The sequence below is a fragment of the Xenia sp. Carnegie-2017 genome, unplaced genomic scaffold (genome assembly GCF_021976095.1).
Source record: "Xenia sp. Carnegie-2017 unplaced genomic scaffold, XeniaSp_v1 HiC_scaffold_19, whole genome shotgun sequence".
Lineage (NCBI taxonomy): Eukaryota > Metazoa > Cnidaria > Anthozoa > Malacalcyonacea > Xeniidae > Xenia > Xenia sp. Carnegie-2017.
Genome location: NW_025813481.1, coordinates 456,930 through 590,876, shown reverse-complemented (window position 1 = coordinate 590,876; position 133,947 = coordinate 456,930). Strand labels below are relative to the sequence as shown.

At 35.2% G+C, this 133,947-nt stretch overlaps 8 protein-coding genes and 2 long non-coding RNA genes across 12 annotated transcripts; 6 read left to right on the top strand and 4 right to left on the bottom strand.

Moving 5' to 3' along the window:
• The first annotated feature begins 14,066 nt into the window (after positions 1–14,066).
• On the top strand, positions 14,067–14,624 carry LOC124438660. Its single transcript, XM_046988840.1, has one exon. It carries the CDS (start codon positions 14,067–14,069, stop codon positions 14,622–14,624), a length of 558 nt encoding a protein of 185 aa, XP_046844796.1.
• Positions 14,625–19,820: 5,196 nt separating this feature from the next.
• Positions 19,821–20,151, top strand: LOC124439024. Its single transcript, XR_006946242.1, has 2 exons — positions 19,821–19,908; positions 19,980–20,151. It is a non-coding gene; the product is annotated as an uncharacterized LOC124439024 (long non-coding RNA).
• A 363-nt stretch (positions 20,152–20,514) lies between these two features.
• On the bottom strand, positions 20,515–21,613 carry LOC124438658. Its single transcript, XM_046988839.1, is given in 3 exon segments — positions 20,515–21,125; positions 21,128–21,250; positions 21,253–21,613. Coding segments are annotated over 3 exon segments (1,062 nt in total). The 5' UTR covers positions 21,581–21,613.
• A 9,245-nt stretch (positions 21,614–30,858) lies between these two features.
• On the top strand, positions 30,859–36,008 carry LOC124438881. Its single transcript, XR_006946189.1, has 3 exons — positions 30,859–31,142; positions 31,413–31,420; positions 35,995–36,008. It is a non-coding gene; the product is annotated as an uncharacterized LOC124438881 (long non-coding RNA).
• A 10,481-nt stretch (positions 36,009–46,489) lies between these two features.
• On the bottom strand, positions 46,490–49,851 carry LOC124438655 (putative nuclease HARBI1). Its single transcript, XM_046988833.1, has 3 exons — positions 49,210–49,851; positions 48,741–49,158; positions 46,490–46,773 (listed from the first exon to the last, which is right to left on the bottom strand). The coding sequence occupies exons 1-3, from the start codon at positions 49,849–49,851 to the stop codon at positions 46,490–46,492; spliced, it is 1,344 nt and encodes a 447-aa protein (XP_046844789.1).
• Positions 49,852–51,534: 1,683 nt separating this feature from the next.
• Positions 51,535–59,088, top strand: LOC124439026. 3 transcript variants are annotated; one of them, XR_006946243.1, is made up of 4 exons: positions 51,535–52,761; positions 53,312–53,371; positions 54,393–54,557; positions 56,441–56,588. XR_006946243.1 is itself a non-coding variant. In XM_046989221.1 (4 exons), exons 1-4 carry the CDS (start codon positions 51,957–51,959, stop codon positions 59,020–59,022), a joined length of 1,194 nt encoding a protein of 397 aa, XP_046845177.1. In that variant the 5' UTR covers positions 51,535–51,956; the 3' UTR covers positions 59,023–59,088. The 3 variants fall into 3 exon arrangements, 2 of the variants coding, with proteins under 2 accessions (XP_046845177.1, XP_046845178.1); XM_046989221.1 differs by lacking the exon at positions 56,441–56,588 and adding an exon at positions 58,754–59,088 and having other exon boundaries at positions 54,393–54,452; XM_046989222.1 differs by having other exon boundaries at positions 54,393–54,452; positions 56,441–56,769.
• Positions 59,089–68,453: 9,365 nt separating this feature from the next.
• On the bottom strand, positions 68,454–74,455 carry LOC124438654 (cell division cycle 7-related protein kinase-like). Its single transcript, XM_046988832.1, has 14 exons — positions 74,277–74,455; positions 73,407–73,604; positions 72,799–73,333; positions 72,675–72,725; positions 72,530–72,607; positions 72,256–72,385; positions 71,573–71,666; positions 71,255–71,397; positions 71,090–71,166; positions 70,626–70,950; positions 70,437–70,519; positions 69,919–70,068; positions 69,258–69,520; positions 68,454–69,226 (listed from the first exon to the last, which is right to left on the bottom strand). The coding sequence occupies exons 3-14, from the start codon at positions 72,839–72,841 to the stop codon at positions 68,891–68,893; spliced, it is 1,773 nt and encodes a 590-aa protein (XP_046844788.1). The 5' UTR covers positions 72,842–73,333; positions 73,407–73,604; positions 74,277–74,455; the 3' UTR covers positions 68,454–68,890.
• Positions 74,456–76,827: 2,372 nt separating this feature from the next.
• LOC124439214 lies at positions 76,828–81,338 on the top strand. The gene is made up of 7 exons (XM_046989441.1): positions 76,828–76,889; positions 77,251–78,281; positions 78,506–78,588; positions 78,755–78,874; positions 79,941–79,998; positions 80,156–80,258; positions 81,092–81,338. Exons 3-7 carry the CDS (start codon positions 78,526–78,528, stop codon positions 81,312–81,314), a joined length of 567 nt encoding a protein of 188 aa, XP_046845397.1. The 5' UTR covers positions 76,828–76,889; positions 77,251–78,281; positions 78,506–78,525; the 3' UTR covers positions 81,315–81,338.
• An 821-nt stretch (positions 81,339–82,159) lies between these two features.
• On the bottom strand, positions 82,160–85,257 carry LOC124438612. Its single transcript, XM_046988788.1, is given in 2 exon segments — positions 82,160–83,507; positions 83,510–85,257. Coding segments are annotated over 2 exon segments (801 nt in total). The 5' UTR covers positions 83,772–85,257; the 3' UTR covers positions 82,160–82,968.
• A 5,627-nt stretch (positions 85,258–90,884) lies between these two features.
• Positions 90,885–93,703, top strand: LOC124438653 (aurora kinase-like). Its single transcript, XM_046988830.1, has 4 exons — positions 90,885–91,202; positions 91,252–91,915; positions 92,062–92,750; positions 92,889–93,703. Exons 1-4 carry the CDS (start codon positions 90,885–90,887, stop codon positions 93,114–93,116), a joined length of 1,899 nt encoding a protein of 632 aa, XP_046844786.1. The 3' UTR covers positions 93,117–93,703.
• The last annotated feature ends 40,244 nt before the right edge of the window (positions 93,704–133,947 follow it).

Sequence of the window (133,947 nt, the reverse complement as noted above, 5' to 3'; positions counted from 1 at the left end):
AACTCCTAACCAAATTAAATTGTTGATTAATTATGATGCCTTGACTCAAACAAATCATAAATTATTTGTTTTTATTGCGTCAAAGAAACTAAATGTTGTGACGAGAAATCATGTATCAACCTGCATGTAGAACAAAATTTCGACCTATCCCCCATGCATTTCCGTTTTGTGAAAGAGGCCAATGATAAAGCAGAATTAAAAAAGGAAAAGAGACCTACAAACTACATGTAACGTCTGTCACATGATACCAAACACTCAAGAGCAGTTGTTCAGCAAATTGAAACCAAACTTCAATCAAATAAAAGGTAAGTCTCATATAAGTGAACATTTTCCTATTACCATAAAGAACAGCACCAAACGATAAGTTGTAATAACTAAAAGCCAGCCTGGATTGTCACCGCCAAACTAATGCATGAATATATAGGTACGAATCATCAATAACATGAAGAAAATTAAAGATTTTCCATGAACCGTTAAAAACAGAGATGAGCAAATATGTTTCCTCAATGGCATGCAATATATTTACGCTATGCTGTGCTGCCCTACAACAGAAACATCGAGCGAAAAAGCACACAACCATGTATACATAAGCTGAACTCTACTGTGCAATGCATTTTTTAGCGAGGTATCATAAAACATATTTATAATCCTGTGAATATAGACAGGATTAACTTTTCTCCCAAAACATAAAACTATTGGAATCGTTTCAGATTCTTTTATTGACTATAATTGTTTCGCAATGGTAAATAATTTATTCCGACTATTAAATTTTGTTATTATATCAACCTGCAGCCAAGCGCTACGACAGTTCACTGCATCAAATACCATGTTTCAGTTTTGCAACATTGATAAATTGTAAAGAAGAATTAAAAAATTAATTGCTGGCTCACGAGATGATAAAATAAAACTTGATACATTAATTGACTTCTGCATTACGACGAAAACTGTTTCACAATTGGTTTTTTGAATTTTATGTAGTATATTTGAATATTTAAATTTCGTGCCACGTTACGGAGTGCATTCGTGAAACGTAAAAAGACATAATTTCTTTTCAATCAATTCAGCAAGTATGTTCCACATCAATATAAATTAATTAATGTCACTATTTTCATTTTATTTATCACAAGCGAGCACAACAGAATTCAAATGCCCAAATGCGACTTATATGCATAAAGACTTAATATGTGAGCTGACTAAACATATATAAGAACTGACAATAGTGAAAGATGTGTTGACCAGCACAAGAGCGAGTTCAAATACGGATGAATCGTGGAGTTGTATCAATGTATATGTTACATGTAAAAGAAAGAGGTAATCATAGTTACCTGCTCATTAATTAAAAAATTCAGGATTCGAACTGATATGTTTTTTCAAAACTTAGAGTTAAATAGAGTATAACTATATAATTTGATTACAAACAAAACAAAACTTACCAAAGACTTTTTGTAAATTCATCAGCATGCAGCATGAATCACTTCCCTAAAGTACTTCGACGACTGGACCTCGAAGAGTCAACTGAGCGATCGGAATTGCTAAAGAACTATTTTGGTGTTTCTTCAGCTTAAATAACAGGAAGCAGGCGTACACGAAAGCATGAACTGAACAGTAAAAACAGTACATTTCAAAGATGATTAGCAACTTATCTCAAACATATAAGTTTGTGCAAAATCGCTGGTTGTATGCTTTTCATATAAGTACATACTTGGAAATATACCAAATAAAGACACAATACTACAGTAAAAAACTTTGAAATATAATATTGTACTTTACTTCTTGATCTTAAGGTTCACAATAAGGTTGCTATATAGAAAGATGGATTTATGGTATGAAATTGAAAAATTGATCCACCCTAAAATTCCCTTAGACATTTCACTGCACAGTTTACTTATCTTCACAAAATTGATATTATGAAACACAATATTTGAGATTCCTCATTAAATAGTATATGTTGTAGTTTAAAAACAATCATGTTAAAGCAATGACGAACTAACATTAATGACTCCATTCATTATATACTCCGATCGACTGCAAACTTTTTATTCTTGGTATATTTAGTTGAAAACAGCTCCAGCATGACTTTTTTCTGACTAATTTTGCCTAACTTTTCATTCTATTCAATCAATGATTTAATCCCTCTCGATTAATATGACTGTGCTTTTAGAAGCAACACGTCTAGCAAACATGTGAAGCGCAAGTCACAATAAACACACGCATAATTGCAAGGTCATAGCAGGAGTGGCAATAGTAATCACAAGCTCGATTTCTGCACCAAAATAGCACGAAAACCATTTCATTTCAAAAGACATATACTATGGACCATAAAATTCAACTCCTACAGAAAAAAACAACTTGAAAAAGCTCATTTGTGTGCGATTCGTGATGGAACCGGTCTTCTAAGAAACTATCAAGTTCTTGGAATCAACAGTAACATCAAAATAATTTTAATGATCAAAATAATTAAGTACTTTCTCGTATAAGAGTATAATAAAGAAATTCTTTCATTGCTACAATCACAACAGCTAGCAAGTACACAAGTTTCTCCAAAATATCAAAATGACGTAATGGAATTTAGTTTTTCACCAAACCTGCACGACATGAATTGCAGTAACTTATTCATTACTTTCGTTTTAAAATTCCAAACAAAAACTTAAAAGCAGATATTTACAGTAGCCCCCGTTGCGTGCTATTTGAAATAAATTAGCTAAGCCAGGAAAAAATCAGATTCCTAGTATCGTCAATGATTTTAAAATAGTTTTATGAAATAGATTAGTTGAAGCTGAAGCAATAAATTCGTTCAATATCGCAAATGATATCAAATATAGTTAAAAGTGGCTCTACCAGAAAGTATAAATTGATGTTGCAGAGCCCAAAGCCAGACCAAAGATTAAGTCCTACTATGCAAATAATTCTTCATACATAGATCACAGAATAAGATAGTCTGCAATAAAACGCGATACGTCTTTATATATTTAAATTTACTAATAAATGCTGTAAATTAAATGTTTTGAACCCGGGAGTATCGTTATATGTTTGTAAATGATGATCGTCCAGGTTAATAAAGTCCTGAGAAGGACTGTTTTTGTTGTTGTTGACTGACGTTTCGACAACCTTAGCGGTAGTCATCTTCAGAGTCAAATGAGGAGTAAACGTCAGTATTTGTTATCTGGTTGTTACGTCATTGTATTGCGTGTACAGGAAATGTGTATTATCATTGTGAATTGGTGTGAAGTGTAATGTTTTTAGTTGACGGTTTGTTTGTATTGTGAATAAGTCGTTTGTAAGGTGCCGGTAATTGCTGTGATCTGTTCACGGGGGTTTGTTCTAAGTTGGTACGATGGTTTATCCAAGATTACTTGTACATCAATAGCAGCAGTTTTGAGAGTAACAATTGTTGTAGCATGGACAAAGGATGGTCGCAATCGCTCAGCAAACTCTACACCATATTGTAATTGAGTGGTCCCAAGAATCGAGTGTGTAAAATCAAAACTGGCTTCAATTTTCATAATGGTTTCATACGTAGAAGCTCTATCCAGGTACTATTTTTTCAGATCAATGACTTATACCACAAGCAGACCTGCCAGCTTGCACAACTTTATCGGCTGTCACCTAAATCTAAAAACGAATTTCCAGAACAGAAGATTTTCCATCACTTTTACCTTTCTTTAATGACATATATTTTGTGATATAATTTTGAACGAATCAGGTCGGACTGAGTGTATGGCAAAATATTGAGCTTTTACAGGTTTTGCGTTCAAATCTTTCACACAAATTGTATGAACAGGAAATTTACTTGGGTTTTCTTGGTTTTCTGTTTATACACAATTATTTTTTGCGAGTTCTTCTGTTCGTCAATGTAATGTTGTATACAGTTCTCAATTAAACAATCACTCAAACTTGATTCGTTTAAATTACACATTTACTAAATACATGTTACTGCAAAAGTTTTAAACGGGTGAATATGATTGCCAATCTGGTGCTCAGGAGATTTGTGTTAGGATTTAGGTGACAGCCGGTAAAACCGGGTGAGTTTGCATGTCTGTCTGAGGTATAAGACAAGACATATCAGCATCATGATAAAAATGAATGACCAAAAGAAAACGGTTTGATGTATCTTTTACCAAACTGAAGTTAATCTATCTAATGGCACTTATAGTTTTCGGAATTTGCAAAGTTTTCATTTTGATAATCATTGATGACGTCATCGTGAATAGATGGTAAATTTCTTGCTTATTGTGCACACTGGATGCTTTTCAGCCATATTGATTACATGATTTATTATGACACCATGAATTTAATCAATAGTTGTTGGATGCGTACAGAAAAATTTTGAGCTCATTGGTCAACGGCCTAAATACTTTTTGCTTCGTGTGTCCCTCGAACTGCTAATTTTTCAAGATAAAGGGTGATTAATCTTGTGAAGCATGTGAAATTAATACAAAATATGAATGTTTTCGTTGTATAATTTTTTGTTATTAACCGTTGCTAACAACTCGACAAAGGACGAGCAACAATTACTCAAACGAATAAATGACGCGTGATTGAGGTAATGGACAAGACCTATTATTTCGACAAAATGGACCACACTTGTTAATGAGAGACAAACGTACAAAAAACACAAACGAAGCCCAACAACATCCCTACTATGCAAACTTAAAAGCAAGATCTTCTCTTTGAGAAAGTCTAACATCATATCTGAACATACTTACTATCGATTTAGTTGTTCTGTACCACGAGCACCTAAACTTTAAAGACTAACTAAACTTAAGAAACCACAAATACCCTTGCGACGAATTGTATAATTCTGTGCGTCGCCTACTTACAAACTTTCACAGTACTAGACCGACATAATGAAACCACTTACAAGCAAATCAAAACACGAACTAAAATACACTTTGCTTGTGTTTTGCACATTTTCATGGTCTAATTACAGAAAAACTGCATTCCAGTCAACTAATAACAGTCGAGAAATATCTCAGGGTAAGTTATTAATTGAGTTCAGCGCAGGTCACACTATCATTGAAATGCAACGAATTTCGTGATGATTTGCTCGTTAACGAAAAAATATGACGACACGGACACGGCCGAATTCATCGACGATGAGCATGCACACCGAAATCATCATCGAGTGACGAGTGGTCTTCTCCGATTGAACGTAAAGCGTCACATGAGTAATGGTGTGCTCACTGTTTTACAGGCAACATGGCAAATTGGCAAGAAATGCTAATTCTTATACTTATCATGTCGCCTTCAATTTATTGGATGCACCCAAAGCCTCCTTTCTGATAGCCATTGTCGTTTCGACGGTAAAAGCAGTAATATTTCCTCTTTATTATTATTAGCAACTTCTTCCTACGTTGATTTTTTGTCCAGGAATGTTTTGCCAAAATTGACACAGTGTGGCACTAAAAGTTCATCACGAACTCTTGATAAAGAACAACTCGTCACAAAATTCGTTGCATTTCAACGATAGTGTGACCCGTGCTTTAAAAGGGCTTCAAAACTTTATCATATTTTCATAAGTTGCTACGAATATGGACGCGCGTGTATATTAAAACAAGCGGAATAATTATAGCTATTGCAGACCAAAATCACCAAATTATCTAATGCTGATTTCATTAAATGTCACTTAGGGGCTGTTCACAATAGCAAGGTAGCTGAGATTCAACGATGCGTTAAATCAATTAGGCAAAAGAAAAGATTAAATACTTCACATTAAAAAGACTTATTTGAGCAATTTCTTCATATTCTCTGACTTTGCAAAATCACAAAACCTTAAAATGAAAACAAATAATTTAGCCTGATTGAAAAATTACAACTAAAATGATTTATGACGCTTAAGAATGGTTTAAATTTTGCGTTGGAAGTTTTGACTCCTTTCATTTACTCAAAGTCAATTCAAGCCTCGCTGAATCACGGTTACCGGGCTCATATGAACAGCCCTAAATCTGCAAAACAATTAATGCTGTATATTCAATTGATTTCTGCGTGTATTTAGCAAACTTGCGCCACTTGAAACATCGAAACTTACGTGAACAAAAAGTATTTATAACAAAAGATAACGAAGAAGTTCATCTCATTTTCTTTTGTTATTATTGCTTCGGTGCATGAAAAGTTCGACGCTTGAAACAGGCCTCAGTGACGTAATTGGAGTTTGAGACGGAAGTAAGTTTTTGTCTTAAATTACGAGCCATGTCAATACTTGGTTGCATGTTTGGCTCAGTTAAATAAATTTGCACATGTATTTGAGTCAAATTCCGTTCGTCAAGGTTTACAACTTCAATCGACATTAATTGTTGAAAAAATATGAGTTCAAACACATCCGGAAAAGATTCTTCCAAAGAAGATATGCCAGAGGCAACAGCTACGGTTTCTGCAAGCAGTTTACGCTTTGAAACAGAGAATTACAGTGAATTCCGTTTCTCGTCATGCAGTGTACCAACAGGTCAAGAACAATCAGCAGCATCCTCAAGCCACACACCTTACCGTTATATTCAGTTTCTTAAAGAAATAATTAATAATGCACCACACAAAAAGGTAACGTTATCCCAAATATACAAAGTCATTATCAAAAAGTTTCCTGTTTATACAACTGCTCCACCATGTTGGTATTCTCGCGTTAAAGAAGTTTTAAGACACTATGACTGTTTTGTTGAGTTACATCGGATATCGAGGGATAAAGATAGCGAACGTTACTGGACAATAGATCCGGACTACCGTGAAAGTATCAGTTCCATCCACAGTGTTTCACAAGAAGCAGAGAATGCGCAACGGGTGCCATCTTATAAAAGACCATATTGCAATTACATTGAACTAATTCAGATGGCAATCATGAGTTCATCACGTAAAAAAATGCATAAACAACAAATTTTTGAATTTATGGAGGATAACTTCCCTTACTTCATCGACTGTCCAAGTGATTGGTGTAATGCGATTGGCAACGTTATCACGCTGCAACGAGTTTGTTAAAATAGATCGGAAAGATAAAGTCAATTGGCATTTCTGAAAAATAAACCCGAGTTTATGTTATATCAGTGGCGAAACGTATGACAATTTTAATATACCTAGGCCAAGCAGATTTAGAGCAAATGAAATAAGAGCGCCAGGTTCCATTGCACCGTCTGAGACAAACTTTCAGACATTAAATGAAGCACCAATTGAAGTTGATCGCGTTCTTAACAAAGACATAGCTACTTCATCAACCTCCACAAAATCAAATCCTTGCAAAAGAGCAAATACCATTAATGATAGTCTTCAGACTTCATCGAATTCTTCATCAGTCTCTATAACCTCTAAACACCCCTATAACAAAACCAATTCCTTCTACGTATGAAAGCCAGGACACAACAAACAATTCTGTGCAGTGTTCATCCGTCTCTGTAGCCACTTACTAATCTAAACCTTTTACAGCCGCTATATCTCAGCCTAATACCTGGATTCCTGAACAGTATAGAAAGCCCTCAGCAAAGAATAGCGAATCATCAGATGACGAAGAAGACCCATTTTACACTAAATAAAGTTTCACGGTGGAAAAACCTCATGAAAATCTGTAACCTTAAGCAGAAATAGAGAACACATGAAGACATGCGGACGACGATTTGTAATAAATCTTAAGTCATATATTTGTACGTTGATTTTCCTTAGGCTGATTGTTGCTCTTCATTCTTAAAAAAGAACATTCTTTAAAACTAACCGTAATAGTTTGGTCCTTTAGTATAATATTTTTATGCTAGTCGAATTCTGTGAGTATTTACAGTATTCATATAAGTTACGATTGAATTTTTTGGTGACATAGACCTTGTAGAAAACCTAAAAGCAAATGAAAACATCTAAGTTACACGGAGCTTCTATAAAACTATGAGAAATAGTTAGAAACAGCAAAAAAAATACTTTTAACGTGTTTGAACCAATGCAAAGCTATCCCGTCTATTTTAATCCTGCTCTATGCAAATTTACTTGTTTACTCTGCTTATACAATGAATTCATAAAGTATTGAATGATGGAATATTGTTAAATATACATTGCAAAGTAGCTACATTTATCCTTACTGTTTATACAACACATTTCGGAAGAAGCATCTTAAATTTTAATAAAGATTTTAAATTCCCTGTTTTGGGAGTAAAGATTTCATTAAAATTCGTCTTGCCTTGTGAAACGATTCAAAGTTAGCGGATATAACAAAGCAATTTTATCATTATTTTTTGGTCTCTGCTTTCAATAGGACAGGTTTTCTTTCCCTGAAAAATGTACTTCAGTGGACACCTCCTGTCACTGAGAAACTGAAAATTTTTGCAAACTCAAAAAAGGGAAAGTGAAAAAATGGTCATAATGTCATCTTCAAACCACTTTTCTATTAAGAAGATAGATTTTCAGAGAAAAAAAACTTTCACCCAGCAATTTTCATTTCAAATGATAATCTTTAAGACGATAATACAATGATAATGCAATGATAATATGCTGCGATTAAGCATGATGATCCTTACGTAGGGCATTTCATTCTAACATTCTCAACATGTTGACTGAACATGCGCGTCAACATTGTTTTGTCTTTATTCAGTGATGTTACCCAATGTCTGCAAATGCTCTCAACATGTCTTGGTCCTTAAAATGATAACACGCAGGATCCTGGGGCAAAATATTACACGACAACTAGCAGCTGCTTCTATACCACAACATATACAATTCAGTGAGCAGCTAAATTATAATAATATAAGTTACATAGTGCGCATGCTTATGGTCAACATTGTTGAGTGTGCTGTTCAAATGCACTAAAAAACCGTGGAGCAACGAAAATGTTAAGTGTAGTTGTGTGGAAAGTTTGAGCAAGTTCAAACTTTTATCAACAACGCTCAACTCCACTCAAGACTCCTCAATTGGCTGTGGAAATACTCTGACGTCTTTTGTGTCCACATTGTAGAGCTTATGTTGAATCAAAGCGTTTGCAAGTGCCCCAATCAGGAATGCATTGCTATCGCTAATTTGTGTGGGAGTGGGTTCTTATTCATATATGCATGTTATAACTCCATAGACAACAATACATGTCAAAACAACTTAATGCAGCATATCATGAATATATGAATAAGAGCCCCTTGATAAAGGTAAATGTCGTTGGGTGTCCCAATTACGTATCCTTCTGCTGAAATCAGACATTTTGTGGTAACATTTTTGCAACGCAAAAAAAGGGCAAAACAAGAACACTAATTGGGAAGGGGATGGTGGTGAAAGAAATCAGCAGGGCAGAGCTGCATATATGAATATTCACACACACAGTATAGATATTCAAGCACAACTATTTAGTCTATGTATCATTAGTATTCTTTCCATCTTTTCATTATCCCATTGAAGGTGTACAATAATATAATGTTTTATAAATAATGCATAAATGAATTCAGCTTAATAAGAAGAAATATTAAATGCTCCTTGGACAAATAAATATACATATAACGCCATATGACAATCCTTTTATCAAACAGCATTATCTTTCACAAATAATAACGCCGATTACACAGTTACTATTATCTAACGATTTCTAACACAGGTCTCCGTTTACGTTAACTATTTTATGAGAATACAATTTTGTCACGGCAATTTATTGTTCTCCAAAAATTGATTTCAGGGTGAAAACAATATTTTTGTTGTCTTGATTGAATAATTAATGACTTTTGCTCATTTAGCTACAGCATAAATTATTTTACTGTAACTGACAATCATGTACACGGACGTTGTTTCTTTACATTGGAAAAGATAACAGGAATTTTTACTCCTGCTTCATACGTTTGCACAATTCAAAAGAGATTTTTCGTTAATATTTAGTTCTAGTTTTAAAAACATATAATTTACTGCAAATGAGTACAACGGTGATGCATCAATTGTAAATAGCTTCAATCTTTTGTTTTATTGTATTTACTACCATCAAAACCTTCCGGTAATACTTCGATCATTATTTAAATGTTTTATAAGCAAAACGTGAACATTGGAATTACTAGTAGCAGTAACAGAATAAAAATAAAAAATTGCTGTTCCATTAATGCCACACTTTTTCTTTTAATTTATGGCATGATTTCTGAACCTTGGACGAGCATTGATAAATCATCAATGCATTGGAAAAAGTTGAAAAAGATACAAGAATATCGTAAATAACATCCAACAAAGGTGAAATATGTTAATGATGTACTTGTTATTTTCTCGAAAGAGTTCTACTTGGCAAAGTTAGTGGTGGAACCCGTGTTTATCTTGGATTCGGAAAAGATGGTTATGGAAAAGCAGTAAAACGACTTAATCGAGATAGTTACACAGAGGAAGCTAAGCAAGAAAAACATATTTTGAATGAATTTGATGAAAAACATTCGAAAGATATTATGAATTATTGGTATTCTGAAGAATAACCAAACGCTGAATATATATATTTTGTAAAGATTTACGTGAAGAATCGTTGGGGAGTTTTGTGAAACCTTCTACTTTAGATGCACTTCAAATAGCGCTTTCCAAAGTCATGAAGCATATCGTAAAAGATTTAGAATATCTTCACAGTGGCTCAAGTCCTATTCTTCATCGGGATTTAAGACTCGCAAACGTTCTTCGAGATGTACATGGAAATTTTTTAATCGCTGAATTTGGTATAAGTCGAAAATTGTTAAATAAAACTTCGACGTATGAGAGCCCACAGAGAGGAGCTAAAAATTAGATAGCTCCAGAATCATATGATGAAGTGAGTGCATCAATTAACTCTGTCCGCCATAAGAAACAGTTTGATCTTTTGGTTGGTATTTGTTGTGGAATTTTAAATAGTGTTGAATTCTGTATGTAACAAATAACTCGCTTTTTTAACGTTTCCCTATCAACCACTCACTTTGTGACTGTTATGATATCTTTTTTATTAAAAATTGAACGCAGGAATGGTGGCTTATTATGTTGCGACAAATGGGAAACATCGTTTTGGACTTGAACGGTTTTTATTAGACAACCTTTTTGAAGGAAACCCTGTTGGCTTGGACGAAATCAAGGATGCCACGCTCGAAGATATTCTTTCGTGGATGTTTAAGCGACAACCTGAAGACAGAACATCAGCCAACGAAGCGTTGAAACACCCATATTTATTTTCAGATGATGAGAAGTTTGAAATGTTGTGTAAAGTTGGAAACCAACATCCAATTAAGACAAATGATGCCCTTTCAAGTGTACTTTAACTATTGATAGTGAACCTTCTGATTGGAAATGTCAAATAGATAGTGATGTCAACGATTATCTTTGCACATATGAGAAAAATGGGAAAATTGATAAGGTCCACTACAGATCTTCATGGACGGAAAGCTTAAGACTTATTCAAAATGTTGGTCAACATTGGTACGATAAACCAAGACTGCATCTTGAATTATTGAAAAAGATTGGCGATCCAAAAGAATACTTTCTCAAAACTTTTCCCAATCTTCTCGATGAATGCCGCTGTCAGGTCGAATGATGTGATGAACAGTTGTTTTTCTTTGTAATTGTTGTTGCGGATCGAGGCCATTTCATGTGATTGACACTTTGGGATTATTACAGAAGGGAGAGTTGTTGTTAACATTATAGATTCGAGATGTTGAATTGTGAAGTAGTTTTCTTTGAGACGACTTCATTGTACAATGAAAGTTCAAAAATAAATCATTTAAACTAACGACAATTCCAAAATTATGTCCTCGAGAATAAAAATAACTATTTTATCGTGCAACGTGCATGATATGGCGCCCAACGTGAGGCGGCTTTAACGCAATAAAGTCGCCCATATTCGTTTCTTACGAAAATTTCGACTGAAGAGAAGGAAAAACTGGAAAGGCTACGTGCTAGAAGAAGAGGACATCGCGGAGTGTGTACTAAACTCGAGAAAGAGTCAGTTGAATTGTTATCACAGCCACCACATGATAATCTTGTAGATCGTAGCGAAATCATCGCACAACAACTCCAAGGGAAACTAAAAATATTAAGTGAACTCGATGAAGAAATACTGAACACGTGTGATGTTAATGAAATACAAGGTGAACTCGAGGACTCGGCCGAAATTTCTGATAGAGTTATGAGTATAAAACGAAAAATTGAAAGGTATATTAAATGCGCTAAGAATGACAGAGACGTTGATACGAAAGTCAACGATACCATATCGAACTCGAATTTGACGAACATGTCAAACCCTGGCCAAAACGAAAGTATCTAACGAAATTCTAACGAAAATTTGGCAAATGCGACGGAAAACTATGGTTTAATCGAAGGTTCAAATAATCAAGCGACGATCGAAATTGTAAACGAAGGAAAAGTAACGAGTGACAACAGTACGACAACTGTTCAATTTAAGTCAAATATGCCGAAGCTTCCTAAGCTGGAGCTTCCGAAATATGGTGGCAAGGTTACGGAGTGGAGTTCGTTTTGGGATCTGTATGATTCTGCGATTCACAGTAATCCAAACATTTCGAATGTAAAGAAATTCAAATCGCTTCTCGAGGGAAACGGTGCGAGGGCCATTAAAGGTCTAACATTAACTAATGCCAATTACGACTCTGCTCTATAAATCTTGAACGATCGCTTCGGGAAAACCCAGCAAACCATAACAGCTCACATGGATGAAATTTTAAAGATTCAATCTTGTAACAACGGTAGAACTAGCCAAGTAAGATACATATACGATAAAGTAAGCGTTCATGTACGAGGATTATCGAGTCTTGGCGTTTCTTCTGAACAATTTGGCAGTATGCTTATCCCTATTATCATGACTAAATTACCTAGTGACATACGTCTACAAACTGCTCGAAAATCGTCGGGAGACGTTTGCAAAATTGATGAGTTGTTGGATACAATAAAAACTGAGATCGAGGCACGGAAGATAAGTAAACGAGTGCAATCAAGTCCTTAGCCACAGCATGGAAAAATTCAGGAGGTCAGCACCAAACACCCAGAATACCTACGGCGAACGCCTTTTCGACTCAAATACTTCAGGTAAACATATTCAATGTGTTTATTGTAAAGAGCCACACTTTTCGGCATCGTGTGATAGAGTAACTGATGTTTTGTATGCCTGCGAATCGGGCATCTCAGTAAAATTGCGAGTCAATGAAGAGTTGTAGACGTTGTTATGGGGCTCATCATCAATCGATTTGTGAAGTGATTAGGTCAAGTTTTACGCCTCCTTAACAAAAGAATACATATGATCTTAAATTTTCCCCCACTGGAAACAACCTTCCAGAAACCCAGGAATGAAACAACGTTGCACAGCTACTATGATTGATGAAGATAATTACTTAACAACGAATACGGCAAAAACGCGTAATCAAGTTGTTCTGTAAACAGCTATTACATATGGCAATGGTGGGAATGGTTCCATTTCCATACCTGTTCGCGTGCTTTTGGACAGCGGTAGTCAGCGCACTTACGTTACGAATTCATTAAAAAACCGGCTTGGACTAGTTCCCATCAGAAAAGAAGTTGTTAACTTAAATACCTTTGGCAACCAACATTTTACAAAGCAAAAATGCGACTTGGTTCATTTGTCTCTGAAAGGAAAGAATGGAAATCGAATCAAAACAGCTCTTTGCTTCCCAAATATTTGCTCTCCATTAACAACGACAATTGATCTCAATCATTATCCTCTTCTGATAGAGTTGCAGCTTTCTGGTACCAATATTCTCTCTGGACGACAGATTGACAGCAACATCGACATTCTAATTGGAGCAGATTATTACTTTGATATCATGAAAGGCGAAATTATAAGAAGTGAATGTGGTCCTGTTGCGATTAATAGTGAATTTGGCTGGATTATCACTTGACAGACGAATGATGGTGAAACTAATTTGAAATTGTCAATCGTTAATTTAATCATCGAAGATTACTCAATTTCAAAAGAAGTTTCGCTTGACAAGAGAGAACCCAAATTACATGAATGCTTGAAACGGTTTTGGGAGATCAAATGAATGGGAATCAAAGAATCCAGCGAATCACAGGATTAGGAGTTTCTGAAGAATATAAAATATCTGAAGGATGAAGGGAGATATGAAGTGAATTTACCTTGGAAGGGGGAATATATTCCAAAATCAGACTGTTACGGTATGTGTTTGAAACGATTACACCAGTTGAAATCTCGTCTCGATAAAGACAAACCCTTATTGCAAGAATCCGATGCAATTATCAAAGATCAAGTGAAAGGAGGAATTATTGACCCAGTTCTTGTTGCACATGAAACCGGTTATTTCCTACCCCATCATGGCGTACTTCGAAAAGATAAGGAAACTACAAAACTTCGCGTGGTTCTCGATGGTTCGGCAAGAGCTACTAAGAAAGAGCAGTCACTCAATCATTGCATCGAAAAGGGACCAAATTTTGTTCATCGTTTATTTGACACTATTATAAACTTTCGAGGCTTCCCCATTGGGCTTGTTGCCGATATCGAAAAGGCTTTTCATCAAATACAAATTGCTCCCGAAGACAGAAGGATGCTGAAGCTCCTTTGGTTTGACGATATTAACAAAGTTCACCCGATGCTAAAGGAATACAAGTTCCGACACCTACCATTTGGTCTTACCCCAAGTCCTGCAATATTATCTACTGTTATTCGTCACCACGTTTCGAAATACAAGAATGTCGATCCAGAAATAGTCTCGAATTAATCGAGTCGTTATATGTTGACGATTTCGCTGGTGGAATTTCTAATGAGGACGAAGCTCTATACAACTATCATAGATCTCTAAAATTAATGAGCGAGGGAGGATTCAAGCTTCGAAAATGGCATTCAAACTCGCAACATGTCCGAAATGTTATCGCGAATAATGAAGATCGACCGTTTGATGAGGTGGGAAATGAAAGGAGGTCATCATATGTTAAACATATACCAAAAACGATGGTGGAAGACAAGTTAGTAAAAACTCAACAGAGCCACAACCTAAGTCCACATCTCAAGAGAACTGTATCAAAATTCTAGGAATCAGCTGAAATGAGAACAGCGACGAGCTTAGTAAAAGTGTTTTCCAAATCACTTCCTGCAACTAAGAGGTCAGTTTTAAAGTTATCTGCGAAAATATTCGATCCTATTGGCCTTCTCGCATCATTTACTATCACTATGAGGATGTTGTTTCAAACCCTCTGCTCTTCTGGCTGTAATTGGGATGAAGATCTGTCTGGCAAGGCCTTATCACGTTGGAATTCTCTCGTTCACGACTTAAGGGCTTTAAGTGACATACGAGTAACGCGTTGTTACTTCCATGGTGGATACGATTCATCTCCGATTCATCAGATACATGGATTTTGCGATGCATCAGAATTTGCGTTTGCTGCAGTTGTATATCTACAAACGGAACATAAAAACGGTGAAATTGAAGTGAATCTAATAGCAGCCAAGACAAGAGTCGCTCCTATCAAACGACAGACCATACCACGACTTGAATTGTTAGGCGCAACTACCTTAGCAAGATTAGTTGATTCTATTGTGAAAGCGTTGACTTCAATAAAATATCACTGATATTATCCTATGGACGGATTTATTTACCACATTGTGTTGGATTCGAAATCATAACGTGTGGAAGTCGTATGTACAAAACCGCGTGAAAGAAATCAGAAAGTTAACTAGTAGTTATAAATGGAGACATTAACCTGGGGTAATAAACTCTGCCGAATTGCCTTCTCGTGGGTGTTCCGTAAGTGAACTTGTGCAATCTGGAATCTGGTGGAATGGTCTGCAGTTCCTCCAAAATACTGAAGAAAAATTGCCCAAAGATCTTCAACTTACAAAATTGAATGAGGACTATTGCTACACAGAGATAATACGAAATCCTCTTCCAATAACACATTCCTTGACGTTAACATCGCTTCCTAAACGTTTGTTAGATGAATTTATTAATCGTTGGAGAACGGAATATCTTTTAAGTTTCAGAGAGACTTCACGTTTACTTCATGGAGCACAGAATGGGAAGATAACTGTCGGTGATGTTGTTGTGTTAAAAAATGATTTTTCCTCTCGAATTTTGTGGAAATTAGCTAGAGTTACCGAGCTCATAGTAAGTAAGGATGGTGTTGTTCGAGTAGCAAAAGTCTGTGTTGCGAGTACTACAAAGGCTCGATCGTCAGAACTACGTCGTCCAATACAACAACTGATACCACTTGAGTTGAATATGCCTCCAGCAAATACCGTGGTTCCCAAAACTACTAGTGGAATTGAGTCTAAAGACGAAAACTCTATGAAAACCCGACACCGAAGAACTGCAGCCGTGATTAGAGACCTATTGCGACAGTCAAATAGTAAAAACTCGTGAAATAAATTGATCAATATGATCAACGTCGGGAGTGTGATGAACAGTTGTTTTTATTTGTTATTGTTGTTGCGGATCGCGTGCATTTCATGTGATTGACACTTTGGGATTATTACAGAAGGGAAAGTTGTTGTTAACATTATAGATTGGAGATGCTGTTGAATTGTGAAGTAGTTGTCTTTGAGACGACTTCGTTGTACAATAAAAGTTCTAAAATAAATCATTTAAACTAACGACAATTCCAAAATTATGTTCTCGAGAATAAAAATAGCGATTTTATCGTGCAACGTGCATGACAAATGATGAATGGAAAACCAAATTTAAGACCTTTTCATTTTTAATTAAATCTACACGAATCAATGAACATTTCATGCACATTTCATTCGCCATTATTTTGTGTTTTTCTTTTTAAAAGTGCAAATGAAACAAAATTTGTGCTATTTAGATTATATTTTCATTCAAAATAATTTTCAAAAGGACTGTCTATATTCTAAAACAAATAATTCATATCGCTTTTCATTTTAAAGATATCGAAGTTTATGTAATGTCTGCTTTACAAAATTTGTGATGTCACATAGCATTACGAGAATTTGAAATAGCAGGTAAAATTGTTAAGATTTTACATCGACAGAGAAGAGTTCCTTCTACTGTGATTAGTTAATGGTATTAAAAACTGTTTTAAAAAGTAGCTACAGCGCTATTTATAAATTCTGTTGAATAAAAATAAAAAATATAAACCTTCAACAATAATATTTATGTTAACGTTAATTTAATACATATGATTTAAAATAATCCGCACGATTTTAAGCTCAACGTATGCTTAAGGCTTATTTGATATGTTGGTCAACAATGTATGATCAACCAAGACTACAACCAGAATTATTGAAAAAGATTGGTGATCCAAAAAAGTATTTTCTCAAAACTTTTACGAATCTTCCTGTTCCAGTGCAAGCGACTGTCAGGTCAAACGATGAATGGAAAAACAAACCAAAATTAAATCGACACGAGTCAATGAACATTTAAAAGACCTTTCATTCGCGGATTTATTTGTGTTTTTTTTAAAGCCATTATTTTAAAACCTTCGCAGCTGAAGCCAAACTTCTTGAAACATTGTTAGCTTAAACAACATGCGTCATATTTATACCTATGTGCTACAGTTTCTTTTTAGTTGTGTCATTTTCTTGCTAACGCTATTTCAAAGCAGTTTCTTGGTAACACATAATTTCCAAAACAAAATGGATATAATTTGCAGCATTTTTAGCTACACTCAGATAAACTATCGGAAGTATAACTCCAACTATCAATTCATAGCAATTTTATTTCAAATCTCGAGCGTTGATGAATTAAGCAACTGTCCAGTTGTATTTTATACATCCTGTATAAATGTGTAAAGAATGTTGAAAATGACATTTGTCGTCATTTTTGGTTTTGATTTTACTCAACCTAGCCAAATTCATTGAAACAGAATTACACAGATGTGCACCTTAGTACAAACAGCTAATTGTCATGTAATTTGTCTGAAGGTATGGCAAAGAAAAACAGTTGGCGTTGAAAATATTTTAAAGACCACGACTTGCACTTTGGCTTTTGAGTAAAAAGATCTTTAAACGTCTCAAGACCATTTTCATTCAAAAATTTGTTCATTCATTTTACTTTTACTTTCCTTCTTCTTTCTCCAAAAGCTTTTCCGCCATATGTTTGGATGGTAATAGAACGATATGCATCGTTATTTAAATTCAAGATAATTTGAACAGCTCGCTATGAAGTTTATCAAGTCGCTCTTATTGTGTTTTAACTACATAGAATATTTCACACCAAATCTCACAGCAATAATCAAAGTGTAGGAACAAGCGTATTGTTTTGCTTGTTCACAAAAATTACACAAGTAAAATGAAATTTTTCTTTTCAGTTATGACATTGCAGTGCTAGATATTTCACTTCATCAGTTATGTTGAATGTAAATGGATGTATCAATGAAAAATGAACCTTTTACATGAAAAAATCGACAAGACGTCAACACAAACGAGGGACGAAAGACAAATTATTAAACACGAGCTCAGTGTCAGATCTATTTCAATCTTCCATTTTACATGAGTCGAATGCATTAAAAACAAAAGACAATGAGGAAATTGTTCACATTTCCTTTTAATTTAATTGCATTCGACACATCTAAAGTGCGACGTTTGAAACGAGCCTCATTGTCTCGATTACATTGAAATAGTTACCTGTGATAAAATGGTTGTGAAGACCAACCACAAATGTTATAAAATTAAAGAATATATACTGAAAAGTTTTATGATCTGTCTCCATAAAATATTTTGCAGCGATGAAGGCCTTTCGAATGTTAATTTTTAGCTGCTGCATATTGAATTTTAAGTATAACGGAAGGATCAAGATTTAATGCGAAATCAACACTACAGAGTTTAGAATCGTCCAGGTTAGTAAAGTCCTGTGAAGTACTGTTGTATTTAATGTTGACTGACGTTTCGACAACCTTAGCGGTAGTCATCTCAGAGTCAACTAGACTCTGATTTCATCTTGACTCTGAAGATGACTACCGCTGAGGTTGTTGAAACGTTAGTGAACATCATGAACAAACGTCGTTCTCAGGATTCTACCAACCTGGCCTATCTACATCCACAATCATGTAGAGATACTACCGCGTTCAAAACATTTACCTTACTACAGAGTTTGCAACCATAAAAGAATATTAAAATTAAAACACGCGAGGGTAAATAGTTAAATGGCAGATATATATAAACTGTTTTTTTACCAATAAAGCTCCTTTAAGTTAAGATTCGACAGCTCTTTCTTTTGAATTTTTCTTGGAGGAGTTTAAAACCTTCACAATAAGTTGAATTCATTTAACATCAGTAGGCATAACCAGGGAACACATAAAATCACAACAATTTTTCAGTCAGGTCCACATGTATGATTGTATAAGAATGCTTTGGACATTATAGCTTATTAATTTATATCTGTTCAATAATCCATCGCTTAAAACGTACAAAACGTTTTGTAATACACGAAACGGCAGGATTTACCTCGGCCTTAAAAGCAAAACAACGATTTTAACTGCCATCTGTTAGTATTGCATATATACAGTCACATTTCCATAATTCAACGCTCAAGTCTGTCGTATATATTCCCCTTAATGATTCCCTTAAACGCAGTTTTGAAGAATACATAAAGATTATTTTAACTATAGATGATTACGAAATTAGCAATAAGGAATGCGCAAATTCGATTATACGCGGAGGGGGTATTCATGTATGCATGATAGGCCTTATTAAGTTCCCTAGGAATGCATGTTTTTCAAAGGATTATAACATGCAAATATGAATATTAGCCTCCCTCCCAAATATCGATCATCCGGGGTCCATGACATTGAACATACCTTGTGCTCTAGGTCTTGCAGTTCAAAGCGGAATGAGTTTGACTGGCTCTATACAAAAGGAGTTTTGAAACAATTCAGCAATCTGCAAACGTACAGCTACGCTATCAAAGCTAGGGTGTGGGGGAGAGGGGGGATTTAATTGTTTGTGTATCTATGTTAGTCCGGAGTATAAGACCTAGCATTGTTCAAATTCATGAAGAAAGTCTCAAATTCACTATTTTGCATTGGTTTATCAATGAAATTAAAATAGAGGTGAGACCCCAGCAAAATACCTTTTTGTTTCCGAGAAAATTATCAATAAATTTTGCCATATATTTTAATAGTAAAGGCACAGGGATCCCATTTCAAATAAAAAGAAAATCGACAAAACAATTTAGTTCTCATCGCATTTATATCCTCTTGGAAGTAAGTATTATTAAGCGATATATAATTCGTATAAATTGTCATTTATACCAGTAAATTTCACATACTTTCAATAAAAAAATGAGAAGAATATTTGGGATTTCTTGATTTATTGGTGTTATTAAATTTTACAAGAGCATGAAAATGTTTAATAATGATATTGTATCACCTGTCGTCTTCACTGCAGTGTATTCTTTTGATTCATTTTCGGGATTATTTAGGGAATATTACTTACTTATTAATCTTGGTAACAGCTACCACCACATTTGCACAATGCTGTGCATGGAAGATTGGACTTGGTACATTTGCACAAGCCCCTACATGCTTTCTTGCAACCACAGTGCACCAGTTCGTTGCACGCTTTGGAAGCCTCTGGAAGAGTGCTCCATGTAGGAATCCATCTGCCATTATTTTGCCATCCCCACTGCGAAGGAAGCGGTAACTGTTGAACTGAAACTAACGACTGACCCCAAACATGACCAGCCTGATATGTTGCCCTCCGAATGTGCTGTACCAAGGAGGCTTGGGTTGGTGGAATGTGGTCGATTGTCTTAGTACCTTGTGCAAATATAGCTTGTCTAGCATCATTGATGTTGGAGAGCGGGCATGTGCGGGAATACATAATAATGATAAATCTTTCAATTTTTCCATTTCTTCTTCTGAGATGGATTCTTTTGGAGATGAAAGAAGCTGAAACACACTGGTAACATCAGGAAAAGACTTCCAGGCTTGAAATGCAGTCTTTTTACCTTTTCCAGCAAAGAACGACACAGTATCACAACCAGTGACAGCATGAAAGAAGGGTAGGGCTTCACATTGCTCCCTACTCAACGAGCTTTGTGTAATGTTATGAATTGGTAAGTACCTCATGTGTTTACCAACACCAAAAGCAATCCAAAGTTCATCTACATCTAACTTGTGCACGTTTGCTATTGCTAACACAACAACATCTGTGTCTACAGTTCTTATGACAATTTTCCTCATTCCACCTTTCGCTGCATGGTTTGCATGAATGAAAATGCGCGTATCGGCCTCCTCGTGATTGCAGGGAGCTAACTCATCTTTTCGATTGGCTTCGAACTTATTATGTCTTCCTCAAAAGTGCTTACAATTGTAACATTTGGCAGTTGAATCGATGTTGCTGCCTGACTGAGGTACTTGAAAAGTTCTTGTTTGTTGTCATCTGATCTTAAAATGATTTCCAGTTTGCAGGGATCACAGCCATGTCACATACTCTTCTTCTTGCCCCTACAGCGCCTCGCGATGAACGAGTACCCTGCTTAAGGCTGTCGGGTATATAACGGTCCCAAACAAGATCTATTCTTCTAATACCATTTGCTTGTTGAACAATATAAGGAACAAACACTGATTTGGAGTATTCTTGAAAGGTCTTACACTTCCCTGGGCTAAGCATGTTTACAATAGCTGCGGCATCCAAGATTTTGACATCAACATTTGGACAGGTGGTCTGCACATCAGCTTCGAGACAATCAATCAATTCTGATTTCTGGCCACTTCGCATCTTGTCCCCTGATGATAATGAAGGAGGAGTACTCTGGTTTTCATGCTTAAAAATTCTTGAGATTCCCTTCTCTTGACTGACAAGCAATGTACAACCTTGCAAAAAGATTGCAGTCATTCTTTAATGTTGTGACTTGAAGTTTCGTCTTGTTGGTTGTCGTTGGTACTGATGTTCCAAAAAGTGGAAGCTTATTGCGTTCAATTGTGTCAGTTATTGGTGTGTTACACTTTTCAAGTCTCTCTTCGACGTACTTAGTGTATTGTGCTTCTCCGATCTTTCGAGCTGTATAAATCGACTCTATAACACACTCAGGCTCTATTTCTTTCGTATCTACGACAATCAGATCCTTGCTATTTTCCATAAAGGGGTTTCCAAACTCCTTTAATGCAGCAGACATTGATTTTACATCTTTGCAAAGTTCTTTTGGACAGATGGTGTCTGTTCGTGGTGAGTAATGTTCTTTGTAGAACACTGAACGCCAAAGGAACACTCAAACTCTCTTACCAGTCTTGCAATTTCAGGTCCTGCGATCATCCAACGTCTTAGGGCCGTTGGGCACTCGGTGAGGCCCACTGCTCCACCATCACCTTTTATCATTTCGTTCTCTTGCTCGTGGTTTTGGTCAAGGGACATCATAGAAAAACGATGTTGGGACTTCTGAACCACAAATTTTCCATGTGCACTAAACTCTGTAAAAAGAGTAGGATGCGTTTTCTCTAATCGTAAGAGATCTCTCACATGTACTGGCAACCATCTAGAGTAGTTAGACAAGTTCATCGCAAAACCAAGGAAGTACCTTTCCAAGCACTTGTAAGTAGACTTGGAAGTAACCCTCTGGTAGCCTTAACAAACTGCAGTAGAAGAATTTCGAGGTCTAATACTGTCGCCCAGTATTTGAATTGCGGGCAAAGCTCACTTTGTTCTTTTATCCAAGCTTCATAACTTTTGGGGCTTGTCTTCACAACTTTCGATGTACTCCTGGTAAGCAATTTTCTGCATAAGGTAAATTGCACAGGCACTTACTTGGTGGACATAGCGAGATCTCGTCACGTGCGATCCTTTCAAAACAGAATCCGCTCTTCCACTTGTCATAACCTCAGCATGAATTAGAGCACTTCAAAGTAAAAATATATGTTAGTTATTAGATTGAGATTATAAAACAACAAATCTACACCATACCTTGCCCACCCACTGTTAGTTAACCAATGTCCAATCATCTTTAATATTGCCATCTCAATATGCAGGCCACCCATCATTACCATGTACTTATCTTCACCGAATTCATTTTGTTGTTCCACTGTATTTGCTTAGCGAGTGCATAGAGTGGTTGGTCCATCGCTATAACAGGAGTTTGATTAGGGTTTAAGAACTTAGTAGATTCTTTGACGGTTTTCATTGCATGCTTTATCATAGCCATAGTATGAGCATTGTCTTCAAAAGTGGCAATAAAGAGGTGATTGCATTGGGCCTCAAAACTACGTTTTGCTCAGATGCAAAGTAAGCTGACCATGATAAGTAATCCTTTTCTTCAAGCTTTTCTTTGAGTAAAAGTTCGTCGACCCTTTTTAGCCATTTCTCCTCTTCCTTGATGCTTTTATTTATCAGGTCTTGTTTAGGTTTAAAAGAGCCAGTGACTTTGGGACAAAGAGATCCTTTTACCTTCATCTGTGACAGGAGTTACAGTTGTATAGAATTCAGGTAAACTGTTGACGACCTTTGACTTTGTGGGAGTGTTATCCTGTGGCACTTGTTCTCGTTCTTCTCCTTGTGAGTCAAGAGAAGGATGTTGTGTAAGGGAAATTGCTGTTCCATGAAATGAATTTTTAGCGGTTCTTGAGGACGGATTGTGATCGATATTGTCAACTTGGCCTGTAGTAAAGATATTCTTTCTTAATTTTGGAGGACATACAACACCCTCCTTCTCATACAGTTTGCAACACTTGTTTCCCAGATCTGCAGATATCTGCATTAGTCTGTCATAAGAAATGCAAAGACCTAGCTTATAAAACTTGTCGACCAATGTTTTTTCTTGTTTCTGCATGGACAACGAGCGCCGTGGAAGTGGTTAATGGTGTCTCTCTTGACTTGTCATGTCGAATGGCATTGCTAGCACCTGATCGTACATGCTTTACTGAATTAAATATTAGCAGTTGGGAAATCGTTAAAGCGGCACTGGCTCCTGACACCTCTTGTTTCTTTTGATTATTTATATTTGGACCCTCTAAAATCATATTTATCAGGGCAAGTAAACTATCGGGGACTGCTTGTTGTTGGCATTCTGGGTAAACGTGCCTTCAAAGGGTTCCCTTTTCAAGAACATTTTTTCGTACTATACTAGCAGCTTTTGCAAGGTACAATGCAGCGGTGTCTAGGTTCCTATTGTGTACAAAAGCCATAGCTGTTCCAATATCATTTGGCATTGCCAGCTTCACATCTTTACCATCTTTAAATGCATGCAGCTCTGGTATTTGAGTGAGAAGTCGTTCTTTCAGTCTTGTGGAGTTGATACGTCCTTTCACTTCTACTCCTAATTGTTCAAGTCTTGAACAATAGAGCTCTGACAATTGAGACATCTTGAAAACTGCTTCACCAGCTGCCAGGCTTTCACTAATATATAGGCTTAATTCTGCAAGGGCTATTGCCTCAGGTGTTATTTCATTTTTATCATCAACAGCACTATCTTGTGGTTGGTTTAATTTGCTTCTCTGACGGTTATAGAGAGATGTCAAGCATGATTTATGGTAATATGCATCTCTTGCATGCATATCACCTTGTGCTAATTTTGCTAACAGTTTGTAATCTTGAAGCGTCTCGGCCGCTGATTGAACATTATTGGTAATTGACATGGTTTCTGCTTTATGCAAATCACCCTCTGTGCAATCACAGAAAAACATGATAAAGCATTGCTACTCTTACTTGACAATTCAAATGTCTTTCTTCTTGTTTTAGCTGGACTAGTAGCTCCTAATATTGCTGGATCCTCAGTTGAAAATTCCTCTTCACTTTTGCGCTTTTGTGCCCGCTGAAGCTTTAGCGTATTGCATTTATTATAGCACGATTTGTGCCATGATGCTCTGTGATTTCTTAAAGTATTTTCAATGCCTGTTAAAGTATTATTATAAGGCTAAATAAGTACAATTTATGGCTCATAGTTGATCTGTGAGTTTATTTCACTTTTAATTGATTAGGAATTCCTTACCTCTGCCATCATCAAGAGAAGAAAGTGGAATGTTAATAGGTAGCGAATCAAGTTTCTCGAATTCTTTCAAGTTTTCTGCAATTGTCTTGTAATTTGAGCCAGCAAGTAAAGTATTTGAAGCTTTTTCCGACATAAAATCTTTTCTTTTGTGTCTTTTGACATAAGGCACAAAGGTTCCAGTTTAAAGACATTTTAAAAGCGAAAAATAATCAAAAAAATTATCGAGAAATAGCACTATATCGTCTGGAAATGCCAAATTAACTAGGCGACCAGGCTTTTGCCACAGGGAGCCCAAAATTTATGCAGTTTTCGAAATAACCTTTAAAAAGGGTAACTTTCGACAATTAATTAATTTTTACCGGAATTTTCATGGTGTTTTGTTGTTTTTATATAAAATACAACATTTTTATTTAACATTTTATATTTAAAACGGTTTTATAAAAGCCTCATTAAGCCCGCGATTTAAGCCGCTGACCAAACTTTTAATCGGCTCAAAAGTACCCTAAACAAGCTGATCCTGCTGGGGTCTCACTTTTATTTTGATCTATAAATCAAATTAGCAATTTGTGGTAAGTTTCATGCTTTCTTCACATGTTTGAACAATCTGACCAATTTTCGGAGCTTATCCTCCGGACTATGTTAAAATAATTTGTATGAAAGCAATTGTGATTCAAAGAAAAAACAATTATAATTACAGAATATATTATGATATACCTATCAACCACATTCTTGTACTATAATTCTCGTTTAGCTATTGCAGATTTTAGCTTACTTCCAGCTTTAAGGGTTGTCTAATAAAGACAAAATACATGATTGACATGGATTGTATCAACCTTTGAGGAATCGCTGCTACAAAAATGGCAATATATAATCCCATGTGATGGTTTTTGGCGACAGCGAGCATTGCTAGAGAAGAATGGATGAATTAAAAGGAATTTACACGTACAATAAAACCTTAGTGGGACACATGTCACCAAATAATCAAAAGCAGTCATTCAATGAATTACGGAACCTAAATCAAACTTCAAATTTTGGTAAGTCTCTCATTGAAATTTAAAATTATCTACAATGGTATAAAAAGTTGACAGTTACTTAGTTGCAATAAAATCATCTCCGTTGGACAAATTAATATATGAATTTTTTTGGTGTGAGGGGAAATAAAATACGAAGTAATTTTCGGTCAGCTGTTAACTACCTGCTGTTTAGAAAATATAAAGAGAGAAAAAGAGTTCTTACTGCGCGAGAGCTACAAATATTTAAACTAACGTAATAAGAGCTATTCTGATGCTTCTTTAGCTTAAATAGAAGGAAGCAGACGTACACGCAAGCATGAACTGAACAGTAAAAACAGTACATTTCAAAGATGATTAGTAAGTTATATCAAACATATAAGTTTGTGCGAAATCGCTGGTTGTATAATTTTCATATAAGTGCATACTTGGAAATATACCAACTACAGACTCAACACTAGAGGGACAAACTTTGAAATATAATATTGTACTTTACTTCTTGACCTTAAGGTTCACATTAAGGTTGATATATAGAATGATGGATTTATGGTATGAAATTGAATTGATCCACTTTAAAATTCTTGGAGTCAACAATAACATCAAAATAATTTTAATACTCAAAATAATTAAGTACTTTCTCGTTGGGTTGAATAAAGAAATTCTTTCATTGCTACAATCACAACAGATATCAAATACACAAATTTCTCCAAAATATCAAATTGACGTCATAGAATTTAATTTTAGACCAAAACTGCAAGACATGATTGCAATGAATTATTTATTACTTTCATTTTAAAATTCCAAGGGAAAACTTAAAGGCAAAAATTTATAGTAGCCCCGTTGCGTGCTATTTGAAATAAATTGGCTAATCCAGGAAAAATCCGATTCCTAGCATCGTCAATGATTTCAAAATAGTTTAATGAAATAGATCAGTTGAAGCTGAAGCAATAAATTCTTTCAATCTCGAAACTGTTATCAAATAAAGTTAAACCTGGTTCTACTTGAAGGTATAAATTGATGTTGTAGAGCCGAAAGCCAGACCATAGATTAAGTCCCACAGTGCAAATAAGTCTTCATACATAGATCACAGAATTGGATAGACTGTAAAAAAACGTGATACGCCTTACTTATGTTTAAATTTGCTAGAAAATGCTGTATAAAAAATAACATATGGTTTCGCTAATGGTTGAAAGTGACAATTTGAGATAAAATGAACATTTTGCCTGCTAAAAGATAAACTATAGGCTATATAGTGTACTTTGAAGGAAAAATATGGAGGAAGTAATGAATTACTATCCATGAAATGGATATACTTCATCCGATGAATGATTTGCATTGCACTAAGCTAAAACAACTTCATCCAGAACGATAAAAATCGCTATTCCCTTGATGAATTTATGTAAAGCTCAGTAGTAAAGCCGTCCAATTTGTGATTGATCAAATTGTACGACTTTGAAAATAATAAAAAATCATGGAGTATCTTTTTTAAAAAAAAGCAAAATATAAACATTAACTTTCTTTTAATATTAAAGTTAGGTTCAGTTAGCCTCATAAAAAAGGAGAATGGCTGAATCTCATTTTTCGATAAACCTAGGTGGTTGTTTCTTACTTTGAAACAGACAACGCACATTTTGTAAAGAAATTTGAATTTTGCAACACGTCTGTTTCAATCGCTTTACGACGGACCGAGGATATAGTTTAAATATGTTATTCTATATAGATGCACAAAATGAATCTCTTAAAAGAAAAATGGCCCTCTATAGAATGCATGGTTTGGAGTTAATTGACTCATAACAAATTCAGTTTTAAGGTTAATAGGCAATATTTTCAGCAGCACATTGTACGGGCACGCTAAACTTGTGTGCATTAAAACATTAACTTTCTCATCTGTTGCAATTAACAAACTAATATTAATGATCTCACTTCGCAAGAACGATCATTTTCTACCAATTCTACGAACTTCTTACTGTTATTATAATTCATTGTTGTTCAGTTACTGCTGGAAGTAATCAAGGACAAGTACAATTGCCTAGATATTGGATCAGATACAGGTAAAATATACTTGCAAGGTTCTCAATAGCCTGAATTTTAGACGCTTGTAAATTCCTGATAGGTAATGGTAAGCGTCTCTTATTGGCGGCCGAATTCTTATTGTTGCAGGTGATATTTCCCAATAAGATGGGAAAAGATTTTAATTTTAGCAAAATTTTAATCCATCGCTCACTTTAGCTAATGGGAAACGCATTCACAGCATTTATTGTAATGTGTTTAAATATTTCATGAGTTATCTTCTGCTCAGAACCAATAAACACAGATAGACAAACGAGCTCCTAGCGTGGGTAACAAATCAACAATATTTTTTAATAAAAGAACTTCTAAGCACACTTGCCAATGAAATTCGTTGTCCATATTTTACTACAAAAAGAATTCTACCTCCAATTAGTAGCTTACCATTCCCTGTAAGGAATTTACAATCGTCAGCAATAAAGGCTAGGCTCTCAAGTGAACGAAAGAATACAATTAGATCAGTATGTCTTAATCAATACAATCGAATTATTTGCGTCACTAGTGGGGATGTTTTAACTCTTTAGCAGGCAAATTTTTTGTTCTCGTGTTTAAAATTGTTTTGTTTTTGCTGCCACATGGCAACACTGCCTATAAAAAGTAAATAAAGTCGACTATCAAACTGTATATTTTACCATTAGTAATTCAAGACAACTGTTTTTACACTGAACAAAGGAAAAGTCGACATTAGGCTGCTTCAAAAAGTATGTCAATGGAACTCTAGACAAGTTTCAAGTCTCCTTTAACCAAGGAGAACCACTGGCGGCAGAACGTAGATAATTGGATGGGCTATTTTTATATATTCATATGTATAATCCGTAACACAATTGATGTCAATTAAAACTAACAAAGTAAAACATGCATATATTAATAATAACACTATCCCAAAATTATCAATGTTCCGCCGACCTTGAGGAGAACTTCTGATTTTTTTTGGAGATCATCAGATTCTTTTAAAATGTCAACAATCATTTGTGACAACTTCAACCGTGGCGCACAAAAATTTGCAACATTAATGATTCACAATTTGAATGCATGACAGTTGATAACGATGGCGTGGTGTATATTCTTTCAGGTTATAGAAGAGAAACACTTGAAAATATCTATTGAAAGTTTTTTCAAAACATGGTAACTATATTGTCCAACAGTCTACTTTGTACTTCCTTAACACCAAATACGCACAAAATTTATTTATAGTCGCAACACAATACTAAAAATTGTTGTTGCATTTGTTGAAGGTTACCAACGTAAGGTCAATGTATGTGGATGTCTAAAATCCTACTCTGCACACCTTTCACAACTAATAATTTCTTTCATAGTGTTGTAGAAAATATTGCAATAGCAAGTATTTTCAAGGTTGTCGCAAGCAATAGTGTGCCCAATAAGCAGATATTTACATTTTTCCACGATAATGTCAGCAATATTTATCAAAAGAAAAAAATTGCAAATATAAAAAAATTCTCAGTACCATTAGATAGATTAGCATGAGTTGAGTGAAAAAAGTATATTATACAGTTTACTTTTAGTCACTCGTTGATGAAGCATCAATAACTATTTGCTACCATAATGCTGACACAGCATTTTAAGGTGTTTAATTAAACCATTGATCTGAAAAATTAGTACCTGGTTAGAGCTTCAACATATGAAAATTGCAACGGGTTTAGATTTTACTCACCCGATTCTTGGGACAACTTAAATACAATATGGCGTAGAGTTGACTGTGCGATTGCAACGATGCTTCCTACAAATTTACTTGTACATAAATAGCCGCAGTTTTGAGAGTAACAATTGATGCAGCATGAACAAAGCATTGTCGCAATTGCTCAGCTAACTCTACACCATATTGTGATTGAGTGGTCAAAAGAATCGAGTGTGTAAAATCAAAACTGGCTTCAATTTTCATAATGGTTTCATACGTGAAAGCTCTATACAGGTACTATTTTTCAGATCAATGACTTATACCTCAAACAGACCTGCCAGCTTGCACAACTTTATCGGCTGTCACCTAAATCTAAAAAAAATATCCAGAACATTAGATTTTCCACCACTCTACCCTTCTTTAATGACATATAGTTAGTGAAATAATTTTGAACGAATCAGGTCGGACTGACTGTATGGCAAAAATATTGAGCTTTTATAAGTTATGCGTTCAAATCTTTCAAACAATTTGTATAAACAAGAAATCTACTTGGGTTTTCTTGGTTTTCTGTTCATACACAATTCATTTTTACCAAGTTCTTCTGTTCGTCAATGTAATGGTGTATACAGTTTTCAATTAAACACTCATTCAAATTTTATTCGTTGAAAATATACATTTACTACATACGTGTTACTGCAAAAGTTTTAAACGGGTGAATATGATTGCCAATCTGGTGTTCAGGAGATTTGTGTTAGGATTTAGGTGACAGCCGGTAAACCTGGGTGAGTTGCATGTCTGTCTGTGGTATAAGACAAGACATATCAGGATCATGATAGAAATGAATGACCGAAATAAAACGGTTTAATGTATTTTTTACCAAACTGAAGTTAGTCTATCCAATGGCACTTATAATTTTCAGAATTTGCAAATTTTTGATTTTGATGATCATTTGATGACGTCATCGTGAATAGAACGTAAATTTCTTGCTTATTGTGCACACTTAATGCTTTCGGCCACATCGATTACTTGCTTTTATATGATTTACAAGGGCACCATGAAATGAATCAATTGTTGTTGGATGTGTACAGCGAAATTGTAATTTTGAGCACATTGGTCAACGTTCTAAGTACTTTTTGCTTCGTGTGTCCCTCGAATTGCTTATTTTTCAAGATGAAGGGTAATTAATCTTGTGAAGCATGTGAAATTAACAACACAATATGAATGTTTTTGCTGTAGTATTTTTGTTTGTAATCGACCGTTGCTAACAACTTGACAAAGGACGAGCAACAAGCACTCAAACGACTAAACGACGCGTGACTGGGGTCATGGACAAGACCTATTTCTTCGACAAAATGGACACACTTGTTAACGACAAACAAACGTTTAAAAACACAAAAGAAACCCAACAACATCACTACTGCGCAAACTTAACAACAAGATCTTTTCTTTGAAAAAGTCTAACATCACATCTGAACGTACTTACTATTGACTTAGTTGTTCTGTACCACGACAACCTAAACCTTACATACCCAAATACCCTTGCGACCAATTGTATCATTCCGTCGGTGGCTTACTTACGAACTTTCACAGTACTAGACCGACATACTGCAACCACTTACAAGCAAATCAAAACACAAGCTACAATCTACTGTGCATCTACATGTGTTTTGCACATTTTCACGGTGTAATTACAGAAAAACTGCATTGCAGTTAACCAATAACAGTAAAAAAATATCTCAGGGCAAATTATTAATTATTAATTGAGTTAAGCGCAGGCCACACTATTGTTGAATTGCAACGATTTTCGTAATGATGCGCTCGTTAACAAAAATATGACGACACGGCCGTACATAATGAAGAAAAAATTTCGTCAAGATTTAGTTACGATTTTTGAAAACAAAATAATCAACTGTGAATCAGTAAACTTTGTATTTGATTATGTGAAAATAATGTTGTTTTTCTCTTTGTTGCAGAGCCTCGCAAATCAGTTGATAATCCCATTGAAGGTGTACAATATTATAATAATGTTCTATGAAGAATGCATAAAACGATTTCAGTTTATTGGGAAGAAATATAAAACGCTCCTTCAGTAAGTAAATTTGACTATCTTTTTATCAAACAGCATCATCTCTCAGAAATAATAACGCCGATTACCCAGTTACACTTATCAAACGATTTCTAACACAGGTCTCGGTTAACGTTAACTATTTATGGGAATACAATTTTGTCACGGCAATTTTTATTGTTCTTAAAAAATTGATTTCAGGGTAAAAAACAATATTTTTTGTTGTCTTGATTGAATAAGCCATGACTTTTGCTCGTTTAGCTACAGCATAAATTATTTTACTGTAACTGACAATCATGTACACAGGGCGGATCTAGAGTATGTCAAATCCGTCGCGCGACTGATGTTTGAAATTCAAAATTACCTATTTATATTAATTAAAATTCATTAATTATTCTTACTTTATTATCGCATTTACTTCGTGATAAAAATCCAGCTTTATTTATTATTGAAAACTAAGGACTAATCCAATGAATATCTCGTTGGTAACCAGATCAGTTGAATTTTAATTGACCTAGAATAACCAACTGATAAGCGGGGTGGCTTGACTGGTTCGACGGATAAAGGAGTCTATGAACGCCAAAACACTTATTTTATTGGTCAATGGCCAGATGAGTGGACAGTCTGAAATGGTCTCGACTGATAATAGGGAGTTTTAGCAAGAGTAAGACTACGACTACGAGTACGAAATTTGACCGTGTAAGAGAATGGCACGAGGAAGGTTGTTGTCGTTGTCGCTTCGTCAAGATTAAGTTTTAGCTGTAAACAACAGAACGAGCCTTTTTATTGTGTAAAACACCGACGTTTGCGAAGCAGCTACGGCTCTATTTGTCAATAATGATATCAAAGAATCGATAATACTGGTTTTGCAAGAATATAGGACTCTTTAGACTGAAAAATCTTCACTATTTTAAGTTTTATGTACGATATATTTGTACTATTTTATTGCTGTTTACCTTTCACTTTGCGTACGAAATACATGAAAGTTTTGCAGGTCATATTTTCCTTTTTAATGTACATCTGCGCTCAAAAAGGGTTCTAAATTAAAGCCTGGATGCTCCAAAATAGTACTGTAAACTAATTTCTTACAGAATGAAGAAATATACCTACTTTCTTTGCTTAAAAAGACATCGTAGTCGCGACAACGAATTTTTTACAAAACATCGTACTCAGATTGATGACGGCTACGTGTTTTTGTTGTCGGAACAACGATTACGCGCCAGAATGACGTAAATCGTACTCATTGTCGTACTCGTAGTCTTTGCTAAAACTCCCTAATAGGGGTGGCCGGACGTATAAGGGAGTCCAATTGCTATCTTACAATTGGTTCATTTGAATTTTTGTTTTATTGTGATTGGTTTGATGGATTTCGACTGATAGCCAACTGAACTAACATAGTCAAGCTCACTGTCCCGAATTGAATGTTTGATCGTTTCATAGTAATTTTTAAAAGCATGATAGAAACTAAACTACAATCAGATGGAATTTATGGAAATCTTTTACAAATTCATATATTGACATGAATGCTGCTGTCCAAACTGTGAATTTTTTCAAGAGGGCGAAAAATTTATGGATGAATTGTAAATGCTTGGCAAAGACGATCTCGCGAGTGACATTTCAGTCATTGATGTTCAAAAGCAAGCCAACATTGTTTTGAGTTTTTTCAGCAGAAATTTACATCCAAAATCGTAAGTAAAGGACAAGTGAAGTGTATGCATGAATGTAATATATCAAAGTCAATTTATGCGAGTGTGTGATGCGATTTATGTTGATATGGCGTATGGTAAGCAGATTGATGCTTCTAAAATTGTTGTTGCCAGAGGACTTTTAGCTATGATTTCTTTAGTGCTTGGGGAATCGTGACCGTTATATGGCAGCGAAATTCTACATTCCTGCAAATATATTTCAATGGACAAAAAATCTGAAGCCATAAGGCGCCATACTATTTTTACTTTATCATAAACAAATGTTTGGGGCTTTTCAGTTTATGATCATTGATCATTCAATCATTAGACAGTTATACTACATATTGTTTAAGATTTGAGAAAACTAACATTGATTACATGAGAAGCTGTTTACTATAACCTGTGATTTTGAGTCTTCTGATCCATGAAGCTTTTTATTCTGACAATTTGACTAGAATGGTATTAAACCTTAGTATTTCACATACATGAAATGTTGTCCAATGTCACATATTGTCCCTTTTCTAACTGAACACCTCATGTAGAGATGTAAAGTTGTGTTAATCTACGGATCATACCAGATTGTTTGCCATAAACTCCAAAGAGCTATTGATGTATGAAAAGCATTTTCTATAAAGTAAAAATGTCTTCCTACGTATGCAGATAAACCTTGAAATTTGGCAAAACAGCAAAGTATTTTTCATGATCACTAGGTAATTTTCTGATGATCATTATAATTTCTAAACTAAATTATTTCAGATTTACATTTAAACGAGCTTTGATCATATGAAAAGATATTTATCATAACCAGTAAGCATGACACATGAACCAATTTTAACATTCATGTAATTATATAATTAAAGACATGTTGGTTACAATCTGTTTGTATTTGATAATACAATGCTACTAGTGATTGCTATATAGCACACCTTGCAGAAGATAATAGTCAATGGAAATGCCTAATAAACATTTATGGCATTAAGCTCCTTAACTGCAAATTTTACTCTGATAATTTTGCTTAATCTTTGGCAGAAAAAATTTTGAGTTTTTCTCAAAAGTGAATTTGCTGGCACTGATGTGGAGATGGGTAAAGGGTTACAACAAACTTGTATGGTTTGAAGTCTGAGCTTTTCTATATCTATGAACTGTCACTTGTAGTACCAAATTTCTAACTTAACTCATTACATAGAGGTTTGAATGGGGGTCTCTAGGGGTTCTATGCCTTTAACTTGGTAGAAATTTTAAAGACTATATCTTTTTGAATAGCATTATTGTAAAATGAATTTTACGTTCCTAGACATGCTAATGAGCCATATATTTGGCATGATAATGAGCCTAAATATTTGGCATGATAATGAGCCTAAATATTTGGCAAAACATTCAAGTATTGTTCAATTCATTTTTTTTCTGAAAAACGTAAGCAAAATGTGTTGTTTTACGCAAAACGATGCCCACAAAATACATTTTGTATTGCTCTAAAACGCTGAAAATGGCATTTTCAAGGCTCTGAAATTCAAAATTTCTCAGGGAGAATGCCTCAGAACCCCCAGGTGCGCAGCGCCTCCGACCCTGGTTCTTATGTCATTGTGTTGTGTGTACAGGAAATGTGTATTGTCATTGTGAATTAGTTGTGATGTGTGATTTAGGTGTGATGTTTTTAGTTGTAATGTGTGGGTGTCAATTGTGTATTGTTATTGTGAATTAGTGTGAAGTGTAATGTTTTTAGTTGATCGTTTTGTTTGTATTGTGAATAAGTCGTTTGTAAGGTGCCGGTAATTGCTGTGATCTGTTCAGGGGGGTTTGTTCCAAGTTGATATACCAACTGTCTTGTGTAAGCCGTTGTTTATAGTCAGTACTGTAAGTAATGCATTTTGCCAAGTCACAGTCAATGTTGTGCTTTGTCATTCGGTGATGTTCGGCAATGTGATTAGTTTTGTGTTGTTTCATAGTAGCTGGTTTGTGTTCAGTAAGTCTTATGTTTAAGTTCCTGCCAATTTCCCCGATATATGAGAGGTGGCAGTCGTAGCAGTTTATTTTGTAAACTGCACCTTGTCGTTCATTGGGTTGTTCTTTGCCCTTTATGTTCGTTAGTTCTTGTCGTAAAGTTGTGATTGGTTTTTGTGCGACACGTATGTTGTATGGTCGTAAGATACGCGGGATAGTCTCATACGTACCTTTGATGTAAGGTATCACTGAGTATTCTCCACTTCTTCAAAAGTAGACTGCATGAGCCAACGTTGAATTGGGGAAGCTATAAAAGACTTTCCTTCTCTATAAAATACATTCTTTTGACACGACTTATGCATTATCCACTTTATATTTCCATATTCACAGATTTAGAGTCTGCGAATGGTTTTGGGGATGACCAGTCATTCACTGTGCTTAATCTACAAACAACCTATTCTGAATTACCTAATAATGTTTAAAGAAAGCTAGAAGAACGGTTAAAAGAAGAAAATAACGTATTAGAGAATAATTGGAAAAGGTAATAGTAAAGTATTTCAAGGTTCTTACTTGACCCTTTCCTGTATGATATTTTATTTTATTACTACTTTACACAAATAATTACGCTAGCGTAATGTCGAACTAAAATATAAATTGATTATTCTTCAATACTTTACAAAGTGCTGAACCTGCCACAAGACAAAGAACACATCATTGCTGAAAAATACTTTGAGAATCCCACACAATGTGTGCTAAAAAACATGGTATGAAAGGGATGGAAGAAGTGCTTCTGTGAAAGCACTGCTTCTAGCATTAAAAAATTGTAAACAGGGAGGTTTTGATTATGAAATAGAAACGGATTTGAATGTCAAGCTACCTGATAAGTTTCAACAAAACACCATGGGTGAAACTCGTGACGTAAGCTTAAGGAAAAACAAAAAAGGTAAGTAAGTTTAACAGAGAAACGAAAACATGTTTGCCTTATTTTTCTCAATAAATAATTAAACTAGCTGATGCATCACAGCGTAATTTTTCTCAATTAAAGATTAATTTGTGATATAAATGACACTTCAAGAAGATGACCTAAATATTAACATTTTAAAGAATAAGCGTTATTTCAAAAATACGACATGAATGACATTTCAAACTGACGATATTAATGGCAATTCAACAAGACGACATGAGCGACAATTGACTGAAAAAGACGACATGAACGACATTATAGAAAGACGACATTAACGATTCAGCAGCGATTTCCAAGTACCATCAAATGCACTACTATTCTTTAGCCAACTTTGTGAAACTTAGCTTACTTTGGTTGTGTTTGCTAAGCCATCCTCCCGACCATTAAGCCAGGACAATAATTTTTTTCTCATCTTTTTGGTGTTCTCATTTGCATTTGACAATATGTACAACACTTTCTTTGTTTTTATCTTGAAGAATCTGTATAAATGGTGTTGACAGACTGGGACTATGAAATTGCTATTGAAGCATTTTTATATAAAATATCCATCTTTTGTAAAGGTCTGCGAGTTATAAAGAACATACCTGACGATCTAAAAAACCAGTTGATGCAGCAACTTAAGCACTTTGACCCTGTTGTTCTCTCCAATATAGCAACAAAAATCTTGAGGGAGAGATGTGACGTGGGTGATAGTGCTGATTTTATGGAGAAGTTGAAAGAAAAGAAAATCTGATTTTTTAAGAACTTTAACTGAAAAATAATTTTGGGGGTGTTGTCTTTGGATGAGAAAAGTTTCCCTGCTGGCAGCACGGTTATGCAACCTATTTGTGAACTAATGATTTAACAAAAGAATATATAAATGTGAATTTTAAAATTTGGTCTATATTTTAGCTAAAATATGGTCTAGTTAAAGGAACCTGGTTTTACGTTGAAGGAACTTAAATTTAGATTTTGCACAGTTTGTTGCAAATAAAGGATTTTTGTAAGAAATTGGTGTAGTATCCAAAATGTTTGGTTTCCGTTGATTTCTCACAGGTCCTATGAAATGTTTTGGCAAGAAAAAATTAGAGGATATGAGCTATGGCGTTCGTAAGGATGTCACAGAGCGTTTATCTAGTGAGTTCATCTCATCATCATCATCTTGCGGCCTCAGCCGAGATTGAACTCACCACATCTTTCCAGTATTTTCTATCTTTCATAGCTGCTACCAGATTTTCCTTAGAAATTGTTGTGTCTCTCTTTAACCTATCTGGAAAGGTCAACTTGCGTAATCTATTCTCAGATGATGGGTGTCTCCAAAGTACAAATGATGACACTAGTTCATCAGTTGCATGTGCACAATAGCCTGCGAACTGAACACGTCTCTTACAAACTAAGTTTGATACTCTTGGTAGGTCTTCCTATATTTTTCTAAAGTTTGGGTGGTTTTGCCAAGAGAGATTGAGAACTCTTCTTATGAGACGTGTATAACATCCATCTAAACGCTGCTGATGTTTGGCTGAAAGGGTCCAAGACTCAGAACCGTACAATAAGATGGGCTCAACAAGAACTCGAAAAATTTGGATTTTAAATTTCCGATCAAGGTTGGATTTCCAGGTCTTATCCAATTTGTTGCAGGCAGTCCATGCAATACTTTTTCTGATGTTTAAGTCTTTCTATGAGTTCTTTATGTGTGATCCTAGATACTTGTAGTCTTCAACACATTTCAGAATATTTTCTGACAGTGTTTTGATCTCCTTATTGTTGCGGATGTTAACTGGCATAAATTCAGTCTTGGTTTCATTGAGATGAAGACCTGCACAGTTGGCTGCTGACTCAAGAGAAGAAAGGAGAGATTGGGCACCTTGGAGATTGGCAGACAGCAATACAATGTCATCAGCAAAATCTGCATCAGTGATGTGGAGTGCAGGGTAGCGTGAGCTTTTTCTAGGCTGATACTTCAGGCCCTTTTCATTGATAGAATCTACTGACACACGCATGATGTAGTCTATCACAATTATTATTGAAAAATCTGAGATCATTTCAGATTTCTGATACTTATTCAAGGCAATATCGATTGCAAACTGTGTCATGCAAGTGCCCTCAGATAACCCTGTACGTAAATATTTTTTTCATAGTAGAATATTGGGAAATTCTAGCAAGTCGCCACTACATAGACTTGAAAAAGAATGACGTTGATAAAATCAAGAAAGCGTCTTTGAATCCTGCTGAGAGTGTTCTATCTTGATGGGAAGCGGAGAATCACTCCACTGTTGGTAAGCTGTGGGATTTACTGGTTGATTGTGGATTTTACACAATTGTTGATCGTCTATGAGTCTTACAATGGTGTCATGGCTCGTACAATGGGTCTGAGTTTTGTCAAATTCTGCCAGTGCATTTTATAATAAAACGACTAGAATCATTTTTAAATGGACATTAACTACAGCTTAAAACTCGAGTGTAATCCAAGCCCTCGCAGCAGAAATTAATAAATATTTGCAATCTATATAACCTAAATAACTATCCTAATTTGCAGGAGTTTCTAATGTGTTTTTAAGAACAAAGCACTCAAATAATTATATGTGCATTGTGTTGATTGTACTGGTTGCAACTACTGAATTGCTTCATTTTCACTATTTGTTCTTTTTGATAGTTGAATTAAAATTAACATATCAGTAAATAAAGAGGAAATTCAGGTTAGATCAATCAGCAATCTGTTTACGAAGAACACGTGATCATTTTTCTGGAAAATCAAAAAAGCTTGTACTACTTTAATACATTTAATACATTAATGCTAGTCATATTATACGATCTTATTGCTTTCTAATGATTAAGTTTCTATTCAAACGAAGAGTTTTCTTTGTCAGAATGAAAACTGCAAAAGATATCGGAGCAATTTTTGAGTTGTTGTGGAGTGGGATAGAGTAGGTTGTGTTTTTACATCTCATAATTAAGAAATCAACAGTTTACTTCAGAGGCCTGGGTATGGGCGGCCGTTACCACCGAAAAGACCGCGCATGTAAAATGAAACAACGTAAAGTGAAACGTTTCAACACAAACACAAACGACTCATCGTTTTTATAAATGATTGAACGTCGTTTACTGAATTGATTGGACATGCTAAGAAATGATTCGTCTTGTCATGAAATGATTCGATTCATATTGCAATGATTCAACAACTTCAGTTTTCATTTAACTGAACTATGTGATATAACTCAACATGCTTTGCAATAATATAACACGTTTATTGATTGCGTTTTGAAACGATTTGTTGTGATCCTAAATAATTCATGAGAATGTGAAATGATTCGATTTGCTTTGCAAAAATTCAATGGCATTGCAAACGACTGAGCGTTGTTAGAAATGATTTGCCGTAATTCGAAACGATCCGTTAATGTATAGCGAATTGACTTAACATGTTTTACAATGACGTAATTTATGCAGTCTTGGCGCGAGCTGTTGAGAAACGATTCAACAAGATGTGAAATGAATTAGCATAGTTTCAAATGATTTAATTAAAACAAAATAAAACAAATTCCGAAAACGGACATCTCTTAATATTCAAGATAATACAAGAGTTTTAAAACAAAAGATGGTGTAATATTTCGTCTTTAGTCCAAAGACATCATCAGTGGCGTGTTGGGTTAGTGTTGTGTGTAGGTTTCGTTCAGTTTTGCCTATGTATGTATGACCACAACCTGGACATTTAAACTCATATACAACATTGGCTTTAGAGAGTTCCGGAATTTTGTCCTTTTTGGGACAGAAAATTGATGTCGTCTTTGTTTGATATATAACTATAGGTTTAATGGGAATTTTTAAGCTAAGGCGAATTTTACGAAGAAGATTGAAAACCAAACGTTCACCCTGTTTGCAGAGATATGGTATTCTAATGAAAATTTTACGAAAGTCATTCTCAGTATTTTGTTTAGAGGGGTTATTTTTAGCTATGATTTTGGTTTTGAGTTTATGAATCAAGAATTTCCGGACTGTAAGAGGTAAACTATTCCATGACATAAAAGACTGGAATGTTTAAATTTGTTTTTTGAATAATGTTTGGTTAGAACAAATCTTAAATGCACGAAAATATAGGGAATTGATCCAAGTAGTTTTGAGGTTGAAAGGTTCGAAACTTGAAAAATGTGTGTATGTTGTTGCCAGTATGATTTGTTTTACGGAATATATCAATGTCATTATTGGTTATTTTGAGGTCTTTAAAGTGGACATGTGAGTCAGAATAATCATCAAAAGTAAATTTAAGATTTTTATCAAAATTATTAAATTAATCATCAACATAACGTCGGTAAAACTTAAGGATACCTGAGTTGATCAAATCAGTGACAATGATGTTTTCAAACTCAGTGAGAATTATATTAGCTAAGACGGGACCGAGAGAAGACCACATGGAAACACCATCAAATTGTCCATAAAGAATACCGTTGCAAGAAAATGTAGTTTTGGTGCATGAATCAATAATAATTGTTTTCAGTGTTGATTTTCGGAGTGTGGTATTAATAATATCTTTTGTAAATGCGATCTAGTACAATGTTGATGGTTTTACGCAAAGGCACGTTGGTGAAAAGAGATTCAACATCAAAAGAGACAAACTTATAACCTTGGGAAAATAGATCTTTAGGTATAGATTTAATGGTTGCAGTGACGTCACGCACGCTTTAGCAACTGTTGCTGGGGGAGCATCTGGAGGACAAGCTCATGTGCACGCTTTATATGTTAATATGGCTAGTAACATAAAGTCAGCGCTTTCTAGGTCAAAAAAATGTTTTTTTTTTGCCTGGATATATAGAAAATATTCAGTGTAAGGATAGTAAAGCGCGTTACAAAATAAAATTAGGACTTTGCAATGGAGATGATCCGTACGAAATACCAAAAAATCAATGGCTCGACGATATCGATCTGTGGCCTGCTGTCAGCTACATTATGTTGGCATGTATTAATTATTTTCGGTCAGTCCGTACACGAAAGAGCAGTTAAAAACTATAAGAGTGTTGATACTTATCAAAATTTTGTGAATGGATGGGTGCGTGAAGTGTTGGTGAAAAAATATGGCGATCATTGCTTGCTTATTGCTAAGGTAAATGCTTCTCAGTCGTCACTAAAAACATTGCACATTGGCTGCACTCGTGCTCTAATGAGACTGAACGCCTTGCTTCTTTTTTTACTACACCAGGTTAATCACTCTAAAAGAATGTCGGAGAAGCTACTTACTCTTTGGGTTGTTTGCGGAAAGAACGACAAAGTATTAACAACTCACTGCGATTGTAATGCAGGAATAGGTGAAAGCTGCTGATAAGAAGGCATACTGGGTCCTTCCTAATGCTATCAAGGCTGTGCCATACGCCAAATACAGAATATAAATTTTAGTAAATTTAATAAGAAATGCGAAGGCAAAATGCAAAGAAATCCAGTTCCTGCCCCATCATTGTCAGAATTGGATGAATATTTTAAAACTATTAGTTCTTCCTCATCAAAACCAGCAATATTTTCTTTAATACATCCATATCCTGATTGTTATGTACCTAAAGCCTTGAACTCTGACTTGCCACCAGTCATGAGTGATCTTTATGATCCCACACTATTAAACAAATCACTTGAAACTTTGCTGGAATTATCAGACTTGAAACTGGACTGCTTTAATGTTACAGTTTAGCAGCAAAAAGCTGTAGAAAAAAAACTAGAGATCAGCGAATTCTCGTCTTTGGTTTCGATTTCGTGCTGGAAGAGTGGCTGCTTCAAGGTTCAAAGCAGCTAGTCGCACCAACAGAGAATCACCTTCCAAGATTCTGATCACAAGCACTTGCTATCCAAAACTGAAGAAATTTTCAACTGCAGCAACAAGATGGGGTTGCCAGCATAAAGAGGTGGCAAGAGACGAATAATGGAAATGGCTAAACACAAACCATGAAAATATTTCAGTAACAAACAGTGGATTCTGGATTCATTTCACCCATGGATTTCTTGGTGCTTCTCCAGATGGACTTGTCTCTTGTCAATGTTTTGCACTGGGATTTGTGAAATAAAGGTTTGTTATTATTGTGTCTATGTTTTATGGAGAAAAGGTCAACATAATAATTACATCACCTATTGATTTTGTTTTGATAGTGTCCATTTCGCCATAAAGATGAGACAGTTGAAATTTCAACAGATGACAGGTTGTTTTGCATTGAAGTAAAAAGTGATGGCACAAAACAACTTAAAAGAACTCATGCCTATTACTATCAAGTAAGTATATTTGTAAATTATTCTAATTTCATTTAACAAGCTTAATGTTTAGCACATCTTTTCGTTTTTCATTTCTTTCCGAAATACGAGCATAGCGATCGGCATCAACTCTTTCGACATATGTATGTCCAAGGTTTTGAGATGGAGCCCAGTCTGGATTAGTTTGGTCCGTTAAAGCCGTTGGTCTCCCTGTCATTGTAAACAAAACAACAAATGGTATAAAATGACACAAACGAACACAACAAAGCTTTTTTAACTCTTGGCTTAACAGTAACAAAATGAAGGGTACACACTCGTAAATACGTGCATTTAGAATCGTCTATGTCTGCCCGATGAATTCTTCGAAGCCAAAAAGAACGACGTTCCTTTTGTTAATCTTGCGATATTTTGCTCGCATTGGTTTTCACAGGTGGTATATGATAAAAACTTAATTTCTTATCCCTATCAGCATGCTTAGAGCAGCCATAAACTGCGCAAAAGATAACCATCCTAAACAATAACATTGCTTTGTTATTTACATGTGACGTTTGCTTGTCCTCCAGATGTATACGTCAACGGGATTGCATGAGGTCACATGCAATGGGTCTATAGTATCAGCAGCATCGAAAGAGTCTTGTAATGAAAATTTATTTAGGGTGAGTTGATTCAAAAGGTTTGCAATAAATTTGCCTACGTTGTAGAATGGTGTGTTTGTGGTCTCAATTATTGGTCGTAACTTAGGTAATGTGTCAAATTGTTTGTGCGTTTTAGGTAGTACATGTGCTCTGGCAAAGTGCGCTTGAGTAGGTCGTAAGAAAGTATGTTCAATTTCATTGATCTCACCTCGTTTTAGAAGTGTGCATAGATAGGACCTGTAGAGTGGAGAGTCTACAAGAAGTAAGGTCACTTGAAACACGCTTAAATTCACCGGATTTTCAAACAGAGAATTAAGAGAGTTTACATAATCAGAGCGGTTTAACAAGACAACTCCATTACCTTTGTCAGGTTTCAGAATGACGTAATTCCTATTGAGTTTCTTGAGTATACGAATACGTTTGCTATCAATATGGAATTTTTCTAAATCCAAATCGAAGTAATTATACGTAAATTATAAGTTTTTTAACTTATCTCTAACAGAGTTTCCATCTTTGAATTGGTTCAGTCTGGCAATATGGTCCCAAATATATTCTGCAAATGACAGCATTATAAGTTCATTAGGTCGTGTAGCAAAACCATTTCGGGGACCAAGTTTCAAAACTACAATCTGCTCAGGGGAAACATTTTGGTTGGTGAGGTTTAGAATAACGTTGTTCGGGTTTTCTTCAAGACCATCAATAGCGCTTTTTGTTGCAAGTAAATTATCCATTTTTTTTATCCATTTTCATAGATCATTACATAAATGATTTAATATAAAGTGAAATGATTCAATGTGAAGAAAAGCGATTCAATCTAATGTAAAATTTTTCAGCGAAATGTGAAGGGATTTAACGCGATACGATGTTTTGGTCAACTGATTTTTAAAATTATACTAGCGGAAGATCTGCATGATATGATTTGGTACGGGAAACAGCTTTATGTATTAAAAGGGTCTTAGTTTCTGTGGTTAATAATTTTGCAAGATTTACAATTACTATGACTTAGTAAACCTGCGGAGCCAGATTTATAAATTCAAAGAGTAACAAATTTTTGCGAAACGCAAGCTTGTTTCAATATGGCAAAGGAATGTGTTGTAATTTACAACGAAGGAGCTGAGGAAATTTTTGGAAGATCTGAAAACTGAATTAAGAGTACGTCCCATTTTCATTTGCAATATTAAAGTCGATTTTATGTATTCTGGTTACACTATCAAGAAATAAAGAAAATTAACACATGGGCAGTTGAAAAGTACGGTGGCCCACAAGTGCAACATACAAATATTTTTGAAACACACAAATATTTTTTAAAACATTATATTACGTGAAGTGAATGCACAATTTTCATAAACGTTGCTGAATTTTTATTCATTTTTGCTGCATTTTTATTCATCGTTGCTGCATTTTTATTAAACAGATATGAGCTCGCGCGCACAAGCTTACTTAGATCTAAACTATGCTATAAAAATATAATTGAGTTTCAATGGCGGCAAAGCATTGACTTCATTTTGCTTGCTTTTTCTATTTCCGTAGAAATATGTTTTGTGCTTCTTGTGGTACAGCCTTAATTGAAGAAGCTAATTTCTGCCACCAATGTGGTCAGTCTATTAGCTCAAAACTAAATGCTTTGAATGGCGATGATGTCACATACAACATAATTGAGGAATATTTTATCATGGTTATACATATAATAACATTGTAGATCTACTTTGTATAGATCGTGGAATTGTCATCAAATTGAGCACATTAAAAATGAAAGAAAATGGTCTAAGGCGTCGTGAGGGACAATTCAACTAGCAATAGCTCGAAGAGCTGTTGTGAAGGAGATTGAAGAAGCTTGGGTCAATTGCGGGTTATAGATCAATCTGGCATGCGTTCGAGGTTGAGTGATCACTTGACACGTTGTTTCAACTATGATGAAAGAAATTGATCACATTGAAGTACAAGAAAGAAGGGCAAGCCGACTTAAGCGAAGGACATATTATTCACTCGGACCAAATTTTGTGTTGCACATAGATGGTAAATATTATGAATGGTAATCTTTTCACTTCTATTATCATATTGTCTGATGTTTTAAAACTATTTTAGGTTACAACAAGATAAAGCCCTATGTATTCCCAATACATGCATGCATTTGTGGCTACAGTAGAAGGATAGTTTGGCTAGAAGTTGTAAAATCTAATAATAACCCAAAGATTCCTGCAAAGTTATACCTTGATATTTTTTCCGGAATTCAAGGGGTTTCTAGATATAGTACGCTCAGATTGTCGGACAGAAAATGTTTCATTGCAACCATGCAATGTTATTTCAGGCCCTAGATGAAGATGCACATGGAAATACAAACATTTTTCAATACAGCTCTTTTCCTTAAAATCAACATATCAAAGGATGGGTGTCATACTTCAGACGAAATCACTCTAGTTTGTGGATCAATATGTTTAAAGATACGGTTGATTCAGGGAATCTGCAACTTGGGAAAAACTCTCAGATGAGCTGCTTGTGGTTTTACTTTTTTCAAGTCATTCAGAATGAATTAGATAACAGATTAGAGAACAGTCATTACATTAGACGTTCTCGCCATGATACAATACCAGTAGTACTTAATATATTGTACTACCTTCCTGAGAATATTTGTGGTTTGGATTTTCTTGTCTCTGTTTCTCAAGACAAAATAGATGAGGTTGAGCCCCAATGTTTGTTAGATGATAATAAAGAAGAGGATTATGAAGATTACTTTCATTTCTTAATGCAATCAAAAAAATTTAGAATATCCTATAAATGCAAAAAAACACTCTGATCTTTTTCAATATTTCAAAAGCTTACAAGATATTGCATAAACTCAAATAAGATGAAATAAAAATATGAATCTGTGACTTGGCCATTGTTTTTCAAACTTTACTGAACCTACAGACTTAAACAATGCATTCAAAAATATCCAGCAATATAGCCAGCCTTGACGTTCAGTCATCTTGTGTAAGATTCAGAGCATTATACATCGTTATTTATGTCTTTAGAAATCTTGTTAAGACAGTTAGTGAACACAAAACAAATTTAATAGCAAGATCAAATTTCCTGACTTCCTAAACTAATGTGAAAATTATAATAAAACAAAATAGAGCTTTAGCAATAACATTTGCATTAGAAATCATCTAATTTGGGTTGTATGTATCTTGCCAGAGATTCTTTTAAATTTTCTTTATTGTTGACCAAATCCATGAGAATCTTTAACAGCTAAAAACAGTATATCTATCATTGTTGCCTCATTATTCATATGTACTGGGAGATTGATGCATAGATCACAGGTACAAACAGTTGGCCTTCTTTTGAAATTTTCCTCACATCCATGATTTGAGCAATCGAGCCTTGAATTTTTTGTGCAAACCAAGGGGTGGAAACTCTAGGTGATCAGGTGAGTCATTTGAAAAAGTCTGACATGCACAAATTCTCCACACCTAAAAGCGCACAATATTAATTTTTGCCCCACAACATGTAATAACTGACATGCCACCCTTTTAATTGAAAACAAGTTCACCATAATTACTTCCACTGTCAATTGCTTCCAATACATCAGCAAAATATTTGAAAGTGTCGAATTCCTTCTCCTTTTCAAGTTGTGATGAACTGAAATCCACTTGTATTTGATCCAATATATAATCAGCTGATACTTGAAATATATTTCCACACACAAACAGCACTCTCCATAAGTCAGGATTTAACTTGATATACTTCAATATTCCACAATTTACCAATCCTTGCTCTATTTGAAGCAACTGTGGTAGGATTTTCCCTAGCTGGTCTTTGACACATAATGGTCTTAATAAAAATGCATAACAGAAGAAAATAAACATGTTGAAACAGTGATGGAACTCTTCTTAACAATGGTAATGAGTCCAAGCAAGACTCTTTATATAATGGTATTGACATTTTTGCATGTTTCTCTTTGAGGAATACTTATGTAGCCAACAGTTTGAAGGATGTCAACGTTAGAATCCTCATTCAAAATGGCAGCAAGCAACTTTCTTATCACTCTTTGCACCTGTTAACTAATTAAGTCAACCATTTTAGAGTTTAATTCAAGGGTTATATTTGAATCAATGAAAATATTGTTGTGATCTCAATGCTATGGTAAGTGATAACGAAAAATACATCTATTTTGTCTGTTGAAACGACAAAAACATTAATGTCTGTTTAACTTACACACTTGAAAAATTGTAAAAATTTGACTCTTTAGGCTTGGTCATTATAGTTTTGACGAGAAGGAAAGAAAGAGCTTCTAATTTTTTGTATAGTCATGATATCTCATAAATCTTAGTGACAAACGTGTCACTTAGCCTTAATTTTGTATATTAAATAATTTCACTATGGGTAATCCTCTGAGCCTGCGTGAAACCATTTTGAAATTATTTGTATGATGTGTTGCATCATTTTAATATGTCTATTCAAGTTTGAATTAGGAATATTGGATGTAGTATTTCATCTCTTTCTCGTAGCACTTTTTAAAAGAACATTGAAAACGTCAATTTATGTGTGTCATACACAGCACAATTGCTTTTGTATCTCTGTGAAAATGGTACAAATATACAACATCTTCTGTCACTAGACTTTTAAAATGACCACCACTAAGGTTGTCGAAACGTCAGTCAACATCAACACCAACAGTCCTTCTAAGGACTATACTAACCATCTACATCTTAAAATATATATGATGCGCGTTTTGATGAAGTTACCTAACATACAAGAAATATTCACCTTTTGTAAGGTCTTAATTAATGCATATGCGTTTTGATCTGGGAATAACAACAACTTTGTCTAATTGTGATACTTGTGAAGGAACAATTGACCTTATGAAAGACCAAATATTTAACTTCATCATTAACAGGGTTACTGACATTTGGAGTCATGCTCTCAAAGGAATTAATAAGTTATCTGTGTCACCAGTCAATAGCATATCTTTTCCTAAACAATACCTTTTTATAAAAGAAATCCGTTTGAGCTTGGAGTATCGTCAAAATTTATGGAAATTTAATGTTTAGGTCAGCGTTTCGACGTTTTCTTTAGCGGTGGTTTGTGTTACTTTTCTGTTTAGCTCGGCAAAATAACCATTAGATTCAGATTATGTGTGTGCATATTCTTGGGGCGAGGTTAAAGGATTAGAATTACAGGGATGATGTAGAAAACTGAGCAATTTTACATCTTTGAAATGTCCCACGTTGTCGCTTTTTCTAATCAAACTCCTGTTGCTTTGTTGCAAAGGTGTGAAAGGCGAGTATCTGGCGCCTTAAAACCAGACTGCTCTCTTTTTGTTTAAGGCTTCTCATTACGTTGAGGCTGTCCGTGTCGGAATTGCATTTTCACGTGGTGAGGGTGCCATTTCCTAGGCATGCTGATGAGCTCTGATATAGGGTGAAACAGTCCTTATAATTCATCATATTAACAATGTTGCGTTAGCAGAATTTTTAGCTAATGCGACCACGCCCATTTATTAAAATTTTGTTCGACCACGCCCTTCCGACTAAGGAATTAAAAATCCTGGATCCGCCCCTGAGTAGATTAATATTATGTTCAAATAATACTTTTCCAACATAATTAAATTAAAAATCAATATGTCAATGTTGTGTCACGGTCAATCTTGGAAAAGCTATCATGTTCAATCTATTATAAGTATATTTACAAGAAGTATTGGTGCAAAAGGTTCTATATTTTCAAACACATCAGATTCTCAAGGATCAAAGTACTTGGTCAAAATCCTTCTTGTTTTCTTACCCTCACTTTCATTGCAATCAGTGGTGAAATTGTTAGTAACAACAGCTGGTTGAAACTCTCTATCGTAATCAATGGCAGAGGAAACCTTTTCTTCTCCAATCTTTTCATTGTTTATCTCACAGTAATTATGAAGCACAAAACATGCATAAATGACACATGGTAGCTCATCCATATTTATATCCATTGCTCTCTTTAAAGCTCCAAATCTAGCTTTAACGCGGCCAAATGGACATTCAATTACCATGCGAGCCTTGCACAAGGTCAAACCGAAGTATTGTTCTTGCACAGTTGACCCACCATTTGAATACTCCTTCATAACATACGGCATAAGTGGATATGCAGGATCTCCCAGAATGAATACAGGCACAGGATCCTCATCAGGAAGGATTGTACGTTTGCACGGTGGAATTTTTCCACTCTTTAAGGAAGAATTTAGACTAGAGTTTTAAAATACTCTAGCATCATGCACACTCCCGGGCCATTTGACAACAACATCCATGAAACAATAATTATAATCACAAGCAGCTTCAACATTAAGGCTATAACGACCCTTACGATTGATGTAATCTGTTGAGTTTGCATTAGGCTGCCTAATTTCTATGTGGGTTCCATCAATTGCTCCCAAACATTGAGGGAAACCGTGCGCTCTATGGAACTTTTTTACCAGACAATTTACTTCTTCCTCAGTCCTTGGAAGTTTAATATATTTTGGACCAAGATAAATTGTTATGGCTTTACACACTTTCCGGACGATTTTTGACACAGATTGCCGTGAAAGCCCAAAAGCGTTAGCTGTTTTCCGCATACGACCCTCGTCGCTCAAATAATATAATGTGACGGCTACTTGCTTCACAACGTCGACTGATTTCCTCATTATAGTGTTTTTCCCTTCGATGTATGGTCTTAATTCTTCCGCCAAAGAGTTGATCGATTCTCTGCTCATCCTAAAGTTCTCCCTCCATTCCTCTGCTACGATTATTTCACTGGCAAAGTTGTCCCACCAAGCACTTGTTCGTCCCGGCCTTGTCCAAAATCTTCGTGGTCTAACTTTTTTTTTCTTTACTCGTTTTAAAACTTTTGTGGCATCTTGTGACACCGAAAGCAACTTCATGATATTCATCCGCTTTCTTAAATATTGCCCATGAAAGTTTATCATTGCAACGTGCAAGTTAATGCATGCTATCGAATTTGAAATTATTCCAAAGAAAATAGCAATGCACTTGTGATCCGCCATTTTAAAAAGTACTCGTTTGACTAAATTCGTGAGACTGGGCTCCATTATTGACGTCATCGTTTTCAAAAACCTCCGTTTTCGCCCGTCCACACGTAAACACAAAACCGGCGTTTTCAAAAGTCTTCACTCTGGAGAGCGTATTCGAAAACCTCCGTTTATGGTCACCGAAAACGCCGTTTACGTGTGGACGCAAGGCCAAAACGGAGGAAAAAACCTCCGTTTTCAAAAATATCCGTATACGTGTGGACGGGGCCTGAATTTTGTCGTGGTCGCGTTTTCAAAATCCCTCACGAGCTCAAGCGCTTTTTCCAAAGAACTTACATAACCGAAAAAAGGATTTTCTTCGTTGACAATATTGTCAATTTTTGGATTATGTAAATCAGATAAAGTATAATCTTCCATGTTGCGAAAGAGTAAGCGCGATGTAATATGTAAATATGCTGAAAATTAATTATTAATAGCTTTAAGTAGACAAGTTAAAGCTAAAGGGCCTGGGCACAAGGTGCTCTACCATATCTGAAATAGCCTTCACCGCTTTACGCCAATTTCTGATCGTGACTAAGTTAGTTCACTTTCTACTGTTCGATTTTCTTGATTAAACTTTACCGGTCACTGTTCATAACTTTCGTAGCTTTAATGCGTATATTCTTACTTGGATTTATAAATGTATTTATAATGTTTTCCCGATAAAACGTTAGTTTGCCAAGGTCGTGGGTGTAAAACATAACAATTGTTGCTTGCGTGCACCATACTATTTATATAATCTTTTAACATTTTAAAGTATTTCTTGTACATCATTGTCTATTGTTCAAATTTTAACTTCAGATCATTATCATATTGTTCAGATATTATGTTCTTATGGTGAGCAAAAATTAGGACTGCTAAATATTTGGACGAAAAATGTTTTAGAATACAATGACTACAGCAAGCATGAATGATTTTTATGTATTTGCAATGTAAATTCCATTTTAAAGCAACACTTGCGTGACGCCATTTTTCTGGTTATTCAGCTCATAACTTTCTAAATTTCGTTTCTAGCCACGTATCTGCGAATTTTTGGTTTAATTTTGGTGTTCATGTTCATATGCTTTAGTAGCTTTAAAAAGACGTTATAATCTTTGGGTATATTTAGCCTCTCTTTGAGCGTAATTCTTTTAGTGATGGAAGCAATAATAAAATCAGCTTTGAGCATAGTTGTGGATGTCGAGGAAGGCCGAAATGGAATGCATATTTTGGATGCATTTAACGATGAATTAAAGAAAATATACGAGGAATTGGCAAATGATCTTCGTTGCAGTTTCATTCACTTTAAGGAAGGAGTTGAAGAGCTGAAACGCATGCCAGAGTCGACTGAATGTGAAACATCGTCATCGACACAGGTACCAACAATAAATGTATCTCAATCATGTCGAACGCGTTTCAAATTGGCCGGAGAGAAAGCGAAAGAGGCGTTTGAAAATGATTTGTCAAGCACTGAAGAGAAAATAAAAGCAAGCAAGATACGCATTGCAAGCGCTATTCTTGAACATTCAGATAACTGCGGTTTAGCAACAAGGATTTCATGCTATGTCTGAAAGATTTAAACTCCTCGATTGTCGCGGGAAAAAAAGCCAAATATCACGACTACATGGGAAGTGAAGCCCTTGACACAATAATTGATATCAACTTGTCGTTGGCCAATTTCATCTTTAAGCACACAAACAAAAGGATGCCTGTTTTGGAATGGCCCCAGATTCAATATAATGAGCAGTTGATTCATCCTTTTTATTGCAAGAAGATTGAAGAAAACACTTCTAACTTATTACCTTGGTACTCAACTCACTTTACAAAGAATACTGACCTCGAAAACATGATCGTAAACAAAGAAGGAGGATTACTAATTTTGATAGAAATGAACTCCAAAACTTAACAGCAAAACTAAAGTGTTTGAAAAGTGGTGTCAGTTTCAATGGTCGGATGTTGAAAATAGGCAAGTAAAATGCATGAACGTTGATGAAAATGGCGTAGTATATCTACTTTTGGGATGCAAAGACAAATCGAATAGCGATTATACATTGTTGCTTTGTTTGGAAGACAAAATTGTTCAAAAATGTTCCGTGTGCTTTCGTGAAGAAATAGAATTTAGTAACATTTTTCTTGCTGTAGCACCAAATGGCAATATTATCATTGCTACTGTCACTAAGGATGAAAGCTACGTCATGATGTATGTGCATAACAGTAAAGGCCACCTTAATACGTCATTTGTAGCAAAGGGTAAACATAAACCAATTGATGATGAAGTGAAATATTTGTCCATTTCCTCCGACGACAACATAGTCATTGTGACTTATAGATCACCCAAAATTTACCGAATTATCAAGAGTGCGATGGACGGAACATTTGTTAAAAAATGGAAATTTCGACCACACAATGACGAAATCAATTCTTACAATCAAGTCATTTATACTCCCGTCACCAACAGTGTCACAGGTTTTTTCTTTGACAAATCAAAGCTGGTGATTGAGACTTATTCTGTTGAAACCGAAAAATTTCAGTTGCCTATAATCCTGATAAACACTGGATATGACTCGGAAATTTTTGACGATTCATTACGCATCGTTCAGTATGCTGGCGAAAACGTTGCATTAGTGTCTAGAAAAATAGGTGTAGTTCATTTTGTTAAAGGAAACCGTAGGTATGGAGATGTGGACGCGACGTTGAAGTGGATGAACATGGAATTGATAACAGATTTAGACTCAGCTCCAAGTGTTAAAAAAACTTTGAGTGGTTGGTCGCTTTCAGTATCAGGTTTATTAATCTATTTTAACATTGCATCAACCATATTCAGTTCATAAAAGTAATAGAGCATGAACTAAATTTTTCACATTAAATTTTAAACACGATGTCCATGACCTCTGTAAAAACTTTTTTGATTAATAAACTTACTAGTCATTTTATGTTGTAACTATAAGGCTTCCTATTGGGCTTTAGAAAAAGCAAAAATAATTTTTGTTACCTGCAAAAGATCACTTATTAAATTTTACTCACCGCCTTACAGCATGCAAGCATACAGAAAGGAATTCTTGACATTAGAATGAATTATTTATGTTTAATTAGCGAAAAAAAATTTTAAGTGTAAGTGAAGATCATTTCCAAGGACTTTACAGCATTGCCACTCATGGCATTTTAAATATTGGGATATTTTTGATACAAAGAGTTAAATTATAGTGACATGAAGTAAAACTGATGTTTATGCTATACCCCATACTAACTCATTTTTAAGCTGCATAGTTGTATGATGCTATTCTGTTCTTTTTGTTCTAGTGTTAAAATTTCTGTTATTTTATTTTTAATTTAGAAAACTCGTCATTAAATGCCATCACATCGTCCGCTGCTTTTATCAATTCGGAGCCATCTAGTAAGTCATCATAAAACAGCGCAGACAATTGAATCTTGAAGAACTTGCTAACTGACATTTTATGTTTTCGGAGACCAGTGGCGTCGGAAGTGGAGATGAAGGGGGCTTACCCCACCTTTTCTCAGAAGGGGAATGTCTTCCCCCCTACTTTGCTTCGAGATAGGAAACTTACCACCAAGGAGAATGTTTAGAAATAGTTTATTTGATTATAAAACACACATATCAACAGTGCAGTGAGTGGAATCTAAAGAATCACGTAGAAATCTCTTGCAATTTTTTCCCATTAGTTTATTACGTTCGCAATTAAACGACCGGTGTTGACAAAATTCTAAATGGAGACTATTAGATAACATGTTAATTGCACACATCGGTACTCATAATTTTAAAATGTGCCCTCCCTTTTATGTTCCTTCCGACGCGCCTGTCTGACTCGCTTAGAAAGGTGCAAGTTAAAAGTTTCTTTGAATGTTAAAACAGTGATGAATAACGTGAATTCTGTTTAATGCAATGAACCTTAAATGCAAGAAAATAAAATAATCAATACTAGCGTGAAAATTTCTTGTATCTTAATCTTTACAAGGAAATATGCCTCATTTGTAATTATTATATTATGTGTCGAAAAGAATAGCTACAATATATATTCTTCACTGTAAATATGCAGACAAATATGCATACAATTGAAATAGATTTTTGAAAAGCTAAAAACTTTTTTGCTTGCTAAGCAAGTGTGGACGATCTCTTTATAGTAATAATATCAATTTTCAAATTCAAATGTTCTCATTGACTTACAAGTCCGTATGAAATAAACCTTGTGAGAATACAACAGATTAGTTAAATTGCGTCGAACTTGATAACATTCTTCAGTTTTGCAATAATCAACTGCTCAAAGTAATAAATTATATAAGCACAAAGTAAAACTGATGCTCTACTCTACACTAAGTTAGTTTCCAAACTGGTTATATCTCTATTCCATTTCTTTGTGTTGAATTGATAAAATTTCCTATTGTTTTCTTGAATTTAGAAACCTCGTCTTCGAATACCAGCACATCGGCCACTACTTTTATCAATTCGAAGCGATCCGGTAAGTCATCACAAAACAGCACAAACAGATGAATCTTAGAGAACTTGCTATCAGACATTTTATGTTCTCTGAGACATTTGATATGATGTAGCGCATAATTTTCAGGTAGAGATTTCTGGTAACAATCGAAATATTACCATGAATAATTCGATAACATTCTTCAATTTTAATACAACCTAGCATTTTTTACTTTATATTTCCACATTTATGTTCTCTGAGAATCGCCGCATGCGTGATGAGAAAACATTAGCACTGCTGTACTTGTTCAAACAAATACAGTCTTCATCGTTACGGGGAACAACGTTCTCTGAACGACATCTAAGACACGTTAGAAAACGTTTTTAAAACAAAATCATAGAAAAATAGTTTACACTGAAAAAAAGACTTCAAAAGTCGCAAGAAATCTAAATGACGTGACTTTCCTTGGTGCGATTTTTGTAAGCACATGCAATTATGAGGCTTAGGTTCAATCTAAGCTAAAACGTTCAAAAAATGCAGAAATGATTAAACACTTACTTAGCCATATAACTAAAATCAATATTTAAATATTGGACAAGTTTGGTGTAAATTATATTAACTATACAATTTTATTTCAATTATGTTCATTTACCTACTTCATCTAGCCCATTTACTTAATAGGCTACCTACGTGTACGCATTGCATACCTATTTTTATTGTCATTGTTATTCAATATTTTGTGAAACATAGTTATTTAATATGTGAACATGGTTATTTATTATTTTGTGAAAATGAAAACCTTATTAAACTATCAAGTGAAATTCGAGAGCAATCGACGAAAACCTTGTCCATCAATGTTGAAATTTATAGGGAACGCGTGCGAAAAACTCCGTATTTGTGCTAATATGTTTATTCAAAGCAAATTTATCGCGTAATATTTCTATGATAAACATCACTACATTTGAAGAGATTTAGTGCATTATGCTATTGATCAGATTTTTTATGACAATTAAAGGATTCTATATTATTCATACATGTTTTCAACGTTTGGAGTGACGATGTGATTTAACGTTGAATTGTGTTTTTTCTAAAATGTTTTATGAACGTATTGAAAATCCCTTCTCATAACGTTTTCTGAATAGACTTTTATAACGTTGAAACAACGTTTATACTTTTACACGTTGACCTTTGAACGTCGTATTTTGGTCGTCTTCGACCAAACCAAATGTACTACCAAAACGCCACGTTATGTAAACGTCGTATTTTGGTCGTCTTTGACCTAACCAAACTACAACCAACACACGACGTTGTATAACCGTCGTATTTAGGTTAGGTTCGACCTGACCACAATTTGACCAAAATATAACGTGGAAACAAATATTTTACCAAATATACAGTGAAGTTAATGAAAAAGATAGAACCACGTAACCTAAAGACGTAACATCATTGTAGAAGAGCGTACAGAAAGTGGGCTTTGAATAGATGTATTGTACTCTCCATGCAGAGACCAATTGAACTAGTATACATGGGACGCTACCTGAAGCAAATAATTGAAGCCAAATCTTAGACGCAGACACGCGAGATTATAACAAGACACGCGTGTGTAGTGTTTGCGATTCTTTAGCGGAATGACAATTGATTGATTACACCCGCGTATTTGGGTGTAATATTGCGTTTCTGGGTGTAAGACTTGGCTTTAAAAAGTAATTAGACTTTTCTATTACAGGTAGCGACTGCGTTCCATGTATTTTAGTTCAATGAATTACACTCTTCAGTGGACAGTTCTCGGAAGATAATAGTAAAATAAGCGTGCAAGGCATGACCCTGATTCTTTAATCATTTCTAGCTGCAACTGCAGGATTATAGTAATGCAGACCCTTTTTTTATTTATTTCACTCATAAATTGGAGGTTTTTAGTCTTTGCTTTTAGCCTGGCACATTTATTTTAATAGATTGACATAGGGAGTAAATACCGAGATTTTGATGATTGTTTGAATAAAACTTGTTGGAATTATAAATGAATTCTTTAGTAATGGAAATTGCCAAAGAGCTAATAGATGATTGGAAAGTGCTGGGTATAAAGTTGAGAATAAGTAAATCAGAATTGGAAGGGATAAATGCTGATTATAATCATTCTGTGAATGTAAAAGCATATCAAATGCTTTCAAAATGGCAAAAGAAAAATGGAAGAGATGCCACTTCAAATAAATTGGCTGAAGCTTTATGCAGTATTGGTCGTCGAGATCTTGCAGAAAAATTGCAAGGTAAAAGCCATTTCGAGTTGTCGCACGCCTAAGAGGTTATTTATGCATCATACATAAAAAATTCTCAGACAACCCCACACGATATGTGCTGAACACCTGGTTTGATAGAAATGGGCAACTTGCTAATATAAAAACACTGCTCCTGGCATTACAAGAGTGTAAACAGGAGGTTTAGTTCATGAAATAGAAAGAGTGTTAAACTATCTGATCAGGTTGATCAAGACACCGTGGATGGAGTTGGTAGTAGCCTATGCAATTTCTTTTCTTCTGCTTGGGAATAGTAAGTTCGCCGATTAGTGTCAATTAATTGTTTAATGATTTTCCAATATAAACTTGTATGATTGTCATACATATATTTGTCATACTTCATCTGCATGGAATAATATAATATTCCGAGCCTTTACTTACTCTGATCCTGCATATAAGTCATTTATTACTATACAGATATATGTTTTCCTATCGCGACTACAACTGAAGTAGACTTAGAATTATAAAAAGTGTACATGAATGTTTAAAGTGTATTTATATGTATGGCGATATTGTTGTATAATTTGCCTTGTCAGTGTATTTTTCCGAGTTTTATACTAAGGGGATGATGATGTAAAGTTTCAACTAATTTACATCATCATAAAGTAAATGGTTTGAACCCGGGAGTATCGTTATATGTTTGTAAATGATGATCGTCCAGGTTAATAAAGTCCTGAGAAGGACTGTTTTTGTTGTTGTTGACTGACGTTTCGACATCCTTAGCGGTAGTCATCTTCTGTTTTTGTTGTTGTAAACTGACTTTTCGACAACCCTAGCGGTAGTCATCTTCAGAGTTAATGAGGAGTAAAAGTCAGATTAGCCGTATTTGCCATCTGGTTCTTACGTCATTGTATTGTGTGTACAGGAAATGTGTATTGCCATTATGAATTAGTGTGATGTGTAATGTTTTTAGTTGATCATTTGTTTGCATTGTGAATAAGTCGTTTGTAAGGTACCGGTAATTGCTGTGATCTGTTCAGGGGGGTTTGTTCCAAGTTGGTAAACCAACTTTCTTATGTAAGCCGTTGTCTATAGTCAGTACTGTAAGTAATGCATTTTGCCGAGTCCCAGTCAATGTTGTGCTTTGTGATTAGGTGATGTTCGGCAATGTGATTAGTTTTGTTTTGTTTCTTAGTAGCTTGTTTGTGTTTGGTAAGTCTTATGTTTAAGTTCTTGCCAATTTCCCCGATATAGGAGTCGTCTCAGTCGGAGCAGTTTATTTTGTAAACTGCACCTTGTCGTTCGTTGGGTTGTTCTTTGTTCTTTATGTTCGTTAGTACTTGTCGTAACGTTGTGATTGGTTTATGTGCGACACGTATGTTGTATGGTCGTAAGATACACAAAATAGTCTCAGACGTACTTTGATGTAAGGTATCGTTGCTGTTGTCACTGAGTTGTTCGTTTCGTTAGGTTCGTTGTGTTTGTAAGTTTTGCGTTTAATAAAGTCAGAGTTATAGTTGTTTTTGTCAAAACCACGTTTGAGATTTTCGTTGTGTAGAGCGTCCGGCGAATCACAAATGATTTGTGCACGTCTTGTCAATGTTCTGATTGTGGTGGCCTTGTGTGATTTACTTTATAAGAAATATTGATATTTTTTAACTAAAAATAATTGAAAACAAAATGTAGAATTTTAGCATAATTTGGTGAGCATAAAACGAATTGTTAACAAAACATAAACATCTAAACGGCTTGAAATCCTACTCCCCTATAATAAGGTACTAAAATTGTACTGTTTCTGAATTATAAATTGAACTAGAAAAGCTGGGTTAATTGAGGTAGCTGTATATTGTTAACTTGTGCCTTATTCACGCCATGTACGTAAGAAGATATATGATTTGTGGGGGGAAGGGGATATTTATATACACATGACATGCTGCATTTGGTTTCTTTGAAATCCATTGTTTTGTGCATTATCTTATGTGTTGACTAGTTTATCAACAACAAGGAGGTAAACTGAAACTCTGTAGTTGAATTGTTAACTTAAACTTTTCAAACAACAATAAATTGTATTGATATAAAAATAAAAGATTTTGTTAATTATGTAACATCTAGAAGAATCGAGAAAAGGGTGGAAGATAGTAGGTACAGATGTAGGACAAGATCTGCCGATGGAGCAACGGAAAGGTGTACGGCAAGAATTGCCCGAGGAGGAACGACAAGATGTACGACAAAAGCTGCCAGAGGAGGAACGAGAAGATGTATGGCATGAGGTACGGGAGGAGGAACGAGAGGATGTACGAAAACAGGAAATTATTAGTAAGTTTAATAGCGGACAGTTTTTAGCCTATTGGATTGCAAAAAAATGCTACAGTATCAAGTAGGAATTCCAGTAAAGGAAAAAAGTTGATATCTCCTCCTTTGCCATGGAATATAGTGACACACATTTTTGTTGGGAACAAATTACTCTACTTTTTTAAAACCTAAATAAATTTTCCTTAGATTTCAAATTCGGTAGTGATTGATTTCGCTCACTTGTTATGTAATCTACTAGGTAAAATAGTTGATGAGAGAAAGTGCTATCGGTAGTCTACATTTGTTTATGTGACTTAGCAATCATCAACTAAGTGTAATTTAGAAATAATCTGTTCAAAATTACCTGTTAATGTCATGATTTTATGTATTAAAATGAGTAAAATTTCTTGACCTATTGAGTGCGAAGGGCTTTAAAGTAATTTAACTTTGATGATTGATTTTTGCTAAGGAGGCACGTGAGATATGCAAGTGAGATCACTTGCGAGTAAATTGTTGAAAACAATCTACGGAGACGGTTAAAGACGGGTGTCAGGCGGCTATAGTTCCGTCTTTTAACACGTGATATGGATCCCTCATAAAATCTCTAACCAATATGTTGGACTAGTAATATAAGGTTAAGGATTAGAGTTTGTATTTGGTTTCGATTTTGCGTGTTTGTAGAACACGGAATCGTTACCAGCTATAGGTAATTTATAATAGAATACAGTAACAAGTTTATCGTAATGTATACATGCTTTCATTGCTGTTTCCTCAACGGTTAATTTTTTCTTTAAATTTAAGGCATAGAGTCTGAACCTTGGACGTGCATTGATAAATCATTAATGCATCATGAAAAGTTGAAAAAGATGGAGGAATGTCGTAAGACAAATCCAACAAAGGTTAAATATGTAAATGATGTACTTGTTATTTTCTCGAAAGAGTTTTTACTTGGCAAAGGAAGTGATGGAACCCGTGTTTATCTTGGACTGGGAAAAGACGGTTATGGAAAAGCCGTGAAACGACTTAATAGAGATAGTTTCACTGAACAAGCCAAGCAAGAAAGATATTTTGAACGACTTTAATGCAAAGCGTTCAAAATATGTTGTGAATTATTGTTACCTGGAAGAGGAACCGGAGGATGAATTTGCCTATTTGGTATTAGATTTATGTGAAGAATCGTTGGAAAGTTTTGTTAAATCTTCTACTTTAGATGAGCTTCAAATAGCGCTTCCCAAAGTCATGAGGCACATCTTAAAAGGTTTAGCAGATCTTCACAGTTACCCAAGTCCTATACTTCACCGTGATATAAGACCCTCAAACGTTCTTCGAGATGTACAAGGAAATTTTTTAATCGCTGACTTCGGTATAAGTCGAAGACTATTAAATGAAACTTCGACATATGAGAGCATACAGAGAGGAGCTAAAAATTGGATAGCTCCAGAGTCGTATAATGAAGGCAATAAAGCAATTGACTCATCCCGCTACAAGAAACAGTCTGATGTTATGGTAGGTATTTGTAGTGGAATTTCAAATACTGTTGAATTCTGCAACTAACCAAAAAACTCGACTTTTTAACGTTTCACTATCAACCATTTACGTTGTGACTGATATGATATCTTTCTATTGAAAATAGAACGCAGGAATGGTGGCTTATTATGTTGCAACAAAGGGGAACATCCTTTGGACATGAGCGGCATTTACTGGATAACCTTTTGAATGGAAACATTGTTGGCTTGGATAAAATCAAGGATACCACGCTCAAAGATCTTCTTTCGTGGATGTTAAAGCAACAACCTGAAGACAGACCATTAGCCAACGAAGCATTGAAGCACCCATATTTTTTGTCAGATTACGAGAAGTTTGAAATGTTGTGTAAAGTTGGAAACCCACAACCAATAAAGACAAATGATGCCCATTCAAGTGTCGTTCAACAACTGAATAGCGAACCCTCTCATTGGAAAAGTCAAATGGATAGTGATGTCTATGAATATTTTTGCACGGATGAGGTGAATAGAAAAATTATTATGTGTGGGTCTTCATGGACAGAATGCTTAAGATGCATGCGAAATGTTTGCCAGCATTGGTGCGATCGACCACGGCCAAGACCTGAAACATTTTATAAAATTGGTGACCCAAAGGAATACTTTCTCAAAACATTCCCTGATCTTATTATTCGAGTGCACACGGCTTTCAGGTCAAATAATGAATGGAAGAAAGAAGTAGAAAGGGCACAGAATAGTATTTTTTGGTATGTAGATAAGTTTTTCTTGTATGCATTCAGTGCAGATATTTTATCAACTGAAATTATGATCATGGTGTATTCACTGTAATTCAAAATTGTGTTGTTTAAAATCTGGCATATCCTTGTAGATGTTGATTGTAAAGAAGCATCAAATATGGAAGATATTTTCGAAAACAAATTTCTTGATAAAGATTACAACATTAGAGATGAAGTACACGATCTACTCGAGAGGTATTTTATTCATGGTAATTGTAAGGACATAAACAAGGCCACTGAGAAAAACTTTGAGATCCAGAGCAAAATTTTCTCCAAAGGTTCCTTAATGCCAGGCATGAAGTATTTTAAATTTCAATGGATGTTAAGTTTAACACATAAAAAATAAGGGTTTCTTTAAGGTCCTCTGTTAATAACACAAGGCCCTTAAGGTTTGCAAAACTAAGGCAAACTTTTCTTCTTACTTTTTGAGAAATTACAAAGTGTTCTCATCATGAAAAAACGTTGGTTGCAGTTTATCACCACCATTGCTTGTCTTATTTTCAATATTTTGCCAATGCATGGTCTTTTGAAAACTTTTCAATATAACTTCCAACAGTCAAACAAAATGGACAAAATTTTCGATCATCATGATTGTCAAAGTAATAACCTTACATGCTTCATCTGCGTGTACAAATATCAACAACAATTTTTGTCTTCTTAACGTAATATAAATGCGTTAGGAAATACGACAATATGATTTTCATAAAATATATAATTTAAAATATGCAATTGAACAAACAAAAAGCATGAATGTCGTAAAGGGAATATATTTCCGTTAAGATAAACTATTGTTGTTCTGTTTTACTTGCTCTTGTTGAATAAGTTTTGGCTTCTTTTAAGATCAATTTCGGGTGCTAATTTTCCAGTTTTATCGCGATTAGACCAAATGAAAGTTTTTAATTACTTTCATTTAACATACCCTACGTGCATTATAAATATGTTTTTAATATGAAAATAATATCGTCAATTGAAAAAGGACATCATATTTAATCAAGGTTGCCATGGGCATGTGGTGATTATGAACCTATCGGTGAAAACGAGGATATACCATATTCCCACTTGTATATCACAGTGGATGGCGATGTACAAAAGTCAGACGAAGATTTGAAGAAAGAAATCGACGAAATTTTTAAATGGGAAGCATCAAAATTTATCGAATTTCGACGTAAACTTTACAAAAAACCAAAGATTCGATATTTATCAAACTTTCGTGCCGTAAGAAAAGATGAATCATCAAATTTCATGCATGTTTCGAGTGGTATTGAGGATGAAAACCAAAAGGCCAGGGGTTTTCATGGTACATTGACAATGTTCTGTCATAAGAATGATAGATATTACGCCTTGACATGCGCCCACGTTGCTTGCAGCGTTGATGATCTGTTTGCTATAAGTACGAAAGCAAAATTTTTGGTAATTCGTGATGCAGTGAAACACCTAAATGAAGGAATTGAATATTTTTACAAACTGCCAAGTAGTGAAAAGGAAGTTCAATTTCCTTCTTTTCAAGATGGCGTGTTTGGTCAATTTGATAGCGAAGTGGATATTGTTAAAATTCTTGTCGGTGATGGACGTCATATCAAGCATTTTGGTGGAGATCTTTGGAGAGCTTTGCCTTGAATTTGAATGAGGCTAATAAAGAGCTTCGTGAAAGAATCGATAAGAAGAAGGAAACTGTGTATGTTGTTCAAAATAATAAAATTTGGGGTTTTATAAAAACGAAGCTGTTCTCATTTGACTAAACCCACGAATCAGTGGCGTAGCTAGCGGTCCCGCTACTCCCGCCCGGCGGGAGAAATTTCCCAAAAACAATAAATATTCTATTTGGACATAAGATATACATTATTTCACGAACAATTTGTAATATTATGTTTTATTCGTTCATATTTACGCTTTTATTAGGTGGTTCGTATTTCGTAATCGTAATACAGCAAAATCTCAAGATTTGTTATGTAACCTAGCAACCGCCTTTTCTCGCACATTGCATACTCGCGCGATTCTCCACGTATTCCGCCCATCTTCAGAGGGCGGAACATACAATATAATTCTATATAAGAAGTTTTGAATTCTGGTTGGCTAAGGGACTTGACGCATGCTCAAATCTGCTGTTTTTATAGTCGAACTCCCGCTATTTTAAATTGGCGGAGGTTGTAATTATTTGACCTTTTAATACAAGTACAGCGATTAGTGATTATCAAATTACGTGTCATTGTCGGTATTAATTTTCCATTGTGTTTACTCTCAAATTGCTATTTTGTATTTGTGTATGACACAATGGCTTCAAGTGCGACTGCGATTTGCTCAACTGATGTTGATTTAGTAAATAGCTTATTAGCTAAACCGTTCTCTGCTCTATCGTCGGTCGAACAGAATGTTATCGTTCATGAACGGCCTACTCCTGATTTAACTATCCAAAATAAGGGAAGAGCATTTCAGAGAGATTGGTATGAGGCGAAGGACTGGCTGTGTGGCAGTACAACCTTGCAGAAAGTGTTTTGTTGGCCATGTCTAATGTTTTCCCCCAAAACATCGCCATCGTGGACTAAGAATGGCTACAACGATATGCGGAGTATTATGTCTGATGCTAAGAAGCATGAAAAATCTAAATCGCATTTGACTGCATTTAAGACATGGAAAACGTATGGAGCTAGTGAACGAATTGATTGTCTTATGTCCCTCGCTAGAAGAAATGAGATTCAGCGTCACAATGAGGAGGTAAGACAAAATCGAGAAATTTTAAAACTGTTACTGAGGCCGTGCTGTATTTGTCAAAGCAAGAGTTGCCATTTAGAGGTCACAATGAGTCCGAAGGTAGCTTGAACAAAGGTAATTATAGAGAGTTGCTCGAATGTTTTGCTAAGTTTGATTCTGTATTTGAGCGTCGACTGCACAGTAGACTAGCAGAATCTGATATAGTTGGTGACAGAAGATTTACTGGAGTCTCCCAGAAATTCAAAATGGTCTTATCAGCTGTCTTGATTCAATTATTGAAGATGAAATCAGAAAGGAAATAAATGATTGCACATTTATGAGTATTCAGGTTGATGAAGCATCTGATGTCTCCACCAAAGAGCAGCTAAGTGTTATTGCTCGGTTTGACAAAGCAAGTGAAATTATGGAGAGGCAATTAGGATTTGTGGATGTAAGTATGAACAGAAATGCCACAGCAATATCACAAGTTGTCAAAGATAAACTTGTTGAGTATTCTAATATAAAAGAAAAACTGGTTTTACAAACATATGATGGTGCTTCTGTCATGTCTGGCCATATCAATGGTGTTCAAGCATTGGTTCGACTAGAGTATCCTTTTGCTCATTTTGTTCATTGTGCAGCTCATAGATTGAACCTGGTCCTATGCCAGTCAGCCTCATCAATTTCTCCTGTTAAAATCTTTTTATTAATATAGCTACATTCAGCACATTTACAAGCAATGCCCCAAAAGAAAAGCTTTTCTCACATCTAACAACCTTGAGTTTCCTGCCCTGGTGAAACAAGATGGTATTATCGCTCTAGATTAATCAATGTATTGCACAAAAACTATGAAAAACTTTTAGATATTTTGAGGGGTACTTGAACAACCAGCTGGGTGGGATGATGAGTCATTAAGTAAAATAAGTGGCTTACTGCATTATCTTGATAGCTTTCTCTTGTTTTCTAGTGTGTGTTTTTTACAGGATTTTAGAACAGTCCACAATTTTGTATTCCATTCTTCAAAATAGGGAAACCCATTTTAACTATGGCATAAGCAAGATTGACAATTTCAAGCAGTTTATTGTGTCACTTCGCACAGATCAAGCTTTCACCGAGTTTTACCAAACTGCACTAGAAAAGTAGGCCCACCAGCAACCAGAGCAGATAGTAGATACAATTACAAACAGCTTTATTTTGAGATTATTGATTCCATTAAAGGCATGTTAAGTGAACGATTTCAAGATATTAATCAGTTCGAGTTTTTAGACCTTGTAAATCCTAAACTATTTACTACATGGAAGGGCATAGTTCCACAGGAGAAGATCAATCTTCTCAAAGATAAGTATAGTCCTCTTTTTGACATCCAAACTTGGGAGAGTCAACTTTCCTTCATTTACAACGACAAGGACTTTCACAAAGAGTGCAGTAATGAGGTTCTTAAATACATCTTCAAATTTAATCTCCAGTCGAGTTTAGGTCAAGTGGTAAATTTGTTAAAATTGAATGGTGTGTTGGCAGTGGCAAGTGCTTCAGTAGAGAGGTCGTTCTCTTGCTTAAAAGGGTAAAAGCTATTTAAGAAATAGAATGGGTCAAGGTCGGCTTAGCTCTTTGTGTAGAATATCTATTCACAAAGATATCATTGAAAAGAAAGAGGAATCAGAGGTGTTGCATAACGAGGTGGTTGAAAATTTGTAGAAAACCCAGGAGGCTGGCCTTTCTTTATAAATGATGAGTATAGTATGTGTTTTGATATTTGTTCGTATAATACATGGTACTTCATTGAGAAAATTAAGCATAACTTTTATAGAATAAAGCCATCCCTGTCTACTTGCCCCAATCTAAACAAGTTTAAACTAACAAGTAGAATGCTAAGAAAAATCTCTCTCTATGCACTTTAGAAGTGTCGTATACTATATTATTTTTGTGCTAATACAAATTTCTTCTGTTTATGCAGGGGCAGTGATGAGTAAATTATGTTTTAGGGACAATTGTCTCCTGCGTAACGTTTCTCTGAGCCACCTTTAGTACCTTTTAACTAGTTGCAGTTTCAACGATTGCCACATTAAGAATGCAGCTAACAAAATGGGTTTTATAAATTATTGTACAACAAATAATTCGCCCTCGAAATCGCAGGAAATGCTGTTTCCAAGGCTCTGGATTTCAAAATTTTCCGGGGAGCATGCCCCGGACCCCTATTGGTCGCCTCCGGCGCAGATGGATTGGCGGGAGTGACTATTTTTCCTAGCTACGCCACTGCCACGAATGAAACCGAGAAGAGAGAAAAACTTTATCGGAATGCAGTAAAAGTGAAAAGTTCCAACCAATTTCTGCATAATGGGGATTCTGGTAGACTGGTTTATTTTTTGGACATTGAACAAAATTTGCAACCATTTTCATACGGTGTAAGTGAAGTAGATAATGATGAAGATGATAGGCACACATCCGAGAAAACTTTCATATGTTTGAAATTAGATAAAGCTTTGAGAGCGGTAAAATTAGAGGATGCTGAATATTTTAAAGTTTCTAATGAAAGCAATGTTGATGACGATGATGATGACGACTATGATGATGATTCTAATGATGTTGATGATGATGCTGCTGCTGCTGGTGATGATGATGATGATGATGATGAAGATGATGATGATGATGATGATGATGACAATGATTATGATGATGATGATGATGATGACAATGATGATGAAGATGATGATGATAATAATGATGATGATGAAACATCTTTTATTTCTTTTATAAAATAACAATATTGCAAAAAAGACAGACATTTTAATTTTTCCTCTGAAATTTATTCATGACCATTTACAAACTCTCTTTGACTGATTAATTGTTTTGATTGATTTGATTGGTTGAGCTCAGATGTGTTTTGCACAGGCTAATGCAAACACAGCTCTAGACCAATCAGCGCACGCGTTTCTTAGTGTTTATTTTAAAATAAGACTTAATACATATATTAACTTCAAATTACGACAAAAAATATTTCTTTGAATATTAATTGTAGCATTCTTGGCAAAAAAAGTCGCTTAGAAAACAGTTTCGTTGCCCTCAATCGGGCACTACATTTTAACACGATAGATAAGTAGAATTTATCGTAGAACGTATAAATTCACTTGTTTCCACCTTCAAAGATTCGCAATTTTGAGTATATAACACTATTTTGATTACGTAATTTTAAGAATACTTGATGTAGGATACGACATTAAATGCGAATTCTGCAGTTTTACTCTAATTTCTAAATGAAGTTTCGCAAAAATCTGCTGTTCAGGCAAGCTTCAGCCAGGAAGCTTCAAATGGCGCTTGAAAGTGTTTTGAGCAAGAATTTTAAAGTTTTTAAACTGGACCAAAAAGAAAACATGCACTTAAATCTATTTGAGATATTTTAGACTATTACTGCTAAAGGAAGAATATTTTTTGGAAAAATATGGAACGTATTCTCTCCAATTTTACCGCAACGCCTTTTGGAGTAAAACGGACAATTGTATGCTGAAAAAGATGCAAAACTTGGCAAACAACAAATTATGGAATATTACCCGAAAAAAGAATTGTTCTAATTCCACAATATATGATTTTTAAAACAATACAAATAGCAAACTAGTATGTCCTGCGTTATCTCCTTTATAAATATAAAACACAGTAGCTCATTGAAAACCATAAATTTAATACCAACCTAATATTAATTTACTGAATATACTATACAACGAAACTTAACATACCTTGAGATACATGGCCCTATTTTAGCCATTGAGTATATAGTGGGCAGTGAGGTTCTGAGAATATTACTGGAGGGCAACCACTTTCCACATAAAATGCCCCCTCCTTCCAAATAGAGATCTTCAGAAATCAGGGCCAAACGATAGAACCACGAATGATAGGTTCGAGTCATACCAGGGGGAGAGGTCCGAGAAAATGCCTCCATAGAAAATTTTTAAATTAAGAAGCCATAAAATGTCGTTTACTTTGATAGATGAAATTATGTGTTATTTCAAATAGGTTTTATTAAGCAATTATCAAAATTCCAAGCCCCATATTCCCTTCCTCGTCTTCAAAAGAACAATAGGTAAGGGCGCAATGGCCAGCTGCCTCTCTGCCAACATGCCACTGGGAGATGTAAACCGTCAAATACACAGTATTGAACTTATCTTTCTAATCACAGTATTGAATCTATCTTTCTTGCAATGAAACTGGGCTTATTTAACCGACAAAATGTCGATATTTTAACAAGTGGTAAAGATGAATAGTATACAAGACATAGTTCTACTCAACAGTTTATTTGACGATCATTCCCGTCTGGGAAAGTCGTCAGAAAGCACTCTTTTTAAACATACTGAGAAAATTTAGCTGGCAAACTAATTTGACCTCATGCAAGAAATGACGTTCTTTTAGGTGTCAAAAATTTGACGAAACAAAATGGCCGCATCACGTCCCACGACAACCTGCTATAGAGTTTTTATATCACAGTTTCCAACTGGATTAATATTAACAATTTAGCAAAAATTCTGATGCTTTCAAACCTCTTAAAATCTAAATGTTATCATGATGTGGACTGTCAAAAACGTTGTAGATTTAAAGATAACACAACCCAAAGTATAAATTTCTATATTACATGTTGGATATAGAAAAAACTAATATGCTATCATTATAAGATTACGGAGATGCATCTAATTGAAGTAATGAGAATTTAGTTCTAAGTTTATAACTGTTAATTAATACAAAAATAATGCATTTTTATAATTCAAATACTGACTTCTATTCATGGTGTGAACAAAAATATAGCAATCTTAGACAGATATGGCATCGTATTAGAAATGACAAGCACAGATGAAGCACTTAAAATTCCTAGATGCCTGAATATCTGCCGTGTAATTTACAGTTTATTTAGCTAATATTTAATAGTAGTCAGTTTAAACTAACAAGACACAGGCTTACACATTTTAACTTCAACAATTCATCATATTAACTTCTCACTATCAACTTTCCTATAACTTGGCACAATCTAAAGAGTTGATGTTTTCGCAAATGAAAGGATGACTAAGAGCTTCGCTTGCAGTTATTCTTGTTGTTGGATTTAAATCCAGACACCTTTCAAGAAGATCATACACGGTCAAGGGAACGTAATTCTTACATAAACCACAAACACATAAACATGGGCTTCCATCAAGATGTTCTTTCACGGAAAGTTTTCCTCCTTCGCGTTCAGTCGCCTCTTTCGAAAAGGACCGACCACTTTCCGACATTGTACGATCTTCATCTTTATCATTGGGAACTCCAACTCTTGAGTCAGAATCATTGATGCATTTACTTTGAATGCATGCACGTTTTTCTCATTCATTTTACATATAATTTTCTTCTGCCAGTTACATGATCACTTACATCGTTGCTACATCTGCAATTATTCAATGTAACACAAAACTTTTCGTCTTCATCCAATCCGTCGATATTTGCTTTATCCGTTATAGAGGTAAACGCTTGCTTTTCCGTTGAACCTGCTTTGCAGGATTCACAGCAGTTCATAGGTCGCTCTTCCTCCATATTTGATGCTCGTAATCTTTGTGCAAGTTCCTTTAGTTCATAACCAGGACACGTGGAGTTGCTCACCATGTATTTACCTGATTAGATTGGAATTTTACTGAGTTATGTATATGTTCTGTCATCGTGAAGAAAAAAGATTTGTAATTTCTTGCTCTTACAATGGAAAATAAGATTCACCAAACTATATGATTAGCTTAAAATTTTTTTCAACATAAGAAGCCCAAGTTTATTAATTTTCAGCTGAGAGAGTGAAAGCAACTGTGGTAATGATTTTTTCATACATGCATAGAAGAATGTCGAAACTATGTTGTATCATCATGGCAGAAAAGATCTTTCCAAAGATTTCAACTAATTTGTACTGCGGATCAAGCACCATACAGTTCGAATAATATAATTTTTTTCGAAAGAAAATAAGGGACAAAAAAGCCAGAAACACATACGCCAGCACAAACTTATATCACTTGTATAAACTTACCCAGGAATTTCGCACTTTCAACAACACGTTGCTTACCAAAGACGGTCATTATCTGAGCCAAAGCAGTCATATCATCTGCACAGCGAAAGAAAGGATACTTTCCAGTCAAAAGACATAACAATATCACTCCAGCTGACCACATATCGACAGCTAAATAAACAACGTGAGCTGTAAATTTCCTGGAGCACAAACTGTAGTGTACTCATCTAAAGTATACCACATATTGTGTATGGTGGCTAACAGAAAAACATGACCAATATTGTAATTGTATCATATATGTGATTACATGTTAAACTAAGTAAGTTAATGGTTCTGCGCGATTTCGTTTGAATTATTTACAATACAGTAAGCTTTCCATAAACATTTTTACATGAAAAAAAATTTGATGGATGCAGTGTTACACTTTCCATAAATTTTATGAGTGAAACCTCTCGAACACGATAATGTCAATTTAACAACAGGGCTTTGCAAAGTGGGTATACAGATGTGATTTAATAAAACGAAACTCCTTAAAATACCTGTAGTCTGCTCCGGATGTTTCAACAAGACCTCTGGAGCCCGAAATCCAGATGTACCAGCTCGAGGAGCGTTTTGTACTGCTCTAGAAACGTTAACATTAACGATACGTTAAGCTGCACCAAAATTCCACACATTTACATTCGTGTAAATAAACATTCAGCTCACAAATTGATACAAAATCCACAAACCTTTTACTACACAAAGAACATATTTCATAAGATTTGTGTTTAGTCTGACACAGTCCTACGGCAAGTTTATGAGAAATTTTCATCGTTTCGTGGTTAAGGTTTGATTTTGCGTGTTTGTTGGACGCAACGAACGTGATGTCTTTCAACTTCGTACATTTTGCTTTCGTTTTAGGAACGAAAACATGAGAACGCGAATTAAGTTTGTGCGAGATCTTCATAAATCTTGGACTTGTTCGTTGCTTCTTCGTTGGTTGGCCGTTTCTCTTCGCCCTTTTTGGTGACGAAGGTCTTGTAGTTTTGTCTGTTGGATATGGATTGTATTTATCTAAGGAAAAAATTGAAAAATCGTGAATCATGTTTTTTCCCGTGTTACGTCTCTAAGAAATCATTTTTTTTACATATAGATGTATGAATATTGCTTCCCCCTCCAACAATAAAGATGGTGAGCATCAAGTCCAAATTACCATTTTTCTTCTCTATCTCCCACGATTTTTTAGACTGAGATTCATGCATTGCCAAACCAAAATCAACAAGATTATATCTGTAAGAAATATACAAAACTATAGCTTATTTTGGTGGGAAAAACTTCTAAATATTCCACAAGATTTTTAAAAATGTGAAATCCATACCTTCCAGATTGCCGTGAATGTAGAAAATTACCAGGTTTAATATCTCGATGAATTATATCAAAACTGTGAATATGTTTCAGAGCAATGAAAAGATTCTTCATGTAGTCTTTTATGTCTGATGTGGTCATCTCAAGAAAGTAAGTCTATAAAAAAATCAATAAACAAACTTTGACTCGAAGCTATAGTTTTTAATAAAAGTGCAAACTATCATATTGACATAACCTCTTCAATCAAATGTTAGGTAAACTTTCATAGAACAAAAGATGGCTTAAAAATATTTTGCATTCACCGATTCTCACATGCTGCAAAAGCATATACCTGAAATCTATCATGAGGAAAATATGGTAACATGATGACAGTATGATCATAGTGTCGTACAGCTCCTTTGTAGCCAATCACATTATTCTTTCCACTGGCAAAAAAAAGCAAACTTCATTAATATGTCATTCAGCATATTTTTATCCTCTCAATGTACATACATCAAACCGTGCACATAGACATAAAAATTTTAAAGTTCATAAGACCTTGACTTATGTTACAAAAAGGGATATAGTGGATGTTTAAATACTGTTGGCTTTATTGGAACCATGACTATAAGAAACTTACAGATGCCAAATGTTGTTAAGCTTGCATGAAAATTCGTAAAAGTACACTTGATATGTGAACAACAAAAAGAACATTTTTGTGAAGACAACATTATACAAGGTGAAATTTGCCTTAGGCAAAAACAAATAGAATGAGCAATGGCTGAAAGAGCTTTATATCTGAAAAATATAATGTTCAAACGTGTGTGGCAAATTCGTATCTAAAAGTCAATTTTCACAATTGCTAAATGCAGCTTCCAATTCCCTTTTGCAAGCACAAATAGCCATCTGATGTTGACAAAGTTAATAATGGGAAAATGAACACTAAGATAGTTTGGATCATGTCTTCCTGTTTTAAGTTTACAAAAAAATCAGATAGCCAAAGTCTTGCAACTTGCAAAGCATGTAAGAACTTACCCCATTTCCTGTAGACATCGTATTTCTCTTTCAACACGATCTGGTGAACTTGTAGGTATGATGTGCTTTAAGGCAAACAATTCATCTGGATGTTCAACAAGATGAGCCTGGTAAACATTGCTAAATGTACCTATTAATGTATAAAGATTTATGATTACTACAATGCATTATATTACTGCTAGACTTTTAAAAGAAACAATCAACAATAGATTTCCATAAGCTGTTTCACAGTGGCATGCTAGAATTGATATTTTTGATATTAATAACATTTTACCTTCACCAATCTTAGACTTCATGAGAAAAATATTTTTTAAAATAGGAACTTTCTCAAATAGTTCGGCGAATTCAACATCTAAAAATTCAAAGTTTTTTATTGTACAAGTGAACCTAAACATGCAGAACAAAAAATGAACGCATACCTGAGTGCGAGCCTGAGTGAGTTAGGTCGACATGTTCATCCAAATCAGTATCTATAAATAAATGAAACAACGTTCCTCAAACCGTCTGTTGGCGAACTAAAAGTATTGATATTTTAAAACTTACTTTCAGTAGAAATCACATTTTCAAAGCACTCATTTTTTGCCATCACACAGCAAACATATAAAGAATTCGTCAGGTTCTACTTCCAACCTTTATATTTCGCTTTATTTGATCAAACAATAAGCAATTGTAAAAGATGGCCGAATTCCCCGCGCTTTTCTCAACATTCTTATGTTATACTTTATGTAAGATTATGTAAGATATTTTCAAAGCTCTAGTCTGTCGTTGACTCAGTGGACAATATCAGGGGTGTATTGGAAAGGGGGCTCAGAAGGGCTCGGCTCCCCTTGTTAGAATTTTTTGTCAAGTAAGGGGGGCTCTGCCCCTTCTTTATAATTCTTCAACACTTCATAGGCCAAATGCATAAGAGACGAAAATGAAGATAAAATTCCTCATTATCTTTTGTTTTGAATGCATTCGGCTCATGTAAAATGCGACGTATTAAACAGGCCATACTTTCAATTTGTAAAGCACTTATTTTAATGATTCACCTCCAAGATAAGCTTACGATTTTGTGAATTTAAACGCTTGATCATTCCTATATGTAACGAGTAAATGCAAGCTATTAGATCATTATAACATGACTGTTTATTTTAACTGTTTATACAAACCCCTTTGTAAAAACTTTAGCAATGCACCCGTGGACAATATCAAACTCATTTCGCCAATTACAGCATGATTCTTTCCAAAAATTCCAAGTCTAGCAATGATTGAAGTGACTATACACTCCTCGAGAACTTAGGAGTAGATTTTGAAGCTTCATTCAGTGTACGAATGTGTGCTTTAAAACACACATGTTAGTCTTTCCACTAGACGATAAAAAAGGAAATTCTTGATGTCAGGGAGTAAATTCAAGAGCTTTTTCTCTAATGACTGAATTTTGAATCGGAAGTAAACAGAGCTCACGAAAACTTAACAGGCCTAATTTTCTGCTTTTGAGGCCGAGTGTCATACGTGTCAAAAAACGTTATCCTAACCTTGATGTTTTATTGCCAAAGACAAGAACGTTTTCAGTAAGTATTAAGTATGGCTTGCTGTAAGTGTATGAATTGTAGTAAGTGTAACAAATTTAGCAAACGTAGAAAGTGTGGCGTAGCAAATGTAGCAAGTGTAACAAATGTGGCAAATGTAACAAATTTAGCAACCAATTTTTGTCGTCAATGAGGTCAACAAAAAAAAACTTTTGACAAATCAACCAAATGCATCATGTACATTTCAGTGGCGTAGCAAGACATGAACGTTTTTTGCGGGGGCGCATACTCTCGAACGTCAAAGGCGTAAGCCTTTCTTCGGCATATCTCCCTGCGAAATTTCTAAATATGGAGTCCTTCGATTGCGATTTCTTGTGTTTTTATTGAGTGATTTTACACTTTACTTAAAGTTATATGCAACAGAAAAAACATGATTTTCAATGAATACTTAAAGGGGTAGTCAGACCTTAACACAACTTTCGCTCATATGAAAGTGTATATTGTTCTTACCTCTCTCACGAAATCCTAGGTTTCCAATTCAAATTTAACTCGAGAAATAATGCCTTAAATGTGTGTATTTTTCGATCGCCTTTGTGTACATGCAAGCGAAGCCGCAGTCCAGCAGCGGTTTTTCGTCGTGACGTCACTGCGCGGTGATCGTTGTCAACATTAGACAAAATATACTAGCAAAAGTAGAAATTACGCATAAGCATATTCATCGTTGCATTTTATTTTCTAAGTTTTTAAATTATTTTGCGCAATGGATACGGATTACTCAAACGATTCCTCTAGTAATTATTCTGGAAGCAGTGAAACTACGAAGAAATGATTAACGATCAAAACATGATTCAACCATATGCTTATGAGCCGATTGAAACAGACTCTAGCGACGAGCCTATGGACGACTCCGACGAAGTTCAGCTGTTGTAACAATGAATGAAGACTCAGCACAATTTGAGGGAATAGATACTCGGACTGTATTACAGATAATCCTGTTTTCGAAATCTTTGTTGAAATTATTGGGTATTACGACTGGCATGGAGTGAGTACAAACAACACTATGGTTCAAGAGCTGAAGAAGGACCTGAACACAAAAGACAAAGACATGTGGCTTACAGGCAACTGGTTCGATGGTGTTGGAATGTATTGGGCAAAGAAATTAGAGTACCACTACCATCTTTTGCTGTGAGCTACATTCGAGCACATTTCCAACCACCAGGTCTAGAAGAGGACTTTGTCTTTGAGGGTTTTAAATTCGCTGATGAATAATAATGGTAATGTAAACTATTATAGCCATATTTATAAGTATTGTTAATGATGAATTACTAATAAATAAAAATATAAATTGGATTTAGTAAATGAACAATAAATACAAATTATAATGGCCAAGCCAAACCAATTCTTTATTTGTGCTATGCAAGGATTTTGGTGTACATAATTAAAAAGTGCCTTTGCTAATGAATTTGCATAGCAAAACAAAAAATTGGGCTACTTTACTATTAGAGATTCTCTTATTATTGTGCTTGTATAACACTTTCTTTGTTTGGCTTTTCTATAGATGCAATATTTCTTGAAATGTTTGCTGATAAAGAAATCTTGTTATGTACATTTTTTACATTAAAACAGCAGACATCTTCCATCATACCTTGCACAAAAGAATATGACTTACTCGCCATAATTGGCTTGGCTACCCAATTTTCTTGTCCTTTTGGGAACACGATATTATATCACTTTTCCCCTTGCTGCTTTCCACATTGAACTTGTGCTTGTTTTCTGCCAGTGTTTACATTGTGGTCTATCACTGCCAACTTGGTTCTTGCAAGCATACTTTATCTAAAAGCACTTTTAATAAAGTACTTTCCCTCCTTCCACTTGTGCTTATCGTGTTCCCAAAAGGGTGAAAAAATTGGGTAGCCAAGCCAATTATGGTGAGTAAGTCATATTCTTTTGTGCAAGGTATGATGGAAGATGTCTGCTGTTTTAATGTAAAAAATGTACATAACAAGATTTCTTTACCAGCAAACATTACAAGAAATATTGCATCTATAGAAAAGCCAAACAAATAAAGTGTTTTACAAGCACACAAATCAAGAATGGGTAAACAGTCCCCCCAAAATAATTATGTATATATCAATATTTATAATTAATAATAAGAGAATCTCTAATAGTAAAGTAGCACAATTTTTTGTTTTGCTATGCAAATTCATTAGCAAAGGCACTTTTTAATTATGTACACCAAAATCCTTGCATAGCACAAATAAAGAATTGGTTTGGCTTGACCATTATAATTTGTATTTATTGTTCATTTACTAAATCCAATTTATATTTTTATTTATTAGTAATTCATCATTAACATTACTTATAAATATGGCTAATATAATTTACATTACCATTATTATTCATCAGCTAATTTAAAACCCTCAAAGACAAAGTCCTCTTCTAGACCTGGTGGTTGGAAATGTGCTCGAATGTAGCTCACAGCAAAAGATAGTGGTACTCTAATTTCCTTGCAATACATTCCAACACCATCGAACCAGTTGCCTGTAAGCCACATGTCTTTGTCTTTGTGTTCAGGTCCTTCTTCAGCTCTTGAACCATAGTGTTGTTTGTACTCACTATGCCAGTCGTAATACCCAATAATTTCAACAAAGATTTCGAAAGGATTATCTGTAATACAGTCCGAGTATCTATTCCCTCAAATTGTGCTGAGTCTTCATTCATTGTTACAACAGCTGAACTTCGTCGGAGTCGTCCATAGGCTCGTCGCTAGAGTCTGTTTCAATCGGCTCATAAGCATATGGTTGAATCATGTTTTGATCGTTAATCATTTCTTCGTAGTTTGAAACACTGCTTCCAGAATAATTACAGAGAATCGTTTGAGTAATCCGTATCCATTGCGCAAAATAATTTAAAACTTAGAAAATAAATGCAACGATGAATATGCTTATGCGTAATTTCTATTATTTTTGTCTAATGTTGACAACGATCAAGTGACGTCACGACGAAAATGCTGGACTTTCGCTTTGCATTAACAATGGCGATCGAACAAGAGGCAAAAATACACATTTAAGGCATTATTCTCGAGTTAAATTTGAATTGGAAACCTAGGACTTCGTGAGAGAGGTAAGAACAATATACACTTTCATATGAGCGAAAGTTGTGTTAAGGCCCGACTACCCCTTTAAACATAGCTACTGCTAAAATGTTTGGAGTTTTTAATTGCAAACATTCTACGTGAGAAAATTTTACCTATTTTATTAAAGAGGACTTTTAAAGTAAATAATCAATAAATATCAGCGTTGCTGATTTAAATGTTGTATCACAAATAGATATTTTTTAATAAATAGATAGTATCACAAATAAATAGTTTTTATCAGCATTATGTAGTCGTTTACTTCGTCAAGCTTGGACAATTTTGTCTGTGTATTCTTCCATCTGGATATTGCCGTTAATCCAGGACTTAATAACCTTCAACCTCCTGTAGGCTTCAGAGGTTTATCAGTCTGCCACTGGAACATCAAAAGACTGACTGACACCAAATTGGAAGAACTATCTCTAATGCTCACCTCGAACAAAAACAGTGCTGCTAAACTCGACGTCTTAATTCTCACTGAGACGTTCGGATCAAGTAAAATTCCAGACAGCTATTACATGATACCCGGCTACACATTACACAGAAAAGATCGAATCGGGAAGAAAGGTGGCGGCATAATTGCGTATGTAAATGAGAAAGTTATGGCTTCACATCGAAGAGATTTGGAACTGGATGATCTTGAAACTCTCTGGCTTCAAATTTGTCCTCATAAATCAAAGAGACCGATTTTGATATCTGGTGTTTACCGTCCACCTTCAGCCAACAAAGATTATAATGAGAGCTTGGTAAAAATATTGAAAATGCCCATCTCCAAAACAATGAATTGATTATTCTGGGAGACTTCAATTTAGATTATATTGATTTCAACTGTTATTCAAAACATTGTCTCGCAAAGGCACTGAACAGTCTTGGATTAACACAGATGTTAAATAGAGTAACAAGACCTGCCTCTGATGCGCGCTTAGCCATATTTATTGTAGTCATCCTGCTAGAATTAGAGAAGTATCCATAGGTAAATCTGGACTTTCCGATCACCTTCCGGTCACCATGTTGAGGTGCTACAAAACCATGCCTGACTGCCTGTTGCCAATGTATGTAGTCGCGTGGCGTGTTTCTAAACTTCTTGTGCTTTGTTGAAGTGCATTTTAAGCGTTTAAACGGGGACAAGTAGCAAGGCTTCACATGCCGTCCTTGATTTCGACTGATTGCTACAACACGCGCAACACTTCCAAACTTCCAGCCCGAGTATGGATCGCCCTGGCGCGAAAAGATAAGATGATGATGAGCGTTTAAACTCTTCTATTTTGGGCAAAATGGAAATCAACAAACAATCATCTGTCACTGACATTACTCTTTTTTTGAAAAACAACAAATTGGATGAAATTGTCGAAGATTTTGAAGGCATTGTCTCATCCTGAAATGTCGGTCGCGTGTGTGAGGGTTGTTGTCTCGTGCATAAATCTAGTGTAGAAAATAATTCAAAATTAGATTTATAGATGACTTGCCTTGTTTACGTTTTGCTAGCAGGCAGATTTGGTCGAGCGCTTTTAGAGGATACCAACAGCAATAACGTAATTTCTTTGACGTTTTGCTTCTTATATTTTTAAAGCTAATCAAGTCGATGGCGAGGATTTTTTCAATTTAGAACCACATGATATTTATCAGATGATTCCTCGAATAAAACTTCACAAGAAGCTTACGTGTATTTGTAATGACGTTACTGGAAAGGTAAATTGAAGCCTTACAGGTTTTCTTCATAAAATGGTTCAAAATACTTGGTTTGTTATTGGTTTGTTTATTATATTTTTTACTGCCATGTGCTTTGATTGTGTCGTTATAAAAGTAGAAGTAAAATTTCACCAGAAGTAAAATTTCAGGCTTCATCTATTAATAGGGGTCATCAGCTTCAACAACACACTCTTGTGTCACTTCCAACAACATCAGAACCATCAACAAGGATGTGAATCCAGACTTTCCGAGTAATTCAGCTGATCATCAAGAAAATCATGATGAGGTATCAAGCAACCCAGCTTGACTTGTTTGTCTTGTAATTGTGTGGATCCAGATGAACCATTGCTCCCATTTTGCATGAAATAGCTTAAAAGCAATTAGTCTGCTTACTATATATTGCTTTTATTCAGCCAAGTAATTCAATATGCTTTAAATAATAGGTCAGTGTTTCTGAGAACATTAAATGGATTAGGTTTTGCTGATTTACGTGAGATGTAACTTACGTCTGTTACGAGTAACTTCAATCATTTTCCTAGAGCATGTCTTTCCTCTCACAAGCTTATATACTTACAAGCAGAATATGTAATAACCTTGGCAACCTGGATAGATGTTTAAAAAGCAGAAAGGCAACTAAAAAGGATCTCAAGCAGCTTAAGTACGCATCCATATAGGGTCTCAGGCTTAGACGTATTCTCTTTGCGAGTTTGTGAAGGGAAAGGCACCAAGAGAATGATTGAAGTTATTGGTGACTGCAGTAAGTTATTACTTATGTCTTATATATAAAACTGCACATGCTGCAAATACTTATAACTAACACTTAATATTTTACACCTTCTAATTTGAGATCGTCTGATGATATCTTGAGAATAAAGACAAAATATTACGCTTTTCAAGGAATAATATTTTCTATAACTAGGTATATTGGTCAGTGCATGGTGTATTGGAAATATTCTGAAACTATAACATTCAAAATCTATCGACTTAGAACTAGTTTAAAATTCCAAAATGAAAGTTCTATACATCAAACATTTAAAACCTGAAACAAAGTTGAAAATCAGTAAAAAAGTTAACTGAACAGCATGAAATCAATAGGGCCAAAAATAATTAAATATATGAAAAAAAAACTCAGGCAGCTGCGGCTAAATTGTCACATCAAAATACTTTCATAAGAACGATATTAGTTATGAAGTTCCAACAGAGACCGCGGAAGATTAATAGTTTAGGGGGAAGGGCTCATATTCATTTGTTCGTATATCTTATAAATCCGTGATCAGAATTGCTTTCAAAAGAAACTAATAAAGTGGAATATGTATGAATATAAAAATAACTCCACAACCATTTATCTATAGACAAAAAAGAATCTGCCGGAGAAGACACAAGAAGGGGCACCAAATAATATTTTTTTTGGTATGTAAATAAGTTTTTCTTATATGCATTCAGTGCAGATTATTTTATCAATTGACATCATGTCATTTTATCAATTGATCATCATGATCACGGTGGATTCACTGTAATTTTACATAAAGACCAAGCGTGTAGTTTAAAATCTGACATATCCTTGTAGATGTTGATTGTAAAGAAATGGCAAATATTGAAGATATTTTCGAAAAAAAATTTCTTGATAAAGATTACAACATTAAAGATGAAGTGCACGATCTACTCGAGAGGTATTTTATTCATTTTCTATGGTAAATGTAATGACATAAACAAGGCCACTGAGAAAAACTTTGGGATCCAGAGCAAAATTTTCTCCAAAGGTCCTTGATACCAAGCTTGAAATGTTTTAAATTTCAATGGATGTTAAGTTCAACACATAAAAAAATAAGGGTTTCTTTAAGGTCCTAAGGTCTTGTGTCAATAACACAAGACCTTAGGACCTTAAAGGTTTGAAAAATTGGGGCAAAACTTTCTTCTTTCTTCTTGAGAAAATACAAAGTATTTTTATCATGAAAAAACGTTGGTTGCAGTTTATCACCACCATTGCTTGTCTTATTTTATATATTTTGCCGATGCATGGTCTTTCGTGAGTGTTTGTGAGGGAAACTGTTCAATATAACTTCCAACAGTCAAACAAAATTGACAAAATTTTCAATCATCATGATTGTCAAAGTAATAACCTTACATGCTTCATCTGCGTATACAAATATCAACAACAAGTTTTGTCTTCTTAACGTAATATAAGTACGTTAGGAATTACGACAATATAATTTTGATAAGATACATAATTTAAATATGCAATTGAACAAGAAAAAAGCATGAATGTCGTAAAGGGAATAATTTTCCGTTAAGATAACTATTGTTAAACTGTTTTATTTGCTCTTGTTGAATAAGTTTTGGCTTCTTTTTAAGATCATATTCGGATGCTAATTTTCCAGTTTTATCACGATTAGACCAATTAAAAGTTTTTGATTACTTTGACATTACATACCCTACGTGCATTATAAATATGTTTCTAATATGAAAATAATGTCGTCAATTGAAAAAGTACATCATATTTAAGGTTGCCATGGATATGTGGTGATTATGAACCAATTGGTGAAAACTGGGCTATACCATATTCCCATATGCTCATCACAGTCGATGGCGATGTACAAAAGTCAGACGAAGATTTGAAGAAAGAAATCGACGAAATTTTTAAATGGAGGCATCAAAATTTATCGAATTTCGACGTAAACTTTACAAAGAACCAAAGATTCGATATTTATCAAATTTTCGTGCTGTAAGAATAGATGAATCATCAAATTTCATGCATGTTTCGAATGATATTGAGGATGAAAACCAAAATGACAGAGGTTCTCAATGTACATTGACAATGTTCTATCGCAAGAATGATGATTTTTTCGCCTTGACATGCGCCCACGTTGCTCTAGGCGTTGATGATCTGTTTGCTTTAAGTATAGAAGAAAATGTTTTGTTAATTCGTGTTGTAGTGGAACACCTAAATGAAGGAATTGAATATTTTTACAAACTGCCAAGTAGTGAAAAGGAAGTTCAATTTCCTTCTTTTCAAGATGGCGTGTTTGGTCAATTTGATAGCGTAGTAGATATTGTTAAAATTCTTGTCGGTGATGGGCGTCATATCAAGCACTTTGGTGGAGATCAATTGGAGAGCTTTGCCTTGAATTTGAATGAGGTTAATAGAGAGCTTCGTGAAAGAATCGATAAGAAGAAGAAGGAAATTGTGCATGTAGTTCAAAACAATAACATTAAGGGTCTTATAAAAAAACGAAGCTGTTCTCATTACAGTGAAAGCATCCCGCTTTCCACTGGAAAAGAATGAATCGAATATCGATATTAAACACAGATTGTTACAAGCATCCGCTTTCCACTGAAGGGCAATGATGTATTGTCCAACATCAACACCGGATTATGTTACTGATATTTAATATGGAATTCAAGCTTTGTCCATATGAACTGTTCAACATGCTTCCAAACAAAATGAGCAGGAATATTCAGTTGATTAATCTATGATAAACCTTTCACCTTTTAACTCTGCTATACGGGTCACAAGCCCATGGACTTGTAGCGTATAAGACTCGCTGCTTTTGAGAAGACTTGTCTCGTTTACAAAGAAGAGGAGTGGAAGGTTAATTTCTCAAATGTTGTTGGATCTGATGTGGGATCTTTCAGTATGGGCAACAAGGGCAGCGTCGTCGGCAAAGAGGAGGTCTCGGATCATCTGCTCATGGGTCTTTGTATGGGCTTGCAGCCTCCTGAGGTTGAACAGGCTGCCGTCAAGGCGATAGCGAATGTAGACGGCATCGTCATCGTCAAGGTCTTCTGTGGCTTTCCTAAGCATCATGCTGAAGAAGATGCTGAACAGAGTCAGAGCCAAGACACAACCCTGTTTCACGCCGTTGACGATGGGGAAGGGTTCTGAGAGGGTGCTGTTCAACCTGACTTGGCCGCTCTGGTCTTCATGCAGCTAGATGATCATACTGAGGAACTTTGGGGGGCAGCCGAGGCTCTCCATAATGAGCCAAAGTCCCTTCCTGCTCACTGTGTCGAAGGCCTTCGACAGGTTCACAAACGTTAAATAGAGTCCTTTGTTCTGTTCCCGGCACTTCTTTAGGAGTTGCCTGAGGACGAAGACCATGTCTGTGGTACCCCTGTTTGCTCTGAAGCCACCCTGGTTTTCTGAGAGGTGGTCTTTTGCGATGGTAGGTATTAGACTATTCAGGAGCACACGAGCAATGATTTTTCCTGCGATCGAAAGCAGAGTGATCCCCCGGTACTTGGAGCAGACTGACTTTCCCCCTTGTTTTTGTACAAGGTAACGATGACTGCATCACAGAGGTCTCTTGGAAGCTTTCCTTGTTCCCAACAACAGACGAGGAGTTCGTGGAGCTTTCTGTGTAACGCTGGGCCTCCATCTTTCTAGATCTCTGGTGGGATGCCATCAACTCCAGCTGCCTTGCCACTCTTTATCTTCTCTATGACTTCTGTGAGTTCTTTCATAGAGGGTGGTTCGTCCAATTCCACTATAACTGGGAGCTGAGGGATGCGAAGGATTGCTGAGAACTGAACGACTCGATCAGCGCTGAAGAGGGCGTGGAAGTGCTCGGACAAGCGACTCAGGATAGACGCCCTGTCTGCGAGGAGCGCCTCACCGTCTGCACTGCGCAAAGGACTCTGGGCGTGGTGCGTAGGGCCGTACACTGCCTTAAGGCTTCGTAGAAGCCTCTGTAGGTTGATCCACGATTGCTGAGTTCGTTCTGCGAGGTTGATCCACCACACGTTCTTAATCTCTCGAAGCTTGCGCTGGAGGTTGCTGCAAGTGTAGCGAAAGGCAGCTTTCCTCACGGGACAGGACGGCTGAGCCAGGTGAGCTTGGTGGGCTGATCTCTTCTTAGCCAGCAATTCCAGGATCTGCTTGTTGTGTTCGTCAAACCAGTCTTTGTTCTTTTTAGTGGTGAACCCAGGACTTCTTGTGATGTCTGCAGTATGGCTCTTTTCAAATGAAGCCAAAGTGAATCAGGTGAGGGATCTTCTGGGCAGCCGTCGTTTTCAAGCTTGAACTGCAAGCACTTCTGGAAGTCAGCTCTCACTACAGCTGATTGTAGCCTACTGAGCTTCAACATTTTCTTTGGGGGCCCTCCCTTTCTTGGTTTTGGTTTGAAGTGAAGTCTGAGTTTGCAGCGCACGAGGCGATGGTCAGTGTGACATTCTGCGCTGGGCATCACTCTGGTATGTAAGACGCCTTAGAGGTCTCGTTGGCGCACTAGAACGTAGTCAATAAGGTGCCAGTGTTTGGACCGAGGATGCATCCAGGTTGTTTTCAGACTGCCCTTTTGTTGGAAGATGGTGTTGGTGATGACAAGTTGCTGCTCCATGCAAAACTCCAGCAGCAAGCGCCCGTTGTCATTGCAGTTACTAACGCCATGTCTGCCAAGCACTCCTTTCCAGGCAACAGCAGCTTTTCCCACTTTGGCGTTGAAGTCGCCAAGGATTATCACCTTATCGTCTATGGAGGTGCTTCGAAGAACTCTGCGGAGCTCTGAGTGAACTTGTCTTTTTCTGCAGGCACAGCTTGAAGAGTTGAGGCATACACACTGAAGAGCGTGGCATACTTTTCGTTCTTCAGAGGGTGGCGCATGGACATGATGCCGTCAAAATAACCAGTTGGCAGGTTTTCCAACTTGGAAGTGATGGAGGTTCTAACCCTGAAGCCGACGCCTGCGAGACGCCTTTCTGTTGCAGGTTTTCCTTACCAGAAGAGGGTATATCTGGCGCCATGCTCCTGAAGGCTGCCTTCTTCGGGGAAGCGAACTTCGCTGAGGGCAGCAATGTCGACATCTAGCCTGGACAGTTCATGTGAAATCAAAGCAGAGCGACGTTCAGGTCTGTTGCTGTCAGCTTTGTCAAGCATGGTTCTGATGCTCCAACATGCCAGTTTCAGTGCTTTTGCACCCATACCGGTGGGTGCATACCTTCCTTTCTTTGTTGTTGTTCGACCGCTAGTAAAGATGCACGTTGACCACGGCAAGCCAACTGGGGGGATGAGAGACGAGCTTTGGTTAGGCCACCTTTTCTAGGCGCTGCCGAGTGATGTTGTCATCTCGGGTCAACATCAGGCGACCAATATCTCAAACCGCCTGTATGCAGGATTGAGACTGCGGCTTCCAGTGGCATCTTTCACCTGCCGGTTTCGCCCCTTTCCCATCGCAACAGTACTTCATAGAGTTGAAGGCGTCGCAGACGTGAACGTATCCTTCGAGCCTGCGCAGACGAGTTTTAAAGTAAAGTGCAGTGTGCGCAGTACTGTCTCCACCCTTTACACCTGGGTTCATCTGTCATGGCCCAGCGAGCTGCGACGGTGACAGCGAGATCCACGGGTCGTAGGTTTTACATCAGACTGTCCTTGTCGTAGCCTCTGGCTCAAAAACCTACCTTGGAGGCACGAGGACATAATGGCCGCTGAGCTCGTCGTGGAGCCCTTCCGCCCTGGCCGGTGACCACAGAGAAGCTCGTTGCATTTTGCCGAAACTGAAGCCAATTTGACTATCAGAACCGCCAATGTTAGCACTCTAGTAGCTCATCCGCCCAGCCGTGACCCTGGCAAGGGAGGCAAAGGGTGTACTAGCACTTGCCTAAGGTGCACACCCAAGGCTCGTGGAGGGAAGGAGGCGCCTTACGGCTCCATTCTAGACCGGCTCCAAGCTAAGTCTAGCCACTGCCCTAAACATATATATATATATTGGAATGATAACGACAATACATTTTATAGATATAAAATTGAAGCCAAATCCTGGTCTCTTGCGCGGTTTGCACGTCCGTTCCAGTCCTTCAAAGTCGAATATTCACGCGGTTTGTACGTCAGTTTTAATCTCCTGAGTGCCAAAGATACACGGCCAATATAAATTTGAATACAAATAGCAAAAGCATAAACATATAAACAACATCACGACAAACAACACACGAGGCCAACTCTTCGCAAAAGGTTATTTTTTACAGCTGAAACTTTACTACAGTGAGTTCGTTGTAACTTACAACTTGTAACGCGGAAAAGCCAACTAAAAATCACACTGTATGCTAAAAAGACAATACAATAAGAGAATAGGACAAGAAAATATTCAAGCAAAAATTTTTCTTACATTGGAAGGTAAATTTTCAAACGGTGTCAGACAGTGTTTGTCTTTTTTTATCATTTCAGTGGATTTAAAGATCTGTTTTTCCGAAGAAAAAAAACAACTTAAATATCCAGTTTCATAAAAAATATTGAGTCTATAACTCGCATTTTTACTTTTTACAGAGCGATTGTATTTTTCATCGATTTTGATAGTGCTTGAAATACTAAATGGTTGTCATCTCGATATCAATAATTGAATATACTTAAAGACTTTGATTTGTTTTAAAGGAAAACCCCAACGTAAGAGCAGATCAACTAAGTTCACCTCATCTTGTTTCTCGATTTATCACTTTGATTCACTTTCCGTGAACCTTTTCAATCCAAAAATTTCGTTATTTTTACGCTCTGATCAAGATCTGAACTCTACCATTACCAAGGGACAAATGATTTAAAAAAATCAAAATGAACACGCGAGGGACTAGAGCCTGAAGTGTGATGACGAATGATGACGACAAATATTTTTTTGGCTTCAGTTTTTGGCTTCGGTTATCATTCCAGTTATTCAAATGTCGAGTTCACTGGTCCAGGCCCTTGTTCCCTCCAGGTCATATAGAACTCAATGATTGTGTCCGCTGACCATAGCAATTGTGTGTCATTTGCAATGTTATAATACGTCATTAAAGTTTACATAAAACTGGTTAAGAGTTTAGCTTCACAGTTTATACCAAGTACGTGAGCGATGACGTTTTTCTTCACCCTACCCAGTATTTGAAAACTTTTATGGAATATCTTACACCAGGAATGTTTGAATTTTTGTTTTATGATTTTCATTTTATACTGACAACTCTCAACAACAATGTCAATGGCATTCTAGAACAGTCCGAACGTATGTTTGATTTTGAGCTTCACAGAAAGAACTGCCTTGAATGTGCATTGCATTTGTAGCGTATATGAATAGAGTATATGAACTAGTTTCGTAGCGCTATAAACTGTTAGGATTCGTCAGTCCATTTTACATATTTTCTTTACACACACAGCATGATATTGTATGTTATGCATGAGCAGCTACAAAGCACTAAAATTCAGTACGAGAACTACTGCTTTAGAAAGTGATGTAGAGATATTTTATTTGTCTTGTAGTATACAGTCATATTACTGTTTATTACAGATATGAAAAATTTACTCTACCAGTATTTATACAACAAATTATTTGCTCTACCAATGGCTCTACCCGTTAAAGCTTGATTCAACGCAGTAAATGTACATGAATCGAACATGCTTCAATTTTTGGAATTATTTAAGTCGATATTTCTTCTTACTTTTGTTATTATGCATGAGCCTTTGTCATTTAGCTAACTGTAGTTAGAGATTAATAACATATCTGACTGCTCTTTCAGTCTCTATCTTTGCAGCCATCTCGGCTATTAATAGCCACAACAGTTGCCTCAATAGACATCAAAAGTTGCCGTTAAAATACAGGTTTGTTTGTTGTCATTTGAAAAAAGAAACTTCTACTTGTATAGGATTAAAAAGGCTAGCTATTTGTAAAAAAAACATGAAACGCTTTCTTTGTGGAGTTACTCGAGATTTAGAAAGCATATACTTATCCTATAACATTTATTTGCCATTTCTTCAAATATGCATGTCATGATCTATTTATATAAAATTGAAGAACGATGATTTCATGCACGAATAATAATGCAATTAAAAATTCACATATTTCTCCAATCAAAACATTACACAAGCTGAGATATTTTAAAATTGTTTATTTATCAAGTAAGACCTACAAATAGTACTTGCCTTGTTTCGATGGTTCTCATCTGACGGAAGCAAAAAAGTAGTGACGAAGAGAAAGGTTTACAATCAAAAGTTACAAATATATAAGTAAGTTTACCGTTTACATATTGTGTTGCATAATTGCTTATTACGCTTAAAATTATTAGTTTCACTTTCGAATATCTAACGATACACAATAAAGCGCTAAGAAGTTGAAATTTGCTTCAATACTTAAAAGCCTCTCTCCCTATAATGATTTATCAGTTTTCTTTGTAAATTATCCCTCTCCATGCACAAATCGTTTGATTACATTGATTAAAACAATAAATATTCATGCTTTAAAAAATCTATACGAAACGTCGTTTCGTATTTTTCCATCACCATATCCAAGTAAAGAGTACAACATATACTTGTAAACTTTAACCAGGCTATATTACGATTTTTAACAATTTGCTCAACCCTGTTTCCCTATGTACTTTCTCTTGTCTGCTGTGATGATGATGAAAAATTTTCTGTTGGTATTCCAAAAGTTTGAATTAAAATTGCAAAACAAAAATTTGCTAATTTAATTTCGATTATTTGATGGACGATCTGACCGTATGTGATGTACCAGACCAATCCTGGATTTGCAAAATAAGTCGTATTCTTAGTGTTTGCGAACTTTGAGCCAGTCAAGTCTACATTAAGTAATGAAAATTGATGATAAATATATTTAGATACAATCAAAGTGAAAGCAGCTTACGAGGCCGGTTTCTTAGAAGCAATATACTGAGCAAACACAAGACAATTCCAAAATTGCTTGTTCTCTCAGAATAGCTTGTTCTCTATTGTCTACAATATATAAGACGTAGACATTAGATCTTCATCAACAACACAACTTTTATAGTTTAAAAGATAGCTAAAGTCAACTATATTTGCTTCATGTTTTTCCTGCTGTGATAATGACAAAATTGAAGAAAGTTGAGAACGGTGTTTCATGCCCCAGTCTTCTCTCCCCTTATAAGACAGCCGCTTGAGTTTTTTAATTGACGCAACTCCTTTTTAAGAGGACAGCAGAAAATATCGAAAAGCAACAACGAATACGTTGTACATTTAAACAAGTCAGGTATTGCTTCGTAGACAAAATCATTATGCATGCATCATGCTGAGCTTCGGCGACACTATGCACTTTATAACGGACATAAAGAATTTACTCTATATCAATATCTATAAAACCAGTTATTTTCTCTACGCGTTTATACTAAATTCAACGCAGCAAATGCACATGAATCAAACATGTTTCAATTTTGGAATAATTTATATCTTTCGTCTTTGTTTCGTTATTAGCTTAAGTCATTTTGTTAATTGTAGTTAGGGATTCATAACGAATCTGAATGCTCTCCAAGTGTCTATCCTTGCGTACCCCTTTAGCGGCCATCTCTGTTATAAGTAGCCACAAAGCTAACATCAAAAGTTGCTGTTAAATATAAAGGTTTGCTTGCAGTCATTTGAAAGAAACTTCAAAGTTGTACATGACTGAATAAGCAAGCTATTTGTTAAACAAGATATGGAGCGTTTTCTTTGTTGAGTTACTCGACAACAATAGTTTATCACAAGAATTTTTGTCTTCTTAACGTAATAAATGCGTTAGGAATTACGACAATATGATATGAATTACGATAGGAAGCATATACTAATCTTGAAATATTTATTTGCCATTTCTTCAAAAGTATATGTAATGATCTAGATTTATAATATTAAGAACGATGATTTCATGCACGAATAATAAGTCAATTGAAAATTCACAACTTCTTCCAATCAAAACATTACACATGCTGAGATATTTTAAAATTGTTATTTATCAAGTAAGACCTACAAACAGTACTTGCCTTGTTTCGATGGTTCTCATCTGATGGAAGCAAAAAAGTAGTGAAGAATTGAAGGTTTTACAATTAAAAGTTACAAATACATATGTAAGTTTACAAACGTTGCTGTGTTGCAAAATTACTTAGTACGCTTAAAATTATTGGTCCATTTTCGAATATTTAACAGTGGCGTAGCTAGCGGTCGAATATTTAACAGTGGCGTAGCTAAATTTCGCAAAAAATAATAAATATTCTATTTTGAGATGATGAGATAAATATTATTTCACAAACAATTTGCAATATTATATTTTATTCGTTCATTTTTATTCGTTCATTCGTTCAGTAAAGTAACTACTGTTGTAGAGAGTGTAGTTGAAAGGTCTGTTGCATGAAGGAAAAAAAGCAAAGTAATTGAGATAAAACATCAGGCAGAGGTATGATATCCAATAAAAAAATAAGCTACCAGAAATTAAAAAATCTCGGAAATGTTATTGCAAAACGTTTTTTTGCGCGGGCACGTTGTTTTGGGAATGAAATCTTACATGAAATAACTTTATTTATTCATCTGATATATGAAGATGTTCTTCTCTCTCACAAATAATATACAATATTTTTCACATAGCCCACTGCAACTTGTATAGAAGTTAGCCAATCAAAAATCTCGTTACAATTAATCAGAACTGTCAAACCCTAACAATTAAGATACTTCGGATTTAAGTTGGGAATATTTTAGACTAGCATGGCTTTGACCCGTACATCTTATTTCAAAGTTTTTGCTTGAAGCAGTTTTAAACTATTTGCGGTAGTTGTTCGACAAACATCCAGACTGCATAAATGTTTGGGTAACATAGCTGCATTGCATTTTGCGTTACGGTTGCCATGTTGGTGGTCAAATACAAAAGAATATTTTAATAAACTATTGCTATTGTAAAACAAGTAATCATGGGCCAGTATTGTCACATTAATGACAATTCCGTGGAGGTTATCTAAGAATTTGTGCTATGACAAATGCATTTTAGTTCTCAAATGAACCATTCTAGCCTTCCTTAATTCCCTTATTTATTGCTAATTCCAAAACTATTTTAGATTGTCAAAACAAAAAAGACCAATATCCAGAATTGAGCTTCCCAAAATATTGCATTAACAATGGATCTAACACAAAAAGTTTATCTACGGGTGTTCCAGCACACGTCCTTAAAATACTGGATTGGTTTGGTAAGATCAATGCCCAATCAGGAACACTAGGAAGTCTCAGTCTATTTAATGAAGCTATTAAAAGGTTGAATTATGCAGAGTCAACAGAAATAAGAGAATCAGTTAAAAAAATACGACTGACGCCAGCTAAAGAGTTGTTTGAGCAGGCAGAAGAAAAAGCCTACCGTGAATTTTGTGATGCATTACTAACAATTGCTGATAAAATAACTGCGTGCAGGATTTGCATCACAAGCTCTGTTCTTAAACATTTAAATGATAGTAAAGCAGCAGGAAATCATTTAATGCTATACTTAAAAGACTTAAATTCATTGCCTGAAGTTGGAGAGCATTTTTTTATTTTAAATTGGAGACATACAGTCGATCACGATGTACTAGAGATCAATTTATCAATGGCAGATTTTATTTCCAACCACACATCCCAAAGGCACGCAGTTCTTGAATGGCCATTGATTAAATGTGGCGAGGAAACGTTCCATCCTTTATATTTCATGTCTGTCGAAGGAACTAAAAGTATCTCAACGCCTTGGTCAGTATCTCATTTTCGTAAGGATGAAGCTCACCTATTTGTCGATAAAGAAATAACTTTAACCAACGAAGGAGAACTGCTGATTTTTCTGGAAACAAACTCCAAAAACTTGACAGCGAAACAGGAAAGCTTCAACCGTGGTGTAAAGAAAGTTGTGAGATTGATGATTCGAAAGTTAAATGTATGACAGTTGATAACAATGGCGTGGTATATGTTCTTTCTGGCTCTAGACAAAAGCCATTTTGGAATCACATGTTAACAGTTTTTTCAAAAAATGGTACAGTCCAACAATCTACATTAAATTTCCTCGACAACAAAACGCGCAAAATGCGTTTATAGCCGTAACACAAGATGAAAGAATTGTCATTGCATTTATTGACGGTGAGCTACGCAATGTCTACTTATGTGGATGTTACAAAAATGGGGAAGTCTTTCTGAAGCCTCGCTGGATGAGAGGTTATTATTACCCAATTATTGATGATGTGAAATGTTTGTCTATCTCTGATGATGACACCATAACGACGATAACTTATCAAAACGAACGTTTTCCCAAATTTTATAGACTCCTCATCTACAACATGAAAGGAAATTTTTTAAAAGACTGGATATTTAATCCAATCCATGAAGAAATTACAGAATATGATCAAATTATGTATACCCCAATCTCCAAGTGCATTACAGGTTACTACTTTAAAGATGATGCTTCAAAGTTAGCCATTGAGACTTTTTCAGCTGTCACTGAAAAACATCAGTCTACCGTTGTCCTTATGAACATGGGATATGATGCAGACATGTTTAATGGTTCTGTTCGTCTGGTTTACCATGATAACGGAGGAGTGGCTTTAGTTACTAACGAACGTAAAGTTCAATTGGAACCCAAACATCATCCTTGGGGTAAGATGCAATTTGATATGTGTTTGGGAATAACAATTTGAATTAGTAGTCTTAGTTATGTAATAAAAAGTTAAGATACTTCTTAATCAAGTCATCAATGCCTTCATTGCTGTTTCCTTAATGGTTAATTTTTCTTTAAATTTAAGGCATACTGTCTGATAAATCATCAATGCATTATGAAAAGTTGAAAAAGATGGAGGAACATCGTAAGAAACATTCAACAAAGGTTAAATATATTAATGATGTATTTGTAATCTTCTCCGAAGAGTTTTTACTTGGCAAAGGAAGTGATGGAACCCGTGTTTATCTTGGTCTGGGAAAAGACGGTTATGGAAAAGCAGTAAAACGACTTTATCGAGATAGCTTCACTGAACAAGCCAAGCAAGAAAAAGATGTTTTGAACGACTTTAATGCAAAGAGTTCAAAATATGTTGTGAATTATTGTTATCTGGAAGAAGAACCAGGGGATGAATTTGTATATTTGGTGTTAGATTTATGTGAAGAATCGTTGGAAAGTTTTGTGAAATCTTCTACCTTAGATGAGCTTCAAATAGAGCTTCCCAAAGTCCTGAGGCACATCTTAAAAGGTTTAGCAGATCTTCACAGTGGCCCACGTCCTATACTTCATCGGGATTTAAGACCCTCAAACGTTCTTCGAGATGTACAAGGAAATTTTTTAATCGCTGACTTCGGTATAAGTCGAAGATTATTAAATGAAACTTTGACATATGAGAGCATACAGAGAGGAGCTAAAAATTGGATAGCTCCAGAATCATATGATGAAGTGAATGCATCAATTAACTCAGCCCGCTATAAGAAACAGTCTGATGTTATGGTAGGTGTTTGATGTAGAAATTTGTACTCTGTTGATTTATGCAACTAACAAATAAACTCGATTTTTTAACATTTCACTATCAACCATTTACGTTGTGACTGTTATGATATTTACGTTTGTGATTTTTATTAAAAATAGAACGCAGGAATGGTGGCTTATTATGTTGCAACAAAGGGGGAACATCCTTTTGGACATGAACGGCATTTACTGGACAACCTTTTGAATGGAAAACCTGTTGGCTTGGATAAAATCAAGGATTCCACGCTCAAAGATCTTCTTTCGTGGATGTTAAAGCGACAACCTGAAGACAGACCATTAGCCAACGAAGCGTTGAAACACCCATATTTTTCGTCGGATTACGAGTAGTTCGAAATGTTGTGTAAAGTTGGAAACCAACAACCAATAAAGACAAGTGATGCCCTTTCAAGTGTCGTTCAACAATTGAATAGCGAATCCTCAGATTGGAAAAGTCAAATGGATACTGATGTCTATGATTATTTTTGCACTTACGAGAAAAATGGAAAATCTACAAGGTCCATTATAAATCTTCATGGACAGAATGCTTAAGACTTATTAGAAATGTTGGCCAGCATTGGTGTGATCGACCACGGCCAAGACCACAACCAGAAACATTTTATAAAATTGGTGATCCAAAGGAATACTTTCTCAAAACATTCCCTGATCTTCTTATTCGAGTGCACACGGCTGTAAGGTCAAATGATGAATGGAAAAACAAACCAGAACTCAAGTTCCTTTTAATTTTCAATCAAGTTGACACGAATCAATGAATATTTCACAAACATTTCATTGCGAATTATTTTGTGTTTTTCCTTTTGCAGTGCATATGAGAGGAAAATTGTGTTATTTAGATTATATTTTCACTGAACATAACGTTGAAAAGGACAATGTAATTGAACTTGCTTGATTCCTTAAATAAATTGCTTTTAAAAATACAGCTTCCATGAAAAAATTGGTTAAACGTAAACACAAATGAAGAACACAAAACAAATTGTCAGTAGAGATAAACAAAAAAATTGGTCAATCTGAGTCAAACGAAGTAATTATCTTTGCTATAAGTCTTTGTTATATATTAATTTTTAAGTATAAGAAGGGTTGTGGTTTAATATAATATAAAAATATATAGGCATAAGCTTACGCAGTCAAAAGGTAGATATATAAAGTGAGTACTTACCTCTAAAGTGGCTTCAAGTTGCGATTCGATGGTTCTTTTCGTTAATTTTGGCTTCAAGAAGTTGGAAACCATCACAATAAGAATTTGAATCACATAAACATTGGCGACCATAACAAGAAAACACATAAAATCACAGCAGTTTTTTCTAGACAGAACCCCATGCATGTTATGCCTATAAATGCTTCAATCTTTGTAGATTGTCGACGTATTAATCGATGTGACGATGTCTGTTCAATAATCCATCCTTTCTTTATATTGTCCCTTAAACGAATAAAACATTTTGAAATACACGAAATTGTCGACTTTAACTGGACCTTTTAAAATATAGATTTAAACAACCAACTATTGATATACTGCATGCATACAATAACATTTCCGGGGAGGCTCAATTCTGCCACGTGCAAAGCTCATAATGATTCCCGAAACGCAGTTTCAATGAATCCATAAGCTGCTTTATTTTTCAAATAAAGCTATTTATATACTCGTTACAATAAAAGAATCGTTATATATACAGAACGTCCCCCTACCCCCCCAAAAAAATAGAACCCACATGAAATTATTGTATGCACTGCCATTATTGCGCCAAATAATGCAATGTACTTGACAGTTCTGGCCCTTTGCCAGGCACGTAGAGCAATAATTGGAGGCTGGGGTATATTCATATATGCATGACATGCCGTATAAGGGCCGATTACATGAGGCGAATTGTCCTGCTTAAACGGGTGAACTCGCCTAGCCGAGACGAGTTAAAAATTGCAATTATATGATAGTTTCATATTTTAAAACGCGCCAGAAATCTTTTATTATTTTGCCATCCCAATTAAATTTCTGGGCTCCAAATTTTCCTGTGAATTTTTGGAGCTCGTAGCTGCTGTTTGAACAGACAGGCATACATCGTTCTAAAGTCTATGTCAATTAGAACTGACCAATAAACGCACGCGCGAGTCGAATTCCCTGGCCCGCTTTGCCAAGCCAACTCAGCAGATTGCAATTACATGGGAATTTTCATCCCGCCTAAGCGAGTAACTCGGCAAGCAACACTGGGACCCCAGCAAGGTGGGACAACTAGCTTGCCATGTTATCACACAGTAAATAATACATAACAATTATACACAGAGAGTCAACTCGGCAAAGCGGGTCAACTGGCCTAGCCGGGACAACTCGCCCATGTAATTGGTCCCCTATTGAATTCCATTGTTTTTTACGGATTATAAAATGAGTATCAGCACCCCAACTACAGTTGTGGCTAAATGCGTGCCCTCAAGGATTTGATGGAGTTTGCGAAGTATCAGCAACGCAAAACAGTACTAATATCATACACTGATTTTGCCTCAAAAGCTTTTAAAATCAAAGTGACATTAACTGAGTAATAACTGCCACCAAAATACAGTCATATTTTCGATACGTTGCATCGACTATGAAAATACTAGAGTGTGACTAAATTAAACTGGCGTTACAAATAACTATTCTTGACTTGCAACCATTCTCTTGAGATTTATCAAACAATGTTGCTCGCCCGCCTCGGCTGGTGCCAACAATAACACTGATAAAATATTCTTTGTATCAGACCACCGACATGGCTGAATTGCAAGTCAAGAATTGCAGACTATTGTATTATTGCAGATTTCAATTTATTGCATACGCAATTATTTGTACGGGCTTTTGGGACACTCTGAAGATCATTTATAACGAGCATACATACCGTGTGCTCTAAGTCTTGAAGGCCGGGAATGAGTTCAAACTCTTCAATAATTAAGAAAATTTTGAAATAATTCAGCAAACTGTAAAACTAAAGCCACGCTTTCGGAGGAGAAAGGGGGGTTAGAATTGTTTGTGATTATTGACGTGTATTATGCTATGCTAAAAATCTTCATTTTGAAAGAATTATGATCTAAAAAAATGTAGATACAGATTACACTATTTTACACAACAACATCCATCTACTCTCAGTTATTCTTGTGTCACTGTTGCAATCGAAAAAGCGCTGCTACAAAACTGCCCATTTATATCACAACGTGATTATTTTGGGCAACAATGACTAATGGTAAAGCAGAATGAAGGAATTATAAGAAACTTACACGTACAATGAAGACTTAGTCGGTCACACTTCTCCAAATGCTCAAAAGCAGTATTTCACGAAAGCGAAGTCTAACTTCAAATTGCGGTTAAGTCTCTTATGAGAATTTAACATAATTTATAATGGTATAAAAGGTGCCAGAAATATAGTTGTAATGAAATTATGTACAAACCATCTCCGCCAGACAAATGCTGGGATTTATGGGCGGGATGGGAGGGATATGAACAACATAAACTTTATGAAATAATTTTCTGTCAGTTTTTATATATAAAAATATATTACATAGAAAAATAAAAACGAAAGGAGAAAATGTTGCTGTGAGCAAGACACAAATAATTGTATTGACTGAACAGCAGCTATTCAGCTGCTTCTTAAACTTCAACAGTTGATATCTTTATAGTATAGGAAGCACGCATTCACTCATACACGAACTGAATCACCATAGTTCAAAAAATTCTTTAAAATCCCCTCCTGTCCTTTCAAAGAGAACAAAAATTTTTTTTTTCTTTCAACTGCTTGCATTTTAAATTTTTTATTATCTACGTGGACATGCGAAACAGTGTTCAACGTTATCCCTCAACGTTCAAATCTTCAGATAACATCTTACACAGTCTGATTGATTATATACAGCAAGGAACATTCATCGAGGCGATGCCTACATACAAACTAAAACAAATATAAATAGTTCTAAAGATATTAAACACCATAGTGAATGGTAAAAGTAATATAATAAGTTGATAGTTCTTAAAACAATTGTTTTAAGTAAAGAGCTTCTAAATTAAACGACACAACGACATAACTTAAAACAGTTCTTTTAAGAGCTATCAACTTATTAAATTACTTTTACCATTCACTATGGTATTTGCTATCTTTAGAACTATTTTCAGATTTATCACCACGGCAAAGTCTCTATTTTATTATTTAAAACAACTATGTATAAAAGGGATGTTTTATTCGCCCATTACTCTATCACCACAAGTGAAGATCGAGATATATATATATATACATAAAAGATAAAAGTTTCACCGGATTTTTAATTGATTTTCATTGAGCTTTCGACTCGTTGCTTCGAGCCTTCATCAGAATGAGGATATTTATTTACACGTGCTTTTAGCTTGGAGATGTTTACAGCGTCTAATTGGATAAGTGGGTGGATTAATGTGATTGGATGGGGTGAAATGCATTGCCATGGGTTTTGGTGTGTTGTTAATATGATTGGTGTTAATAATATTAGAGTGTAGTGTTTTAGTTTTGGTGTTGTTTGTAGTTTTTTTGTCCTTTTTCTTTAGTTGTGAGTATATGATGGGTATGTCGATATGTCTGTTTATTGTGTCGTTGTCTTCACTGTACCAAGCCTCTTTAAATTCGCGTGCGTGTTTAGTCTGTGCGCGTCCGAGTACTTTAGTTTCCGTCCAGTCGAATGTGTGGTTGTTTCCGTGGGTATGTTCTGCCGGTAGTGAGTTCGGATCTCGTCGTTTTATAGCGTTTTTGTGTTCTGTGAGTCTTGTTTCAATTTTCTTAGATTTTTGTCCTATGTATTGCTTTGAACAGTCTTTACATGGTATCATGTAGATCGCGTCAGTTGTATCATGAATTGTTGTTTTGTCTTTATGTTTGGTGAAACATGATTTGAGTTTTTGTGTAGGTTTGTGGGCGACGTTAATATTAAATGGTCGAAGAAGTCTGGCAGTCATTTCTGATGTTCCGTTTATGTATGGTAATGTGACGATTTTACTGTTTCGTCCGGTTTTGTTGCTTTTGTCGGTTTGTGTTTTTGGTATTTTGTATATAGTTTTGTTTATGAAGTTTCTAGGGTAGTTGTTTTAATAAATGTGGAGTATAAGTAGTTGCGTTCTGTTTTTTTGGCTTCTTCCGTATTACAATGAGTGTTTATCCTGTTGAAAAGTGTTCGAATGCAGCTTATTTTGTGTTGTGTTGGATGATTGCTGTTGAAATCGAGTATTTGGTCTGTGTGGGTGGTTTTGCGGTATACTTGTGTGTTTAGTGTACCGTCATCTGTTCTGGTTAGTAGGATGTCGAGGAAGGTAAGTTGTTCGTCATGCTCTTTGTCTTTAATAAAGGTAATGTTCTTTGTGGTATTGTTTATGGTGTGTAGAATTTGTTCAGTTTTGTCTTTCTTGACTATGGCAAAGATGTCGTCGACATATCTTTTCCATAGTCTGATGTTTGTGTTGTTTGTGACTGATTGTGTTTCGAGGTGTTGCATGACAGCTTCTGCGAGGAAGGTGGATAGTGGTGATCCCATTGGTGTGCCTGAAATTTGTCTGTAGTATGTGTTTTGGAAGGTGAATTCAGTGGAGAGGCAAAGGTTGAGTAAGTCTAGGATGTCATTTTTGTCTAGTTGTGTTGTAGCTTACCAAGTTTTGTCGTTTGTGAGTAGTTCGTTTGTAATTTGTTTGGCAATGTCTAGTGGTATGGATGTGAAGAGTGATGTTACGTCGTAGGATATCATGATTTCGTCTGGTCGTAGTTTAATGTTTTCAATACTGGCAAGGAAAGTGGTGGCATTTCTGATGGTGTGAGGTGAATTTTTGACTAATGGATACAGAATATTATAAAGATATTTTGAAAGTTCATACGTAGGTGATCCTGGAAGCGATACAATAGGTCGAAGTGGGTTATTTTCTTTGGGATTTTTGGTAGTCCGTAGAATTTGGCGGTGGATGCGTCATTGGGTCGGATTCTTCTGTGGTCGTTTTCGTTTAGTTTCTTTTTGTCTGTTAGTTGTTTCAATTTCTGGTTGATGCGGTTGGTGGTCGTTTTGCTGGGGTCTGTGCGAAGAAGTTCGTAGGTGGTGGGATCTTAAAGGAGGGTTTTGGCTTTGACAGATCAGAATACATCGACAAAGCCAAAACCCTCCTATAAGATCCCACCACCACCATAAACAATACCACAAAGAACATTACCTTTATTAAAGACGAAGAGCACGACGAACAACTTACCTTCCTCGACATCCTACTAACCAGAACAGATGACGGTACACTAAACACACAAGTATACCGCAAAACCACCCACACAGACCAAATACTCGATTTCAACAGCAATCATCCAACACAACACAAAATAAGCTGCATTCGAACACTTTTCAACAGGATAAACACTCATTGTAATACGGAAGAAGCCAAAAACAGAACGCAACTACTTATACTCCACATTTATTAAAACAACTACCTAGAAACTTCATAAACAAAACTATATACAAAATACCAAACAAAACACAAACCGACAAAAGCAACAAAAACCGGACGAAACAGTAAAATCGTCACATTACCATACATAAACGGAACATCAGAAATGACTGCCAGACTTCTTCGACCATTTAATATTAACGTCGCTCACAAACCTACACAAAACTCAAATCATGTTTCACCAAACATAAAGACAAAACAACAATTCATGATACAACTGACGCGATCTACATGATACCATGTAAAGACTGTTCAAAGCAATACATAGGACAAAATTAAGAAAATTGAAACAAGACTCACAGAACACAAAAACGCTATAAAACGACGAGATCCGAACTCACTACCGGCAGAACATACCCACGGAAACAACAACACATTCGACTGGACAGAAACTAAAGTACTCGGACGCGCACAGACTAAACACGCACGCGAATTTAAAGAAGCTTGGTACAGTGAAGACAACGACAAAATAAACAGACATATCGACATACCCATCATATACTCACAACTAAAGAAAAAGGACAAAAAAACTACAAACAACACCAAAACTAAAACACTACACTCTAATATTATTAACACCAATCATATTAACAACACACCAAAGTCCATGGCAACGCATTTCACCCCATCTAATCACATTAATCCACCCACTAATCCAATTAGATGCTCTAAACGTCTCCAAGCTAAAAAGCACGTGTAAATAAATATCCTCATTCTGATGAAGGCTCGAAGCAACGAGTCGAAAGCTCAATAAAAATCATTTAGAATCCGGAGAAACTTTTATCTTTTATTTATTCAATGCCTGGATTACAAATTTTCAAACTTATATATATATATATATATATATACAAAGTATATAACAATGTGCCCTCCCGGCTATCACCATAGTAAAATGGTGACTCCTGCACTTGGGACACAGGACGTACGGTTATATATATATATATATATATACAATTTTGAACAGAGCTATATTACAGTTCTTACCAAACATGCACATAGCAAAATTTTTGTCCATGACAATGATATGGAATCTCATAAGCACAAGTGAAAATGCAGATAAATTATTAAACGCACAAACTATATTATTGTCAGAAAAGCTGATCACACAGTATTAATCACTCGGCATTTATCTTGGGATGAATCAATTTGGGTTGTCACCAACATGATACCAGATGTTAAAACTCAGTTCACTTGAAAGATACACTGGTGTTCTCTTTTGTGACTACGATCAGTCATTGATCAAAATGACCAAAAGAAACTACTATCACGTTACTATTTATATAATTTAAAAACGTTTATCGAACGTTTTGTGTCGTGTAATGTAATTTTTTACTTATTTTTTTATAAAATGTATCTATTTTCAATTGCCAGTGAAATAGTTAAATGCAATAGGTTATGAGCCTAAATACGATTGAATTTAAGCGACGCTTGAATGAGCCTACACCGATCAACGATGGGAATCGTTGATCATGTCACAATAAAGTTGGCTGAGTATACGTTTCGTCATGACTGTAATCTGCCTCTACTCTACTGAATTGAACAACTAAGATTTTCTGTTTCCTGGTGATCTTTAATCTGACGTTTCTAAACGTTGAGTTGAGTAAATCAGGTTTACATAAAGCCATGAAAAATGGTGATTAATATATCTTTATATAATTTAATATTTTAAAAGGAAAGTAATTATCATTGCAATTTTAGTCAAAACACTATGTTATGCAAAGACAAGATTGAAAATCGAAGAAAGATAGAACGTTTAAAATAACTTCTGTTTTTAGTTGTAATGTGTGGGTGTCAATTGTGTAATGTCATTGTGAATTAGTGTGAAGTGAAATGTTTTTAGTTCTGATGAGTGATTTAGGTGTGATGTTTTTAGTTGTAATGTTTGGGTGTCAATTGTGTATTGTCGTTTGTTTGTATTGTGAATAAGTCGTTTGTAAGGTGCCGGTAATTGTCACCAAAATTGCCATCTAAGCTAATCAAAACAGTCCAAGCACCCTATCCTTAACCCTAAAAATTACGGCTGGAAAAATTTTAATCTAATATGGCTTCAGCCGTAGATCTAATTTTAAGTTTTCGGCTTGAATCCACAGTATATAGGCAATGTACAGTAGGTCTACTTCACTGTGCAACAGGCTTGTGCATATTTAATTAAACAATTGGCTGCCATTGCCCATTTTATCATTCCTATTGATCGAAAAAAAGCAATTTACTGGCTGCAACTATGGTAATCCCATGCATAATAAAATACGCGTGGTACAACAAAATTCAATGCACTAACTCTACTGTATATTCACAATACTGTGCATGAAACTATGTGAGGTAACTGGTCAATAAGCATGCAGACTACCCAAATGTGCCCTATCTGCCTGATTTTTTGAACAACTTGAGCTAAGATGAGTGTATTTTTTTCTCTGAGAAATCATTCAAATATTCTTTTATTTAGTGATTTGTGTCTTATTAAAAAAATTAATTTAGATTATTAAACAAAAAATGACCAATACAGTCAAAATTTGGTTGTCTCATGATATTGTATTTAACGATGGATCTAATGACTAGTTGTTCAAGTCCTCAGTGGCGTAGCTAGCGGCCCCGCTACTCTTCGACCTTTTAATACGAGTAGAGCGGTTAGTGATTGCCAAATTATGAGATCATTGTCGGTATTAACTTTCTATTGTGTTTGCTCTCATATTGCTATTTTGTATTTGTGTATGACACATTGGCTTCAAATGCGACTGCGATTTGCTCAACGGATGTTGATTTAGTAAATAGCTTATTAACCGTCCTTTTCTCGATCGTCGGTGGAACAGAATGTTATCGTTTATGAACCGCCAACTCCTGATTTAACAATCCAAAATAAGGGAGGAGCATTTCAGAGAGATTGGCATGAGGCCAAAGACTGGCTGTGTGGCAGTACAACCTTGCAGAAAGTGTTTTGTTGGCCATGTCAGGGGCGGATCTAGGATTTTTCAAACATCAGTCATAAAACGTCGAAGGCGCTCCGCACCTGGGGGGGTTTGAGGCATTCTCCCCTGAGAAATTTTGAATTTCAGAGCCTTGAAAATGCTATTTTCAGCGTTTTAGAGCAATACAAAATGTATTTGTGGGCATCGTTTTGCGTAAAACAACACATTTTGCTTACGTTTTTTCAAAAAAAATGAAGTGAACAATACTTGAATGTTTGCCAAATATTTAGGCTCATTATCATGCCAAATATATGGCTCATTAGCATGTCTAGGAACGTAAAATTTATTTTACAATAATGCTATTCAAAAACAGATATAGTCTTTAAACATTTCTACCAAGTTGTCAGGCATAGACCCCCCTAGAGACCCCCATTCAAACCTCTATGTAATGAGTTTAGTTAAGTTAGAAATTTGGTACTACAAGTGACAGTTCATAGATATAGAAAAGCTCAGACTTCAAACCATGCAAGTTTATTGTAACCCTTTACCCATCTCCACATCAGTGCCAGCAAATTCACCTTTTGAGAAAAAACTCAAAATTTTGTTCTGCCAAAGGTTAAGCAAAAATTATCAGAGTGAAAATTTGCAGTTAAGGACAGCTTAATGCCATAAATGTTTATTAGGCATTTCACTAGAATATTATCTCCTGTAAGTATATGCAAGGTGTGCTATATAGCAATCACTAGTAGCATTGTATTTGCAAATACAAACAGAATGTAACCAACATGTCTTTAATTATATAATTACATGAATGTTAAAATTGGTTCATGTGTCATGCTTACTGGTTATGATAAATATCTTTTCATATGATCAAAGCTTGTTTAAATGTAAATCAGAAATAATTTAGTTTAGAAATTATAATGATCATCAGAAAAATTACCTAGTGATCATGAAAATACTTTGCTGTTTTGCCAAATTTCAAGGTTTATCTGCATACATAGAAAGACATTTTACTTTATAGAAAATGCTTTTCATACATCAATAGCCCTTTGGAATTTATGGCAAACAATCAGGTATGAGCCATAAATTAACACACCTTTACATCTCTACATGAGGTGTTCAGTTAGAAAAGGGGACAATATGTGACATGGGACAACATTCCATGTATGTGAAATACTCAGGTTTAATACCATTCCAGTCAAATTATCAAAATAAAAAGCTTCATGGGTCAGAAGACTCAAAATCACAGGTTATAGTAAACAGCTTCTCATGTAATCAATGTTAGTTTTCTCAAATCTTAAACAATATGTAGTATAACTGTCTAATGATTGAATGATCAATGATCCTGAAAAGCCCCAAACATTTGTTTATGATAAAGTAAATAATAATATGGCGCCTTATGGCTACAGATTTTTTGTCCATTGAAATATATTTGCAGGAATGTAGGATTTTGCTGCCGTATAACGGCTACGATTCCCCAAGCACTAAAGAAATCATAGCTAAAAGTCCTTCGTCAACAACAATTTTAGAAGCATCGATCTGCTTACCATATGCCATATTGACATAAATCGCATCACACACTCGCATAATTGACTTTGATATATTACATTCATGCATGCACTTCACTTGTCCTTTACTTGCGATTTTGGATGTAAATTTCTGCTGATAAAACTCAAAACAATGTTGGCTTTCTTTTGAACATCAATGACTGAAATGTCGCTCGCGAGATCGTCTTTGCCAAGCATTTAAAATTTATCCATAAATTTCCACCCTCTTGAAAAAATTCACATTTTGGACAGCAGCATTCATGTCAATATATGAATTTGTAAAGATTTCATAAATTCCATCTGATTGTAGTTTAGTTTCTATCATGCTTATAAAATTACTATAAAACGATCAAACATTCAATTCAGACAGTGAGCTGGACTATGTTAGTTCAGTTGGCTATCAGTCGAAATCCGTCAAACCAATCACAATAAAGCAAAATTCAAATGAACCAATTGTAAGATAGCAATTGGACTCCCTTATACGTCCGGCCACCCTTATTATCAGTCGAGACCATTCCAGACTGTCCACTGATCTGGCTATTGACCAATAAAATAAGCGTTTTGACGTTCATAGACTCCTTTATCCGTCGAACCAGTCAAGCCACCCCGCTTATCAGTCGGTTATTCCAGGTCAATTAAAATTCAACTGATCTGGTTACCAACGAGATATTCATTGGATTAGTCATTAGTTTTCAATAATAAATAATGCGGGATTTTATCACGAAGTGAATGTGATAAGAAAATAAGAATAATTAATGAATTTTTAATTAATATGAATAGGTAATTTTTGAATTTCAAACATCAGTCGCGCGACGGATTTGACATACTCTAGATCCGCCCCTGGGCCATGTCTAATATTTTCCCCGCAAACATCGTCATCGTGGACTAAAAATGGCTACAACGATATGCGTAGTATTATGTCTGATACCAAGAAGCATGAAAAATCTAAATCGTATTTGACTGCTTTTAAGACATGGAAATCGTATGGAGCTGGTGAACGAATTGATTGACTTATGTTCCTCACGAGAAGAAGTGAGATCCAGTGTCATAATGAGGAGGTAAGACAAAATCGAGAAATTTTAAAAACTGTTACTGAAGCCGTGATGTATTTGTCAAAGCAAGAGTTGCCATCTAGAGGTGTCACGATGAGTCCGAAGGTAGCTTGAACAAAGGTAATTATAGAGAGTTGCTCGAATGTTTTGCTAAGTTTGATTTTGTATTTGAGCGTCGACTGCACAGTAACTAGCAGAATCTGATATAGTTGGCGACAGATGATTTACTGGAGTCTCCCCAGCAATTCGAAATGATTTTATCAGCTGTCTTGATTCAGTTATTAAAAATGAAATCAGAAAGAAAATAAATGATTGCACATTTATGAGTATTCAGGTTGATGAAACATCTGAGAGTCTACCAAAGAGCAGCTAAGTATTATTGCTCGGTTTGACAAAGCAAGTGAAATTTTTGAGAAGCAATTAGTATTTGTGGATGTAAGTATGAACAGAAATGCCACAGCAATATTAAAGTTGTCAAAGATAAACTTGTTGAGTATTCTGATATAAAAGAAAAATTGGTTTTGCAAACATTTGATGGTGCTTCTGTCATGTCTGGCTATATCAATGGTGTTCATGCATTGGTTCGATAAGAGTATCCTTTTGCACATTTTGTTCATTGTGCAGCTCATAAATTGAACCTTGTCCTATGCCACTCAGCCTCATCAAATTCTTTTGTTAAAATCTTTTTCATTAAAATTGGTACATTCAGCACATTTACAAGGGATGCCCTAAAAAACAGCTTTTCTCACATCAAAAAACCTTTAGTTTCCTGCCCCTGGTGAAACAAGATTGTATTATCGCTCTAGATAAATCAATGTATTGCACAAAAACTATGAAAAGTTTTAGATATTTTTGAGGGGGTACTTGAACAACCAGCTGGATGGGACGATGAGTCTTGAAGTAAAGTAAGTGGCTTACTGCATTATTTTGAGAGCTTTCAATTTTGGTTTCTACTATGTGTTTTTTACAAGATTTTAGAAGAGTCCATAATTTTGTATTTCATTCTTAAAAATATGGAAACCCATTTTAATTATGGCATAAGAAAGATTGACAATTTCAAGCAGTTTATTGTATCACTTCGCATAGATGAAGCTTTCACTGAGTTTTACCAAACTGCACTAGAAAAAGTACACCCAACAGCAACCAGAGCAGATAGTAGATACAATTACAAATAGCTTTATTTTGAGATTATTTATTTCATTAAAGGCATGTTAAGTGAACGATTTCAAGATATTAATCAATTCGAGTTTTTAGACCTTTTAAATCCTAAAGTATTTACTACATCTAAGGGCATAGTTCCATGGGAGAAAATCAATCTTTTCAAGGATAAGTATAGTCCTCTTTTTAACATCCCTACTTTGGAGAGTCAACTTTCCTTCATTTACAACGATAAGGGCTTTCACAAATAGTGCAGTAATGATTTCAAAATGGTTTTAGAAACGATAAGGGCTTTTACAAATAGTGCAGTAATGGTTTCAAAATGGAAATAGATCAGTTGAAGCTAAAGCAATAAATTCTTTCAATATCGCAACTGATATCTATATATAGTTAAACGTGGTTAATTCTACCCGAAAGTATAAATTGATGTTGTAGAGCTCAAAGCCAGGCCACAGATTAAGTCCCACAATGCAAACAATTTTTCATACATAGATCATAGAATAGGCTAGACGGTCAAAAAACGTGATACGTCTTTCTTAGATTTAAATTTGCCAGTAAATGCTGTGTAAAAAATAAAATGTAAAATAGTAAGATATAAACATTATGTTTCTTTCAATATTAAAGTTAGGTTCAATTAAAAAAAAGGATAATGGCTGAATCTCATGTATCGATTAATCTAGGTGGTTGTTTCTTACTTTGAAACGGGCCACGCCATTTTGTAAAGAAATTTGAACTTTACACCACATCTGCTTCAAAATCTTTACGACAGACCAAGGATACAGTTTAAATATATTATCCTATATAGATGCATGAATTGAATCTCTGAAAAGAAAAACGGCATTCTATAGAATGCATGGTTTGAAGTTAACTGACACATAACAAAGACAGTTTTAAGATTAAAAAGCAATATTTTCAGCAGCGCATTGTACGTGCACGCCAAACTGGTGTGCATTAAAATATTAATTTTCTCATGTGTTGCAATTAACAAACTAATATTCATGATCTCAATCCACAAGAACGATCATTCTCTACCAATTGTACGAACTTCTTAAATTTATTATAATTCATTGTTGATCAGTTACTGCAGGACTTAAGCAAGAACGATTACAATTGCCCAGATTTTAATTGAGATGCGGGTAAAATATACTTGCAAGTTGCTCAATAGCCTGAATTGCAGACGCTTGTAAATTCCTGATAGGTAATGGTAAGCGTCTCCTAATTGACGGCCGAATTCTTGTTTTTGCGGGTGATATTTCCCAAAAAGATGGGAAAAGTATTTGATCAAAAACATGTTTGTTTCTTTTAATGTAAACATGGAAATACCAATTGATTAATGGTATCATCGCTAAGTCTCTCTTTCAAAGATCAGCAAACCTAAAAGACAGTCAGAGATCTCATACCTCTACCATGCATTCGCTAGGTGAAACTCCCAAGTTAACGTGATGCAAGCAACATTATACCATTGCATAATAATCAAAGGTAACCAATAACGCATTCAGTGTGTTTTTTGATTGATGGGAAAAGCAACATCTGTTTTAGCCAAATTTTAATCCATCGCTTACTTCAGCTGATGGGAAACGCATTCACAGCATTTTTGTAATGTGTTTAAGTATTTGATGAGTTATATTCGGCTTAGAAACAATAAACACAGATAGACAAACGAGCTCCTATCGTGGGTAACAAATCAACAATATTTTTTAATAAAATAACTGTTAAGCACACTTGCCAATCAAATTCGTTGCCATATTTTAATACAAAAAGAATTCTACCCCAAATAGCAGCTTACAATTCCCAGTAAGGAATTTACAATCGTCAGCAATACAGGCTAGGCTCTCAATTAGTATGTCTTAATATAATAGACTTACTTGCGTCACTCGTGGGGATGTTTTAACTCTTTAGCGTGCAAGTTTTTCGTTTTCGTGTTTAAAATTATTTTGTTTTTGCTGGCACATGGCCACTGCACCGTAAAAAGTAAATAAAGTCGACTAACACACTGTATATTTTTCTATTAGTAATTCAATACAAGTGTTTTTAGACTAAACAAAGGAGAAGTCGACATTGGGCTGCTTCAAGAGGCATGTCAATGGCGCTAGACATAGTAACGACAACTTGAGCATAGTCTCGGGTGCACCAGCTCATATTTTAAATGTACTGGATATTGTTGGTTTATATAAATACACAAAGACAACACTAAAATGACCTTCAAAAAAAGATCTACTTTCAGTATCTATCGATGAATTCGATAATAGACTTGAACATTTGCGCTTCATCAAGTTTGCTCAAAAAGAACAACCGGAGTTAAAAAAGCAAGAGCGACTGTATTCGGCTCAAGACAAATTTAAAGTGGGAAATAACCACGCTGGTTTGGCATTTAATCAGCAGCATCCACAAGCCACACACCTTACTGCTATATTCAGTTTCTTCAAGAAATAATTGAGAATGTAAAATGATCAATGATCATTTCATGCACATTTCATTTGCCATTATTTTGTATTTTTTTTTAAAAGTGCAAATGAAACAAAATTTGTGCTATTTAGATTATATTTTCAGTCAAAATAATTTTCAAAGGGACAGTCTATATTCTAAAACAAATAATTCATATCGCTTTTCGTTTTAAAGATATCGAAGTTTATGTAATGTCCGCTTTACAAAACTTGTGTCGTCACATAGCATTCCGAGAATTTGAAATGCCAGGTATAATTGTTAATATTTTACATCAATAGAGAAGAGTTCCTTCTGCTGTGATTAGTTAATGGTATTAAAAATTGTTTTAAAAAGTAGTGCCATTTAAAAAATTCTGTTGAATGAAAAAATAAAAATATAATTTAAATAGTAAAATTTTCGTGTCAAATGCAATTTCAATGGAATTTTTAAAAACCTTCAACAATAATATTCATGTTAACGTTAATTTAATACATACGATTTTAAGCTCAACGAATGCTTAAGGCTTATTCAATATGTTGGCCAACATTGGTACGATGAACCAAGACAGCAACCAGAATTATTGAAAAAGATTGGCGATCATGAGAAGTATTTTCTCAAAACTTTTACGAATCTTCCTGTTCGAGTGCATGCGGCTGTCAGGTCAAACGATAAATGGAAAAGCAAATCAGAACTTAAGAACTTTCTCGTTTTCAATTAAATCGACACGAGTCAATGAACATTTAAAAGACATTTTATTTGCGGATTTATTTGTGTTTTTCTTTTTTAAAGCTTTGGTCACACATAATTCCCAAATCAAAATGATTATAATTTGCAACAATTTTAGCTACAGTCAGATAAACTATCGGAAGTATAACTCCTAATCACTATTCAAACCATTTTTTGTAAATCTCGAGCGTTGATGAATTATGCAACTTTTTTTAACTGTCCAATTGTTTTTTTTATACATCCTGTATAAATTTGTAAAGAATGTAGAACATGACATTTGTCGTAATTTTTGTTTTGATTTTACTCAACCTAGCCAATTTCATTGGAACAGAATTACACAGATGTGCACCTTACTACAAAGAGCTATTTGTCATGTAATTTGTCTGAAGGTATGGCAAAGAAAAACAGTTGACGTTGATAATCTTTTAAAGACCGCAAGTTTCATTTTAGCTTTTGAGTAAAAATATCTTTAAACGTCTCAAGACCATTTTTATTCAGAAATTTGCTCAATCATTTTGCTTTTACTTTCTTTATTCTTTCTCCAAGTGGTTCTCAGCCAAATATTTGGATGGCAATAGAACGATCTGCATCGTTAATTAAATTCAAGATAATTCGAACAGCTCGCTATGAAGTTTTCCAAGTCGCTCTTATTGTATTTTAACTACGTAGAATATTTCACACCTCACAGCAATAATCAAAGTGTAGGAACAAGCGTATTGTATTGTTTGTTCACATAAACTACAAAAGTAAAATGAAATTCTCCTTTTCAATTATGACAGTGCAGTGCTAGATATTTCATTTCATCAGTTATGTTGAATTTTTAATGCGTTTATCAATGATAAATGAACGTTTACATGAAAAAATCGAACAGACGTCAACACAAACGAGGGACGAAAGACAAATTATTAAACACGAGCTCAGTGTCATGTCTGTTTTAAATGTCGCATTTTAAATGAGCCAAATACATTTAAAACAAAATATAATGAGGAATTTGTTCTCATTATCTTTTGTCTATTTATCTATGAGGAAAGGATAAAGATTTAACGCGATATCAACACTACAGAGTTTAAAGTAACTGGTTTGAGCCCGGGAGTATCGTTACATGTTTGTAAATGATGATCGTCCAGGTTAGTAAAGTCCTGTGAAGGACTTTTGTTGTTGATGTTCACTAGCGTTTCGAAAATCTTAACGATACTCATCTTCAGTGTCAACTAGACTACCGCTAAGGTTGTTGAAACGTTAGTGAACATCATCAACAACAGTCGTTCTCAGGATTCTACCAACCTGGACTATCTACATCCACAATCATGTAACGATACTACCGCGTTCAAACCATTTACCTTACTACAGAGTTTGCAACCATAAAAGAATATTAAAATTAAAACACGCGAGCGTAAATAGTTAAATGGTAGAGATATATAAACTGTTTAATTACCACTAAAGCTCCTGAAAGTTGAGATTCGACGGCTCTTTCTTTTGAATTTTTCTTGGAGGAGTTTAAAACCTTGACAATAAGTTGAATTCCTTAAACATCAGTAGGCATAACCAGGGAACACATAAAATCACAGCAATTTTTTATAGTCAGGTCCACATGTATGCTTGTATAAGAATGCTTTGGACATTATAGTTTATTAATAATCCATCTGTTAGTATTGCATATATACAGTCACATTTCCATAACTCAACGCTCAACCCTGTCGTATATATTACCTTAATGATTCCCATAAACGCAGTTTTGAACAATACATCAAGATTATTTTAACTATAGATGATAACGAAATTAGCAATAGGGACTGCGCAAAATCGATTGTGCCGGGGGTGTGTGGGTATTCACGAATGCATGATAGGCCGTATTAAGTTCCCGAGGAATCCATTGTTTTCAAGGGATTATAACATGCAAATATGAATATTGGCCTCCCTCCCAATTATCGATCATCCGCGGTCCATGGCAATGAACATATCGTGGGCTCTTGTTTATGCAGTTTAAATTAGAATGAGTTTGACTGGTTCTATAAAAAAGAAGTTTGAATTAATTCAGCATTCTGCAAACGTACATCTGCGTTTTCAAAGTTGGTGGGGGAGAGGAGATTTGATTGTTTGTGTATCTATGTTAAATTCATTCGTATGAAAGCAATTGTAATTCTTAGAAAAATCAGTTATAGATACAGAATATACTAAAATATAAACATCAACCACATCCATGTGCAATAACTCTTGTTTAGCTATTGCAGATATTAGCTTACTTCCAGCTTTAAGGATTGTCTAATAAAGACAAAATACAGGATTGACATGGATTCTATCAACCTTTAAGGAAGCGCTGCCCCAAAAATGGTGATTTATAATTCCACGTGATGGTTTTTGGCGACAGCGAGTAATGCTAAAGAAGAATGGATGAATTACAAGGAATTTACACGTACAATAAAACCTTAGTGTGACACATGTGAACAAATAATGAAGAACAGTCTTTCAAAGAATTACGGAACCTAAATCAAACTTCAAATTTTGGGTAAGTCTCTAATTGAAATTTAAAATTATCTACAATGGTATAAAAAGGTGGCAGTTAATTAGTTGTAATAAAATCATCTCCGTTGGACAAATTATTATATGAATTTTTTTGGTGTGAGGGGAAATATAATACGAAATAATTTTCGGTCAGCTATTACCTACATGCTATTTGGAAAATAAAAAGAGAGAGAAAGAGTTGTTACTGCTCGAGAGCAACAAATAGTTAAAATGACTTATCAAGAGCTATTTTGAAGCTTCTTCAGCTTAAATAACAGGAAGCAGGCGTACACGCAAGCATGAACTGAACAGTACAAGCAGTACATTTCAAAGATGATTTGCAAGTTATCTCAAACATAAAAGTTTGTGTGAAATCGCTGGTTGTATGCATTTTATCTAAATACATACTTGGAAATATACCAACTACAGACTCAACACTAGAGTGACAAACTTTGAAATATAATATTGTACTTTACTTCTTGATCTTAAGGTTCACATTAAGGTTGATATATACGGTCGATATAAAGGGTTGATATAACTGGTCTTCTAAGAAACTATCAAGTTCTTGGATTCAGCAGTAACATTAAAATAATTTTAATGATCAAAATAATTAAGTACTTTCTCGTATAAGAGTAGAATAAAGAAATTCTTTCATTGCTACAATCACAACAGACAACTGATATATTTTCAGATAAATTTGCTAATCCAGGAAAAATCAAATTTCTAGTATCGTCAATGATTTCAAAATAGTTTTATGAAATAGATCAGCTGAAGCTGAAGCAATAAATTCTTTCAATATCGCAACTGATATCAAATATAGTTAAACGTGGTTCTACCAGAAAGTATAAATTGAAGTTGTAGAGCCCAAAGCCAAACCACAGATTAAGTCCTACTATGCAAATAATTCTTCATACATAGATCACAGAATAAGATAGACTGCAATGAAACGCGATACGTCTTTCTTACATTTAAATTTACTAATAAATGCTGTAAATTAAATGGTTTGAACCCGGGAGTATCGTTACATGTTTGTAAATGTCGATCGTCCAGGTTAGTGTAGTCCTGAGAAGGACTGTTTTAGTTGTTGTGGACTGACGTTTCGACAACCTTAGCGGTAATAATCTTCAGAGTCAAATGAGGAGTAAACGTCAGTATTTGTTATCTGGTTGTTACGTCATTGTATTGTGTGTACAGGAAATGTGTATTGCCATTGTGAATTAGTGTGAAGTGTAATGTTTTTAGTTGATCGTTTGTTTGTATTGTGAATAAGTTGTTTGTAAAGGCTAATTTATACTTCGTGCGACAAGTGTCGCGCGCCATGTCGCATGAGGAATATGACGTCATATCACCAAAACGGAAGTAACATTTGACGTAATTTCACCGTATTGTCGCACACGTGCGCCTCGCAAAAAGTTGTAACGTCGCAGACATTTTGTCGAATTGTCGCGCAAGATAATTGGCTATCTAATAACACGTGGTTAGTCATTTGTGTTTGTCTCAGCATATGTTTATCACAAATATGAAAAAATATTAAATCATGGATGGATTCGAAGAAAGTTAGGAAATACCCTCATATATATAAGACTCGTCTAGAAGGGATTATAAAGACCTACAAAAAACTACGAATTCATGGAAGGAAATCGCGAAAAGCTCGAAACAAATGATGCTGTTTGCAGACAAAAATGGAAGAAAATACGAGACCGATTTACGAAAGCCAAAAAGCGTTTAAAATCGAAGAGTGGCAATCCTGGCGGAAAAATTATACCTGCTATTGTCATTAGCGTGTCATGGTTGTCTAGCATTTGAGCAGAAATGAATTCATTTGATTCACAAAGAATTTTAACAATGCTGCCAATGCACTACTTGATGTAAATGTCAACATAATTTTGAATTTGTATGCAGATTTCGCGCGGTTGTCGCATGGGTTGTTGCGTTTACTATAAATGCTTTATTTGATTGTCGGATGGCGCGTGCCCATAGATTGCACAAGCCAGAGTGTCGCGCGACACATGTCGTAAGAAGTATAAATTGGCCTTAAGATGCCGGTAATTGCTGTGATCTGTTCACGGGGGTTTGTTCCAAGTTGGTATACCAACTTTCTAATATAAGCCGTTGTCTATAGTCTGTACTGTAAATAATGCATTTTGCCGAGTCCCAGTCAATGTTGTGCTTTGTGATTCGGTGATGTTCGGCAATGTGATTAGTTTCGTCTTGTTTCTTAGTAGCTCGTTTGTGTTCAGTAAGTCTTATGTTCAAGTTCCTGCCAGTTCCCCCGATATAGGAGGCTTGGCAGTCGGAGCAGTTTATTTTGTAAACTGCACCTTGTTGTTCGTTGGGTTGCTCTTTGTGCTTTATGTTCGTCAGTACTTACATTAGAAAGTGTAGCTTACATTAGAAAGCTGGTATAGTGACTTGGAACAAACCCCCCTGAACAGATCGCAGCAATTACAGGCACCTTACAAACGACTTATTCACAATACAAACAAACGATCATCTAAAAACATTACACTTCACACTAATTCACAATGACAATACGCATTTCCTGTACACACAATACAATGACCTAAAAACCAGATAAAAAATACGGCTAACCTGACGTTTACTTCTCATTTGACTCTGAAGATGACTACCGCTAAGGTTGTCGAAACGTCAGTCAACAACAACAGCAACAGTCCTTCTCATGACTATACCAACCTGGACGATCGACATTTACAAACATGTAATAATTTCTTTCATAGTCTTGTAAAAAATAATGCAATAGCAACTATTGTCAAAGTTGTCGCAAGCAATAGTGTGCCCAATAAGCAGATATTTACATTTTTCACGATAATGTCATCAGTATTTATCAAAAGAAAAAAAATTGCAAATATAAAAAATTCTCTGTACCATTAAATAGATTAGCATGAGATGAGTGAAAAAGTTATTATACAGTTTACTTTTAGTAACTCGTATATGAAGAATCAATAATTATTTGTTACCATGATGCTGACACAGCATTTTAAAATGTTAACTTAAACCATTGATTTGAAAGATTAGTACCTGGATAGAGCTTCTACATATGAAAATTGAAACGAGTTTAGATTTTACTCACCCGATTCTTACGACCTCTCAAATACAATATGGCGTAGAGTTGACTGAGCGATTGCGACGATGGTTTATCCAAGATTACTTGTACATCAATAGCAGCAGTTTTGAGAGTAACAATTGTTGTAGCATGGAAAAAGGATGGTCGCAATCGCTCTGCTAACTCTACACCATATTGTAATTGAGTGATCCCAAGAATCGAGTGTGTAAAATCAAAACTGGCTTCAATTTTCATAATGGCTTCATACGTAGAAGCTCTATCCAGGTACTATTTTTTCAGATAGCACAAGCAGACCTGCCAGCCTGCACACCTTTATCGGCTGTCTCATAAACCTAAAAACAAATTTCTAGAACAACAGATTTTCCATCACTTTTACCTTTCTTTAATGACATATAGTTGGTGATATAATTTTGAACGAATCAGGTAGGACTGAGTGTATGGCAAAAATATTGAGCTTTTATAGGTTTTGCGTTCAAATCTTTCACACAAATTGTATGAACAGGAAATTTACTTGGGTTTTCTTGGTTTTCTGTTTATACACAATTATTTTTTTCCGAGTTCTTCTGTTCGTCAATGTAATGGTATATAAAGTTCTCAATTAAACACTCACTCAAACTTGATTCGTTTAAAATACACAATTACTAAATACGTTTTATTGCAAAAGTTTTAAACAGGTGAATATGATTGCCAACCTGGTGTTCTGGAGATTTGTGTTATGATTTAGGTGACAGCCGGTAAAACGGGGTGAGATAGCATGTCTGTCTGAGGTATAAGACAAGACATATCAGCATCATGATAAAAATGAATGACCGAATGAAAACAGTTTGATGTATTTTTCTACCAAACTGAAGTTAGTCTATCTAATGGCACTTATAGTTTTCGGAATTTGCAAAGTTTTGATTTTGATAATCATTGATGACGTCATCGTGAATAGATAGTAAATTTCTTGCTTATTGTGCACACTGGATGCTTTTCAGCGATATTGATTACATGATTTATTATGACACCATGAAATTATTCAATAGTTGTGGATGCGTACAGAAAAATTTTGAGCTCATTGGTCGATGGCCTAAATACTTTTTGCTTCGTGTGTCCCTCGAACTGCTAATTTTTCAAGATAAAGGGTGATTAATCTTGTGAAGCATGTGAAATTAACAACAAAATATGATTGTTTTTGCTGTAGTATTTTTGTTTGTAATCGACCGTTGCTAACAACTTCACAAAGGACGAGCAACAATTACTCAAACGAATAAATGACGCGTGATTGGGGTAATGGACAAGACCTATTATTTCGACAAAATGGACACACTTGTTAATGACAGACAAACGTAGAAAAAACACAAACGAAGCCCAACAACATCACTACTATGCAAACTTAAAAGCAAGATCTTCTCTTTGAGAAAGTCTAACATCATATCTGAACATACTTACTATCGATTTAGTTGTTCTGTACCATGAGCACCTAAACTTTACTGACTACCTAAACTTCAGAAACCACAAATACCCTTGCGACGAATTGTATAATTCTGTGGGTCGCCTATTTACGAACTTTCACAGTACTAGACCGACATAATGAAACCACTTACAAGCAAATCAAAACACGAACTACAATACACTGTGCTTGTGTTTTGCACATTTTCACGGTGTAATTACAGAAAAACTGCATTCCAGTAAACCAATAACAGTCGAGAAATATCTCAGGGTAAGTTATTAATTGAGTTAAGCGCAGGTCACACTATCGTTGAAATGCAACGAAATTCGTGATGATTTGCTCGTTAATGAAAAAATACGACGACACGGACACGGCCGAATTCATCGACGATGAGCATGCACACCGAAATCATCATCGAGTGACGAGTGATCTTCTCCGATTGGACGTAAAGCGTCACATGAGTAATGGTGTGCTCTCTGTTTTACAGGCAACATGGCAGATTGGCAAGAAATGCTTATTCTTATACTTATCCTGTCGCCTTCAATTTATTGGATGCACCCAAAGCCTCCTTTCGGATAGCCATTGTCGTTTAGACGGTAAAAGCAGTGATATTTTCTTCTTTAATATTAATAGAAACTTCTTCCTACGCTGATTTTTTGTCCATGAATGTTTTGAAAAAGTTGTCACAGTGTGGCACTAAAAGTTCGTCACGAATTCTCGTTAAAGAACAACTCGTCACAAAATTCGTTGCATTTCAACGATAGTGTGGCCCGCGCTTTAAAAGGGCTTCAAAAACTTTATCATATTTTCATAAGTTGCTACAAATATGGACGCGCGTGTATATTAAAACAAGCGGAATAATTATAGCTATTGCAGACCAAAATCACTAAATTATCTAATGCTGATTTCATTAAATGTCACTTAGGTGCTGTTCACAATAGCAAGGGTAGCTGTGATTCAGCGATGCGTTAAATCATTAAATACTTCACATTAAAAATAACCTATTTGAGCAATTTCTTCATATTCTCTGACTTTGCAAAATCACAAAAACTTAAAATGAAAACAAATAATTTAGCCTGATTGAAAAATTACAACTAAAATGATTTATGACGCTTAAGAAATGGTTTAAGTTTTGCGTTAGAAGTTTTCACTCCTTTCATTTACTCAAAATCAATTCAAGCCTCGCTGAATCACGGTTACCGGGCTCATATGAACAGCCCCTAAATCTGCAAAGGAATTAATGCTGTATATTCAATTGATTTTTGCGTGCATTTAGCAAACTTGCGCCACTTGAAACATCGAAATTTACGTGAACCGAAAGCATTTAAAACAAAAGATAATGAGGAAGTTCATCTCATTTTCTTTTGTTATTAATGCTTCGGTGCATGAAAAGTTTGACGCTTGAAACAGGCCTCAGTGACGTAATTGGAGTTTGAGACGGAAGTGAGTTTTTGTATTAAATCACAAGCCATGTCAATACTTGGTTGCATGTTTGGCTCAGTGAAATAAATTTGCACATGTATTTGAGTCAAATTCCGTTCGTCAAGGTTTACAACTTCAATCGACATTAATTGTTGAAGAAATATGAGTTCGAACACATCCAGAAAAGATTCTTCCAAAGAAGATATGCCAGAGGCAACAGCTACGGTTTCTGCAAGCAGTTTACGCTTTGAAACAGAGAATTACAGTGAATTCCGTTTCTCGTCATGCAGTGTACCAACAGGTCAAGAACAATCAGCAGCATCCATAAGCCACACACCTTACCGTTATATTCAGTTTCTTAAAGAAATAATTGAGAATGCACCACACAAAAAGGTAACGTTATCCCAAATCTACAAAGCCATCATCAAAAAGTTTCCTGTTTATGCAACTGCTCCACCGTGTTGGTATTCTCACGTTAAAGAAGTCTTAAGACACTTTGACTGTTTCGTTGAATTACATCGGATATCGAGGGATAAAGATAGCGAACGTTACTGGACAATAGATCCGGACTACCGTGAAAGTATCAGTTCCATCCACAGTGTTTCACAAGAAGCAGAGAATGCGCAACGGGTGCCATCTTATAAAAGACCATATTGCAATTACATTGAACTAATTCAGATGGCAATCATGAGTTCATCACGTAAAAAAATGCATAAACAACAAATTTTTGAATTTATGGAGGATAACTTCCCTTACTTCATCGACTGTCCAAGTGATTGGTGTAACGCGATTGTCAGCACGTTATCACGCTGCAACGAGTTTGTTAAATTAGATCGGAAAGATAAAGTCAATTGGCATTTCTGGAAAATAAACCCGAGTTTATGTTATATCAGTGGCGAAACGTATGACATTTTTAATATACCTAGGCCAAGCAGATTCAGAGCAATTGAAATAAGAGCGCCAGATTCCATTGCACTGTCTGAGACAAACTTCCAGACATTAAATGAAGCACCAATTGAAGTTAATCGCGTTCTTAACAAAAACATAGCTACTTCATCAGCCTCCACAAAATCAAATCCTTGCAAAAGAGCAAATTCCATTAATGATAGTCTTCAGACTTCATCGAATTCTTCATCAGTCTCTATACCCTCTAAACACCCCTATAACAAAACTAATTCCTTCTACGTATGAAACCAGGACACTACAAACAATTCTGTACAGTGTTCATCCGTCTCTGTAGTCACTTACCAATCTAAACCTTTTACATTCCCTATATCTCAGCCTAATACCTGGATTCCTGAACAGTATAGAAAGCCCTCAGCAAAGAATAAAGAAACATCAGATGACAAAGAAGACCCATTTTACACTAGATAAAGTTTCACCGTGGAAAAACTTCATGAAAATCTGTGATCTTAAGCAGAAATAGAGAACACATGAAGACATGCGCACGACGATATGTAATAAATTCTTAAATCATATATTTGTACGTTAATTTTCCTTAGGCTGATTATCGCTCTTGCTTATTTGAAATAAATTTGTTTTTATAAAATGTTGCTCTTCATTCTTAAAAAAGAACATTCTTCAAACTAACCGTAATAGTTTGGTCCTTTAGTATATTATTTTTATACTAGTCGAATTCTGTGAGTATTTACAGTATTCATATAAGTTACGATTGAATTTTTTGGTGACATAGACCTTGTAGAAGACTTAAAAGCAAATAAAAACATCTAAGTTACACGGAGCTTCTATAAAACTATGAGAAATGGTAAGAAACAGCAAAAAATTACTTTTAACGTGTTTGAACCAATGCAAAGCTATCCCGTCTACTTTAATCTTGTTCTATGCAAATTTACTTGTTTACTCTGATTATACAATGAATTTGTAAAGTATTGAATGATGGAATATTTTAAAATATACATTGCAAACTAGCTTCATTTATCCTTACTGTTTATACAACTTTTTTCGGAAGAAGCATCTTGAATTTTAATAAAGATTTTAAATTCCCTGTTTTGGGAGTAAAGATTTCATTAAAATTCGTCTTGCCTTGTGAAACGATTCAAAGTTAGCGGATATAACAAAACAATTTTATCATTATTTTTTGGTCTCTGCTTTCAATAGGACAGGTTTTCTTTCCCTGAAAAATGTACTTCAGTGGACACCTCCTGTCACTGAGAAACTGAAAATTTTTGCAGACTCAAAAAAGAGAAAGTGAAAAAATGGTCATAAAGTCATCTTCAAGCCACTTTTCAATTAAGAAGATAGATTTTTAGGGAAAAAAAGTTTAACAATGCAATTGTTATTTCAAATGATAATCTTTAAGATGATAATACAGTGATAATGCAATGAAAATATGCTGCGATCAAGCATGATAATCCTTACGTAGAGCATTTCATTCTAACACTCTCAACATGTTGACTGAACATAAGCGTCAACATTGTTTTGCCTTTTTTCAGTGATGTTGCGCAATGTGTATAAATGCTCTCAACATGTGTTAGTCCTTAAAATGATAACACGCAGGATCCTGGGACAAAATATTACACGACACCAAGCAGCTGCATCTATACCACAACATATACAATTCAGTGAGCAGCTAAATTATAATAATATAAGTTACATAGTGCGCATGCTTATGGTCAACATTGTTGAGTGTGCTGTTCAAATGCACTAAAAAACCGTGGAGCAACGAAAATGTTAAGTGTAGTTGTGTGGAAAGTTTGAGCAAGTTCAAACTTTTATCAACAACGCTCAACTCCACTCAACACTCCTCAATTGGCTGTGGAAATACTCGGACGTCTTTTGTGTCCACAATGTAGAGCTTATGTTGAATCAAAGCGTTTGCAAGTGCCCCAATTAGGAATGCATTGCTATTGCTAATTTGTGTGTGTGTTTGGGGTGGGGGTTCTTATTCATATATGCATGTTATAACTCCATAGATAACAATACATGTCAAAAGAACATAATGCAGCATATCATGAATATATGAATAAGAGCTCCATGATAAAGGTAAATGTCGTTGGGTGTCCCAATTACGTATCCTTCTGCTGAAATCAGACATTTTGTGGTAACATGTTTGCAACGCAAAAAAAGGGCGAAACAAGAACACTAATTGGGAAGGGGGTGGTGGTGAATATTCATCAAAAGAAATCAGCAGGGCGGTGCTGCATATATGAATATTCACACACACATCCAATTAGCGTCGTTGTTTCGCCCCTGTGTGACAAATAGTGTTTTTTATATTTATCTGCTTTTAGCACATCGTATACAAGTTGAAATAGACCATGGTGACATGCACTTACATTTTTAAGACTTTTTTAAGTGGTTTCGTTTTGAAATTCTGCAAATTTTCCAGTATAGTTATTCAAGCACAACTATTCAGTCTATGTATCATTAGTATCCTTTCCATCTTTTGATTATCCCATTGAAGGTGTACAATACTATAATGTTTTATGAATAATGCATAAATGACTTCAGCTTAATAAGAAGAAATATAAAATGCTCCTTGAACAAATAAATTTACATATAACGTGACAATCCTTTTATCAAACAGCATCATCTTTAACAAATAATAATGCCGATTTCCCAGTTACTATTATCTAATACAGGTCTCCGTTTACGTTAACTATTTTATGAGAGTACAACTTTGTCCCGGCAATTTTATTGTTCTTAAAAAATTGATTTCAGGGTAAAAAACAATAATTTTTGTTGTCTTGATTGAATAATTAATGACTTTTGCTCATTTAGCTACAGCATCAATTATTTACTTTAACTGACAATCTTGTACACGGACGTTATTACTTTACGTTGGCAAAGATAACAGGATTTTTTACTCCTGCTTTATAAGTTTGCACAATTCAAAAGAGATTTTTCGTTAATAATTAGTTCTATATTTAAAAACATATAATTTACTGCAAATGAGTACAACGGTGATGCATCAATTGTAAATAGCTTCAATCTTTTGTTTTATTGTATCTACCACCATCAACACCTTCCCGTAATACTTCGATCATTATTTAAATGTTTTATAAGCAAAATGGAACATTAGACTTACTAGTAGCAGTAACAGAATGAAAACAAGAAATTGCAGTTCATTAATGCCACACTTTTTCTTTTAATTTAGGGTATGATGTCTGAATCTTGGACGTGCATTGATAAATCATCAATGCATCGGAAAAAGTTGAAAAAGATGGAGGAATATCGTAAATAACATCCAACAAAGGTTAAATATGTTAATGATGTACTTGTTATTTTCTCTAAAGAGTTTCTACTTGGCAAAGTTAGTGGTGGAACCCGTGTTTATCTTGGATTCGGAAAAGATGGTTATGTAAAAGCAGAAAAACGACTTAATCGAGATAGTTACACAGAGGAAGCTAAGCAAGAAAAACATATTTTGAATGAATTTAATGCAGAGCGTTCGAAAGATATTATAAATTATTGGTATTCCGATGAAGAACCAAACGCTGAATTTTTATATTTGGTAAAAGATTTATGTGAAGAACCGTTGTGGAGTTTTGTGAAACCTTCTACTTTAGATGCACTTCAAATAGCGCTTTCCAAAGTCATGAAGCACATCTTAAAAGATTTAGCAGATATTCACAGTGGCTCAAGTATTATTCTTCATCGGGATTTAAGACTCTCAAACGTTCTTCGAGTTGTACAAGGAATTTTTTTAATCGATGACTTTGGTATAAGTCAAAAATTATTAAATGAAAATTCGAAATATGAGAGCGCATAGAGAGGAGCTAAAAAATAGATAGCTCCAGAATCATATGATGAAGTGAATGCATCAATTAACTCATCCCGCCATAAGAAACAGTCTGATCTTATGGTGGGTATTTGTTGTGGAATTTTAAATAGTGTTGAATTCTGTATCTAAAAAATAACTCGCTTTTTTAACGTTTCCCTATCAACCACTCAGGTTGTGACTGTTATGATACCTTTTTTATTAAAAATGGAACGCATGAATGGTGGCTTATTATGTTGCGACAAATGGGAAACATCGTTAAGAATTTGAACGGTTTTTATTAGACAACCTTTTTGAAGGAAACCCTGTTGGCTTGGACGAAATCAAGGATGCCACGCTCGAAGATGTTCTTTCGTGGATGTTTAAGCGACAACCTGAAGACAGACCATCAGCCAACGAAGCGTTGAAACACCTATATTTATTTTCAGATGATGAGAAGTTGGAAATGTTGTGTAAAGTTGAAAACCAACATCCAATTAAGACAAATGATGCCCTTTCAAGTGTACTTTAACAATTGAATAGTGAACCCTCTGATTGGAAATGTCAAATAGATAGTGATGTCAATGATTATCTTTGCACATATGAGAAAAATGGGAAAATTAATAAGGTCTACTACAGATCTTCATGGACGGAATGCTTAAGACTTATTCCAAATGTTGTTGCCGATATCGAAAAGGCTTTTCATGAAATACAAATTGCTCCCGAAGACAGAAGGATGCAACTAAGAGGTCAGTTTTAAAGTTATCTGCGAAAATATTCGATCTTATTGGCCTTCTCGCACCATTTACAATCACTATGAAGATGTTGTTTCAAACCCTCTGCTCTTCTGGCAGTAAGTGGGATGAAGATCTGTCTGGCAAGGCCTTATCTCGTTGGAATTCTCTCGTTCACGACTTAAGGGCTTTAAGTGACATACAAGTACCGTGTTGTTACTTCCATGGTGGATACGATTCATCTCCGATTCATCAGATACATGGATTTTGCGATGCATCAGAATTTGCCTTTGCCGCATTTGTATATCTACAAACGGAACATAAAAGCGGTGAAATCGAAGTGAATCTAATAGCAGCCAAGACAAGAGTCGCTCCTATCAAACGACAGACCATACCACGACTTGAATTGTTAGGCGCAACTACCTTAGCAAGATTAGTTGATTCGATTGTGAAAGCGTTGACTTCAATAAAATGTATCACTGGTATTATCCTTTGGACAGGGGCGGATCTAGAGTATGTCAAATCCGTCGCGCGACTGATGTTTGAAATTCAAAAATTACCTATTCATATTAATTAAAAATTCATTAATTATTCTTATTTTCTTATCACATTCACTTCGTGATAAAAATCCCGCATTATTTATTATTGAAAACTAATGACTAATCCAATGAATATCTCGTTGGTAACCAGATCAGTTGAATTTTAATTGACCTGGAATAACCGACTGATAAGCGGGGTGGCTTGACTGGTTCGACGGATAAAGGAGTCTATGAACGTCAAAAACGCTTATTTTATTGGTCAATAGCCAGATCAGTGGACAGTCTGGAATGGTCTCGACTGATAATAAGGGTGGCCGGACGTATAAGGAGTCCAATTGCTATCTTACAATTGGTTCATTTGAATTTTTGCTTTATTGTGATTGGTTTGACGGATTTCGACTGATAGCCAACTGAACTAACATAGTCCAGCTCACTGTCTGAATTGAATGTTTGATCGTTTTATAGTAATTTTTATAAGCATGATAGAAACTAAACTACAATCAGATGGAATTTATGGAAATCTTTTACAAATTCATATATTGACATGAATGCTGCTGTCCAAAATGTGAATTTTTTCAAGAGGGTGGAAATTTATGGATAAATTTTAAATGCTTGGCAAAGACGATCTCGCGAGCGACATTTCAGTCATTGATGTTCAAAAGAAAGCCAACATTGTTTTGAGTTTTATCAGCAGAAATTTACATCCAAAATCGCAAGTAAAGGACAAGTGAAGTGTATGCATGAATGTAATATATCAAAGTCAATTATGCGAGTGTGTGATGCGATTTATGTCAATATGGCATATGGTAAGCAGATCGATGCTTCTAAAATTGTTGTTGACGAAGGACTTTTAGCTATGATTTCTTTAGTGCTTGGGAATCGTAGCCGTTATATGGCAGAATCCTACATTCCTGCAAATATATTTCAATGGACAAAAAATCTGTAGCCATAAGGCGCCATATTATTATTTACTTTATCATAAACAAATGTTTGGGGCTTTTCAGGATCATTGATCATTCAATCATTAGACAGTTATACTACATATTGTTTAAGATTTGAGAAAACTAACATTGATTACATGAGAAGCTGTTTACTATAACCTGTGATTTTGAGTCTTATGATCCATAAAGCTTTATATTTTGACAATTTGACTGGAATGGTATTAAACCTGAGTATTTCACATACATGAAATGTTGTCCCATGTCACATATTGTCCCCTTTTCTAACTGAACACCTCATGTAGAGATGTAAAGGTGTGTTAATTTACGGCTCATACCTGATTGTTTGCCATAAATTCCAAAGGGCTATTGATGTATGAAAAGCATTTTCTATAAAGTAAAAATGTCTTTCTATGTATGCAGATAAACCTTGAAATTTGGCAAAACAGCAAAGTATTTTTCATGATCACTAGGTAATTTTTCTGATGATCATTATAATTTCTAAACTAAATTATTTCTGATTTACATTTAAACAAGCTTTGATCATATGAAAAGATATTTATCATAACCAGTAAGCATGACACATGAACCAATTTTAACATTCATGTAATTATATAATTAAAGACATGTTGGTTACATTCTGTTTGTATTTGCAAATACAATGCTACTAGTGATTGCTATATAGCACACCTTGCATATACTTACAGGAGATAATATTCTAGTGAAATGCCTAATAAACATTTATGGCATTAAGCTGTCCTTAACTGCAAATTTTCACTGATAATTTTGCTTAACCTTTGGCAGAAAAAATTTTGAGTTTTTCTCAAAGGTGAATTTGCTGGCACTGATGTGGAGATGGGTAAAGGGTTACAATAAACTTGCATGGTTTGAAGTCTGAGCTTTTCTATATCTATGAACTGTCACTTGTAGTACCAAATTTCTAACTTAACTAAACTCATTACATAGAGGTTTGAATGGGGGTCTCTAGGGGTCTATGCCTGACAACTTGGTAGAAATGTTTAAAGACTATATCTGTTTTGAATAGCATTATTGTAAAATAAATTTTACGTTCCTAGACATGCTAATGAGCCATATATTTGGCATGATAATGAGCCTAAATATTTGGCAAACATTCAAGTATTGTTCACTTCATTTTTTTTTTTTGAAAAAAACGTAAGCAAAATGTGTTGTTTTTACGCAAAAACGATGCCCACAAATACATTTTGTATTGCTCTAAAACGCTGAAAATAGCATTTTCAAGGCTCTGAAAATCAAAATTTCTCAGGGGAGAATGCCTCAAACCCCCAGGTGCGGAGCGCCTTCGACGTTTTATGACTGATGTTTGAAAAATCCTAGATCCGCCCCTGCCTTTGGACGGATTCATTTACCACATTGTGTTGGATACGAAATCATAAACTGTGGAAGTCGTATGTACAGAACCGCGTAAACGAAATCAGAAAGTTAACTATTAGTTATAAATGGAGACATTACCCTGGGGTAATAAACTCTGCCGATTGCCTTCTCGTCGGTGTTCCGTAAGTGAACTTGTGCAATCTGGAATCTGGTGGAATGGTCCGCAGTTCCTCCAAGATACTGAAGAAAAATTGCCCGAAGATCTTGAACCTACTAAATTGGATGAGGACCATTGCTACACCGAGATAATACGAAATCCTCTTCCAATAACACATTCCTTGACGTTAACATCGCTTCCTGACCGTAATTGCATCCACTTGGAGAAGATTATTGACCAAGACAGATATGGTACGAAGAACAAACTACTTCGTGTCACAGCACAAATTTTAAGGTTTATCAAGAAATCAAGAAGGCAACTATGCTCGGTTACGTCTGAGTTGAATGCCAATGAGCTACTCGAAGCTGAGAGATTATGGATCCGAATATTCAGTCAGCTGCGTTTTCTCACGAGTAACAATGTATTCGAGCCGGTCGTAAAAATGTACAAGTTCAACAACTTGGTTTGTTTCTCGATGATGATCAGATTATTCGGTGTGAAGGTCGAATTGCCAACTCTACGTTACCTGATAGTGCAAAACAGCCGATTTTGTTGCCTCATAAGCATACCTTTTCGAAATTACCTATACGCGACTGTCACAATAAAGTACACCACGAAGGAATTAGAGAAACTCTGAATTGCGTTCGAGGAAAATACTGGATCTTGCGTGGTCGAGAGTGCTTCAAGGGCGTTTTGCGTGGATGTATCAAATGCCAGAAATTCGTAGGTAAAGCTTTCCCAACAGCGAAGGAAGCGTGTTTGCCATCAAGTCGAGTAAGCGAAGAGCCTCCCTTTTCAAACACCGGTATTGACTTTGCAGGCCCCTATACGCTACTAACAATCAAAGAATGGATAAGGTATATGTCTGTTTGTTCACTTGTGCTTCCACTCGAGCGGTTTATCTTGAACTTGTTTGTTGTTTGTCTGTGCTATCGTTTCTGCAAGCTTTCCAAAGGATTGTCTCACGAAGAGGTTTGACGTCTAGACTAATATCAGACAATGCCAAGACCTTCAAAAGTGCCTCAAGGGAAGTTGCTAATATACTGAGATCAACTGACATACAACGCGAACTGGCTTCCAAGGGTGTCAATTGGGAATTTATCATTAAAAAGGCACTTTGGCAAGGAGGATTCTACAAACGAATGATGCAAAGTACAAAGAGATGTTTAAAGAAAACTCTCGGTCGATCCTCAATGGATTTTGAAGCGCTTAAAGCCCTTTTGGTAGAAATTGAGTCTACCATTAACAATCGTCCACTTACATATATATGATGACGAAGAAGGATTTCTTACCCTCTCACTCCATCTTATTTAAATTACGGATAGCAACTTACTCTTACAGCTAGTGATCGACAATTTTAAATCATCAGTAGGAATCGAACTCTAACCAGAAAAGCGATATATCAGAAACGTTTGTTAGATCAATTTATTAATCGTTGGATAACGGAATATCTTTTAAGTGTCAGAGAGACAAATATTAAAAACTCAAATAGTAAAAACACGTGAAATAAATTGATCAATATGATCAACATCGGGAGTGTGATGAACAGTTGTTTTTCTTATTGTTGTTGCGGATCGCGTGCATTTCATGTGATTGACACTTTGGGATTATTACAAAAGGGGAAAGTTGTTGTTAACATTATAGGTTCGAGATGTTGTTGAATTGTGAAGTAGTTTTCTTTGAGACGACTTCATTGTACAATGAAATTTCAAAAATAAATCATTTAAACTATCGACAATTCCAAAATTATGTTCTCGAGAATAAAAATAACGATTTTATCGTGCAACGTGCATGACAAATGATGAATGGAAAAGCAAACCAGAATTTAAGAACTTTTTAATTTTTAATTAAATCGACACGAATCAATGAACATTTCATGCACATTTCATTTGCCATTATTTTGTGTGTTTTTTTAAAAGTGCAAATGAAACAAAATTTGTGCTATTTAGACTAAATTTTCATTCAAAATTATTTTCAAAAGGACAGTGTACATTCTAAAACAAATAATTCGTATCGCTTTTCATTTTAAAAATATCGAAGTTTAGGTAATGTCCACTTTACAAAACTTGTGATGTCACATAGCATTCCGAGAATTAGAAATAGCAGGTATAATTGTTAATATTTTACATCGACAGAGAAGAGTTCCTTCTACTGTGATTAGTTAATGGTATTAAAAACTGTTTTAAAAAGTAGCTACAGTGCTATTTTAAAAATTTTGTTGAATGAAAAAGTAATAATATAAACCTTCAATAATAATATTCATGTTAACGTTAATTTAATACATATGATTTAAAATAATCCGCACGATTTTAAGCTCAACGAATGCTTAAGGCTTATTTGATATGTTGGCCAACAATGGTATGATAGACTAAGACTGCAACCAGAATTATTGAAAAAGATTGGCGACCCAAAAAATATTTTCTCAAAACTTTTACGAATCTTCCTGTTCCAGTGCACGCGACTGTCAGGTCAAATGATGAATGGAGAAACAAACTAGAATTAAATCGACACGAGTCAATGAACATTTAAAAGACCTTTCATTCGCGGATTTATTTGTTTTTTTCTTTTTTAAAGCCATTATTTTAAAACCTTCGCAGCTCAAGCCAAACTTCTTGAAACTTTGTTAGCTTAAACAACATGCGTCATATTTAAACCTATGTGCCTTAATTACTTTTTAGCTGTGTCATTTTGTTGCTGACGCAATTTCAAAGGAGCTTCTTAAAAACACATAGTTCCCAAAACAAAATGGATATAATTTGCAACATTTTTAGCTACACTCAGATAAACTACCGGAAGTATAACTGCTACTAACTATTCATACTATTTTTTTTGCAAATCTCGAGCGCTGATGAATTAAGCAACTTTTTTTAACTGTCCAGTTGTTTTTTGTATATCCTGTATAAATGTGTAAAGAATGTTGAAAAGGACATTTGTCGTCATTACTTATACCATTGATCTGAAAAATTAGTACCTGGATAGAGCTTCTATATGAAAATTGAAACGAGTTTAGATTTTACTCACCCGATTCTTAGGACCATTCAAATATAATATGGCGTAGAGTTGACTGAGCGATTGCGACGATGGTTTGTCCAAAATTTCTTGTACATCCATAGCAGCAGTTTTGAGAGTAACAATTGGTGTAGCATGAACAAAGCATCGTCACAATCGTTCAGCAAACTCTACACCATATTGTAATTGAGTGGTCCCAAGAATCGAGTGTGTAAAATCAAAACTGGTTTAAATTTTCATAATGTTTTTATACGTAGAAGCTCTATCCAGGTACTATTTTTTTCCGGTCAATGACTTATACCACAAGCAGACCTGCCTACTTGCACAACTTTATCGGCTGTCACCTAGATCTAAAAACGAATTTCCAGAACAGCAGATTTCTATTAATTTTACCTTCCTTCAATGACATATATTTGGTGAAATAATTTTGAACAAATCAGGTCAATCTGAGTGTATGCAAAAATATTGTGGTTTTATAGGTTTTGCGTTCAAATCGTTCACACAAATCTTATGAACAAGAAATTTACATGGGTTTTCACGGTTTTCTGTTTATACACAATTCCTTTTTACTGAGTTCTTTTCGTCAATGTAATGGTGTATACAGTTCTCAATTAAACGTACTCACTCAAACTTGATTCATTCAAAATACACAGTTGCTAAATTCATGATATTGCAAAAGTTTTAAACTGATGAATATGATTGCCAATCTGGTGTTCAGGAGATTTGTGTTAGGGGATGAGTTAGCATGTCTATTTGTGGTATAAGACAAGACATATCAGCATCATGATGAAAATGAATGACGAAAAGAAAACGATTTAATGTATTCTTTTGCCAAACTGAAGTTAGTCTATCCAATGGCACTTTTTGATTTTGATGATCATTTGATGACGTCATCGTGAATAGAACGTAAATTTCTTACTTATTGTGCACACTTAATGCTTTCGGCCACATTGATTGCTTGCTTTTATATGATTTACAATGGCACCATGAAATGAATCAATAGTTGTTGGATGTGTACAGCGAAATTGTAATTGTGAGCATATTGTTCAACCGTCTAATTACTTTTTGCTTTTTTGTGTCCCTCGAATTGCTTATTTTTCAAGATGAAGGGTTATTAATCTTGTGAAGCATGTGAAATTAACAACACAGTATGAATGTTATTGCTGTAGTATTTTTGTTTGTAATCGACTGTTGCTAACAACTTGACAAAGGACGAGCAACAAGCTCTCAAACGACTAAACGACGCGTGACTGGGGTCATGGACAAGACGTATTACTTCGACAAAATGGACACACTTGTTAAAGACAGACAAACGTTTAAAAACACAAACGAAACCCAACAACATCACTACTACGCAAACTTAACAGCAAGCTCTTTTTTTGAGTAAGTCTAACATCATACCTGAACGTACTTACTATCGATTTAGGTGTTCAGTACCACGACCACCCAGACTATACTGACTACCAAAACATCACAAATAACAAAAAACTTATCTGAGCAACTTCTTTATATTCTTTGACTTTGCAAAATCACAATCGTTAACGAAAAATATGACGACACAGCCGAATTCGTCGACAATGAGCATGCGCACTGAAATCCTCATCGAGTAACGAGTGATCTCCTCGATCTGATTGGATAAAAGCAATACATGACTAATGTGTGCTCACTGTTGTACAGGCAACATGGCAGATTGGCAAGAAATGCTTATCTTTATACTTATCCTGTCGTCTTCAATTTATTGGATGCGTTCAAAGCCTCCTTTCGGATAGCCATTGTCGTTTAGACGGTAAAAGCAGTAATATTTTCGTTTTTAATATCAATACCAACTTCTTCCTTCGTTGATTTTTTATCCATGAATGTTTTGACAAAATTGTCACAGTGTGACAACAAAGGCTCATCACGAATTCTTGTTAAAGAGCAACATGTCACAAAATTAGTTTCATTTCAACGATAGTGAGGCTCTCTCCTTTAAAAGCCTTTAAAAGGGCTTCAAAAACGTTATTATATTTTCATAAGTTGCTACGAACATGGACGGGCGTGTATATTAAAACAAGCGGAACAATTAGCTATTGCAGACCAAATTATCCAATGCAGATTCATTAAATGTCACTTAGGGGTTGTTCACATGAGCAAGGGTAGCTAGGATTCAACGATGCGTTAAATCATGTAGGCAAATAAAAAAGATTAAATACTTCACAACAAAAAAAATTATTTCAGCAATTTCTATATATTCTCAGACTTTGCAAAATCACAAAACCTTTAAAATGAAAACAAATAATTTAGCCTGATTGGAAAATTACAACTGAAATGATTTATGACGCGTAAGAAACGGCTTAAGTTTTGCGCTTGAAGTTTGACTCCTTTCATTTACTCAAAATCAATTCAAACCTCGCTGAATCACGGTTAACCGTGCTCATGTAAACAGCCCCTAAATCTGCAAAGCAATTGATGCTGTATATTCAGTTGATTTCTGCGTGCATTTAGCAAACTTGGGCCAAGTTCAAACATTGAAATTTACGTGAACCGAAAGCATTTAAAACAAAAGACAATGAGGAAGTTCATCTCATTTTCTTTTGTGACGTAATTGGAGTAGGAGACGGAAATGAGCTTTTGTCTCAAATCACAAGCCATGTAAATGCTTGGTTGCATGATTGGCACAATTGAATAAACTTGCACATGTATTTGACTCAAATTCCGCCCGTCAAGATTTACAACTTCAGTCGATATTAACTGTTGAAGAAATATGAGTTCAAACACATCCGGAAAAGATTCTTCCAAAGAAGATATGCCAAAGGCAACAGCTACGGTTTCAGCAAGCAGTTTACGCTTTGAAACAGAGAATTACAGTGAATTCCGTTTCTCGTCATGCAGTGTACCAACAGGTCAAGAACAATCAGCAGCATCCATAAGCCACACACCTTACCGTTACATTCAGTTTCTTAAAGAAATAATTGAGAATGCACCACACAAAAAGATAACGTTATCCAAAATCTATAAAGTTATCATCGAAAAGTTTCCTGTTTATGCAACTGCTCCACCGTGTTGGTTTGCTCACGTAAAAGAAGTCTTAAGATACTTTGACTGTTTTGTTAAATTACATCGGATATCGAGGGATAAAGATAGCGAGCGTTACTGGACAATAGATCCGGAGTACCGTGAAAGTATCAGCTCCATCCACAGTGTTTCACAAGAAGCAGAGAAAACGCAACGGGTGCCATCTTATGAAAGACCAAATTGCAATTACATTGAACTAATCCAGATGGCAATCATGAGTTCATCACGTAGTAAAATGACATGGCATCAAATTTGTGAATATGTGGAGGACAACTTCCCTTATTTTATCGACTGTCGAATTGATTGGCGTATAGCGATTAACGTCATCTTATCACGCAGCGACGAGTTTGTTAAAATAGATCGGAAAGATAAAGTCACTTGGCATTTCTGGAACATAAACCCGAGTTTATGTTATATCAGTGGCAAAACGTATGACAGTTTTAATTTACGTAGGCCAAGCAGATTCATTAGAGGAAATGAATTAAGAGCGCCAGCTTCCATTGAACCGTCCGAGACAAACTTCCAGAATTAAATGAAGGACCAATTGAAGTTAATCCGGTTCTTAATAAAGACATAGCTACTTCATCAGCTTCCACAAAATCAATTACTTGCACAAAAGCAAATGCAATTAATGATAGTCTTCGATCTTCATCGAATTCTTCATCAGTCTCTATACCCTTTAATTTCCCTATACCAAAACAATTTCATTCTACGTATGAAAGCCAGGACACTACAAACAATTCTGTACAGTGTTCATCCGTCTCTTTGGCCACACAACAATTTAAACCTTTTACAGCCCCTATATCTCAGCCTAATACCTGGATTCCTGAACAGTATAAGAAGCCCTCAGCAAAGAATAGAGAACCATCAGATGACGAAGAAAACTCATTTGACACTGGATAAAAATTTTTACAGTTGAAAAACCTCATGAAAATCTGTAACCTTACACAGAAATAGAGAAGACATGCGCACGACAATTTGTGATAAATCATTAAATCATATATTTGTACGTTAATTTTCCTTATGGCGATTATTGCTCTTGCTTATTTGAAATAAATTTGTTTTTATTAAGTGTTGCTCTTCATTCTTGAAAAAGAACATTCTTCAAAAGTAACCGTAATAGGTTGGTCCTTTAGTATAGTATTTTTATGCTAGTTGAATTCTGTGAGTATTTACAGTACTCATATAAGTTACGATTGAATTTTTTGGTGACATAGACATTGTAGAAGACTTAAAAGCAAATGAAAACATCCAAGTTACGCGGAGCTTCTATAAAACCATGAGAAATAGTTAGAAAACAGCAAAAAAATACTTTTAACATGTTTGAACCATTGGCGAAGCTACCCCGTCCGTTTTAATCCTGCTCTATGCAAATTTTTTGTTTACTCTACTTATACAATGAATTCATAACGAAGTGAATGATGGAATATTGTAAAATATACTTTGCAAACTAGCTACATTTATCCTTACTGTTTATACAACTTTTTTCAGAAGAAGCGTCTTAAATTTTAATAAAGATTTTCAATTCCCTGTTTTGGAAGTAAGGATTTCATTAAAATTTGTCTTGCCTTGGAAACGATTCAAAGTTAGCGGATATAACAAAGCAATTTTATCATTATTTTTTGGTCTCTGCTTTCAATATGACAGGTTTCTATCCCTGAAAAATGCACTTCAGTGGACACCACGTGTCAATGAGAAGCAGATAATTCTTGCATACTCAAAAAAAGGGAAAATGAAAAAATGGTCATAAAGTCATCTTCAAGCCACTTTTCAATTAAGAAGATAGATTTTTAGGGAAAAAAAGTTTCACAAAGCAATTCTGAATTCAAATGATAATCTTTAAGATGATAATACAATGATAATGCAATGATAACATGCTGCGAAATCATGACATTTTGTTGTAGCATGTTTGCAACGTAATAAAAGGGCAAAACAAGAACGTAATTGGAAAGGGGGTGGTGGTG

What these genes read in the sequence shown, in the direction of transcription:
- LOC124439026 (XM_046989221.1), top strand. Translation starts at nt 51,957, where the DNA reads ATGAACGTTGATGAAAATGGCGTAGTATATCTACTTTTGGGATGCAAA. An exon ending in TTGGTCGCTTTCAGTATCAG is followed by an intron (nt 52,762 to 53,311) that starts GTTTATTAATCT and finishes TTTTTAATTTAG; the next exon opens with AAAACTCGTCATTAAATGCC. An exon ending in TATCAATTCGAAGCGATCCG is followed by an intron (nt 54,453 to 58,753) that starts GTAAGTCATCAC and finishes TGTAACATCTAG; the next exon opens with AAGAATCGAGAAAAGGGTGG.
- LOC124438654 (XM_046988832.1), bottom strand. Translation starts at nt 72,841, where the DNA reads ATGGCAAAAAATGAGTGCTTTGAAAATGTGATTTCTACTGAAA. An exon ending in TGAAAGTGCGAAATTCCTGG is followed by an intron (nt 69,521 to 69,918) that starts GTAAGTTTATAC and finishes CAATCTAATCAG; the next exon opens with GTAAATACATGGTGAGCAAC. An exon ending in ATCATGTAACTGGCAGAAGA is followed by an intron (nt 69,227 to 69,257) that starts AAATTATATGTA and finishes TGAGAAAAACGT; the next exon opens with GCATGCATTCAAAGTAAATG.
- LOC124439214 (XM_046989441.1), top strand. Translation starts at nt 78,526, where the DNA reads ATGATTCCTCGAATAAAACTTCACAAGAAGCTTACGTGTATTTGTAAT. An exon ending in GTAATGACGTTACTGGAAAG is followed by an intron (nt 78,589 to 78,754) that starts GTAAATTGAAGC and finishes ATCTATTAATAG; the next exon opens with GGGTCATCAGCTTCAACAAC. An exon ending in ATCAAGAAAATCATGATGAG is followed by an intron (nt 78,875 to 79,940) that starts GTATCAAGCAAC and finishes ATTTATCTATAG; the next exon opens with ACAAAAAAGAATCTGCCGGA.
- LOC124438653 (XM_046988830.1), top strand. Translation starts at nt 90,885, where the DNA reads ATGGCAGATTTTATTTCCAACCACACATCCCAAAGGCACGCAGTTCTT. An exon ending in TGATGATTCGAAAGTTAAAT is followed by an intron (nt 91,203 to 91,251) that starts GTATGACAGTTG and finishes TTCTGGCTCTAG; the next exon opens with ACAAAAGCCATTTTGGAATC. An exon ending in AGAAACAGTCTGATGTTATG is followed by an intron (nt 92,751 to 92,888) that starts GTAGGTGTTTGA and finishes TATTAAAAATAG; the next exon opens with AACGCAGGAATGGTGGCTTA.
- LOC124438660 (XM_046988840.1), top strand. Translation starts at nt 14,067, where the DNA reads ATGTGTTTGAAACGATTACACCAGTTGAAATCTCGTCTCGATAAAGAC.
- LOC124438655 (XM_046988833.1), bottom strand. Translation starts at nt 49,851, where the DNA reads ATGAAGTTGCTTTCGGTGTCACAAGATGCCACAAAAGTTTTAAAACGA. An exon ending in TTGTCAAATGGCCCGGGAGT is followed by an intron (nt 49,159 to 49,209) that starts GTGCATGATGCT and finishes TCTTCCTTAAAG; the next exon opens with AGTGGAAAAATTCCACCGTG. An exon ending in TGATTGCAATGAAAGTGAGG is followed by an intron (nt 46,774 to 48,740) that starts GTAAGAAAACAA and finishes TATGTGTCAAAG; the next exon opens with ACCAGCTAGGGAAAATCCTA.